At 38.6% G+C, this 144,179-nt stretch overlaps 6 protein-coding genes, 2 long non-coding RNA genes and 1 other non-coding gene across 12 annotated transcripts; 2 read left to right on the plus strand and 7 right to left on the minus strand.

Moving 5' to 3' along the window:
• Positions 1–7,333: 7,333 nt before the first annotated feature.
• On the minus strand, positions 7,334–87,761 carry LOC134825307 (methylcytosine dioxygenase TET-like). 2 transcript variants are annotated; one of them, XM_063837475.1, is made up of 21 exons: positions 87,744–87,761; positions 27,015–27,083; positions 26,228–26,320; positions 25,909–26,002; positions 16,079–16,192; positions 15,455–15,644; positions 15,085–15,249; positions 14,797–14,921; positions 14,352–14,467; positions 13,990–14,221; positions 12,645–12,793; positions 12,161–12,373; positions 11,573–12,017; positions 10,687–10,898; positions 10,398–10,487; positions 10,217–10,298; positions 10,016–10,141; positions 9,606–9,813; positions 8,941–9,059; positions 8,238–8,356; positions 7,334–7,955 (listed from the first exon to the last, which is right to left on the minus strand). In XM_063837475.1, the coding sequence occupies exons 2-21, from the start codon at positions 27,075–27,077 to the stop codon at positions 7,842–7,844; spliced, it is 3,069 nt and encodes a 1,022-aa protein (XP_063693545.1). In that variant the 5' UTR covers positions 27,078–27,083; positions 87,744–87,761; the 3' UTR covers positions 7,334–7,841. The 2 variants fall into 2 exon arrangements, with proteins under 2 accessions (XP_063693545.1, XP_063693544.1); XM_063837474.1 differs by having other exon boundaries at positions 10,016–10,298.
• Trnae-cuc (transfer RNA glutamic acid (anticodon CUC)) lies at positions 15,800–15,871 on the minus strand. Its single transcript has one exon. It is a non-coding gene; the product is annotated as a tRNA-Glu (tRNA).
• Positions 31,586–52,274, plus strand: LOC134825308 (integrator complex subunit 6-like). Its single transcript, XM_063837476.1, has 16 exons — positions 31,586–31,790; positions 31,886–31,963; positions 39,747–39,914; positions 40,077–40,166; positions 42,850–43,024; positions 43,330–43,752; positions 44,216–44,412; positions 45,325–45,458; positions 45,661–45,769; positions 47,446–47,575; positions 49,001–49,140; positions 49,341–49,557; positions 49,746–49,886; positions 50,047–50,249; positions 50,461–50,596; positions 50,833–52,274. Exons 1-16 carry the CDS (start codon positions 31,680–31,682, stop codon positions 50,988–50,990), a joined length of 2,610 nt encoding a protein of 869 aa, XP_063693546.1. The 5' UTR covers positions 31,586–31,679; the 3' UTR covers positions 50,991–52,274.
• Positions 51,803–82,591, minus strand: LOC134825309 (serine/threonine-protein kinase 26-like). 2 transcript variants are annotated; one of them, XM_063837478.1, is made up of 11 exons: positions 82,503–82,591; positions 67,801–67,883; positions 66,632–66,782; positions 65,523–65,579; positions 61,962–62,070; positions 61,559–61,660; positions 59,900–60,019; positions 54,966–55,087; positions 54,163–54,308; positions 53,332–53,458; positions 51,803–53,132 (listed from the first exon to the last, which is right to left on the minus strand). In XM_063837478.1, exons 1-11 carry the CDS (start codon positions 82,503–82,505, stop codon positions 52,992–52,994), a joined length of 1,161 nt encoding a protein of 386 aa, XP_063693548.1. In that variant the 5' UTR covers positions 82,506–82,591; the 3' UTR covers positions 51,803–52,991. The 2 variants fall into 2 exon arrangements, with proteins under 2 accessions (XP_063693548.1, XP_063693547.1); XM_063837477.1 differs by lacking the exon at positions 82,503–82,591 and adding an exon at positions 72,889–73,024.
• LOC134825128 (uncharacterized) lies at positions 83,174–85,823 on the minus strand. The gene is made up of 6 exons (XM_063837268.1): positions 85,566–85,823; positions 85,268–85,355; positions 84,844–85,012; positions 84,541–84,639; positions 84,181–84,261; positions 83,174–83,752 (listed from the first exon to the last, which is right to left on the minus strand). The coding sequence occupies exons 1-6, from the start codon at positions 85,821–85,823 to the stop codon at positions 83,632–83,634; spliced, it is 816 nt and encodes a 271-aa protein (XP_063693338.1). The 3' UTR covers positions 83,174–83,631.
• A 7,945-nt stretch (positions 87,762–95,706) lies between the features above and the next one.
• On the plus strand, positions 95,707–105,084 carry LOC134824824 (uncharacterized). Its single transcript, XM_063836800.1, has 16 exons — positions 95,707–95,903; positions 96,103–96,634; positions 96,755–96,964; positions 97,122–97,852; positions 98,075–98,281; positions 98,412–98,621; positions 98,886–99,002; positions 99,772–100,574; positions 100,803–100,998; positions 101,195–101,726; positions 101,910–102,119; positions 102,273–103,003; positions 103,228–103,434; positions 103,565–103,774; positions 104,032–104,148; positions 104,279–105,084. The coding sequence occupies exons 1-16, from the start codon at positions 95,714–95,716 to the stop codon at positions 105,082–105,084; spliced, it is 6,009 nt and encodes a 2,002-aa protein (XP_063692870.1). The 5' UTR covers positions 95,707–95,713.
• A 781-nt stretch (positions 105,085–105,865) lies between these two features.
• Positions 105,866–112,456, minus strand: LOC134825218 (uncharacterized). Of its 2 annotated transcripts, XR_010161508.1 has the most exons (5): positions 112,110–112,456; positions 111,539–111,645; positions 111,313–111,427; positions 107,036–107,194; positions 105,866–106,459 (listed from the first exon to the last, which is right to left on the minus strand). It is a non-coding gene; the product is annotated as an uncharacterized LOC134825218 (long non-coding RNA). The 2 variants fall into 2 exon arrangements; XR_010161509.1 differs by lacking the exon at positions 111,313–111,427.
• Positions 112,457–114,098: 1,642 nt separating this feature from the next.
• LOC134825494 (uncharacterized) lies at positions 114,099–120,636 on the minus strand. Its single transcript, XR_010161549.1, has 4 exons — positions 120,534–120,636; positions 119,124–119,208; positions 114,674–114,893; positions 114,099–114,547 (listed from the first exon to the last, which is right to left on the minus strand). It is a non-coding gene; the product is annotated as an uncharacterized LOC134825494 (long non-coding RNA).
• Positions 120,637–133,230: 12,594 nt separating this feature from the next.
• On the minus strand, positions 133,231–134,650 carry LOC134824825 (proprotein convertase subtilisin/kexin type 5-like). The gene is made up of 2 exons (XM_063836801.1): positions 134,548–134,650; positions 133,231–134,336 (listed from the first exon to the last, which is right to left on the minus strand). The coding sequence occupies exons 1-2, from the start codon at positions 134,648–134,650 to the stop codon at positions 133,231–133,233; spliced, it is 1,209 nt and encodes a 402-aa protein (XP_063692871.1).
• Positions 134,651–144,179: the final 9,529 nt, after the last annotated feature.

The raw sequence follows: 144,179 nt of genomic DNA on the forward strand, positions 1-144,179 counted from the left end.
GTTATTACGGAGTGGGATTTGCCACAGGATCAAGTGAGTATCTGAAAATAGCCAACTAATCCGGACGTTTACCAATCTCAGTAGTTTTCAGGAATAGGCATCGATTGGTGATGGTCATAAACTTCAGAAACGCTAGCTTCACCGTCAAAATTGCCGATTTGTCAATGCAGAACGTTTCAAAATATACGTCATAATTTGCTTTACAAATTTTTATTCTCTTATAAGTTGAGACTGGCGGGATTATTGACAGGCAAGGGAACATTACCAAAGAGATAGAAGCGATTTGCCCTGCTCCTTCTCTGTTGATATGGAGAAAGTTCTTTAACTACCACACATGCCGGAGTACAAGGAGGCGATTTTTAGAAGACGCCTTGTCACATTTAACGAGACCTTCGCGAGGCTGGGGTCAGACGGAGCTCCTTTAGCGATTCTTTGGAATGAGTCAATCGCAGGAAGGAAAGATGAGAATGTGTCCTCGACTTGGATAAGGGCAATAAAACATTTTGCCACAGGCAAGATTGGTGGTAGCAGGGAGATCATTTTTTGGGCAGACAATTGTTCTGCTCAAAACAAGTGTTGGACTTTATTTACTGCCCTATGATCAATTATCAACAGCCCAGATGTTGACCTGGACAAGATAACGGTCAAGTATCTAGAGCCAGGGCACACCTTTATGAGTGCAGACTCATTCCACCATAAAGTGGAGTTGTCCATTAAACAATCAGGTCAACTTCATGATTATAAGTACTTTGTTCAGGCAGTTGAACAATGAACAGGTGGGTACTGCGATAAGCATGAACTGAACAGACTTTGAATCGTGGCCAAGGTCCTACGGAACAAGCAACCGTTGTAAAACTGAGAGACCTCTCTTAAAACTAAAAGATGTTTAAGTTGTAAGTTTCCAGCGTGGGTCTGTAGAAATGGAATGGAAAACAAATCATGACGAGGTTTCTTTTCATTTCACTCCATTTCTCAGACAAAAAGACGAGAGACTCATTTCCATAGGTTGCAAAATAGCTTTTGCCCAGGAAGAGCCCCGGGGGATAGCTACTCCCAAAAAACAAGTCATTATACGTAAACTGTGCAGGCTTATGGCCCCGAGTAGTAGGGTATTCTGGATGAACTTGCCTGATAGTACAGACATAACAGATCTTAATCGAGTGTTTGACTAAAAATCATCTTGTCATACGTTGTATGACCCGCCGCGCACGAAGTGCGCGGCTCCCCCTGTGAAACGACCGTGGGGGTCGCCATAGTGAAACGACCGTGGGGGTCGCAACGTGATACAAAAATCATCTATTTCTTGTATTATTTACCATTTATTTATGTACAGTATTATTTACAATTATGTTACATTTTTATACGCTTGTTTTTCTTTGCCTCGCGTTACGATATCAATGATTCGCAAATAATTGGTCTTTATGAAGAAAGCCTCATCTGATTTCTTAATTTAATTTCTAAAGAAAGAAACTTATTTATTATTATAACCCTGTACTTTCACCAATCAACTCTTCGTTGAAATGCTGGTAGAATTCCGACTATTTTTTAATCCGCTGGGGAGAAGGGAATGTTTTCGTGTTCTTAAACCACCACCAATCAATTTGTCGTAAAATTTTAGGTCAGCATGATCGCAGATAAAGTTCCCATTAATGTGGCTGTACTTAAGCACTTTTCTCAGAAAACGAAATTTTCAAATTTTCTATTTCAGCGTGTCCCCTTTTTACAACCAATGTTTCATCACAACAGTTTAAGGCTCATTTTTCGTTTTACTTTCGATGACCAATGGTTTAAACGGGTCATTTTCATCAGAACATGGAGCTTTTGCTGATGTGGCTGTACTTATGCACTTTTCTCAGAAAACGAAATTTCAAATTTTCTATTTCAGCGTGTCCCCTATTTACAACCAATGTTTCAAAACAACAGTTTTAAGCTAATTTTTCGTTTTACTTTCGATGACCAATGGTTTGAACGGGTCATTTTCATCAGAACATGTAGTATTTGCCGATGTGACTGTACTTAAGCACTTTTCTAAGAAATTCAAACTATAATTTGTGATTTTGAGGCACTTTCCGAGAAGTTAGGATGATGAAACCTTGTCAGAAGTTTCAAAAGTCGACAAAGTACCTTAGAAACATAGTGGGTGCAGTTTAAATTGGACAGTAGCTAGCCCAGAGCAATTACAGAATTGAAATCTTTAAAGTCAATTTGCACAAAATGAACCTTGTGTTATTTAAGCACTTTTGTCAGAAAACGGCAGTGCTAATGTCGTTCTTTCCCAAACAAAAGGAAATGATATTGATTTAAATGACCGTTCTCAAATGCAAAATGATACTGAGAATGGAATCGGTCGGTCGCTTTTCCAATTCATTTACAATTGTAATATATAGATTAAGAAGAACTACCCGAAGGTAGCTGTACTCTGTACTCGGCAATAACGATTCAATAAACATCAGCTAATTGGACACTAACTACCACCCTTATCCCGAAATACTAGGCATCGACCCGAAAGCAGCCCAAAAAGATCTTTACAGCATGTGATCATGATGAAATTAATCGAAACTTATTACAATTTGTAAGCCGTGAACGAATGGGAAAAGCGAGCGACTGATTTCATTATCGGTATCATTTTGCATTTGCGGACGCAGGACGGTTATTCATATTAATATCATTTCCTTTTGTTTGGGAAAGAGAGACTCTGGCAGCGGTCCACTCTACCCATGATTATGGGTTTGGTCAAATTCATATCTATGATATTCTTACGATAATGATTTATGATAATGATGGTTACCTTGAGAAGTGGGTACAGGCGAGCGGTTGTTCGTGATAATCGGTAATTCTTCTGAGGTTATTCGGGGTGGGGACGTGCCAGCAGGGATCGAAGTGAGTATCTTTGGAAAATAGCCAGACGTAATGCCGGCCGGTTTGCCAAGTCTCAGTAGTATCAGGAATAGGCTAAGTCTCATACTATGCCAACATGAACATGGTCTATAAATATAATATATGATATATTTCAGGATCAGATAAGTTAAAACTGATATCACAATGCTGGCAAGCATGACCGTGCCTTTTATATTCACAATACTATTTACCCCCTTTACTATTTACCCCCTTTACTATTATACCCCCTTTATTATTACCCCCTTTACTATTATACCCCTTTATTGTTTTTCAGGCATTAAGACTCATCGAAAGTAGTTCAGCAGGTATATTTAAGTTCAAAACATTCTAATTCAATGTCAAAGATGACAGGAATAAGAAATAGTTATGTGGAGGTTTTTTAAGAAATTTGCGCAAAATTCGCGCCAGCATGTTATACAAAATTCGGTAAAAAACCGAAAATTGCCATATTCAGGTGCCTTAAAAACCATGTTAAAATTGAGTTAGAGATCTGAAACTTTGCAGGGCGTCTCGACGTTGACCAAATCGACTACAAAAAAAGTTTCAAGTTTCAGGAGCATTGGGAAGTGGATTTTCTAGAACCCCTGTTTTACGACAGATTGTCGTGATATATACATATATTCAGGGATAGACGCTTTGACAGTCAAATGTAGTCAATTGTATCCTAAATTTAAGTGTCCATAGATTCAAAAGTATAAAAGATACAGCCATTTCCGACCACAGGTCTTGAAAATAATTGTTTACACTTTAGTTCACATTGTATAAAAAAATTATTTGACGTCATGAACACCCCTTGATGACGTCATCAAGTTAACCGTTTTTAAAACTTGATTTTCGACAAAGTAATAACTTTTAAAATTGATTTAACACCATTTAAAAGTATTTTTTTTCAACATCTGAAGAAATTTTTATCTTTGCATTCTGAAAATCTACCGGAAAGTTTTCTTATCTTACTCCTTCATAAAGATATTTGCCTTTGAAGTTAGTGCTTTTTTGAAAAATTATTTTATAAAAACGTAAATTTTGCGATTTAGTATTCTCTGGTGTTGGGCTATCTCTTGGGTTGTGGAGCTCAGTTCTGCTTCCTATAGGTATAAATTGTGCATTAGGCTAGTTTTAAAGTTGAAAATCAAAAAGTTGCACACGTGGGGACACGCCCAAATTGATTAAAAATTGCTAAAATCACTTAAAATTGGTGTTTTCGCGATTTTTATCAACTTTGGAGTCCCGTTGTGATCCAAGTTCTATTTGAAATTTTTTGAAACTTTGCACGCTTATCAAACTATATATAAAATACCGCTATGCAAAAATTTACGGCGATTCAATATTAGATGCGCACGCAACGTCCGCTCAAAGTTTGCACGTCCGAACGGTGAGAATTTTGCTCATTCGTGATTTCGAACAAATTCTGCTTTACCACGACAGTTCAATGTGATTATATATGAATTTAATGGCACCTTGAATGATTATAATGTGTTATGTTCAGTCAGTGATAGACCGATATGCTTACTTAAACACAAGGAAATTTTTTAAAGGAAAAATTTCGAAATCGTTGAAACTTCCTCCTTATTAATGAAGACATCAGTTTATATTTCGACTTTATAAAGTATCCTGACATTATAATCAAAAAGAGATGATATTTGACCAAAACCCATAATCATGAGTAGAGTGGACCGCTGCCAGTGTCTCTCTTTCCCAAACAAAAGGAAATGATATTAATTTGATTGACCGTTCTCAAATGCAAAATGATACCGAGAATGAAATCGGTCGCTCGCTTTTCCCATTAATTTACAATTGTAATAGATTAAGAAGAACTACCCGAAGGCAGCTGTACTCAGCAATAAAGATTCAATAAACTAAAGCTAATTCACTAACTACCAGTACCACCCTTATCCCGAAATACTAGGTATATCGACCCGAACGCAACCCAAAGGAATTTTTACAGCATGTGATTGATTGTAAGCCGTGAATGAATGGCCATTCATTCACGGCTTACAATCAATCACATGCTGTAAAAATTCCTTTGGGTTCGCTCGCTTTTCCCGGGAAAAGCGAGCGACCGATTTCATTCTCGGTATCATTTTCCATTTGAGAACGGTCAATCAAATTAATATTAGGCGGTGCACGATAAAAATAAACTTGCTCGGATTTTCAAAATTTTTGTACCATCGTTTTCTAGAGACTGTGAGAATTTTCACAGTACCAAATTTATCATACCTTTTTGGAATGATCAGTGAGTTTCGCCTAGGTGCCATATTTGATGGTGCGCGGCTTTTGGAGCAAAATTAGGTGTAAAAGTCGCGTAATTTGACGAAATTCGTTGATTTTTGTCGTATTATTCTGTCATATCTTCGGTTCCTGAACATGAATCATGCTGAAAATTTGTCAGAACCTTCCAATCATACTTAACTACCGAACCTAATTTAGTTGGGAGAGATTGGCCTTGATTAAGAGGTCTAAAAATGACAAAATAGGTATAAATTCGTTGATAACTCAAATTCTGAGCATCGAAATTGCTCAAACTAAATTAGGTTCAGTAGAACATAAGTGTTTACGTAAGCTGACCAAATTTCAACAAAATTGTTATATGAGAAGTATTATAACTTTTCGATTGTTTCCAAAATAATGTGCTGGCCGAAATAAGAGCTAAAAAACCATTCAATGGTCAGCGCGCGCGTCATATTGTCGATGGCGCACTGCCTATTAATATCATTTCCTTTTGTTTGGGAAAGAGAGACACTGGCAGCGGTCCACTCTACCCATGATTATGGGTTTTGGTCAATAAATTATTATTAATTGTTTAGACGAAGAGCTTTTGCAAATTAAAAATTTGCTGATTTCATTAGTTGCAGTTCAGTCATTTGTATATTTACACGCTGATACTTGCTCTAACCAGAGCCCTCTCGCTTGCAGTAAGTAGCGCGCGACCGCGAAACAAGTTCGTCACGCAGTACGCGTATACAATTACACATGGCTATGTGAACGCTGATACTATTTTTTGATATTGATAAGTGAGATGAAAGTGTCAGTAAAGTAGTATTTCCAATTACTACTAGTAAATACAGAGTGGCCCAGCATTAATTATTAACGTATGGTCAGATTTATCACGAACAAGCTATGAAAACCCTAACTCTAAGTCTAAGTTAGTGATCAAGCTGATTGTCACAAGACCGGAAACGAAAAATAAATCGTGAGACTAAATAACTAAATAACTAAATAACTAAATAACTAAATAACTAAATAACTAAATAACTAACACAACTAATATAACTATAGTTATGTCTGATCTGGTTGATGAAGTATATCAATAAAATGTTTTAATGCCTCAAAATCTGCTTCGTTAAAATTCACGTTCGCAATGATTTGACTTTGAGTCAGGCAGATGTGAAAAGTAATAATTCCCATCACGTCTTACTCATAGTCATACGAACAATAAAATGAACAGTGAACAATTTAGTACGTTTCAAATGGTGTAGCACGTGATCAGTGAAACTCGCCAGGATCAGGTCACACGTGATGTTATTTGCTTTCATGGCTATGGTAGATGGAAGGACAGTCTATTTTGTCCTTTTGTCCTGTTTAACATAACATTAGGCATAACAAAAGCAAAATTAACGCACGTGTTACGTGGGGTATATCATTGATCAGAATATGTATCCGCTTCCAGCGTGCACTGCGATTGTTGAGTGCACCGTCCGATACAGAATACTAATACTAATAACATATTTTCACATCTGTCACGAGACTGATAACTGCCGGTTTAGCTTATGCGCTGCGCTCTTTTCGAGCTTCTCGCATTGGTGAGAGAAGCAAGCAATAGACTAGCAAGCTTGGTAAGCTAGTACTAGTAGGGAAGCTAGGTGTCTGAGGCATTTAAGGCTTGCTTAAATGCTACTTGCTATGCTAAGGACTATGATTAAGTGATCAGTGTAGGGTCGATGGTCATAATTTAAGGATGGAGCAAATAATTTTTGAGCATGCAGTATGTGATCTTCATCTAAATAAAGATGATAATTAATCACTATACACTCGAATAATGTTTATTGCAACCACAGATCGTAGCGATGCACTATTGAGCCGCTACGAGCTGTGAAGGATTGACCTTGAGCTGTGAAGGATTAATCAATCTAATCAATCTGAGTTGATTTACTCTGACCCCAAGTCTAACCCAATCAATAACTAGGTCTAGAGCATATATATATGCTCTAGACCTAGTTATTGATTGGGTTAGGGTTAGACTTTTAGCATATATGCTAAAACCCTAACCCGAGAAATTAGACCAACTTCATTATTTCGTCATGTCACGTGATCGAGACAGTTTTCACCGATATCTCGCCAGGCGGAGCATTTTAACACACTTTTACCCGTAACGTATCCAAATTTTCACAACAATGTAGATTGTACATTATTAAAGTTTTCTAAATAAAGGACGTGGTTATTATTCAAAAACAAGTGATATGATCCATCTACATTGACAGAAAATCGTGGCAATATATTATATCAACAACATGTCACGTGACTACCATATAAGGAGTGGCACGTGTTGGCGGACAAGGAGAGTTATAACGTCTTTTGTCGTCAATATAAAAAGTAAAGCAGCTCTTGTTAAACTCGAGGTCACGCGGTGGCCACCACGCGTGACGTCATCACGAGAAAACTACGTCACGTCATCACCACACCACGTGACTCAGGAAAATTCTTTTCACACAACTAACACTGTTCAGAGAGCCGTAGAAAAATAATATTAGAAAAGGTCAATTTTAAACCGACCCACAAGTCAACAGGTCCGGAAACAGAGCACCTAAACTCGAGGGCCGATAAATTAAAAAAGTCTCTCAAATTAACAATAAAAAGTTCGTGTTAGCGTCCATTTGACGGTCCCGCGCGTCACACCTGCAGCCCACGTGGGCGGCTGTGACGTCACAAGAACCGTTCCCTCCAGACTATCGGTGAGACCAGTAGTGTTTGGGGGTGGTGATTGAGGCACCCGGGTTCCTGGCCTGATCCATCCCTCGTTGTATGCTGCTTTGTGGCATCATTGCAGCTTGACCTTGACTCTGAAGATAAAGCTTGTGTTAGTCCTCTGATCTGGAGTACTTACGACAGGGACACTTTCAAAAAGTTTAACCAATGCTTATATAAAAGTTACTTTTGTAACACTGAGTAAGTGAATATTCATTAGAACACATCTCCATGACCATTTGAGCATGGTACAAAGATGGCCATGCTGAAAAACATAGACCTCTGTTACACGTGCAGTAGCGCAATTGCAGTAGTGCACGTGCAGTAGCGCAATTGCAGTAGTGCACGTGCAGTCGCGGTTCCACATAAAGTTATACCTGTTGCATGTGCTGGATATAGTTAGGAAACTGCATGTAACCCATGTTAAACACGTTCTTATCTCCCATCATCTTGGTGTAGTCGTTAGCAGTGGTAGCAGCCGGCAGATGGGATATACCTGGGGTATCAAATTAGAGGGTGTTTAGAGGGGTTTACACTTTACCTGGGGTATCAAATTAGAGGGGCTTCTAGAGGGGTTTACACTTTACCTGGGGTATCAAATTAGAGGGGCTTCTAGAGGGGTTTACACTTTACCTGGGGTATCAAATTAGAGGGGCTTTTAGAGGGGTTTACACTTTACCTGGGGTATCAAATTAGAGGGGCTTCTAGAGGGGTTTACACTTTACCTGGGGTATCAAATATAGGGGGCTTTTAGAGGGTTTACACTTTACCGGGGGGGTATCAAATTAGAGGGCTTCTAGAGGGGTTTACACTTTACCTGGGGTATCAAATTAGAGGGGCTTCTAGAGGGGTTTAGAGATGGATATACAATACATTTAACATGATATTGGCACTTCGAGGCACCCAGTTATTGGATGTCCGATGGCTATAGCTGTATAGAGTTATGTCCTGTTACTATGAATAACTGATGAATAGATGTCCTGTTATAGTTACTATGAATAACTGCTCAATAGATGTCCTGTTACTAGATGTCCTGTTACTAGATGTCCTGTTACTAGATGTCCTGATAAAAGTACCCACCGGGATGTTTGGCAGCTGCAGTCCCTCCGTACAGTTCCTTGTAGTCTGACTCATACTGTCCGAATTGAGAACTGGCTGTCTCGGACGAACCAAATGTGTTCGTTGCGGGGTAACTCGGCCTGAGAGAGATGACCCAATTAGTGAATTAGTAAATCAATAGAATATTAGATATAATATAGATAAGTAAATTAGTGTATAAATGTATCATCAAAATATGAAAATAATCTCAACGAACACAAGAAAGTTAAAATGTTTCTAAAAAACCACTCACACACTGTGAGACTGTTTCTGGGTCTGCGCGTAGTTGAGCTAACCAGGTAACTAAGTAACCAGGTAACTAAGTAACCAGGTAACTAAGTAACCAGGTAACTAAGTAACCATGTAACTAAGTAACCATGTAACTAAGTAACCAGGTAACTAAGTAACCAGGTAACTAAGTAACCAGGTAACTAAGTAACCAGGTAACTAAGTAACCAGGTAACTAAGTAACCAGGTAACAAGTAACCAGGTAACCAGGTAACTAAGTAACCAGGTAACTAAGTAACCAGGTAACTAAGTAATCAGGTAACTAAGTAACCAGGTAACTAAGTAACCAGGTAACTAAGTAACCAGGTACCTAAGTAACCAGGTAACACACAACAACAAGAAAGTTTAAATGTACTCACACGCTGTGAGACTGTTTCTGGGTCTGCGCGTAGTTGAGCGCAGCGGGACTGAAGGGGTGCGCGTAGTAGTTAGCAGTGTAGAGGTTGTTAGGATAAGGGTGTATGGGGTGGGGGTAGTGGTACCCCAGCAGGGGTCCGGGGTAACCACCGCTTAGTCCGGTGGGGGCTGCAGTGGTGGAGGATATTCCTGATGTTATCCCTGCTCCTACTGTGGGAAGAAGGGGTTACAGCGGGTAATTTAGGTTTATTATTTAAAGGATTGTTTTCCGGAATCCTTGAGAAATTAACTGTGAATAGCTTTGAAGAATATTAAGAGAAATATCTTACTTTCATACTGGGTCGAAATTAACAGAATTATCAATAAGTTATAATACAACTCGTTGTCTCCTGGAGTATATAAGTTTACAAACCATGAGGAGGCTGATGTGAGTTGGAGGATAGTTGTAACTCGCTATTCCTGTGACTGCTGTAGTGTTTCTCCTGACTCACTCCAGAGCTGAACCCACTGCTCTCAGCTGGGTGCTGTTGCTGAGCTTGTTGCTGCTGCTGAGCCTGTTGCTGAGCTTGTTGCTGAGCCTGTTGCTGCTGCTGAGCCTGTTGCTGCTGCTGAGCTTGTTGCTGAGCTTGTTGCTGAGCCTGTTGCTGCTGCTGTTGCTGAGCCTGTTGTTGCTGAGCCTGTTGCTGCTGCTGAGCCTGGAACAATAATTTGGGTTAACTTTTGAATCAGATATTACAATGTGTTTTCTGTAAAGGACAGAGTTCCTAACACACCCTCTCCACAAGGAAACACACCTGTCTCTGAGGATGGTGCACGTCGAAGGAGCTGCTGTTGCTACTGCTGTAATATCTCGACATATCGTAACTCATACCACTCGACTGTGTCTGAATATTTCAAAGTGATGGTTGGGAACTGAGGCCAGGGAGAGTAAATTTCAAGTCAGCCATACTTTCTTAATTCTAGAACAAGAAAAAGTAGTAAACTGATGATTTATCACCGAAAATTTAGTGAACGATTTTAAATCCAAATTCCGAGAACACTAAATAAAGATACATTGGGAAACTGCCCAAAAAGAATACCAACCTGCTGCTGAGCCTGATGCTGCTGAGCCTGATGGTGAACACTGCTAGCAGCACTATCCCCATAGTACATACTACTACCGCTACTTCGCAGATTACTTGTGGGGTACACGCCTGGTGGCAGGCTCTTCTTCTGAGACATTCCAAAGGAGCTTTGCACGCTCGCTACTGCTGCCTCTTCTTCCGGTAACGAGTGGTTCGTTATCAGGTTGTTAGCTGAAGTTCGGGTGGTTAATGGTTCGTTAGCTGCACAGTGCACAGGTGGTGGTTTTAGTTTTTTGAAACATTAATGGTTGAAGGAAAGTGAGTTTATGGGACCATGCTCTCCATCTTCCAAACTAGTGCGCGTCCGATGGCTGCGCCTGTTTAGAGCTGGCGTTTTTCAGAGATGTATCAGTCGTGCCTGCAATTCAGAACTGTCAACAATTAGTAAGCATTTATCAGTAAATTCACTCTCACGCCATCCCCGTTAATAACATGTCTTTCTCCTAAATTTAGCTCAAAAGTTGTAAACCATATAACATTTTCAGTTTGCAACCTCAAGTGTTTCCAGAAGCGAAAACAATGACGTCAACATCAATAGCATCCCGCATCTCGACAGTACGATGAAGTTCCTGTGTCACTCCTTTGCACCTACCACGTGTAGGACGAAGTGGAGAAGTAGCTAAGAGATGGGCGCTGCTCAATCGGGTAACTGATCGTCTTGTTGCTATCTCGTGCACTAGGTGTGGTTGAGTAAGTAAGGGAGGCAAACGTGATAACAAATGATTCTTTATCTATCGACCATTCAATGTGCGTACCTAACAATATCACTTTTGCAATACTGATATCGACAGACCTACATTAAATTGAAAAGATCCATAAAAGACCTGACCACATTTAAAACTCACCGTTTCTGATGTTGTCAATGTTGGGTGGAGGGAGGTTGGGTGGGGGAGCGGGCTGAGTTAGTCCTGCACTCTGCTGTACTAACGAACTGCCGCTCTGAGCCAGGTGCAGGGAAGAGGACAACGTTGCCGGCTGGTGCAACGACGCTGATTGGTGCAACGAAGTAGGTTGATGCATCGAGGTAGGTTGATGCATCGAGGTTTGGGACGCTGATACCGTCGTTTTGGACGGGTAGCTAGCCACCGACTGAGATGGGCTCTGCTGGTGTACACTAGTCGGAGTGGACTGGCCCAGGAGTTGCCTGGGTTTACTCGTTTCCGGTTCCTTTACCACCTGGTGTATTCCGGGGATAGAGGGTTCCGTCTCCACAGAACTGTGCGGCGTCGTGGATGTGGCTGCGTCCGTTTTAGAGGCGGGCGTTTTGTCAGGAGATGTTATCAGGTCGTCCTGCAATTCAGATGTCAACTTAGTAAGTCATTATATCAGTAATTCACTCTCGACGCCAGTCCCCCAGGTTAAATAAAATGTCTTTTTCCTAAAATTTAGCTCTAAAAGTAGTTAAACCATAATCAAATTTTCAAGTTGCAAACCTCAGTGTTATCCAAGAAGCCGATAGAACCAAACTGGACGTCCAACGATTCAATAGCACTCCCCGGCATCTCGACAGGCTCGGATGGAATGGTTCGCTGTGCCCGTTTGGACTTACGACCACTGTTGGTGGACGAAGTGGAGGAAGTAGGCGGAGAGGAGGGTGCTGCTTCCTCAATCGGGGGTACTGATCGTCCGTTGTTCTTCTCGTGCATCTAGGGTGTGGGTTGAACGTAAGTAAGGGAGGGAGACGGGTAGATGGAAACAAATGTATCGTTAGATCTACCTGGAACATCAGGATGATGCGGTACCATAAACCATATCAACTGGTTGTCACATACTGTAATATCGATGTTAACCATAAAAGGGTTTCACCACTTTGCTATACTGCAACAAATTAATGAGAAGATGGCTTTGTGTTATGGAAATAAAACTTGACATGATCCCCCACCCCCCCCCCTCCCTCCCACATGGCCTTCAAATAACCTGAAATAGCTGCTCGACGGATATTTTCCTGCCGTTTGCTGCCAGATTACCACTACCTCCACTTTTACTGCTCAGAGCTTCCTGGATCTTCAGCAGATTACTTGTACCCGGGGCTTGTTCGTGCCGGGTGTCGTAGTCTCCGCTTACGCCTGTAGAGATATTTACTGAACGCTCATTGCCTTACGCCTGTAGAGATATTTACTGAACGCTCATTGGCTTACGCCTGTAGGGATATTTACTGAACGCTCATTGGCTTACGCCTGTAGAGATATTTACTGAACGCTCATTGCCTTACGCCTGTAGAGATATTTACTGAACGCTCATTGGCTTACGCCTGTAGGGATATTTACTGAACGCTCATTGGCTTACGCCTGTAGAGATATTTACTGAACGCTCATTGGCTTACGCCTGTAGAGATATTTACTGAACGCTCATTGCCTTACGCCTGTAGAGATATTTACTGAACGCTCATTGGCTTACGCCTGTAGGGATATTTACTGAACGCTCATTGGCTTACGCCTGTAGACATATTTACTGAACGCTCATTGGCTTACGCCTGTACAGATATTTACTGAACGCTCATTGGCTTACGCCTGTAGATATATTTACTGAACGCTCATTGGCTTACGCCTGTACAGATATTTACTGAACGCTCATTGGCTTACGCCTGGGGGATATTTACTGAACGCTCATTGGCTTACGCCTGTAGAGATATTTACTGAACGCTCATTGGCTTACGCCTGGGGTAGAGATATTTACTGAACGCTAATTGGCTTACGCCTGGAGTAGAGATATTTACTGAACGCTCATTGGCTTACGCCTGGGGTAGAGATATTTACTGAACGCTCATTGGCTGGGTTGGGGCACGTAATATGAATACTGTGATATTATGATAGCCAACGGAAATTTAAACCATTATTTCATTTTGTGTCCCTGGAAATTCTTTTTAATTCGCATATTTACCTACTACTACTAATTACTATTTACTATAACATCCTACATACCAGAGTGAGCGAACATAATTATATTTGTATCATATTTGTCACTGATGTACTAATCTCATGATTACAAATTAATACATTATTTAAAATACTCTGATGATGTCAACTCCTTGAACCTAAAATAGTTTCTTACAATTCACAGTTAGGGCACACGAAAAAAGATACAATCTCCGGACCTGCTAACATTAAAAGCTTATCTTCAGCTATCACCGGACTAGCTGATTTTCGGAATTTGGCCTGTTTCACACACAATAACATTATATTTAATGGACAAACGAAACTTCGGACAAACATGATTTTAACGAACCAACACTGGACGTGAGTTCCACTGTCTATAAACTTACTGGAGGGTGGCTGAGAGAAGGGGAAGGAGAAAGAGGAGGAAGTAGACGGTGCGAAGTCAGAGGTACCCAGCATGGAGCTGAGAGGGCTGCTGAATGCTTGTGTATACGCAGGTCGCTTGTGAGTCAAGTTATCGAACTGACCGTTGGAGGTCTCCTCTGCGCTGGTGGGCCACGCTGCCGGTTCTGAGGGGGCCGGTTCCAGTGTTTCTGAAGTCGTGGGTGCCAGCTGCTCCTGTGGAAGATAAGCTTGAGAAAAGGGGCGTGTCATGTTGTGTGGTTCCAGATCAAGGTTTCGGGGGATTAGGGTTCTCATATGGGTAAAGTGACCAAGCTCATTGTTGACCTGAACCTGAATATCAAACCTTTTCGGATGATGAAGTTGGCCAAGATACTTCAGGAGGACTGACCGAGGGAGGCTGTATTGCGGTAGAGTCTGTCTTCTCTGAAGAGGTCCAGTTATCATCTGGGGCTCCCCATCCTGAAAACAGTAAAATATAGTTGGGACACTAGTTAGAATATATATGTAAATAATAAGTTTTCATTAAAGAGGGGGGGGGGGGGGGCAATGGCATAAAATGGCATAAAATGGCATAAAATGGAGACTATTTCTATGGAGAAAATGGAAAAACCTATGAGTAATTCTCCATTTTCTCCATTTATGCCATTGGCCCCCCCCCCCCCCCCCCCCCCCATTAAAGATCGGATTTTCATGAATACCAAATAAGACCCCAATGATTAAAGTAATGATCCCTAAAAAGCCCTCTAACAAGCTTGAGTCAAGTTTAAAAGTAATGAACTCGTCCTTACCTGAAGATTGGTCGGCTGGCCAGCGGGCGGTAGTATCTGACTCAGTATTCCAGTCTGATTCCTTTTTCCATTCCGAAGGAGGGTGACCCGTTCCTTCTGATTCTGTTCCATTATTATTCCGCCAACTGAATATCGCCGTAAATTAGTTATGCAGCTTCGATTTAAATGTAAGTGTATTCATAACATAGGGGTGGACAAGCCATTTTTTTAAAAGCAACAAATCAAAAATTTGTAATTCTGTAGACCTGTAGTATTAAAATATAACAATTCTCCCGTCCCCCAACGTACTCATGATAGTCGTAGTCGTTTCCTGTGGGGCGCTTTGCACCTCTGTTGTTATGACGATATGAGCCGTTGCTACGACCACCACGGCCACCGCTACGAATGCTATCTGGACGACGAGGTTCCCCGTCTTGGGATCGCTGTCTGATATCCTCGTTCGAATTCCTTTGTCTGATGGGTTAATTAATTGATTTAATGTTTAATATCGTTGAAAAGTTATTCCTTTTCATCTTTGGGGTCGTTCAATCGTTGTATTACGTCAGCAACCTTTCATTTGTTTTAGGTCCCTCCAGCTCACAATTTTCCTTTTTACTTCAAAGTCTCACATTGACAACAAATCCTAAAGAGCACCCCAGATTTCATTGAGAAAACAAACCTGTCCATCCTAGGAGGAAGTTGACGTTTGCCACCACGACCCCGACTGCTGGTACCACCACGAGTACTGACGCTGTTACCACGAGACGTGCTGACGCTGCCGCCGCGCGACACCGAGCTGGTTCCACGTGCTGAGCGCGTACTTCTGCTCCGGTCTGTGTCCCGGGTATCTTCTGATTTCGTGCTACGTCCTGCAATACGCGTTATCATTCGTTGTTACTTGTTACTATGGTATAACATCTATAACATATATAAGGGTGCCAACAAAATAAGAAATGGATTTAATTTCTCGTTGCAGTATGGAATAAAAGCGAACAATCCATTTTAGAAAAATATGAAAAAGAAGTTCCGACGCCGGGAATCGAACCCGGGTCTTGTGGGTGAGAGCCACAGATGCTAGCCCCTACACCACGCCGGAGATATACAGAGAGTAAATCATTTTGAACAGATTTACTTTATGATTAGAAAGAAGTAGGACGCGCGGGTCATGGACGTGAACTGCAAATGACATCATTGATGACTTAAGGAGATTATCGCTATTTCATTTTAAATGTCACGTTATCCGTACCGGAAAACTTATGTGGCGCGTTAACAGCAATAATCAAGAAAGCAACAAAAGGCCTACCCCTGTCGGTTTTTGATGTTGATCGTTTAGACTTGGCATCTACAATTTCCTGTTGAACTGCTTTCTTTTCAGGACGAACTTTCTTTTGTTTTGTAACCCATTCTTCTGAATTCCCTGAAATTAGCGGGTAATTAAAAATCAATAGTGAAGGCGTTTAATGAATGGAACATACCAAAAGATAAAGTATTCGCAGTTAAGGGGTGTTTGATTGGCCGACCGAAACCTTATATTTATCACAGTATTAAACTGAAGACACAGTTGGCAATTCAGTTGTTTATTAGTGAATCAGACTATTAATAGAAGCAGTCACGCGCAGTCTGCCTTGACAGGCAAAATGTGCGCGCGCAACCGGACTGAAGCCCGCGCAAAAAGCAGTTAGCTTTTTACAGAAATTAGGCCTTTAACTGGCAATGATGTACTCTATTTTGAGCGCGCGCGGGAAAGTCGGTTACGCATGTAAATAGAATTGATAGCCAAGTTATGGACTCAAGTTCAGTATCATGTTTCAATTTCACGAATGATATCCGGGATATTCCAAATTGAAAGATCGGTTGGGTTATTAAAACATAACAAGATGGGAAATCCAAGATAGCGACCCAAATACCGAAACCTGCGGATCCATCTGAAACCCCAAACTGAATATGCATGCTATTTGATGGCCTGGAACTGTTCTTCTAGACAATTCGACGCGTTCCAGAATTTTATACATTATGCTCATAATTACAAGATCCAAGTTGGGCAAGTCGCGGCCAATTTCTCCCATTTAAATGAACAGTTTACACGCTGTTTAAATCGTTAAGCTACAATGTGTATAGTTCAAGTTGCGTCATGCATTACTAATTACTCAGCTGATTAAGAAACGGCCGTTAGTTTCAAATATTTGAGTTGACGCTTTCACCAAAAGCCGCAGCTTTTGGGTTGAAAGAAGCATGTTTTGTGTCATTTAAATCGAATTAGATTCGAAACTGTTTATTGTAAGACGATACATAGTTTCTACAATGGAATTACTAACTCTTCTTCTCGATGCTAGTGTGTATAATTCTATCATAAAGTGAAAAAGTGTTACAGTAGGTGTCCAAATATTGTGACTCGTGGGGGGGGGGGGGGGGGGGGGGGGTAATGACTACCAATGGAGACTTTTGGGGACTAATGGGGACTAAAAATCATGGGGACTAGAGGTCAACTCGTTGACGTAATTCACCATTTGTCCCCATAAGTCCCCAGAATTTTTGACAGTTATTTATGGTTTTCAAGTTAGTTTAATAACGATACGATCGAGATGTTTTGTCCAAGATAAGAGTAGGATAAATCTAAATGGGGACTAATGGAGACTTTTGGGGACTAATGGGGACTAAAAATCATCTAAATGGGGACTAATGGAGACTTTTGGGGACTAATGGGGACTAAAAATCATGGGGACTCGGGGTAAAATCGTTGACGTAATTCCCCAAGTCCCCAAAAGTAGACATTACCCCCCCCCCCCCCCCCCCCGACTCGTGACATTGTGAAATTAAATGCTAATTTCTAACTTGGTTTTTGTAACAAATACAGTGAATTTTCAGATCTTATTTTCATGACTTTGATAATGACACTAACAATGTTAGATTACCCACTTAAATACCAATTAAATACCAATTAAATCTTCTGTCAATTAATACTGTGACCACGTTCAACTACAGCTCTGTTACTACTACTCATTAAAGAAAAGTAACATTATCAACATTAACTTACCATGCGTACAACACTGAATAATATATTATTAGTATATTTTAAACAAAACTTTCTAGCTTCACATCCTAGAGCGGGCTACACTTTACACTTATATCATTATATATACTGCTATATAGTTGTCAACATACTTTCCAAGAAGTGTAACAGAAAGTTTGTCAGTTACATTGCACAGCTTGTATTGTCACATTTACCGAGCAAGGCATCATGGGAACACATGATCTATTATACGATAATGACGAATATTATTAGTGTACAATAGGTTTGTAAAGGGCATACACTGTATATGTGTCATTATGGTGGTATAATATGTATACTCATTGTTGACTATTACGAATAATATATATGCGGGCCAGTTTTAAAGTTGTACATATTGCATAATGTACTTGACAACACTAGAGAGCTAGAGGTATTACAGGGCGTTCGTGCTTACAGTATGTATGGGGCCGCCTAGAAATTAATATATTATAGATGTATAATTTTCCCGCAGCATACATTAATAATCAGCCAGTTACAGATTACTATTTAATTAATACACATAAACAAGCACATTGTACACACATAAACAAGCACATTGTACACACAAACACACGTACAAACACACGAACAAACACACAAACAAACACACACACACACACACACACACGAACAAACACACGCACAAACACCTGTACTATAAATACCCGGTAGTCACCATGAAGCAATTTGTAGAGAAAAACACTGTTTAAATCTAATTAGCGAAATTTATAATTGAGTAGCGCTAAACACTGCACCACGTACTATGTATACAGTGAAGAGGAAGCTGATTAATCAAAAGAAGTGTTACCTTGGCCTGGGATAGACAAGGGGGGGAACATGATCCCCCCCCCCCCCCCTGGACAATCTACAACTTTATAAAGATTTATTTAACTTAAATTTATAAAACATAAGTCATACATTGGACATTAGAAACTCTTTTAATATGTACAATGTGTGACTTAAATACATTGTATGTACAATAAATGTATACAAATTCATTAAAAAAAACCGTGGGTGCCGAAATTTCGTATAATTTACAAAGTATTCTACAAAGTACATGTACAAACTATTTGTACAAAGTATTTGTAAAAAGTATTTGTACATATTATTTGTAAAAAGTATTTGTACATATTATTTGTACAAAGTATTTGTTGAGTATTTGTTGAGTATTCGTTAAGTATTTGTTGAATATTCGTTAAGTATTTGTTGAGTATTCGTTAAGTATTTGTTGAGTATTCGTTAAGTATTTGTTGAGTATTCGTTAAGTATTTGTTGAGTATTCGTTAAGTATTTGTTGAGTATTCGTTAAGTATTTGTTGAGTATTCGTTAAGTATTTGGTGCACGTTATCTCATATAACGTGCACAGATCTCTTATCACTACTTTCAATTCGTTTTAAAAATCTTGCTCTGCCTGTTTATTGAAATTTGAAGACATGTCTCATCATGGCAATTCTCAACAAAACTCGGATCGCCGACAGAGCAAGGCTTCCCGTAATTCCTACTGTCCCGTGACTTCTCAGTTTGGCAACGGTTATCAGCACGATCAGATGCCACGTCAACAACTACAACAGCCACAGCTACCTCACTTTTCCAACGGTGAGTCAGAACTAAGATCAGTTCAAGAGTTATGGAAATTTATGCAACATCTAGAAACCGAACTTAGTATAGCTCGTAGTGATCATGCTAAATTGTTGGACGACTTCGTGGAACTTCGACACGTTAACTCAAAGCTCAGCAAAGTTGTCGATCGTCAAGCGGAGGCGATCTGCAAACTAGAAGTGGAACTAGATAATTTAGATCAATACTCACGTAGGGAAAACGTTTGTTTTACCAATTTGCTAGTTAATGAGAGCAATAGTTGTGAGGACCAAGTGGTCTTGTTGTGTGAACAGTTAGGTGTGGACATTGTTAAGGATGACCTTGTAGCCGCTCATCCCTTGAAGGGCAAGAAGGGTAAAGCCCCTAGGTTTATTGCTCGCTTCAAAGATAGATCAACAGCACAGAAAGTGTTTAGAAATAGGAAAAGCACTAAAAACATTTCCCCAGATAAAAAGAAATTGCTGTTTGAGAACCCCGAAAAGGGTGTCGGGGTACAGCCCAATATAACATATAAACGAGCGGCATTATTAGGGCAGGTCAACGATGCTGTCAGATTTGCTGGACTAAACTCTTGTTGGGTTGACTACAAGAATGGGAATGTTTTATTGAGAATGAATGCTAACGGTAATCCTAAGCTGATTAGGAATACTGCTGATTTGTTGATTTGTGTGCCTACTTTTGAACCTAAAGAGTTTTTGTTTTGTGAGAGCCCCTTTTTGAACAATACTGAATTCACACCGTGGGATGAATATTTCTAATACAACTATTTTTCAGATTTTAATATTTCTAACAGAGAGTTATGGATGACGGAGTTTCAAACATGACCCTTCCCAACATCCTCATACCCTCTGACCGTAAGCAATGCGTCTTCTGTCATAAAATTTTGTACTTTCACCAATTCATTCTACGTTGCAACAACTGTAAGGACATATATCATGGATCTTGTTTAAAGCTAGACAATAGTACCATATTTATACTTCAGCAATTTGTATGGTATTGTAAAATATGCTATGACGATTATATTGAGTATTATAAGTGTGTGACATGTTTAACAAATATTGATATATTTAATGAAAAGATTGCACAGTGTAAACAATGTTTCAAAATGTTGCACAAGAACTGTGTTAAGTCTAATATTTGTTCGTCATGTATGCCCTTACCCTTACTTGACTTAAACACTGCTACTACCAGTACTGTTGAATATATTGAAACTGATTTTTATTCCGAACAACCGTTCTTTGCTCCTTTTGAATATTATTACAATGAAATGATAGATTTTATCCCGGATGTTGAAACTCTTAGCGAGAATTTACAAGATTGCAGCCAGATACTGCGTCAGTGCGTCTATTATAAGTTAGATGATTTTGAAGAAAAAATGAACGACAATGGATTATCGTTATTAAGTTTGAATATTGATGGATTCAGATCAAATTTTGACTGCTTTTTAGTGCACCATGGACGTTTCAAAGCTGATGGATATTTCCTTTGTGAAACTAATGTAACAGAACATGAGGCACAACCATTTTACATACCGGGTTATAATAAATTTGTACTTAATCGATTATTGAAGGAGGATGGAAAGCTTAAACACAAAGGTTCTGGTTTGGTAACGTTTTTGCGTGACAAATTTAATAATATTAATCAAAAATTTGAGCTTTGTTATTCTACCGTTGATTTTGAATCACTTTGTGTTGAAATAACAGTTAAATCTGAAAAGTTACTAGTTGTTAATTGTTATAGATCACCAAGTGGAAACTTTGATTCATTTATCGATATGTTTGGCAGTATCTTAAGTAAATTGAACACATTTAAGGGACACAAAAGCTATATTCTTGGTGACTTTAATGTAAATCTATATAACTCCAATTCTAGTGTTGTTAGGAGATATTTAGACTGCATGTTTAGCAATAACTTTTTACCAATTATCTCACGTGCTACTCATTTTGGAGGCTTAAATGGCACATGTATTGATCATATACTTACTAACAATATATCTAACATAATTTGTAACGGCCTTATACGATGTAATATAAGTCGTCACCTTCCTACATTCGTAGTTTTGGACTATAATTTTGATCCTAACGAAAAGTGTAGAAATAGAAATAAAGTAAATATTAATGACTTTTTATTACAAGGGTTTTTAAATGATTTTAAATTATTAAAATTTGATCTTGAAAGTGATTCTGCCGAAAATATGTATTCCTTTTTTGACAGAAATTTTAGAACTCTGTATGATAAATGGTTTATTAAAAGTCAGAAGTCTAGTGGTAATAATTCTCTTCTTCGCTCTGATTGGATTTCAATAGGAGTGGCCAAGAGTAGTGACACTAAAAACAAACTGTATGATATTTGGGTTATGAATAAAACTAGAGTTAATTGGAACAAATATGTTGATTACAAACGAGTGTTTGATGCTATTAGAAGTAAAGAAAAATTTGAGTATTTTGATAAATGTTTTAAAGCAAATCAACATGATTTGAAAAAGACTTGGAAACTGATAAACGGTTTGCTAGGTAGGAAGAGATCAAACAGATTACTAGTTTTTCCTAATCAAGATGCAGCGCATAATTTTAATTATTATTTTGTTAATATTGCTAATGATCTTTTACTAAAAACGTATGGTGAAAATGCTAACGCGGATTTAACAGATTTTAATAAATATATGCCTGAGAGGAACATAAGCGAGCTATCGGATATTAATTTTTCAAGTGAAGAAATAAATAATATTATAAGTAAGCTTAATAATAGCAAGGGTACGTATTATTCTCCTAGGGTCCTCAAACTTTTAGCTACCACTATAAGTCCTTTACTGGCTGATATTTTTAATAAATGTGCAAATGAAGGTTATTTTCCGAAAGAATTAAAAGCAGCAAAAATAATTCCTTTGTATAAGAATAAAGGATCTATTTCTGATATAAGCAATTATCGTCCTATTTCAATGTTACCTGTTTTTGCTAAGATTTTCGAGAAGTTAATACATAAAAACGTATCTGATTTCTTTAATAAGCACAATCTTTTCTGTGATAATCAGTTTGGTTTCCGCAGTAAGCACTCAACCTTTCATGCACTTGTTTCAGCAGTAGAAAATCTTCATGATGCTATCGATAATAAGAATTTTACATTAGGTATATTTATAGATTTTTCCAAAGCTTTCGATACAGTGCGGCATAATATTTTGTTAGAAAAGCTGGAGAACTATGGTATTCGAGGAAATGTCATTAAATTATTAAACAGTTATTTATCAGATCGGGTTCAGTATGTTAGCTATGGGGGATTCGAAAGTTGTCTCTTAAAAATAACCTGTGGTATTCCACAGGGGTCAGTGTTAGGCCCCCTGCTCTTCATTATTTTTATCAATGATTTGGCAAATATTTGTGAGTTAGCTAAATTTATCCTCTTTGCGGATGATTTAAACCTTTTTCTTCAAAATAAAGACCGAAATTTACTTTACAAAAATGCTAATGAGGTATTATCAAAGATTCACGAATATTGCTGCTTAAATAGGTTAATCATTAATTTTGAAAAATGCTGTTTTATGGAATTCGGAAATAGTAAAGTTCCTAAGAATCAAAAGTTTGTTGGAATACTTAACAACCAGTTTAATCAAGTGAATAAGTGTAAATTTTTGGGAGTCATTATTAATTCAAATTTAACGTGGAATGATCATATTACCAATGTAATAACGCAAGTTTCAAAATCTTGCGGATCACTCTACTCCATAAGTTCTATAGTACCAGCTAAAGTGTTAAGACAAGTATATATTTCACTTGTTCAACCATATTTAATGTATTGTATACCACTGTGGGGTGCTGTTTTTCACCATCCTTTGCTGCAAAAACTGTTTGTGTTGCAGAAAAAATGTATTCGTATTGTGAGTAGGAAAACAATAAAGATTGATCACAAGTTTCAAAATACTAAACCAATGTTCTTTCGTTTGAAATTATTAACCTTGTTTAACTTATTTACATACTTTACTGGATGTATTGCAATGAGGCTACTTAAAGAACAAATTCCTATTGATGTTTATCGCCGGTTTAGCAAGTCAAGTAGATCATGCAGACTGCTATATCCTAAATTCTCAATGTCTAAGACCAAGAATAGTAATTTTGTTTTTAATGCATCCAAAATTTTAAATTATCTCCTTGATCATGATGTACCGTATCATATTTTGTCAATTTCACTATTTAAAAAGAGATTTAAGAACCATTTGCTTCATATACAAAACCTAGGGCTAAATGGGGATCATGGATGGCTACCATGTAATCACGATATCTTCTCGAATGTATCAATTTCATAAAATAAGTTAATTTCAACTAGGGAAATATAAATTGAAGTTAATGTTTTGGGGACGTTTGTGTGTTTTTTGTGTGTATTTTATTGTGAGTATTTAAAACAAGATAGGGACTATAATTGTAACGGTTTAAGTGTATACGTCTTTATTAATGTTGCCTCCGATTTCACTACACTGACAACATTCACTTTTTATTTTTTGTGTTATTTTTTACTTGAGATCTCATATCATAAAATTTTACCATCGCGATACGGGTATTAATTTACCTCCCAGCGGTGAGACACCGCTTCCCTCCATAGCCATGTTTGAAGCTCTCCCATCATCTGTTCTACTTCAGAGGGAAGTGATTTATTTTATATTTTAAAATTGTTATTATTCCAGTATAACAAATAAATTTTCTAATCGTGTAAAAAAATCGTGTAAATCGTGTATTAAGTCAGTCCTCAGTGGTATGTAGTGCATTCTTTGTACAATCTCCGGAATATAATGAGCAGCTATGGAATTCTTCTCACCTCATTAATTACTTATTAATTACTTATTAATTACTAACTTTGACACATTCTGATTAGATTTGATAATAACATTTGTATGTTTTTGCTTTTGGCGTACAAGTCAGGTGGAAGAAATGACGAATTCGAACAACAATCAAGAGTAAGAAAATATGTGATAAGGCCTGGTGGAATTTAACAATATTTAATGATCATACAAAAGAAAATTACTAATTATTATGATGTGGTATTTTACATAATTCAGAATATACTAATTTTCCTTTGATTATCTCATACTCCCCCAATTTGTTTAAAACTGAAGATTCCAAGCCTCGTTTGTGCACACTACGTCACACACTACATCACACACTACATCACACACTACGTCACACACTACGTCACACACTACGTCACGTTACATAAAAAGTGAAGCTTTCATGTGATAAAGTATGCCAGATCACAAGAAACTGTCCTGTTTCTGCAAGATGATTGGATAGCAGAGGTCACGTGTCACAGATTGTGAATAATATTAATGATTTGTTTATAAAAAGAGTCACTGTGTTGTCTACTATACAGTGTCTAGACAATTAGCACGTGACTTAACTCATGATACGAGAAATATGATTTATTTGTTTTCAGAGTTTTAGTACCCAGAATTTGCCCTGTACGTCTGTATTCCTTGTATTCCTTCAAGTATTCCTTAGCATGATAATATCATGTATGTGACGGCTGGAATGGAACCTGATATAATCACCGTCTGGAAATTTGTTTACGTAAACTCAATGAATACCTCAACAAATTAATAACTAATAAATTGATTAATTGGTGATAAATTGGTAACTGATTTTAAGATGAACGAGATGCAGTGAAACGTGTCAGATCATGTGCACAGTTTTTTTTTCCCGCCTAAATTTACCAATTACAGTAAAACCCCGATTTACCGTACTTCTCCCCTTTCCCCCAGAATTTTTGAAAAAATGTCCACCTTTTTAGTTATATCACGTGATCCTTTAAAACCAATTCTGTGCGGAGAGAAGATTGAGTGTATTATGACAGTGAAGCAGTGACGTAACGTTGCATGATGTGACGTAACGTTGCATGCTGTGACGTAACGTTGCATGATGTGACGTAACGTTGCATGATGTGACGTAACGTTGCATGATGTGACGTAACGTTGCATGCTGGTGCCCCCCCCCCCCCCTGGCACCCACCCTGCCTGAGGTAGAGCAAGGGACGTGAAGAAGGATTGAAACTTTGCTGAACTATTTAATTCTAGCACACAGAAGCGATTGTAAAGTAACATTACTTGTGATTATATATCACACGTACGTATAGCAAGCATAGTTTTTTAAACATCAGTGTGTACTATCAGTGCAGTGTATAATGTATATCGCATGTACATTGTATACTGTATACTGTACAAGATATGAAGTTTTAGTACACTGAGTCATGTTCAATTTGAGGCTTTAAAAACTGCAAATTTGAAAAGGTGGTATAGCGTGAGAACGTGATGCGGCATTTAAACAGCTTTTAAAACTTAAGGGTATGTCAGTCAACAGAAATACACCTGGAATACATACAATAGGTACTCGATGACTTAAGAATTATATTATAATAATATTCTACACTTACATTATCCCACTGAGTAGTCTATAAACAGTACATTGATTAACAGTATATTAATTAATAAGGACTAAGGATTTACCATCTATTAAATTAGTTATAGCTGATTCCATGTCCATGTCCGTTCCCGCCAATTCCATAGCACACTCTTCATACGTGTGCTTCGTGACTTCTACCTGTCAGGCAACCAATTAATATGCAACACATTCATGTATAAAAACTTTCAACGAGTATGTTATATTCGTACTTTTTCATGTAAAAACTATGGCACGTGCTTTCAAGAAAATTATCATTAAATTATTTTACTAACTTTGGGCGAGTCTCGATTTGCCGGATTTACCGGATTTAATGATCTGAATTGGTCAGTGTAGCCCTTTTTACCATGAACAATAGAAACTTACCATTTTTTTAATAATATTATCTTGCATCGTTTCTATTCGTTCGAATGAGGATAACTGTGCTAATCGCTTCTGTTCTTCCGTGGGAACCGTTACCTGACAGTCATTAGTAATTACACATCAAATTATGAACAAAATAAACACGTAATGACTGATGAGGTGACTATTGGTTTCCTACAATGTAACGTAAGTAATAAGTAGTAAGTATTGCTTTGAATCAGTTTTTCTCCTAGGCTTGATTACGGTGATTACCGACCAGATAGGATAGTTAGTAGATAGTGAAACGGAAAATCTCGTTTCAGTTTGTTTCGGTCCGTAATCAAGTTCAGTAGAACCGGGGGGGGGGGACTAATGGGGACTAAAAATCATCTAAATGGGGACTAATGGAGACTTTTGGGGACTAATGGGGACTAAAAATCATGGGGACTCGGGGTAAAATCGTTGACGTAATTCCCCAAGTCCCCAAAAAAGTAGTCATTACCCCCCCCCCCCCCCCCCCCCCCCCCCCCCCCCCCCCCCCCCCCCCCCCGTAGAACCACTAAACTTTCAAACACTGTAAACATAACAGAAAACTAATTAACGAGATCATGTGACGTCACCTGACTAGTGACATCATCACGTGACGTCATCACGTGACGTCATAACACATCTTGTTTACAATATTCACAAAAACAGCTCATAAATGGTCACTAATAAACCGAAATATTAACAATACATTTATAGAACATGCAACCATGTCAAGAGATATGTTTAATTAACAATATAACAATAATGTTAAAGTTTAATTTACCTTGATGCTTTTGGTGACGTTGGACTTAACGTCCATTATGTTCAAATCACAACCCTGGACCATGGGCCGCTGTAAAGGAAGGGGAGTTAATTTTTAAATGATAAAAGATAGAAAATGATACATTCAATCAAATCGTGTGATGGTATTGGCAGAGTTGAATACAACTAGCGCGCTAATTATGGTATGTATTTTTGCTACAAAAATCATTCGTATTCTCGATATTTTCAAGCAATAAGGGTTAACTAATTAAGAGCATTTTAATTAAGCAAATTCTAAAGTTCAAAAAACTATTTTTGGAAAAACGAGAAAAAGGAGTGTTTAAAGTAGTAGTGCAGGTTTGTTATTTATCAAATGAAATGAAATGAAATAAAATATTTGTATGTATCAACAATCAATATTAAAATAAAGATTGCGGCTGGTCTTGCGTTATAATCCAAAAAATAGATACTCAATATATAAATGTATTCTGTGTAAAATTATCTTTATCCCGGTTGTTGCGACAAGTGAAAATGCTCTTATTAGGGAAAGGAGTTTACTCGACGTTTCAATGTAACTACATCGTATTTATGATCTCAGATTATTTGTTATATAGTAGTGTTGAAAGTATTAATAATAATTAGTATTTTACAGGACAAGAAAACGACAATTTCAAGAAAACATATAATTGTACAACTTTATTTAATATCAATTAAAGCGAACAAAAATATATTTTATATATAACTAGCAGGAGTAGGCTATCCATTATCGGTATGAAATCTTTTATCTTTTATCTAGATAAACAGATAACGATTTAGGTTCTATCACTGTATTGTGGCAGTATTCGGTTATTTCTATTGAATTTTTATACCAATAAAAATTTATTTTATCTAGATAAGCAAATAACTTTTTTTAACGAATTATCGGAGATAATTATCGATATCAATTATCAGAGTGGATAGCTTAAGCAGGACCTTTAGCTTTATAACAGATATCTTATCGTTTGATTATAAGGAGTAATAGTACTATGTTTACAGTATGCACTGAAGGGGTATCCTTGGAAGTTTCTTGAACTTTTAACAGGTACCCCTCCTCATTTAACCCTCAATTAAGTTTCCTATCATTCGGCTGAGTTGACCGAGGAGATCGCATACCTTACTCGGGATTATTATGACCGGGATAAAGTGGCGGGTTTAGGGTAATTTCGCCATATTTTTCCCGAACCACATTTTCACCGGTCGTTAATAAACCCGCCGACTCAGCTTTTAGGGTTCCGAAGGGGTATGGGTGCTCATATTTTAATCGTTGTCTCATATTCACTAAAGAAGACTATTGGGACACTTGTTGTAGGTTTCTCGACTTCATTTGGCTAAAATTGCAAAAAATTCACCTTTTTGCCAAATTCTTGTCATATATCCTTATTGTCAAAGTTGATTTAAATAGGCCAATTTTTAATTTCTTATGTATTGACTATCTCTACATAATGAAATAGGACTCAAAGTAAAAGTAACAGTTAAATTAAAACTTGAATTAATTAAAACTGTCAATAACATGAATCAGTTTCATCAGTCATTTATTCATAATTCTAAACAATGTGAACGATGCATTCTTTCGAAGTTTGATTAACCACGAGTCATTATTTCTGTCTACTTTCAACAATTATTGATAATTCGACTTGTTTCACAAGTTTTAGCACTGCGAAAATTTCTAAACTTGCTTATCTCTAATAAGGAAATTTACATCTGAGACAAAATTTTTGAATCTAAAATTGAAAGGTTGGACACCGGTAAAATGGCGACCGGGAAAATGTGGTGGGTTTTGAGCAATTTCGCCATATTTTTCCCGAACCATATTTTAACCGGTCGTTAATAAACCCGTCGTAATAATCCCGAGTAAGGTAGATCCAATGGATCTTTAGCTACTCCCTAGACTAGGTGACACTAGGATTCGAACACTGAACCTTTTAAGGTAATTTAATGACTATTAAACATTATATCAAGTGGTTAAGAATGCCCAAAATCGATCTGAGAGCTTTTCAGCTTATAGTACAATCGTGATAGTAACAGTAAGTGTGTGCTGCTGCAATTAGATTAGATTACTGCAATATATGTACAATTTTTTGAAGTTCAAGTATCTTTTAAGACGAATTTCCCAAATATAAATCCATCCTCTACAGCAATCTGTCGTTTCCTCATCATTTCCGGCGTGCTGAGAATCTTGTGACACTCGTCACTCAGACTCTGTAGTGAAACTTCGTACAAACAGTGTGTCTGATCCATCCGTTCTCTATCCATATTTTGTTTAGTCCTGGTAAAGGTTTCGTGGTCCAGAATCATCAACTCAGCTATATTTCGTTTAATTTTGAAGCCTTGATTATTACTACTACACCTAGAATTAGTGGCATATTGGATGGCATTGGACAAACTGACCGGGTAGTCAGGGTCAAGAATTCTTTTCTTTACTTTGTTATAGAAATCCAAGCAGCCTTGTGGAGACCAGGTATGAGGACGTCTGGGTTTCGATTTGGAGACATGTCGTGATTTAGGTAGAAAAGTTGAGGTTGAGGTAGAGGTTGGGATTTGAGATATGACGGGGGCAGGAGCTGTTATCGAGGGAGTGGAGGAGAGAGGTTTCTCCATTGACAAAATTTCTTGTTTCATTGGTTTAGAGGAAGAAAGTCTGGGACGTTTCATAGATGGTTCAGGATAAGTAGAAAGGATAGTAGATGGGGTGGGGAGGTGGGGCATTCTTCTCCATTCGGCTATGTGGTGGGGACAGAGGGTGAATGTTGCTGAAGCTTCAGTAGGATCAGTAACACCAAGGCTACAGGAAGTGAAGCAACAGTTCTTGCAGCTGAGGAAAGAGGGACGTTCCATATCTGATAATTGTTGTGAAATAAAACTAGTTAATTAAATATTGGCTATAAGATATGATGACCAATGTATGAAATGAAAAGAGGTATTTTTATCCCGCTCATTTTATTAACCAACAACACAAGGAAAGTGGTTAACCATGTCAGAGCGATGACAGTGATGTGAGCAAATGTGTAAAAGTATATATAAAAATTATTCAAACAATATACACATAATATAGCAATGACCCTATATAAAATCAACCCTTTAAGAATTCAAAAAATTCCCTTAACAATCAAAAATTTTTTACCCTTGGCCTTGTGGCTCCAAGTTAAGATCTAGACTGTTTATATCAACAATGTTTTTTCTCGCACCTCTGTCTCCACGGAGAGACATCACTGTGTAAAAGTATGACTCATTATAAGGCCAAAAGAATGATGATTTATCACTCTACACTGGACTGTCACGTGACTTTTTAACCCGTTCTCTGGCTGGCCCTAAATGAATATTCGAAACCCTAACCCTCTAATCTGATCCCATCCCTAACCCTTACCCAATCCCTGACAAAAGCATATGCTGAAACCATAATGAGAAATTATACCAACGTCCTTGATCTGTCATATCACGTGATCGGGACAGTTTTTCACCAATATCTCACCAGGGGAGCATTTTAACAGGTTGGTTTCAACTGTCGGGGGCCCTTTTTTAAATCTCGAAGATCGAGTAATTTAGCACGCTCGAGGCAAAGACAAAATTAAAACATCTTTTATATAGCACAAGTATTATCAAAGCATAGTTAAAACATGAAAGTTAGTGAATCGTCGGGAACTAAACGGTCGAATAACCGACGGTTGACAAGAACAGGAATGTTTTATAAATAGCGCTCGATTTATAAGTAATAACTGATAACGAAGTTCTTTAAAAGAAAAAAATTGCGCGGCACACATTTTTAGAATTTTAGCGCTTCTGGGTATTATAAAAATTTAAGCATTCTTATTAACCATTTATTTTGTCACTCGATCCCATTTTTTACATCATTATATCATAATTATAAGAAATTCTAAAAAACTTTGTCATATCATTTAAAATTGTTTGTATTGTGTGACCTTGAACTTAACATTAAAAATGTTTTATATTTGATTTCAATTCGCTTCTAATTTTAAAATCGTAAATATCGATTTACAATTATTTCATATTATTTACCGTTTAGTATACCGCTTAATTTAATAAAATTTACAAATATCTATATTTTAGATTATTTAATTTATAAACATTTAATAATTTTCATTTCAATTTTTATTAAATTATTTTACATAATGATTTTTGTTTTTGTTTACTGTTTACAGAATCATAAAATTCTTTTCCTTGAATTAAAATTGGTAACTGTTAGTGTTGTTTTGTTTGCAGAATATTTCTTAAAGTGATAAAGATTTCAAAATGTTTAGTCTGTACTCTGAGTGCCAAGGAAATGATTTGTATTATGAAATATTTAGAACTACCGCGACGCGCAATCAACGTCCCAAACTTTGTCATCACGGATTTCACATAGTCAGTTCTGAAATGTGTGCGGAGTAAGCAGCAAAGTTAAGCGTTAGCCAATCGAGCACCTGAGATTGGGAAGCGTGATCGAAGCATGACACAGTGACCTCCCACGTGACTTTTTTGTTTCCTCTAGCAGCTCTCCTTGTAATTCCAGCAACAGCCCGTTGTGGCTGTTGTGTTTTGGGAGCTCTACTAGTTTGCGGACAATGATACACTAACGCAACATTAAGTTCGTCGGAAGTGAGTGTAAAACTTACAAGTAACCCAACAACTCCTTTAGGTCTCATGAATCGCGATGGCTGTCATCCTGTTCCTTATAGATACCAGCGGATCCATGAATCAACGGACTTATTTGGGACCGACGTATCTTGACTACGGAAAGATTGCCGTGGAAAGCTTCTTAAAGGTATCAGTATTAACCATCCCACAACTTGAAATCTTAATCACCACTCACTCTACATCCCGATTAAGAAACTTCAACTAAATTCACTCAATCCCCAGATACGCGGTAAAGATCACGTCAACTGGAAGGATAGGTACATGCTGGTCACCTGTGAAGACTTCCCAGCGGCAATCAAGGTATACATCAGATCTTCAAGAGGTCTTCTCAGTCGATATTTGATGGGCAGGTATTAAAATGGGGTTGTTTGAGGCGTCCCAGCCCTACCGAGTCTACATTTGTTTTGCTTGTTTGCTATTCTTGTTCGATCCGAGTCTTCGGTCCTGGAGTCTTGATCCACTCAACATTAGGTCCTTTCTCTCTCTTCAGCTGCATTTCAGTGGCATTTATCCCAGACTGTGTGTGACACCTGTGAGGCGGTGGCCATTCTACTGCCACACTCACCATCTCTCTTTCTGGATAGTTCTTCGCTTGCCCAAGTTTCCTCTTCAACAAATGAATAAATTCTGTTCACTTGTTCTCAACTCCCTTGATTTAGCCCATAGAAACACATCGTTTAGTCATCAAATGTAACCACAAGAATATAAATCAGTGTTGCATTTTTGAGGAGTTAAAAGCTCCCAGAAATAAACCTTTGTTCATCTGACGAGTAACACCGGTACACAAGTACAAATACGTCATTTCAGTGTCACTCACTCAACACTATTCATTACACTCTGTATCTGTAATACGATCCTTTCAAACCAGCTTAGTTTTCCTAATTGGAAGACGGGCGAAAGAGTTGATGTCAGAGTGGCTGTTCCTTCTTTGGGCAAAGCGCCAAGTCCTACGGGCTCCGTTTTTACGAGATTTACGTGTTGCAAATTACTGCAAAGTGATGTAGTTGAAAACGTGCGATCACGCCGTTGTGTTAACGTGTGTGCGCGTATATGTGTTTTTGTGTGTGTGTGTGTGCGTATGCGTGTACACATTTTCACCAATCCGGTTATCTTCCCCTAATCCGGTTATCTTCCGGTTGTCAGTTATCAATCAGAGGGGTACCCATCAGAATAAGGTACCGATCTGAAAATTCCAAAATGTGAAAATGTACAAAATAAGGTGAACACAAAGTCGGTGGTGCTCATCACTCCCTATAGCACTGTTCACTTTAGAGTGTTAATTTTCAAGACAGTGCAAACTCATATGCATCATTTTGTGTAACCCATCAATAATATGCGATACATATTATGTGTAAATCTGACAGAAAACCAGTAAATTCCCGGAGATGTCATCATCTTCACATTTACGTCAACCAGTGTATGCGTGATAACAGCAATACATACACACTTCCGGTCAGCCACCCTTCTTTAGACGTCGTGACGTTACGTGGATTATTATTAGTAGATAAACGATCAGATAGCAAACTATCATGAAGTACAGACATAACCACTTTAGGAAATGATGAAGACTAGAAAGAATGGAGTTTCTGTCACATTAAATTGAAATTAGGACAATTAGAAAATTAGGGACAATTAGAAATAGGGACAAATTTCCCGCAGGACACTCGTGCGATCCAGCTAATAGTGTTACTGAATAGTGTCACAATGTGCAACCGAAAACCACACCATATTTGGTAAAGTGAAATTGGGTGATTGTAGCCCGAAGATAAATGGGAAAGACCACCAACTTATCTGACAAATTCTTTTCAGATGAATCAGTGTCAAAAAGTTTTGTTCTGATTTTGAAAGTTTTGGGTGCCTTTCGATATTCTTAATTTTTAAAATTTCAGAATTTCACAACACCACCCTCCCCCTCACTAGTCATCTCGAATGTTGAAATTAACCCCACTGTGTATGATGCGAAGTGTTACATGTGGAGTTAAGTACACAATAAATATATAGTATATACACATATTATGCACACTTTTTATACACTCTTCATAAATACACCATACATGTACAGGAGAGGTGACAGTTTATGGAACGCCTCCCATTTCACTGCCTTCACTCGTCTGACGGAATTGTTACCTATTGGTTATGCGACGTGTAACATACTATGTGACGTGTGATATACTCACTGTGTAAATCTAGATCAGTTCAATGCTGTAACATTAGTTTAACGAAAGTGTTACATTAGTGTAACACTAAAGTAAACTTAGTATAACATTAGTTTAGTATAATTGCAGTACAAGTGTAACATTCGTCCAACAGTATCGGAAAACACATTGCGTAACATTATTGTTAATTAATTAATTAATTAATTGTTACACTAGTGTACTTAATAATCTCCCTGGAACCGGCCTTATTGTTAATAATGCTATAATTATCAAAGACATACATATTAAATTAATATATATTCTATTCATCGTTATTCGTTATTAATAGCATATTCACATAGGTATAATTGTTGATAGCACTGTGTTATCCGCCCCCATCGCAAGTCCGCAGAAATGGAACTTGAATATTAAGTAATTACTGTTAATGAGGTTAATTAGGATAAATTAAGGTATCACACGCTCTCGCAATTACATCAAGTGGATAAACGACGATAAGAATTACAGTCTAGGGCATATGATTGAAATATTACTCCTATCTGCCTATCTATACCTACTTGGTTTGAAGTGAGATAAGAAAATTATTATAGTGGACTGATAAGAAGTTCGTCAGAGGAAGAGATTATTATTTTCGACAGGAACAGCCGGCAGGTAGTTACCAATCAGCCGGCAGGTAGTTACCAATCAGCCGGCAGGTAGTTACCAATCAGCCGGCAATTTGTTACCCTAGTTACCAATCAGCCGGCAGCTAGTTACCAATCAGCCGGCAGCTAGTTACCAATCAGCCGGCAGCTAGTTACCAATCAGCCGGCAGCTAGTTACCAATCAGTTGGCAGCTAGTTACCAATCAGCCGGCAGCTAGTTACCAATCAGCCGGCAGCTAGTTACCAATCAGTTGGCAGCTAGTTACCAATCAGCTGGCTACTAGTTACCAATCAGCCGGCAGCTAGTTACCAATCAGCCGGCAGCTAGTTACCAATCAGTTGGCAGCTAGTTACCAATCAGCCGGCTACTAGTTACCAATCAGCCGGCAGGTAGTTACCAATCAGCCGGCAGCTAGTTACCAATCAGCTGGCAACTAGTTACCAATCAGCTGGCTACTAGTTACCAATCAGCTGGCTACTAATTACCAATCAGCCGGCAGCTAGTTACCAATCAGCCGGCAGCTAGTTACCAATCAGCCGGCAGCTAGTTACCAATCAGCTGGCTACTAGTTACCAATCAGCCGGCAGCTAGTTACCAATCAGCTGGCTACTAGTTACCAATCAGCCGGCAGGTTACCAATCAGCCGGCAGCTAGTTACCAATCAGCAAGTGAGATAAGAAAATTATTATAGTGGACTGATAAGAAGTTCGTCAGAGGAAGAGATTATTATTTTCGACAGGAACAGCCGGCAGGTAGTTACCAATCAGCCAGAAGCTAGTTACCATTCAGCCGGCAGCTAGTTACCAATCAGCAAGTGAGATAAGAAAATTATTATAGTGGACTGATAAGAAGTTCGTCAGAGGAAGAGATTATTATTTTCGACAGGAACAGCCGGCAGGTAGTTACCAATCAGCCGGCAGGTAGTTACCAATCAGCCGGCAGGTAGTTACCAATCAGCCAGAAGCTAGTTACCATTCAGCCGGCTAGTACGACCAATAAAATCTGCAAGCAACTGTAAAAAAGCAGGTCCTCCTCGATGTTTACTTTTTCCAAAAGCCAACTGCGAATCAGTCAGCTTTAGTATCCATAGTGCGGTAGTAGACAAAACAAGTGAAATGTATTTTAATTTTTTTAAAAGAATCTTTTTAAAATGTCGAAAAATCTTAAAAATGTAAAGTAAATAACACTAAAACTTTGAAGTAAATGATCGATATGTAAGTCTGATAACTGTTTAAAAGTAACAAGTAAAGAATTACAATATGTGTATAGAAACTGTCTACCAAACGCGATTTCAGTCTCGACAATTCTAACTAGCAGTTTTACTTTGCGCTCTTTTGATCATAACGCAATTATTTCTGTGATCTTTGAAAGTGAATTCCTGCCACACCTGCCACAAGGATACACTTAGTTTTAGATACGTGCTAGTTAAAATCTCTGCGTATTTATACTTTATAGATACTGGCTTACAAATTGAAATTAGTGCTCTTTCCATCGTATTAGATTTCATTTGGGATGGGAGGTACTCCCTCTAGGCTCTATTTCAACTCAGTATGGATGATGTGATTTGTCATCAAATGTACCAAAACCCTCACGTCTAAAAATAGGATGAATCGGGTTGTCAAATCTTATTAAATCTCGGCCTTCTGAAGAATGCTGTGTCCCAAAGAAGGTTTTTGTACGATATTTTGATTTTACAAAGGAGTATAAAGTTCGAGATCCATCATGTTGATGATCATTGCAATACACAACCTTATTAGTTATTAGTCTTTCTCACTTTCAAAATAATACGAATTAATACTAGTTATATGCTGTAATACTAATAGTATATATAACCATAACGGGGACTTGACTTGTTGTGGGAACTGAAGACCATGTGTAGGATAACCATAACACCCTGACACCCAGTAAATTGTACGTACATTGTACGTACTTTATACGTACTTTATACATATAATAATACTTTATCATTTATACATCACTAAGATATGTTTTTGCTACTGTTAAATACCTGTACTTGCATGTGAACATGATAACTTAAATTGTGACCCACCCTGTAATTAGTAACTGCAACTACAAGGGTGGACATAATGACGGGATAATATGTTTAATTGGCTTGCATGTTACTGGGAGATGACGTGAACAATATTATTAGTGTACTTGTTAAAATAACGAAATGAAAGTGTTGTTAATAACTCTGATTAGGAGGTTCCCGTAATGTCATGATGTAGGGTGACATTACGAGAGTGAAATGTGAAATGTGAAATGTGAAATGTGAAATGTGAAATGTGAAATGTGAAATGTGATTATATGTGATATGTACTGTGATATGTGATATGTGAAATGTGAAATGTGAAATGTGAAATGTGAAATGTGAAATGTGATATGTGAAATGTGATATGTGAAATGTGCTTTCCTTTCTCCATCTTCACTTCTAACGACGTGACATAATGAACATTTCACCGCTGGACGAGTCAATAAGGAATATGTTAATAACTGGTTGAAAACTTGTACACACTGCTACTCTAAGTGTATGAATTGTATAATGTACACTGTATAATGTGCACTGTATAATGTACACTGTATAATGTATAATGTACACTGTATAATGTACACTGTATAATGTACACTGTATAATGTACACTGTATAATGTACACTGTATAATGTACACTGTACACTGTATAATGTACACTGTATAATGTACACTGTATAATGTACACTGTACACTGTATAATGTACACTGTATAATGTACACTGTATAATGTATAATGTACACTGTATAATGTACACTGTATAATGTACACTGTATAATGTACACTGTATAATGTACACTGTATAATGTACACTGTATAATGTACACTGTATAATGTACACTGTACACTGTATAATGTATAATGTACACTGTACACTACTACTCTCAGCCTCTCCTGTAATACATTCCCTAACACGGCACATCTCAGTACTGGTGCATGACAACCACTACATTTCATTTCGAACAATACAGTTCACTTGTGAGGGGGGGAGGGCACTGCTGCACTGGTGGTGTTTACCTAAAAGTTTTTAATTTCAAAATTACAATAAATAATAATACCATTGTTTGTATCGTTATCATCTCAATAGATATCGACGTCTCGGAAATTTTCGACGTAAATCGTGAATATAACATGGTTTTGAATGGTTCGAACGGAATGGTCCATGCGATATTTTGGACACAATTAATAAACAATCATATGAGCAGAAATATAAACAGTTTATTATCGAAACTTTTTGGTTTGTGTATTTCCCAACAAAGATTGCACACTTAAGGGGGCATACACCAAACCTGTCCAACCCAACTGACCTCATAGGCAGTTCAGTGACCATCTAGCGCACCGTTTCCACACAGAACAAATTGAGAATACCTATTTTTGTAATCGAGCATTTCCTGGTTAGAGTGGAATTTTCGGAGAAAATAATTTTTTTGGTTAAGGCGTTCTCTCGTGCAGCGAGAAGTCATGTCTCTGGTCAGTTACAGGTTTTTAAAAGTTTTCCTCGGAAATGACATAACCAGTTAACCGCACAATCTGAAGTCGATCAAACTTTGAAGTTTGTTGGTCGTTTTAGTAAAAATGAATACCATATTTGGTCATAGTATTTAATTGTCGATAGAGTCGAAACGAATTTCATCGGTATTCGGTGTTGTATTAGAGGTATTGGAAATTCACTTGATTGGGTGGTACTGGTAGTGGCAACTTCATTTCTTTTAAAATTGTATTTCTTTCGTATTAAAGCTGATACTGATAAAAAGCATTACCTACATCAGCTGTATCTGAATCTCGATCATAGTCCATCTGGTCCATCTTAGAAGGGGAAGTTATGTAATCCTAAACATGGGATCGCACTCCTTCCGTCTATTTCGAATGTTAAAGGAAATAATACACTATTCTAGAATGCAATGACCGATTTACCCCCAGTTAGAGACATTTATTACAGGGGGAACATCTGGTTTTTAATTAGATTTTCACCTTTTATAGGCTAAATGTGGAATTTCAGTTCTGATGAAATATTGCTGTTCCACGAAAAAAATAAAAATATTTTCTACAGAACAGAAACAGTTACAATGTCTGAACAATGTTCAGTGAACATGTCTGAACATGTCTGAACAGTGAACGTATCTGAACATGTCCGAACAGTGAACGTATCTGAACATGTCTGAACAGTGAACATGTCTGAACATGTCTGAACAGTGAACATGTCTGAACATGTCTGAACAGTGAACGTATCTGAACAGTGAACATGTCTGAATAGTGAACATGTTAGTTTCTGTGTAAATGCAAGTGGTGTGTGTGAGGGGTCGTGACTGAATGACGTAATAATCACCTGCTGGGTTCCTTACAGGTTCTACTTTGAAAGCCTGTAATATACAATCCTTATAATACAATCCTTATTCTCGTTCATTTTAGTGATGACTACACCCCGTTTTATGGGGTAATAATAATGGTCTGTGAGAGAGAGAGGAATTGCTATTCTGTTGTTGTTCCGGCTATCATTATTGTATTAGATGAGTGGGGGGGGGGGGGGGTCACACAGCGTGAAATTTATACGTGTCACTAGCTGCATAATATATGCAGGTAATGAATCTCTAAACGCTCCTATGTTGCCCTGGCTTCGTCACCAGTCTATCCATCCCTCCTTCTCTCTCTCAATCTCTTGTGTTAGGGTGGATCCTGAATACAGTGGGCTTTTAGCACCTTCAAGACATTGCTCACAACCTGGGTGGATTATCAATATTATACTGTTGGTCAGATTATCCACTATCTCTCTGATTGGCTGAGTTTATAGGATAGTTGGTCAGAGGGGTCGATCTCAGTGTAATGTTCCCATGTTTCAATACAATACAATACAAGAGCAGGTCTCTCCCGCAAGTTGGGATGGCCTTATCTCCTTTTCAATATAACCCTATGCCAATCTGTGCCGAGGCACTATACTAGCTGTAGGGGGGTTAGTCCAGCCGAAGCTGCACCAAATCACAGCTTGGTAACTGGCCGACTTGCATCCGACCGGATTTGAACCCGGGCCTTCTGCTTGGGAGGCGATCATATTACCACTATACCACCCGACCGATGTTTCATCTGAGTCTATAGTCAGTCTTCCTCTAGGAAAAATCAGTGCACCCTGAATTCCTATTGATGTTCCATTTAGTTCTTATCAGTCCTTTTCTGGATTCTTGGTTTTTATTCCATGATAGTGTTTGAATTGTTCAGTAACCTAAGTGAGAGTACTCCCCTAACCCACTCTTCACCCCCAGGTTGGATGGCGTGACGTAACACGTGACCCCACGCCCACTACTCACTTCCGGGAGGAACTTAACCAGCTGGTAGCAACCAGTATGACTAACCTGGGAGGAGCTATCAAGTGTTCTTTGGACCTTTTAAACATTCACAGGGTACAGAACGGGCTGGATAACTACGGGCAGGTTGGTACTCAGATCTGCATTTCAGAAAATAATCAACCTCAACATATTGAATTATTGATTATAAATATATGATGTTTTAGCACTTATGATATATTATACATTATATTTAACATTGCTCCACAGCTATCACTCTCAGTTCTCCATTAACAAGCATTTGTCCAGGGCCGGAACCCGTTCCTGTTCGAACCTGCTGTTGTGGTGATAATATCAGACGGGTGTAGGCTCACTAACACTCAAACTGTCACCGATACGGTCAGTACTTAAATCTTAAAGAATCAGCTTGACACTACGTGATTATATTGGACTAGTGTAACCCGTGGCTACGGCCGGGACTTCACTATCGCAAAAGTATAAACCAGCCTATTATATTCGAAAACTCGCATAACATTTTCGTAGTTAAAACGATGCGAAAGTACGAACTCGCTCATTTCAAACAGACCACAATTTAATTCTGAGTGCCCCTCACATATCTAATAGTAATACTTGATAGGCAATCTTGAGTTCCCTGCCAAATTACCTAATTATATAGCAAATTTATTATGAGGAGAGAGCGAGAGAGCGAGAGTGGGAGAGTACACACACACACGCACTTAAGTATCACATTTGGGTCACAAAATGATCAATTAAACCACTTACCACCGACCGATTAAAAAACCTTTATCATTTGGCTTCGTCAGAGTTTTCTCGGCACTATACCGAAAAAAACATCCCCGTAACTCTTACCGTTTTCTTGATTTAAGCCGTTCGGAAATTACACACATCTTGGGATTATTAGTATTGATAGTTTTTAGGGCTGTGGGGCAAATGGTGTGGTGAGAGTTTGGCACCACTAGAATTTTATTTCTAGTGGTTCATGAGCCTTTTCATATGATTAATCATGCACATGAGTACATAACATGTTAAGATGATCAATTGACGATGTATCGTTCTTGTTCTTGAACATAGTTGGCATCATTTCTTCACGTAGTTCACCTATACAAGACGGATCGTAAATAAAGTCTCTACATTCTCCGTTGGATCCGAATGAAGCTCCATTGGAAAAATTTAATTTATTCTTTGAGTTCAGTGGAGATGAATAGGCAATAAGTGGAGAGCAATGAGTTGTTAAACATTTTCCAAATTCAGCCCAAACCTCTACATTCTGCTATAATAATGCTTGGGTTTGTAACCGAATTCTAACGGGTCAAATTGATTAAATTAAAAAACCCAAAAACAAAACTGTCTGATACTTTTTAAGGAAACTTTAATTTTTCATCCGCCCTGACATTAAGCATACTGTCACAACAGAACCGGGCAACTATCTGGCGCGGAGCCAAGTTTACGTTTTCGACTTCTAATTGTTAATGCGTTCCAACTGCAGATTATGACCAAATAAGGCACATTTTATTCAAATCTTTACACCTTCAAGTAAATTCTTATTTAACCATATTTTTTAATTTTTTTGGAAAGAAAATTATTTAATTACCCAATTACTCCCATGAACATCGGCGGAAGTACTGTAGTCCGGTCAAATGCCGAATAATTTTACATTTAACATATTACGTTAAATACAATGGTAATTTAAGCCGGATATTTTCGTACAAGGACATAACTTATCATGCAGGAGACGGGTTTGTAGGTGTACTGTGTACTTCAAGTTTTATTGTAATTCCCTTATGACCGTTTTATCATAACTTATGAGTCTCTTGATTGTCCTTGGCGCTATCCTATCTGATATTGTCCAATAAAAAGGCATATACGTCTCGTAGCACGATTTGGCTCGCCTTTGCATGAAGTGTGATTTCACCATTAGCTAATGCAATATTCTGGTCAAGTGATTACATCGAACTAGCTCTATAACTTTGGTTCCGCGATAATTGGGAATGCGCGGCGCGCGCGATACGTCCCAGATAAGATAAGGATCCATAGTGATAGCATTTAGCTCACTGCATACAAGTCGTGCTTTAATACACGACGCCGCGCAGATCTTAGTTCATTGTTGAGAACCCGATAAAATGTTCAGACGTGTATTTCTAACCCTGGCTACACCTAACACCTTATGATATCATTATCAGCATTCTCTCCAATCGGATTAAAAGGAATTGAACGGTACAGCAGCTTTTAATCTGCTGCTCGTAAAATATACGCACATGCAGCATCACCCGGTGGATGTCCTTGCTGTACGGCAGTGTTAAACAAGGAACTGAAACCGAGGGGTTCCTTTCAGGCCCTTCACACTTTGTTTCTGTCTGGTTCTAATGTACCCGTGTACCGTCACAATAGTGACTATAATATTTATCGTTACAGCAGATCTAACAATTTCTGCTAAATTAAATCACCTGCACTTCTTCCAACCCTCTGCAAGTGTCGACATTTGATGCTGTAACACGGCAATTAAGGATAAGCCAGCACAACTCCATATAGTCGACTAAAATACCGCCATCATACCAACATGGACATTATCACAACTTAATCACGATAATCTTTGTGACGAATGATTAGTGTCCAATGTGGGCAACATTGAGTCCTAATACAACTCCTAACATGGTTTATGGTATTATCATTTGCAGAACCTAACGCCCGAGCTATTGTGGCCATTGCTTAATGGTACGAATAGTGAGATTCCCTCACTCTCACTAAACGTACCATTAAGCTCACTCAATAGGGCGTATAAAACTATGTTTGGAATTCATTACTGTAGAGTCTCACACGAAGGAGGGTGTTAGCCAGTCATCTTATAGACTATTTCAATAATCATATTTTGTAACATATTACGAAATATTTTACTGTTACTGCTCTATTTTCCTTTCCATTTATACCACATTTGGTCTGATGAGAGGCTCTAGTTTATTCTTCAGATTCATGTCTTGAGCTTATTAGAAATCCTAGGCTGATTCTATTTATAGTTACTTCTATTCCGATCGAAGTCTAAAAATAACCGATTTATTTATTTCAGTTAACTCTACCAATGCACCCCTCATTCCCTGGGAGCGAACTCACTAAAGACCCCTTCCGTTGGGACCAGAGAATATTCTCGATCGTCCTCCGTTTCAAGGGCAACTCTGACAATGACTTCGTGGAAAGTGTCCCGTTTGATACCCAGATTAACGCCATGTGTGAGGTCACTGGAGGTAAGACAATGATTTAAGCGCTGAAATTAACCGCTGTCAGGACGAATTATAGTTATGGGTTGAATTATGGCTTGATCAATGATCAATGATCAAGGTCGCTGCTAATATATTACGTACATTTACGTACGTCGTACATTTAAGTACATATAAGTTACACGACAATTTGATAAGTGTGTCTCACAGTCATTAAATAATTGCCGGTCTATTTAATAAACATTTAATTGCCAGTACAGTTGCAGTAGTCAGTTGACCATTTGCCTCATGTGGTTAACATTATGTATCTCAATTAGTAATATAATCCTCAGGTCGATCGTACGCAGTTCCTAATCACAAGAGTCTTCTCCAAGCACTAGAATCAATCAACCAGAAAGTCTTGAGCGGGGTTGTAATCCAGCTCGAGCACCTCCCTAGTGAAGCAGAACGAAACCTAGCTAACGAGGCCTGGCGCTCCACCCGTCGCATGATCCTCGTCAACAAAACCAACCCGGGCCAGCTGGCTCACTGGCCTATTCCCGAGAGTTTCTGGCCGACCCGCGAGACCCGCCCTCTCCGCACAGCCATCCCCTTGCTCTACTTCAGTTCAGAGAGTAAGAGAGTCAACGTGTTGGATAATCTGCCGTTTGATAAATACGAGCTGGAGCCCTCTCCGCTTACGCAGTTTATACTGGAGATGAGACAGCCTACTGTGTGTTGGCAGACCTTTGTTAAGAGCTCTGGGAGGGATAAGGGTGAGTGTATTATTGGTTCTTATCATAGGGGAGGTGACTCTCTACGTAGGATTGTTGTGACGTCACAACAATTGTTGTCATGGGGGACCGTCACAATGACGTCACTATCCCACTTAGAGAGTGCTATCTAAGTGGGATTGTGACGTCATTGTTGTGACGTCATCTCCCAACTAATAACCAAGTCTGTATATGTAGAACTTTTTGTGTTTCTCACTTCCCTGACGAACAAACATGTTTTCGGGAGGTAATATAGAAATTATTTTATTTTTACCAAAATTATGTTCTTGATACGTGGTTTAAATTAGATGTAGTTTAAAATTATTAATACGTATTAAATTTATTTTGGAACCGGCCAACACAATAACATACTATCACATTGTAAAATTTACTACATTACCCAACAAAAGGTTAAATATAATAATTGCTCAGAACCAGTGTAAATCTCTAAATTCCACATCCTCAGGTATAAAATCACCGTTTGGCTACCTGAAAGCCAGCGTGAAAGGAACCTGTGTAAACCTATTTGTAATGCCGTACAACTACCCTGTATTGTTTCCTCTACTAGAGGAGCTTATAAAGGAGTTTAGGATGCAGCCTAGTAACCAGTGGATTACCGATTTTAAGAGCTATGTCAGCTCAATGCCCATCTACTATTACATGGTTAGTTTTTGGGGATTATCTCTGATATCGTCATCATTATAATTAAAATTGCCGAACTTAATCCATAAAATACTGCTTAAATTATCAGCTGAGTATTCGAAGATCATCGGTTCTATGACATCACCATCAGAATAACATTGAAATAAGCTGAAATTCTCCCCGACCCCATAAATAATCTCTTACTCCTCCCCGACCCCATAAATAATCTCTTACTCCTCCCCGACCCCATAAATAACCCCTTACTCCTCCCCGACCCCATAAATAACCCCTTACTCCTCCCCGACCTCATAAATAACCCCTTACTCCTCCCCGACCCCATAAATAATCTCTTACTCCTCCCCGACCCCATAAATAACCTCTTACTCCTCCCCGACCCCATAAATAACCCCTTACTCCTCCCCGACCCCATAAATAATCTCTTACTCCTCCCCGACCCCATAAATAACCCCTTACTCCTCCCCGACCCCATAAATAACCCCTTACTCCTCCCCGACCCCATAAATAACCTCTTACTCCTCCCCGACCCCATAAATAACCCCTTACTCCTCCCCGACCCCATAAATAACCCCTTACTCCTCCCCGACCCCATAAATAACCTCTTACTCCTCCCCGACCCCATAAATAACCCCTTACTCCTCCCCGACCCCATAAATAACCCCTTACTCCTCCCCGACCCCATAAATAACCTCTTACTCCTCCCCGACCCCATAAATAACCCTTACTCCTCCCCGACCTCATAAATAACCCCTTACTCCTCCCCGACCCCATAAATAACCCTTACTCCTCCCCGACCCCATAAATAACCCCTTACTCCTCCCCGACCCCATAAATAACCCCTTACTCCTCCCCGACCCCATAAATAACCCCTTACTCCTCCCCGACCCCATAAATAACCCCTTACTCCTCCCCCAGCCTCTGAGAGTTGCTCTGCGGAGGTTAGGAGTACCAGCTTCTCTTCTCTCTCTCATTCCCGACACACCCGATGGCATGTACTTCAACAACATGCTCAAATCTCTCAAAGTTCAGGCTAAAACCGAGGCTACCAGGTAAGGATTATTGGGTTTAAATAGGTTGTGTTTATCATATGTTTGATCTTTGTCAGTATTGTGGCCATTTTTATGCTCCTCCACTCCGTTTGGTTTAATTCTCAGTTTTTATTTCAGAGTATTTTCATCTCAATTGTTACGTGAAGTTAACACCTGCGCGTAACACCTGCTCAATGCACTCATCACATGAAATTATCACCAGGTACATGGACCAGATAAAAGCAAAGGAAAGCGCAGAACAAAAGATTGATGTCCCGAGAAAACATGTATCAGTAGCAGATGTCAGGAAGAGTCTTAATTTGGAGAAAAAGGTAATTATTAACCGTTTAATTAATAAATTGGTTGATTAGATGATCGGTTGTCAATATCTGACTGCCGTGGTTCGTTATTTTTAAGTAACTGAAATTCACGATTTTTCGCTTCTTAAAATAGATTGAAATCAATCTTTATTTAGTTTATGACAGTACGTAATAAACCGTGAATTATTTATGATAAATTAAGCATTATACAAATATTCCAATACTTCAAGATACCGCCTTCCAGAGATAGTGCTAAGAAAGCTAATATTCATTATATTAATCACCTTAATAACGCCAGAATGTGTGTGTGTGTGTGTGTGTCTGTGTGTCTGTCTGTCTGTCTGTCCGTGTGTAATTTCCGGTCGGTTATACAAAAAAAACGGTAAGAGTTAAACGGGACTGATTTTTTCGGTATAGTGTCGACAAAACTCTGATGAAGCCCATAGGAAATTTTTTTTTAAATCGGCCGATGTTAAGTGGTTTAATTGATGGTTTTGTACCACAAATGTTACATAAAATTGCGTGAGCAGAACGGCAAGAGTTACGGGGCTTGCTCTCTCTCTCTCATTACTGTGTAATATGTTATAGCTGCATTTAAGTAGCGTCATAATTGGATTAGCCTGGAAGATTCGCTGTAATGTTATACCTTAAGCTTATTAGGGGAGGGGGGACTGTTAGTGTTTGGGGTCTGTTTGGACTGCAGAGAGAGAGAGAGAGAGAGAGAGAGAGTTCATACGACAATGTTATGCGTGTTTTCAAATATAATATGCGGGTGTGGTGCGGAGTTAACAAGGGTTAATTTCTATAACGATTTAAATAAAAATAGAAAGCGGTTTAAGACGGGAGTGATGAGGTGTAATACTTGGTGTTCAGACCTTATGATCATGGAGTGTGGTGCCTCATGGCTAATAATGACTTAATTATCCACAAGAAATAACTGATTATGAGATTATTGTTTAAGAAACTATTGGGTCACCTAATGCGGGTTTTGACTCAGCGGGTAATTACTCCTACCCTTTTTAACTGCGGCAGTGAAATCCCGGCCGTAGGCCGGGTTACACTAGTATATTTATATATATCCATCATATTTAGCAAAACCGTCTCAGTCTCTGTTAAATCTAGCGTGTCCATGTTGTCTAATATAATAATATACGAATATCTCCTGGTTTCCTGGACCTGGCATAATTAGATTAGCAGCTGCGGTCGTGAAGATGTCAATTTTAGTTTCATCAAATCATTAAATCAGTTTTTTAAACTGAAATGTGGGGGTCTCTTTCTAGCTACGTGCCAGGTCTCTTTCGTGTGCTCTCCAGTAATATTGGAAAGTTCTGAAACCACGAAAAAGCATGACATCGCCTTAATTTAGAACACTATGCTAATAAGAAGCCATTTCTACCGCTATATTTAAAAGAGGGCTATTTATAGAACAGCACAAAAAAGCAATTATTAGCCACTCACTACTCATTACATTTGTATATTATTTATATCGTGTTATATTATATTACACAAATACTTTAGTTAGGTGTGGCACAAGCTCTCCATTTCTAACTTGAAAACTCCATTTCTAACCTGAAAACTCCATTCCTAACAGCTGAAAACTCCATTTCTAACCTGAAAGCTCCATTTCTAACCTGAAAGCTCCATTTCTAACCTGAAAGCTCCATTTCTATTAACCTGTAAACTCTCAGATTGAGAAGGAGCCGGAGGTGATAAAGAACCCGTACCACACACCAAACAACCAGATGATAGAGCAGTTAACCCTGCTGAGAAGGGAGATGGGGCTTGTTAGGTCCTGCAGCAGCACCGAGAATTTAGCTGGTAAATATATTTAATTGATTAGTAATAATTAGTAATAATTAGTAATAATTAGTAATAATTAGTAATAATTAGTAATTATTAGTAATAATTAGTAATAATTAGTAATAATTAGTAATTTCACGATTACAATAGAGTTGGGAAACTCTCAACGCAATCATTTGCAAGTTTGCTTTTTAAAATTCCTTGCACACATTAAGTTTCCACTATTTTTACTACTAGAGTGGCTCCGCTTTTTTATATCAGTTTTACTTGATATACCCTTAAAAGCGAGACCCAGTAAATCAGGAGTCCATGTTATTTCTTGTCAACATAGTGTGTATACATGTATATATAACACTACTACTATATAACGTAGTGTGTATATCATAGGTGCGGTGACGTTTTGTAAATAGTGCAATTCCTTAGTAGTGCGTGCAAAACACTGCAATTAAGCTGAACAATTCGCCAGATTTGCAGCCTTTAAGTTCTCTCAGGTTTTAATTGTCCTGTTAACAAAAAGTGTTAGGTCCATAAAATATGTTTAAAGCTGCAACCAGGATCGCAAGTACTGGTGGAATACAGTAAATGGCTGGCTGACTAGATATATGTATATAGATGGAGTTGCTATCGAAAGATTCAGGTTAACATCTAAACCTGTAATAGTAATTTGTTGATTTTTCTCACATGTTGCCCTACACAATCGTTTTTGTTATCACGACAGTCAACTTACAAGGTGTCTTAAACTGGGTTTCCTGGAAATTCAAAATGTATAATCCTATATTTATTAATTATCCTCATAGAGGTTTTACAATTAGATGGGCAGGTTGGCTGGGGCTAGTTGAGCTGGTGATGAGCCAAATTAAAGTAAATTATTCAATATTGTAACTTAATAATATTACGATATAATATTCCAACACATTGTGTGTATAAAATAAAGTGACTCAATTTCAATCGGTTGACGGATTGCGATCCAGCTTGATAAGTTTGAACATTTGTCGACATTCACACTAAAAAGAACGAATATCGATAGTATTCAAAGTCGACGCATTACCAATGCAATGGAACTTGCTATTTGATGATAATAACGAACTGTTTGTATATATTTATCCTGATTTACAAAATTCCTACTCTACTTTCCGATGTTTATCATGAAAAACGTGTAACCATACTCCTTAACTACAGTTATGAGCATTTCGATCTTATCTCATTATACACAGCGATACCAAGTTGAATTGTGAAGTACACAAATATGATTTAACGAATAATGATGGTGCAAAAAAGTGTGTGATACCACTGCATTATAATATGTTACCTCTGCTGTACAGCAGAGTTCTGCTATACAGCACTGCTGTATAGTGTGTATAATGTATAGTGTATAGTGTATAGCGTACAGTTCATAGTGTATAGTGTATAGTGTATAGTGTGTATAACCTGGTATTTCCGCAGAAGACAGAGCGAGGTTTAACGTAGCCAGCTCCAAAATGGGTCAGTATCAGGAGGCGTTCTCTAAAGCACTCCGGACGGTGGATATTCACCAGCGAGGAAACCACATGTTCGGCAATCCGTTCAAACTGGGCACTTCCAAGGTATGTGTAACTTTTTAATTAGCCTATTACTGGAATTAGCTATTTCATCAGATAATTAGTTGTTGTTTACGAATGATTAATAAAACAGCAAATTTCGATTTGTTTGGTAAGATTAAAAATGATATTTCTAATCGTTCGATCTTTGATCCCTCGAAACGAAGTGGATTCATTTATATTTTGTTAACAAACGTTCACCGCAGAAGCAGATGAACATGATGTTAGACGGAGTCGATGAAGTAAGAATGGAGCAAAAACCCGCCAACCGGCGCAAACAACTGCCTCTCAAACCCTTCGCCGCCCCATCGCCGCCAGAGATAGTCACGCCGCCTACTCCCTCACTGTCGGCAGTAACTCCGCCGCCAACGCCCCCTGCGCCAACTCCGCCGATCGTGCCGCCTGCTCCGCCTAATTGGACGGGTATGTGAACCTGCTAGTGCTAGTTTTTAACTGTTCTGAATAACATAATATTTTTTCAGTTAAAACGAAGCAGTAACATCGCAATTATGACGCGATTGTTTAACCTTAAAAGCCATTCTTTCTTTCTTTGTTTAATTATAACTCTAGTTTTAAAGTTTCACCCACATCTAACCCCCCCTCCCCCTCAGGTCCACCAGAGAGCGCTGCGAGAGTACCTCCGAGAGCGGAGCCCCCTAAACCCCCCAAACCTGTGTCACCAAAACTAAGCAGCAGCGCCATTACACCGTGGGTATTCACCCCAACTAGTCCGGACATTGCCGCTTCTATAGGTACGTGATTTATCCAGTTTCAGTGGAGATGAACAGAAGTTAAAGTTTGGAAGCCAAATAGTGTAAATGAGACCACGCCTGAAGATTTAGAGCGGTAATATCAATATCCAATCCAAATAGAAAGAAGTAATATCTTTAATCTTATTATAACTGTTTACAGGAAGCGGTAACGACGAAAACCCAGCTGTAGAACCAGTACAAAAGAAACCGAAACAGAATCACATAGTGAAAGAGAATGTAGTTTCGATAAACCCCTCACTGAAGGAGAGCTTCTTGAAGTTCTCAGTCAGCGAGAGTTTCATAGATAAGAACAGGATAAAAGATAACTTCAGCGGTGAAACTAACGGTGTTTCCAGAGATCATGTAAGTAATATATCTCCGACTGCACCCTGGCCCCCACCCCAAACCCATACCCACGCTTAACCAACCGACACCACTAACCCATTCAGATCGGTCAGATCTTTTTAAAACGTTGCAGTTTTTATAATTGCAAAATGCAAAAGGAACGAAATCTATTTGTTTTGATCGATTTGCCGAAATTTATTAATTTTTATCATCAACCATGCCATCTCAGGGTCGAAACGATAAAGAAACGGAAACGCATCATAAGATAAAGAAACCGAAACTATCCTCGGGTAATTCGGAGATAAAGAGGGATAACAAACGGCTCAAAGATCTCATCCAGAAAGAACTACGCAAACCTGGAAAGAGTGAGTTTGCTCTGGAATTTAGATCTTTATGCAACTCTTGATAAATATTCCTAAATGAATTCAACGTTTCACATCGTAGAAAGTTGATATTTCCTCGAAATTTTTTATTAAAATTTTGGGCAAAATTAATAATTCATGGAAGAAGTTTTTTTTTGTTTTCTTTTTTGAAGAACTGGGAACGCCTCTATTTGTGATTTATTCAGGAAATTTGTTCGATACTAACTTTTTCTCCTCAGACTACGAGCAGTTGTTTCAATACATGAACCAAGTAAAAGGAACCGCCGACACTAAACGTAACTTTGCGGACGAGATAATCACAGACGCGGAGAAATTCAGAAAGAAGCTGCTCATAGAGCGTCTGAAATCCTGGCAGAAAGAGTTGACAAATAGGTAGCACGTGCGAGATAATGAGCCGCGCGGTCAGGTGCACGTGCCGTGGATTTGACCATGTGACGTTCAGCGTGTTTAGCCGTTAATTCAGATAACGTAACCTCTCGTGATGGAGATGAGTGGAAATGGAAAGACTGAGCATGTTTAGTTGTGGAAACGAGGGACTAGTTAGACGCCCAGGTGTTTTGGAGGGTTGTTGCAACGGCTTATTTACATGAGAAAAAGTTAAAATACTTAAATTAAGTATTTAATTAAATTTCGCTCAGATTGAAATATCTTGGATTGTTTATTTAAGTCGATGTACCCCCTCCGACCCGAGGACACGGTATCGAATGTATATGTCAAACTTAAACCACATTTTATAAATACTGATAAGATGAACTGATGGATTTGTGAGGGTTCCGTTTTTACTGATGCGTTGAGAGCAAATTAAGAAGGTTTTTCTTAAACATTTCTTAAAAAGGTTTATTAAGTTATTACTTTTTAAATTGCGATAAAATCTTTCAGACGTGCCTAATAGAAAGATTTCAGTAATCCAATATCTAATTCTTATTACGAATAGATCAATGGTATTTAAACAGAGCCCCGGTATTATACCCAATTTTGTAAATACCCACTACTAGTGAAACGATCTGACCGACAACTAACGTGGAATAAACTTTCAAATTTATTGAAACTGTTTCTACACGCCTGTTCATAACTAATTAACCAATTTTGATCATACTGTACAGTTAGAAGATTGAATTCTTTAACATGCGAAGTTGGACAGAAGGTGTTGGGTTTAACGGTGACATTTTAAACACAGAAAAAGTGATCTTTAATTGTGAATCGAATGAAAAATTATAATTACAGATAAAATAACAAGATAAACAAAAGTCACTCCTATTTTGAAGTGTGCTATTGGCAATGTGTTATCTATATGATGCTTGACACAGGTAGGCGATACACACTAGTATTGAAATAGTATATAAGATTTCTTCGAGGCCATGTGATTTCTCTATAGAAACGAGAAGGTTAAAGTTTTAAAAAATTTGGATTAATAGTAAAATAACGAATGTGTATCGCTCTCTCGTGATGACATCATTTAAAGCCTATCAGTTAATCTCAGATTATACAATGCTAGTCCTCTAGTCACATTAGCTGCCCAATACCGCCAAAAGCCCATCAAGGTCTATTACGGGTTTTAGAAGGGGTATTCCCGTATGTTGTTGGTAAGTCACAGCGGTTTGCGACTGCTTCTACTAAAATACCCACCAGCAAAATATTACGTAGATGATTTACTTTTCAGAACAAATTTGTAACAGAATCTTCATTCTAACGTAACAATTACCAAACCGTAAGAATCTGCACTAGACCTCTACTTAATAGAAATTATTAATTAACTCCACCCAAGTTTAACAACAGAGCTGTGAGAATAAAATGGGTGATCAAAGGTAGATTCTGTTGAAGAGGTCCCAAAGGTCCATCATTATCACAGTTCGCTTGACCATTTAAAGACAACAAAATCCGGAATAATTTTAGAAATATTCTTAATTTCTCTATTTGCGCGTTAGGAACAGCCGTGCGCGAAACTCTACTTTATACACAAGTCTTGCAAAAATCGAAGACCCTTTATCCTGCGCCAGGAGCTCATGTCCGTGACCTGAGATTTGCTTCAGGGTACGAGAGCACAACAACTGAGAAATCTGCAGGAAGCACAGCTATCAAAAACAAAAATGTACGGCCACTTTAATCTTAATCTAACAATTTTCTAACCCGGCTACTACTTCATTGAAAGAGCGTTTATATAAAGGTTAACACACAAATCATGGAGAAAAGGAAATACTACGCCACAGTGACGTCACACATACGTCACACAACCTAGTAACATAACTCAGCTTACATCTGAATAAAAACCCCAGTACCCAACAGAATAGTCTGAAGTTCTGATTGTCAAACACAGGGAAACATCCTGGACGGGCACATTTATATATAAAAAGCGCAAGTCAGCGGAGAGGGCGAATAGCTATGAATTTTGTGTATCTGAGCTACAAATATTGACTAGTCCCGATACAAATTTGTCGCAGAGTCCCGGGTTGGCTGATTCCATGCTGACGAATATGTTCATTAGTTCGTCCACTCCAGGCTTCGTGTGCGTTTGTTTTAACTGAAAAAGAGGTATTTGTAATTAAACCGCACGTACGACGTAGTAAGTTCGACGAACGGGTACGTGTGGACTAATCATCAAATCATGACGGAATCCACCGACTATTTGAAATTCATCAAAAGAATGCACGGCTCGAGTGCAACATACCACAACCTAAACTCTCGGCTCGAGTGCAACATACCACAACCTAAACTCTAACCTTCATAAAAAGCGGTAATAAAACATCCTCCAGCGGGTCGCTCTGTTTCTTCATGTTATTGTTCAGTGTTACCTGCTCTATCTTCGTTACTGTCTCGAATACCCACTGAGGGTTACCGTCTTCTTCCCTGGAGACGAGAGGAATTTTAGTTACCATGGTAATCTGCCAATTAGAATATAGTGGTGGTGTCACGTGGTGTGGTTTAACCAATAGGGAGCCAGGATTTACTTTCTTTGGAATTTTAGCGGATAAGTAACAATGGGTTGAATATTTGGGTTTGTAGTAGTTGAGTGTTAGGCCACCAAAGCTGCATTCTTTAGATGTTTGCTATGAATGGGAGCTATGTCCAATGTAATTTGTGGTATATTCATTGATTCTGATTATATCTGAAAAATTAAACTACAAACTGCAATAACGTGAACATATGTCCATGTTTTGATGCATATATTCTGATAACCAATCTTAGCACAGAATACACACCACGTGACACAAACCAACCAATCAGAGCACAGAATACACAACACGTGACAAAAACCAACCATTTTGCTCTAGAAACACATTTTTTTAGAAATTTTACCGGCGTATCCTCTAAAATCATCTAATTTGTTCAATTTTAGGGAGGGGCGCCAGAAGGGGAGGGGGCGCCAACAGGGGGCGCTTTTTCAGCGGAGGGGGGGGGGGGGGCCTCCAAGGGGGTGTTTTTTCAGCGGAGGGGGGGGGGGGGGGGGCCAACAAGGGGGTGCTTTTTCAGCGGAGGGGGGGGGGGGGGGCAACAAGGGGGCGCTATTTCAGCGGAGGGGGGGGGGGTGCACAGAGCCGACTATTACTCACTCATTAGACGGTTTGTCCTCTTCGTCGCTGCTGCTGCCATCTCCTCCGTCCCACTGTTTGTACGCCTCTACTACTTCTGCTAGACACCCTGTTTTCTTGGCACCCCGGATAAACTTGTGTTTCAGGAGCTCTTTTGCAGGCGGGCGCTGAGGATTACAATTAGGATTATAATCAAATTTACACTGCAATACTTTTGCAGGCGGGCGCTGAGGATTATAATTAGGATTATAATCAAATTTACACAGCAATACTATGTAAATAGTAAATACTATGCTCTTTCGCAGGCGGGCGCTGAGGATTATAATCAGGATTATAATAAACACAGCAATACTATGCTCTTTTGCAGGCGGGCGCTGAGGATTATAATTAGGATTATAATAAACACAGCAATACTATGTAAATAGTAAATACTATGCTCTTTTGCAGGCGGGCGCTGAGGATTATAATTAGGATTATAATAAACACAGCAATACTCTTTTGCAGGCGGGCGCTGAGGATTATAATTAGGATTATAATCAAATTTACACTGCAATACTATGTAAATAGTTAATAATTTAAAGACGCTCAATCTGCCGTGCAGGTCCTATTGGAGAGAGAATCAAACATTAATCAAATGTTAATGGGAATACTTAATTCTATAATTATGTCAAGTTTGTTTGTTGTTGTTGTTGATAAACAATAGGATTTTTGGCAGAATACGGTGGATGAAAAAGTATTTTTTTGCCGAGGTTTTATGTTAAAATTCATGATTTAAACGATAAAGAAAAGTAACAAAAGTAAAAACAGCAACAATATCAACTAACATTTTCAGGGTCCCTATTAAGACAAGAAGCGACAAAATCTTTAAAGGATTTAGTGTAGTCTCCATCGAGTTCAGGAGGCTTGTTTTTAGGTATGAGGAATAGTACTCTCATAGGATGAAGACCTGCGGTGTGACATAATTAGTTAATTTTATGTAATTACTTAATTAATTAGTTAATTTTATGTAATTGGTTATTGTATAATAATCTGTTTTCGTTCTTTTGAGTGGGTCGATCATATAAGTGGGACAAAGTGAGAGTCTCCACTGAGTGGAGACTCTCACTTTGTCCCAAAAATCAATTAGTTAATCAATTAGTTAATGTAATAATAATAAATTGAAATTTAATAACACCACTTTTAAACCTCAGCAGTGATTAAACTAAGTAGAGGTAGCTTATAATGCTTGAAAATATATCGTGAATACTAATGAATGTAATGTAATATAAGTAATGTAATTACGGTATTATTCTAGAAGGTATGAATAAACACTTTGTTACGTCATCAACAGCTGCTACTGTCACGCGACTGCAATTATTCCTTATATAGCTGTTTGAACTCAGCTATTAGGTTTGTACTTAGTTGTTAGGTTTGTATGGCGTTTGTTTCGTAACGTTATAGTTAATGTGTTCTTGTGTAAATTTGTATTGATCCCGTTTGATGCGACAAGGAATAATAATAGTTAATAATAATAGCACTATAATAATAATATAGTTATATTAGCACATTATCGATTCTAACTTCTGTTTCACTGGTTTTATTACGTTATCTACACCGGCTACTGAAAGGTTGGTAACTAATATGATGTAACATTAGGTAATACCTGGTAACAATAACTGGTAACTAATATAATGTGATACCTAGATAATACCTGGGAACAGTGTAGGAGGAACATAACTGAACGAAGTAAATGACGGATGATATTGCACACAATTCGATTACACGATAGAACCGCCGGCTCAAACACTTCATTTCTCGTCCCGGTGAACAATAATTTGTTTTACACTAGTAACAGTTTTCATGGTACTGCCACTGTATACTCGATTTATTATGTCGTGATTACCGTGCTACTTTTGAGTTTTGTTTTGCTTACTCCGTCTCTTGGAGACGCTGTAAATATAAAACTTTATAGTCGTCATTTTATATTGTTTTGTGTCTGATGGGGAGGCTGTACTGTGAATATTGTATTAGTTTCCGTCTTAACCTTTATTTATTAATTTATTATTTTCTAACTACTGAAAACGAGCAAATTCTTAGTTGCAGTGAACATTGTATTGTGAACGTCAGTCCGTGTACAGTAACACTGCATAAATGAATAGTGATGATGTGACCGCATATGGAGGTTGGTAACTAATATGATGTAACATTAGGTAATACCTGGTAACAATAACTGGTAACTAATATGAAGGTTGCTAACGTTATAGTTAATGTGTTCTTGTGTAAATTTGTATTGATCCCGTTTGATGCGACAAGGAATGATAATAGTTAATAATAATAGCACTATAATAATAATATACATAGTTATATTAGCACATTATCGATTCTAACTTCTGTTTCACTGGTTTTATTACGTTATCTACACCGGCTACTGAAAGTCAGTTGTTTGGTCTTCATACTGTAATATATTTTGTTGTATGACAAGTAACTTTAAAATTGCCTCCCAAACTTTAGTGATCGTTTAATTTTCTAAAACCTTTTTTAGAAAGATTTTAGACGTTTAACACGACTCAAAGAATGTGAAAGGATCGCGAAAGCACCTTCCAACAGCCATGGAAAATGACGAGGTTCAACTAAAGAAGACTGAGGATGAACTCTTACAAAATATGGAGGAGGCAGGAAAGGAAATGTTTGCAGCATGTATCCACTGGGATGCAATTGCTCAGTGCTCCATAATGTTTCCTCCCAGCCCAGCCTCACCATTCATCGACAAATTCCCCTCAGAAAACCTGAGAAAATCAGAACAATCCGCAGCCAAACAACAGGCCGGATACGAGGGAGAAGTTAAAGTATTCAGAGCTTTAGAAGATTTAGGGCAGGGGAGAATCGTTCTACATAGTTTAAAATACACCCATCAGCAGTACGGACTTTTTGTAGATCACGAGTGTAAGAGGAAGGACCAAGAAGAGGAAGGAGAAACTGATTTCCTGGTGGTTCACGATGGTTTCATTGCAGTTGTAGAAGTCAAGACTCTTGAGAAGTGCAAGAAAAATCTAAAAACGGTGTTTGAAAGGAATTATAAGAAGTCAAAACAGCAGAGGGAGAAAACTTGCAGATTAATCAAAGGAATTTGCAGGAAAGTCGGTTTAGGCGAACCGGAAATACGACAATTCACAATTTTCACAAACATCACCAGAGAAACGGCCGAACAAATATCTAAGTATTCAAGTTTAGAAGAAGAAGAAAAGCATGACATTCTTTTTGAAGACGATCTTGTTTTGGGCGAGCATAAAACTAAGAATGTTGAGCAATGCTTTGATATGTTCTACAAGAGAGGACATGGTATTGGAGCGGGCGAGAGTGAGGGACAATCTAATAAAACTTTGGAAGCTAAAGTTTTGTGGATTCTTCTTGGTCTCTGGTGTGTTGATAATGAAAATAAATTCAACACAGAAAAATGTGATCTAGGAAAGACGATTAATCACATTGACGTACTCTTAAAAGACGCCTTAATCACAAATAAACCTGAGGGCCCAACATCCTCCAAAATTAAAGGTTCTCCAAAAGTGTTCAAAGATCTGGGAATTAAATGTCTTACTGTTGAACAGAAAAATGTATTCTATGATAAGAAGCCCAGATTGTTGATAAACGGTCCTGCTGGAAGCGGAAAAACATTGCTGATTATGGGGAAGGTTATTCAACTGGTGAAAGAATCCGAGACTTCTATTATAATTCTTGTTTCAAACAACCTGATAGCAGAAGAGTATAAAACGAATCTGCAAAAATTCGGTATAAGCTCTTGCATTGTCAATTATGGACGTAACTTCGACGAGGATTCCATAAAATGGGAAAATAAACTTTCTATCGTTTTCTTTTCGGACTACTTCAATGCCAATGCTTCGCCGGAAATGGCTGTCGAAGAGAGACTCAGTGGATTGATAGAAGTTTTCCAAACTGAATCTCACATTTTTATAGACGATTTCCATGATTTTGCGTTTGCAGTTGCAATGTCATCCAGTACATTAGATTATCTTCTATGTGCAATTCTGAGGTCTCAGCCAGAGCTAAACGATGAAATTGAAGATATATGGCAATTCGTTCTATCCAAAATATGTTTACCTTCTCCCAAACTGCTTTGGGTTTCTTTTGACTCATTGCAATCACCAGTTAATGCTTTTGATCAGCAGTTGGGAGACCTTGAGGATTGGAAATCAAAAATACATGTTCACGAACTATCAGCAAACTTAAGGAACAGCTATGAGATCGCATATTTTCTTGATTTTATACGAAATGAAAAGTTGGCCAACATAGGTAAGCGCATAGGCATTTTCAATGCCCTTCAAAACAAGAAATACAAGGCAGCCAATGGAAAAATTTACAGGGACAGCCTTTCATACATACCTTTTGATGTAAAGCAAGATATAGGCCACTACATACACGGACCCACCCCAAGGATTCTTTTGGTCGATGTTCATGGGAGAAAGAAGCATACTGTAGCAGGCTATTTGACAGATTCTTTAACAAATGAACTATCAAAACTTGTTGGATGCAGTTCAGTCGCAATAATCCATGATGACTACGGTCAAAGACTCAAAGATGTAAAAGGTTATAATTATGTTAGGTTGGAAGACGTTTGTCAGCAATCCAAAGAAAAAATAGATAGTGATTTTCCTGCTTGTAAAATGGGTTTGCAAGTTCATCATTTCGATGAAATAGCCTCCCTTGAATGGCCAGCAGTTATTGGAATCATTGAAGTAGATGACCGTGATAGAATCCCATCAGAGGATTTAGATAATTACTTCGCATTTTTCCGTAACATTGACCCTGTATTATTCGAGATATTCAATTTTTCAAAAGATCAAATAGATGCCTTTTTAACAAAAATGTACCAAATCGTCTCGAGAGCGAGGGTCTATTGTACTTTCATTCTGGTGACAAACCTCAAGAAGCCAATTTATACTTTTATGAGAAACCCATCTACAATTGACGATGAAGAAAGGCCTCTACAAATTGGATTCGACTGTGATGCAGTTTTTCCATTTTCCAAAATCGGAATTTCAAAAAAGGAGTATAAATCAGTGAAATTGACAAACCAGTACTATTACGTAATTATCAATAAAGCCTTGCAAAAACATGAAAAAGATGGCCAAAATAAGGATCTCTTGATAGAAATTCTTGTAAGTTTTGGCTTGGATCCAGAACATTTCAAAAAACCAATAAATTTGCCAAACGAAGAGCTTTCGAAGATCATTCGCAACGTTACCGGGATCAAGCCTTGGATTGGAGAGTTTGTAGATAGAATGACGTCGTTTGTCATCAGTCATTTCCATTCCCATGCGTGCGTTGACGAAGAAATGATCGAAATTTGCGATAACAAAGATATTGATTATCCCAGTCAGCACGAAGTAATATTAATGAAGGCAAACGATCTTCTTTTTACCAAAGCTGATAGCAAAGCCGCTCAAATAACTCAAGAAAAAGAGGTTAAAACTGATGAGGGTGAAGATGAAAAGGTTGAAGCTGAGGAGAATACAACTGTTGGCGTTAAAACCGACGAGGTTCAGAAAAAAAGACATTTGCGGCTTTGGCACGAAGCTAAAACACCTGAAGAGAAGTTCTTCATGTGGGCGTTTCAATCTTTCTTCAAATGGCACTTGGAAAAGACAAAATTCATTGACTAAAACCCACCCAAATCAGACTAACCAATAAAGGATGCAGCATATACTTCACCTGTCACATACCAACCAACCAGAACATAGAACGTGACAATAAAAAAGCTCACCTGCAAGCGGGGGCTCTCCCTTTGCCATCTCGATAGCAGTGATTCCCAGGGACCAGATGTCCGCTCTCGTATCGTAGGAGGACTGTTTTATTACTTCCGGGGCCATCCAGAATGGGGTTCCTAAAGGGGTGGGACCGTCAGAGTAATAGTGGATCACAATATGGGACTTAAAATAACGTTATATTATTTTAAAGTATATCATTATTAGATATTGTGCGGTGTGAACTGTAGTTATAGATTTATATTCTGTAATTTCTGATATTCTAATTTCTTAATGTGATAGTGTTCTGTAATGTGATAGTGTTCTGTAATGTATTCAATAATTCAAACATATTTTAATCAATTAATACATTTTATATCAATTGGTATCATTTCTTTCCAAGATTGTGTAGCAAAAACTGCTTCTATCAACTTAAACAAGCTCCTCAATTAATTTCTATAATACAGTACGATCATTCCTTAATGTGCGTTTTTGCAATGCCCTAATAAGGAAGTGTCTTATCTTCACTGCCCTCAATTATACAGAGAGTGTACAATGTACATTGTCAGTGTGTTGCTATGTACACTGTACATAGCAACACACTGACAATATACTTATTATTAACTATTTCAACAGGGAGATGCAATGTAGTGTTCAACAGGGACATGTTACTGACGTCTCACTCTGCGATAATAGCAGGGGCCGGGGGAGATGGTATTTATATTTTGATCTGTAAAATATATTTAATAAATTTTAGAGACTTGATTTACTGACGAAATTGTTGGAAAAAACAATGGGCTCAAACCTTTTAAATCATCAACAAACATTGCGCCGGGGAAGGCATGTCTATGTTTTTACACCATTGAAATATTGACTAGAAAGTTGTAATAAACTACAAACTTGTCCCCCCTGGCCCCTTCACTCACTGTACTACTGTCGCGAAGTGTTGACAGATTAGATACAGCGAGGTTAAAATAAAGCAGGACCTAGTTTAACTTATAGTTGTATCTCTACAGTACTCTAATGTTTCTAGGTTACTAGGTTACTAGGTTACTAGGTTACTAGGTTACTAGGTTAAAATAGAACAGGACCTAGTTTAACTTATAGTTGTATCTCTACAGTACTCTAATGTTTCTAGGTTACTAGGTTACTAGGTTACTAGGTTACTAGGTTACTAGGTTAAAATAGAACAGGACCTAGTTTAACTTATAGTTACATATCTCCAGTACTCTAATGTTTCACGCTCCAAACTTGTTATCTGACATGGTGTGTTAAATCTTGATGGTAGTTTGTGTCATAAAAAGAAAAGAAACATATTCTATTAGACTTTTACTTACTCCCAGTTCAATTTGTAACGGAGTTTTATATTAACAGGAAACGATGTAACAGAGTCAATATATTTTAATGTTGCCATGGGGTGGCAAGTCCCCATACGAGATGGTCTAGGAGGATGTCCCTGATTTACGCTCGTCTACATACTCGTTGTTATATTGTTGTGATGTTTTGAGTTCAAAGTTTATGATAATTCCGTATATTAAAGTCACTATTGTACCTCGGTTTCAGTTCCTTGTTTAACACTGCCGTACAGGGAAACTGCGACCAAGGCCAGGGAAACTGTTGAACTCTAAACACAACAACAACTCATCAATAATGTTCCTATCCGGACACAGTATACTGACCTACGAAAGTGTGTCGTTTGGTGAGGGTGTCAGTTAGTTGTCCTGCTACTCCGAAATCTGCAAGCTTCACGTCTCCGTTACAAGAGAGCAGTATGTTAGCAGCTGTAAAAATAGACAGTTGGTTAATTAAAAACAAACAATTGATTAATTAGAAACAAACAATTAATTCATTTGTTGTTGAATTTAAGTTGATTAATTAATAAACTAACCGATCAAAACACTGTTAAACCTCGATTCAGCTAGTTAATTTAGCCTGACATTCACACCACGTGACACAAACCACCCAATCAGAGCCCAGTATTCACACCACGTGACACAAACCACCCAATCAGAGCCCAGTATTCACACCACGTGACACTCACCAACCAATCAGAGCCCAGTATTCACACCACGTGACACATACCTTTGATGTCTCTGTGAAGTTTCCTTTCTCCGTGGAGGTAATCCAGTCCTTTTAACACTTCTCTGAGCATGATAGCTATACTTGACTCGTCCAGAACATTCGCTTTTATCTGAAAATTACATTTTATTTACATCAATTATACAACAAATTCTACAGTCGCTGCTAACAGTGGACTTAAGACTCTTTCTGTTGACAAAAAGGGGGAGTTAGGAAAGGTTAGAATATCCAGATACTTGTGGGAGGGGGGGGGGGCAAAAAGTCTGCCGTTTTGATGAAACTGTAAGAACCCTACAATCTATAAAACTATAAGCTAAGAAGAACAATATGTACTTGAACTCTAGCTTAAATCAAGGAAACCTTCCAAGACCATCCCCGACCCTGATCTGTAGGAATGTAGATCATAAGGAGTAGTTCGGTACATTCCAGTACATTTTGTACACTCAGGAGGATGAAGGAATGTAAGTTGTGACTAAATGTACACTGGAATCGTGCGTTTAGTAGGATCTTATAGTTTTGTGTACAATTACTATTTACTATATTACTTTAACATGCAGCATATTATAATGTGTGAGCATGTGTAGGAGTTATCTGCACGTGCAAGTAAAATATGCACGTGCGAGTGCAATGTGCACGTACGAATAATGTGTAAAACCACAGTTGTACAACGGGCGGTTCAGTAAATTATCTGTTATACTTATAATTTTACCGTTTAAAAGGTTTAATTCAGTACTGAATGTTAAGCTGATATTAATAATTATTAATGGTGTAAATTTGTGCACAATTTGACTGTTTAACTAAGCTATGTGTGCACATTGTACAATTTAAATTATCAGGAGTACATCGTTCAGTAACTTAATTAAGTTAAGTTCAGTAACTTAATTAAGTTAATATGACGGTATTATAGTAGAGAAAATAAAATTGGTATCTAATATTTCCCATGGAAAGTAAAATCAGCATTCCTCCCGAGCCGGATCTATAAATCAACAGTTATTAAATAACTTAAGTAACTTGAATAACTTAAATAACTTAAATAACTTGAATAACATTGCTCGGGTTGGTTACATCATCACTATATTTAAAGTTTTCAGCAGCGTTAAAAAGCCTACAAGATCTGTCATGGCTGGAATGTGAAGCACGTGTATTAAAGGTATGTACAGTAAGCTCACTGTGTACAAATCTTATCTTCTTAATAATGCATTATATCTACACTGTCTAATAAATAAATAAATAAATAAAGTCAATTTTTACAGCACAGCAATATATATCTAAATATCAGATCCTCTGTAATCATAATGTACATGATACATGATACATACTAATATATTATATATAAATACGCTAAAATATACTCTATTACTACACTATGTATACTTTATTTAATACAGTATAATATATACTCAATTAATACACTAGTTGTTATACGCACTTGTACGTTATACAGTTGTTAGATATCACTAAAGCACAAAGAACCACGCCCTTATATCTCCATCTTCCCAATGTGTGTAATAGTGGACGAGTGACAAAACCACTTGGGAAGTCAAGGTGGTAATTGCTTCTTTCAGCTGTACACTTCTGAGGCTAACCGTATCTAAAAACAATGCTTCCACAAATGATATTCAGATTCACGTGGTGGCTTAGAGTTTCCAAGCCTAAAATTATGACGAACAGCTGGCTCATTAACTGGCTAAATGTATTATTTTCTGTTCTGTGATAAAAACCCAGAGCACCAGTTTTTCATTTGGCGTACCTAATGTTCGTTTGTATTAGCGACAAGAGAAACGCCATTGTTGGACGTGACGAGAGTGAGGAATCCTTATTATATATATATTAAAGTCACTATTGTGACGGTACATTAGAACTAGACAGAAACAAAGTGTGAAGGGCCTGAACGGAACCCCTCGGTTTCAGTTCCTTGTTTAACACTGTCGTACAGCAAGGACATCCACCGCGCCAGGTTCTATGTCGGATATATTTATCGGATATATTTATTTTCAAAGGCTGTCACGTGATTGAAACGAAAATATTCACAAATGTCGACTAATGACTAAAAGAACATTTCACGTACTAAATAATACTTCACGTGGCTTTAATATCTGCAACCAATTAGCAAGGGGTATTTGACCCGTGAAAATAAACTAATAATAATAATTTATGGCTTTAACCGACGAGAAAACAATTCCAAATATCTACTGATCCTGACAGATATTGGATTTACTTCATTACAGTTATTAGACAAATTAGATTTAAGTTATTTCCAGAATATTCAACAACACCATAATATTATAATAAGGGTAATTCTCAAGATAATAAGATCAATAAGCCAGGAAAATTATATTAATATTACGTCATTAATCCTATTGTACTTACCCTAAAACCCTAGATTGAGATTGTAAAATTTAGCGGATTTAAGTATCATGATCTAAAGAAGAGTACCAGGTCACAGTAAGTATGTAATGTGTGGCGTGGTGAGGTGTGGTCGTGTAGTGGGTGTGGTGGGGTGGGGTAGGGTGTGGTGCTGTGTTATTATTATATTATCAGAATTACATAACAGAGGGGGGACTCGCCCAAGTTAGGGAATATATTTCACAGATCATGATTCATGCATAGTATAGTATTGCTACTTATTTAATGCAAAGATCATGTACATTATTGTACAACTACTGTCTATAATTGCTTTGTCATAACAACATAGATGCCAATGTACATGTGTATTAACAATTACCCAGTTCCAATATTCAGGCACTTCATTCTAGGCGGGGCAAGTACAACAGAGGGTGTCAGATCAGGTACTCACCCCAACCAATCAGGACACAGAATACGCACCACGTGACACCAACCAACCAATCAGGACACAGTATTCAAGCAAACCAACCAATCAGGACACAGTATTCAAGCAAACCAACCAATCAGGACACAGTATCCAAGCAAACCAACCAATTTTTAAACAGTAAATATTTGGAGCCAAAATAAATGTTTAATTCGCTGGAATGACGGGAACTATGTAGAGAGAGCTAAAGGTGGGACGGCAGTTACTTGGCACATACCACCGTGCCAACGTTACCATGGTTACTAACGTTACCGTGCAACCTAAACAATTACTGCTAGTTTAACTGAGTTTCGTGCTGGTTAAAAAACAATTAATAATAACTCCACATGGTATGTAAGTATTAACCAGACCTGTTTCTTTAATGGAAGGGAACGAGGAAAGCTAAAGGAGACACGAAACAACCAATCAGAGCACAGAACACACACCACGTGACACAAACCAGCCAATCGCAGAAACATTGGAGGTGTGCGATTACAGGGCGTTATAAAAGTGGAAACTTTTTGTTTTTTATATATTTCAAGTTGATAATTCTTAGGAGAGATGTTGAACATTCATACGCACTGTTGAACATGTTGAACATTCATACGCACCCTAGTCTTTGCAATATCTTATGGTTGTAAACCAAATACTATCTAATATGCTTATGATATCACCGGTTGTAAATAAGATATTATCTAGTTTTAACAATAACTTACCAATTGTAAAATATATAAAACTATTTAGTTTTTACTTACCAACTGTAGAGCGGATCCTCCCCCGAGGTACTCCATCACTATCCATAACTTGGCGCCCTGAAACCAACACAACTATTATAATCTTAATAAAATAAACTATAATTATTATCCATAAATTCATATTTAAATAAACACGAAATGATATAAGCTCCTTTTGCCCCTTCTACGGCACTGCTCCTTTAGAAACCACGCCACTCCGCAATACTGTGATGACACTGTGCCGAGTACTGTTACCGAGCAACTCCCTATTATCTTACTCATGAATAATTAATATTAATCATAACTCCTGTATTAACTCAGCAGCACATCAAGTAGGGGGGGGGGCCTAAATTTTTGAATTTTCGATGCGTCTAGGGCCTTTAAGGGCGTTGCCCCCCCCCCCCCCCCCCCCAAGTAGCATGTGATTCATGAATAACCAGTATTAACCACATGACTCCTGTTATTGACGGTCTCCTTTGAGAGGTGGCAAGCTGCCAATATTACAGTCTCTTTGAGAGGTGGCAAGCTGCCAATATTACAGTCTCTTTGAGAGGTGGCAAGCTGCCAATATTACAGTCTCTTTGAGAGGTGGCAAGCTGCCAATATTACAGTCTCTTTGAGAGGTGGCAAGCTGCCAATATTACAGTCTCTTTGAGAGGTGGCAAGCTGCCAATATTACAGTCTCTTTGAGAGGTGGCAAGCTGCCAATATTACAGTCTCTTTGTCCCACAAACAGAACATTATCGTTATGTTATGTTTAATGTGGGTACATATGCTGCTGTGGTTGTCATGATGTCACTTGTGTTCAGTGCAAATATTAGAATTACTACTAATTATTACTACAGACTACTTCAGACTACTATTAACTATACAGTACTATTATAGGCTACTATAGACTACTAGAGACTGTTCTTTGGAACGTGGCCCCCTGACAGAGGCGGGGTAAGGTTGTTCTAAACTGTGTTAATTTACCAAAATGGTAGATATAGCATGAACTGGCCAGGCATGAACTGGTCAGAGGTCAAATTTGTTTGAGACCTTTACAAAAGTCAAAATAAGCTTACGCCAAAACTAATCAATCGAAACATTTTCATCATTTTAACAAACAAATAAACAAGATTTCTACCGACCTTTAGGTATGAGCCGTGGTATTTAGTAACATAAGGAGAGTCGCACTGTGATAAAACTGTAATCTCCTGTTGGATATCTTCAATCTCGTCCTCTGCTTCCTCTAAATCTATTATCTTTATCGCTACTATCTCTTTCGTTGTGTTATCTATCCTGTGGTTGGTTGGTTTGTGTCACGAGGTGTGAATACAGTGCTCTGATTGGTTGGTTTGTGTCACGTGGTGTGAATACAGTGCTCTGATTGGTTGGTTTGTGTCACGTGGTGTGAATACAGTGCTCTGATTGGTTGGTTTGTGTCGCGTGGTGTGAATACAGTGCTCTGATTTAAGAATAAATAAGTTATGATTAGCTGTTTTAACTTGTTTTACCAATAGTGCAAGTCATGGGTTTCAGCAGATGTTGTATGTCAAAGGGACACACTGATGACCTAATATAATAAATAACCGTGACAGTATTCAGTGTATGCGTCAAGTTGCAAGCCGATATCTTAAGAATACAGTGCTCTGATTGGTTGGTTTGTATCACGTGGTGTTAGTACAGTGCTCTGATTGGTTGGTTTGTATCACGTGGTGTTAGTACAGTGCTCTGATTGATTGTGTGTGATCTCATGATATGACAAGGTGCGGACACTTTATTTAGCACTCTGTATTATATATTGCGTAATATCTGTTCACTGTATATGTAGTCCGTGCACAATGCCGAACTGCACAATGCCAAATTGCACAATGCCAAATTGCACACATTATAAAACCTAAACTGCACTGCACACTATGTAATGTAACAACAATGATATAATCACAACAAGTTTAGTAGTGTCGTATAACGGCCTAGTATAAGCTGAGGTCATCACTCTCTTGAATATATCAGAGAGAGAGTGGGGTTGTTATGACGACATTTTGAACGGTCAGTTACACTGGATGTTACACGTTGTTACACTGGATGTTACACGTTGTTACACTGGATGTTACACGTTGTTACACTGGATGTTACACGTTGTTACACTGGATGTTACACATTGTTACACTGGATGTTACACGTTGTTACACTCGATGTTACACGTTGTTACACTCTATGTTACATGTTGTTACACTCGATGTTACATTCGATGGTTGGAACAGAGCCAATATATTTAAATGTAAAACAACAGGAAATAATGGAAATATTGACGCACCCTTTAAAGACCTCTCCAAAGGATCCTCTTCCTATCCGCTCTAATTTCTGAAATAACTTCTCCGGTTCAGTCGGCTGCTGTGCCTGAAATAAAACGGTAAAAATAATAAAATAGTTTTTATTAAAGGACCAGTTAACTGAAAAATTTGTAGTCTCCAATTTGGCTAAGATTTAAATCAGCTGTGACAAACTGGTAAAGAATCGTATCGCCGAAAGAACCAACTCTCTAGCGTACGTGTAACGCGTGTTATTGCAATAATAAGCTGTGGCCTCGTGACGTCATAAAGTCCCTCAGTGCGCGCTTGCATAGCGTAATTTACATTACAAATGTTTCCCAGCTCAAGATTTATGCGAGATTGCGAGCCGGACTCATCGCACAAAATTTGTAAATAAATGAGGAAACAGAAAAAGTTTAACTTAAAAGTTGAGGGAATTAGGAACTTAACATGTATTTTATACTCTTAACGTGTATTTTATCACTTGTTAATAGCGTGAAAACTTCGACGTAACGCGCGCGAGATTTTTGCCAGATTTTTGCGAGTTTCGTTTAAATCTCATAGCTAGGCTCACAATATCGTGAGATTCTCCGCGAGATTTCGGCACCCTCTTTCAGCACTACATATTCGGTCGCGCGCTTGCATTTTCATCGCTTTTCAGCGTGTTTATTCACTGTACTGTCTAAGTCTTAAAGGATACTAGTTGTTATAAGATCAAGATTCACAGTGGTTACTATAGTTACCATGGTTACCATTAAAGGAGGTACTATTCCTGGCTATATTCTTTCTCAGAATATACTTGATACTGCCATAGGCATAGTGAATATTTCTTCATTAAAAGTTTGAGAAAGGGTCTCTTCAACTGGAGAACTGACTTATTAATCCTAGCAGGTAATTAACTCTGGATCCTCATCACATTGATTCCATTCTAAATTCTAGCCATAAACAAAACAAACATTACCAGATAACTCCGTTTACAATAATTTGACATGTTCCAGTGTGAACGAGGCCTTCCCCGGACAAATCCTTAAATGCCGGTCTTCTCAGTCTCTTAGTTCTCTAGATGAAGTACGAACAGTATAATCTATCGGATAACGTATATTACAAGGTGCTCTGATGATAATTTTAGTAAAATAATTAATAATTGCCAAAAGAATGACCGCTGACGAGACTCGAACCCGAGTCAACTGCTTGACGAGCGCGCCCTCAACCATCGTGCTACGTGAGGCTTACCAATATTACAATATGTAACATAATATAATTCATGAAAATACGCACGTAAATTTTTCGTTATTTATGGATCCAATAACAGTGACATACTTTTCGCTTACAAAGGGACTCGCGAAATCTTTTTAAATAGAAAATAATTTGTGGGGCAAGAAATCTTGCAGGGGGGGGGGGGGGGGGGGGGGGGGGGGGGGGGGGGGGGGGGGGGGGGGGGGGGGGGGGGGGGAGTACATTTCGTGAAAATCGCACTTCTAGTGTCAGAATCCAATCTCATCGCACTTTTTTTAGAATCTTGATAGGGGAAATGTTTATCATCGTCAATAAAACACGTGTAACTCACTCAAATTTTAGAATTATGACTATTACCCTAGTTCTCCAAAATCCTTATAGTTTTGGCTATCATCCTAACTAAAGGAATAGCTGATTGGATGTACAGTGCTCACGTCATGATTTTAAACAGTGATATAGGTTCTTGAACAGTGGCGGGTGAATGTACGGTTAGAAAGTTTCTGCTATTACAACTTATGTCATATGTGATAATTTTGGATTGTTTTCATTGCTTGATTACACAAGCAGGGAGACTGTACCGATTATTTTTCCCCAGTCCATGAAACTCTAACGAATTTAGAAAGGATACAGATAAGTAGGAGTTTGTTCAATTCCGAGAGCAATTATATTTATAGCATAGCGAAATTTCTAACTTTAATCTGAAAGTGTCTGCCAGTACAGGAGACAAGAAGTCTGGCTACTTTACGGCCGTTCCTCTGGGACCATTAGTAGAAGTAGCTTCTATCAGAACAGTGCCGTGGGAACAGAATTCCCGCCAAAATACCCGGTCTACCAAATAGTAAAATTACTAATTGGAGGTGTGTACGGTGTGAGGTGTGTTTTGAATTAGACTTCCGGCTTACCTAGTTGTTATCCTAATTGCATTATCATCGGTGCATAACATAAATAAACTACTGGTAAGTTTAAATACCAAGTGCAAACGTGTTCAGTCGATCGACCCACTGAACAACTATAAAATTTCCAAGACCCTATTATTCTCTGGCCATATATTACGGCACGATCGATTGTTAGATGGCTAAATGACCAACGTTAATCTATACAATTCTAAAACTATGAGCTAGCACTTTAATCTAAAAATACCTTTTTTATATTACTCCTGATTTTTACATTTCACGTAAAACATTGTTGCCAGAGGTTGATCATGGACACTAACAGCTTAATTTGAGATAAATGACTTATGAGTTTCTCTAAAGTTAACTCTAAAGTTGTGTAGTCCAGTCATTTATGGACATTTATGGAAATGAACCTGCAAATGTTCTCATACTCACGAAACTTTGCACAGACCTTCCCGAAGTTATGATTAAACGATTTTCGTTTGGAGACATTTTTTTGACCGTGGAGAAAACCCAGGAGGGCCACGCCCATATTGACCCAATAACGTAACCGACCCCTTGCTTCTGAAGGTCGTAGAGACTTCAAAATAGGCTTGAACGAAGCCGCATATGCATGTTTATATAGGAGTTATTGAGCAACACATGGCCTAAAATCCTTACTTTTCGATAAATTCGCCAAAAACCATTTTGGGCGTGGTGCTAAGCCCACTTTCGATATGATCGTGATGGAGTCTTCAGACAGGATGCAAAAGAACCGCAATTAGCATATTAATATATGACTTACGAACAAACATATGCCTTAAAGTGCTTACTTTTTCAGTTATTGGCGAAAAACTGATTTTCGGTTCCAGAAATCATGCAAAACTATGGGTATCTGGTTAATTGGGCTATGAAGGCCCTAAAGGTTTTTGAATGTGTGCAAATTGTGCAGAATGGCCATGTTTATATACAACTTATGAAGCAACATGTACCCTAAATTACTTACTTTTCGAGTTATTCGGGGGAAAAGATTGTATTATGTCCATTTTTTACCTGTAAAATACAGTCTCACGAGCTACTCTGCGCGCAAGAGGGACTTTATGACGTCATCGCCAAAATAATACAAACGCTAATTACACGCGTTAGAGAGCAGTTAGAGATTTAGGAATTTCGACTCGTTGCTTAGTTTGCTATTTGTCACAATCTGTCAAAATATGAGGATAACTTTTTTTTCAGTTAACTGGTCCTTTAATTCACAACTGACAGATTACAAATCACAGGTTATAGGTTACGATTCACATTAGACAGTTTATAGATTACAATACACAGGTTACAGGTTACGATTCACAGTTTACAATTTTCTATTTACAGTTGAAAACAGTTTTCAGTTAACGACAGCTGTAACACGCAGCAGTGCTTTAGAATGGGTCCAATGCACTGCTGTGTGTCATACTCACAAATCACAATATGTGATGAAAAGTAATTCACTTAATTCTCCTCCTAGTGTATAGGTTATAACTCACAATAAGGATAGGTTTACAATTTTCTATTTACAGTTGAAAACAGTTTTCAGTTAACGACAGTAACACTCAGCAGTGCTTTAGAATCGGAGTTCGTCCAATGCACTGCTGTGTGTCACAAATCACAATATGTGATAAAAAGTAATTCACTTAATTCTCCTCCTAGTGTATAGGTTATACCTCACAATAAATGATAGATTTACGATTTTCTATTTACAGTTTAAGACAGTTTTAAGTTGACGACTATTACACTCAGCAGTGCTTTGGACGAACTCTCACAATAATTGTGCAAAGCACTGCAGCGAGTTGTAGTAACAAATCACAATGTGTGATAACAACTAACAAGTAATCCACTTTTTAATTTTCCTCTTTTTCTACGTGACAACAAATAACATTCCATGCATTTCAAGATTCCATACTTGAAAAGTTTTTAAAACCCTAAAATATGGAAGAATCACTAAAAACAACGATTGACGCAAATAACGCAAAAATAACGCACAAATTAACTGTCTGACAATGTTTGAGATTCCAGACAAACTCTAGCCTTATTCAGTGCTGACACGAGTGGTGCAATGTCAAAGAAAGACTAAAAATGTGATTAAAATTGTCCCACTATTCACTAAATAGGTGGCTACAATCTACTATAAACCCCGGCCCCCTTGGTCGGGTACACCCCCGGCCCCCCTTGGTCGGGTACACCCCCGGCCCCCTTGGTCGGGTACACCCCCGGCCCCCCCCCCTTGGTCGGGTACACCCCCGCCCCCCCCCCCCCTTGGTCGGGTACACCCCCGGCCCCCTTGGTCGGGTACACCCCCGGCCCCCTTGGTCGGGTACACCCCCGGCCCCCCTTGGTCGGGTACACCCCCGGCCCCCCTTGGTCGGGTACACCCCCGGCCCCCTTGGTCGGGTACACCCCCGGCCCCCCCCCCCTTGGTCGGGTACACCCCCGGCCCCCCCCCCCCCTTGGTCGGGTACACCCCCGGCCCCCTTGGTCGGGTACACCCCCGGCCCCCTTGGTCGGGTACACCCCCGGCCCCCCTTGGTCGGGTACACCCCCGGCCCCCCTTGGTCAGGTACACCCCCGGTCTCCCTTGGTCGGGTACACCCCCGGCCCCCTTGGTCGGGTACACCCCCGGTCCCCCTTGGTCGGGTACACCACCGGCCCCCTTGGTCGGGTACACCCCCGGTCCCCCTTGGTCGGGTACACCCCCGGCCCCCTTGGTCGGGTACACCCCCGGCCCCCTTGGTCGGGTACACCCCCGGTCCCCCTTGGTCGGGTACACCCCCGGCCCCCCCTTGATCGGGTACACCCCCGGCCCCCCCTTGGTCGGGTACACCCCCGGTCCCTCTTGGTCGGGTACACCCCCGGCCCCCTTGGTCGGGTACACCCCCGGCCCCCTTGGCCTTGGTCGGGTACACCCCCGGCCGCTCTGGTCGGGAAGAAGACTCTACATCCCATACATACCTTCTTAACTTGTCTGTTGTAAAGGTGTGCTATATCGTTAGGGTTCCTGATGGCTGAAACTGCCATTTTACAACGAGCTACTGTCACAACATGTCACGTGGTCATATGTCACGTGGTCTCTGGTTTCTCTAGTACTATGGTGTTATGTGGTGGTTTAGGGTTCTGGTTTAAAGGGTTTATACAGTTTGTTTCTCTGTTAAAATACAAGTGTTTCTAGTTTAGTTTCTAATCAGTTAAGACTTCAGGTGAGTAAATTAGCGATCTTCATTGTTGTTTTAGTGTCATTTTAGGTTTATGAGTCAAGTGAGAAACAAATATTAATGCAGAAAGGTTTTAAGTTTTTATTTACAAAGATTATTTATTATATTTAGAATATTTAAACGAGTATAGAATTTAGCAGATTTTATAAGTTTTAAACAATAAGATATTAAAACATGATTAACTTAATAAAAGCACATAAAAGTTAAGATATAAACAGATTTCAAATTCGACTTTAATTCGAAAATCGGAATTGACTAAATATTTACAGATTATTGACAAAGAAATAAGAAACACACAGCAAGTTAAAATAACGTAAAATAATAACACAAATTGTTTAGATTGGCGTAATTGGCTTCACAGAACTTAAAATGTAAGAAATTAGAAATTATAGATTAAATAACAAAGATCTAGATAACAGATCGACAAACAGGTTTACAGTAAAACTCCAACTCAGCTCATACCGGACCAAATTACACAGCACCGGACAAGTAAATTCCGGAATTTCATGTCCGGCGAAATCCAATTGTGTACAACCATTTTGAGAAAAGATTGCCCGGCATTTGTGCATTTGCTTGGAAGTTTAAACTAACTCGAAGTTGGAAGTTTCGCTGTTATTTTATAAAGATTACACAAAATTAGAACACGTTAAAAGTTAAAATAGATTTAAAAAGAACACATTTAGTAAAAATACATTTAAAAAGATCACAAGAATAGATAAAAGCATAACATAAGACTTACTTTAAGCAAATAAATTCAAGAATAATAGAAAACACATTTAATGAAATAAACAACATGCTATATTGGGGTCCTATAAATAGACATCGGACCCAGATTTCATTAGATTAAAGAAAATAAAATTACATTATACATCTTAATATATCATTATTACAAATAATATATATTATTATTACAAAACGGAGTTATTTTTAACTAGGTGTTTAAAATAGATTTTGTAATTCAAATAATAATTCAATCTTTCCAAAGAGGAATAATATTCTTTATAAAATTCTTCAACAAAATAACAATTCTTCTCTAATTAACAATGCTCGAAAATAGTTCTATGGTTATTTCCATAACACATACTCTAACATTTGTGTTGACAAACACAATAACAATTTCTTCATATATAGCTACCTAAACACTATATCATGTAAAATCCATCTTTAAATAAAAGTACAGAGCAGTAGAGCATGAGCAGTAATATCCTAAAACAGACAGATAAAATAAATTGAAAGACTAAAATAGTATTAGTAGAATTGAGTTACTATTAGTGCTACACTCAAAAGAAAGACGATGTAAAGATCACGCACAGTAGTCAGTATAGTAGTCAGTAATGATGATTAATCTCACATGACACTATATCACAATATTTTATCAACAAAGTTCATTAACTTCTTTCCCAAAACATCAATTATTGCTAGGCAGTTATTGCTAGACAGTTGTTGTTACTAGGCACATCAGTTGTTGTTGCTAGGCACAACAGTTGTTGTTGCTAGGCACAGTTGTTGTTGCTAGGCACAATTGCAACATATTCCTCAACCTCCAGGGGCAGGACTTGGTAAAACAAATCATCCAGATCCATCTTAATAGACTGCTGCAGACCTGGGTCCAGCTTGACTAGCTTCCAGCAATGGAACCTGATCAGGTCCTCTCTAGAGGCCCACACACCATCAGAGGCGTTCTCCATGACCGCCTTTATGTTAAACCTTGTCCTGATAGCTTCAGGTGCATCGGACTTAGGGTCAGCTAAATCAGCAGCCTTGTAGACAACCTTGTTGTTTGTAGCTCCTCCACTTTTACGTTCTGGGTCGATGGGTTTGGGACGCAAAACTAGCTTCTTTAACTCCAACAAGACAATGTTACTGACATCAACAAAACACCGTCGGAACGCTTCACTGTCGAACTTATCAATTGTAAAGTCGTAAACCAGATCGTTTGCTTTCTGTGCCATACAGATCAGAGCCAGTCTGACGTCATCACAGTCCGGCATGAACCTCAGAGTGCTCATCTCGTTCAGCACCCTCCCGAACGGTATCCGGACATCAAACCCAACCTCCTTGTTGCAGAAGTACTTTCGGGTGATCAGATCGAATTTCTTGACAATTCCCAAACACAAGGAAATGTCCGGGTGACCAAAGTCGGACTCCAGCACAACAAAGTCCTCCGCTACGTATTTGAAGTTGAGGACTTTGCCGCCGCTTTTGCCTCCGCTTTTTTCAGTGGCTTTGTCGGTCCCGGAGTTCTGTCGACCGAATGCGTGGTCCACCATAGAGTTCCTCCTTGCAATAGACTTTTCCACAACGGAAAACATGGCTGGTTCTATGATCTATAGGTATTTTTACGATCTATAAGTATTTGTATGATCTAAAAGCATTTTGTATCTAAAAGTATTTTTATTTCATGGTCTATTTTTATGATCTAAAAGTATTTTTATGAAAATTATCAACTTGAGTAGTTAATTCTGAAGGTTGTTTAAAAACGACGGTTCAATACGTGAAAATTCGAATTATACTGACTTCGATATGAAAATAATAACGTCAAATATGAAGGGGAGAGGAAGGCTGACTCCAAAAGGGAACAGCACAGTAAAAGGACGTTACCAACAAATGTGTAGGTACAGACTAGTAAGTAGGTCTGGAGGGGGAAGGTATGTACTTATATCATAAGTGGTACACTGTAACAATGAAAGCATCGTGACGTTGAGATGAATCTCTACATCTAACACAACAATAGCCCCCGGCTACCAACTCAATAATGCAAATTGTAAGAGCGGTACCTAGTACAATATCTCCCAGTAAAGCTCCGCTACAATGCAAATTGTAAGAGCGGTACCTAGTACAATATCTCCCAGAATAAAGAGAAAGCTCATACTCAGCTATGAAAGTGACGTGACGTTGAGATGAATCTCACAACAATAGCCCCCAAGTACAAGTTCCCACTCAAATTCAATAATGCAAATTGTAAGAGCGGTATCTAGTACAATATCTCTCAGTAAAGCTCCGCTACAATGCAATAATATCCCCCAGTAGAAAGAGAAAGCTCATACTCAGCTACAAGACACTCAGCTACAAGACACTCAGCTACAAGACACTCAGCTACAAGGCACTCAGCTACAAGACACTCAGCTACAAGACACTCAGCTACAAGACACTCAGCTACAAGACACTCAGCTACAAGACACTCAGCTACAAGACACTCAGCTACAAGACACTCAGCTACAAGACACTCAGCTACAAGACACTCAGCTACAAGACACTCAGCTACAAGACACTCAGCTACAAGACACTCAGCTACAAGACACTCAGCTACAAGACACTCAGCTACAAGACACTCAGCTACAAGACACTCAGCTACAAGACACTCAGCTACAAGACACTCAGCTACAAGACACTCAGCTACAAGACACTCAGCTACAAGACACTCAGCTACAAGACACTCAGCTACAAGACACTCAGCTACAAGACACTCAGCTACAAGACACTCAGCTACAAGACACTCAGCTACAAGACACTCAGCTACAAGACACTCAGCTACAAGACACTCAGCTACAAGACACTCAGCTACAAGACACTCAGCTACAAGACACTCAGCTACAAGACACTCAGCTACAAGACACTCAGCTACAAGACACTCAGCTACAAGACACTCAGCTACAAGACACTCAGCTACAAGACACTCAGCTACAAGACACTCAGCTACAAGACACTCAGCTACAAGACACTCAGCTGCAAGACACTCAGCTACAAGACACTCAGCTACAAGACACTCAGCTACAAGACACTCAGCTACAAGACACGGGGGACATATTCTAATAATACTCGGTGTGATGAAGGGAATTAGTGACAGGTAAAATTTGATTAACTTGCAGGTGAAGGTTCCTGGTGGAGAGAGACAACCATTTAATTTCAGATTTCATCAGTTTGCTTGGGTGGGCATTGATATTTGGGCCAACATCACAACCCGTGTACATTATATAATATATATACATAACCCGATTATAACAAAATAGACCGTTGAAAAGGCATTAACGTTATAAATATAGTTCACTACCTTTGGCTTTAGCAAGGGACCCCCCCCCCCCCCCCCCCCCCAAGGACCACTATAAATTATCCGCATGTCAGATCAAATTAAAAGTAGAGAGGAAATAAGTTATAACTTACCTTATCAGTATTAATCTATTGGGTTAATGTTTAGCGGCTAAATCATTAATAACGTTTTTGGTAAAACAACCACCGTAAACCCGTTAATGAGTTTTTAGAATTATACTGCACCTGCTAGTAAAAATATTTTAAAAGAACTGGACGGTTACACCTATGAAAGCTACGGCCATTACTGAAAGTATGAAAGCTACGGCCATTACTGGAAGTATGAAAGCTACGGCCATTACTGAAAGTATGAAAGCTACGGCCATAACAGCTACAATATAACCATATACTAAATAGACTTTACTAGTGTAGCAAAGTAAACTCTACTACTTATACAGAAGAGTTGTAAGAACATTCTAGACTATCTAACTAGCCGTTTTTAACAATTGCAGCACTTTTCTAATGTTGTCCTCATCAAGTTCATCAACAAGTACTAGTGTGTCAGTACATTTAAAGAAAGAGCTCTAACGTTGAACTCTAATGTTGAACTCTAATGTTGAACTCTAATGTGAACTCTAATGTTGAACCCTAATGTTGAACTCTAACGTTGAACTCTAACGTTGAACTCTAATGTGAACTCTAATGTTGACCCTAATGTTGAACTCTAACGTTGAACTCCTTCAATTGTTATCACTATTATCACAATTATTATCGGGTCTGTAAAATGAATAAGAATTACCAAAACCACTAAAGAGTAAAGAGCAGTACAAACATTACAAAAATAAGGAAAGTACAACATGAACAACTAGCTGATAACTGGTTAGTTAAAATATAACAATATGCTTCAATTCAGATTTTCGGAGAGCTGAAGGGTTTCTACGATCTTAACTAAAACAGCACATTTCAAGAACAAGGAAATTAATAAATAAAAATTAATAAATTCCTCCTCTGAAGGTAAATTCCTCCTGCAAAAGGGAAAACAGGACTGTAAAGATTTCAACAGTCGTCAAGTGCAAGCCAGGAAGCTAGCCTCTAAAACTAAACCGTGCGTGTCACTCAATATCTGATTTCAACATAATGATTATCTGACAGCCAGTACACAGTGAGCACAGGATGATGAAAGAGAAGATCTACAAGGTCCGCGAGGAAACCTAATGTGCATTTTATGCACTCGCACTCAAACATTGTGCATTATATGCTCAGCTGAGCAAAGAAAACGGGAAATGCTAACTTTTAACAATAAGAACTAAGTTTTAGAAGAAATGATTTTCTGTCAACTATATATAATATACTAAATAACTAGATTACGTACTGAGGAAAGTAAATGTTTACAAGCGCAACGGAGACACTATCTCAACTCCAGTTACTGCATGGCTAGGCTGTGTCATCAACTCAACTCTACATAACTACAACCAACACTCCCAAACAAATCAGTTTTAACTTTCAACTCCCCAGTTAAACCTGGAAAAGAAGAAGAATCTTCACTACATTCCTCCAAGAAGAAGAATCTTCACTACATTCCTGCCAGATGATCTACAAGGGAACCAGAGCTGGATTACACGCCAGACACGCACATAATACAACACATATTGGTATGTACAGCCTCCTTATAAGGCTAACAGTGGCCTGCAGAGTAGGGTTACGATACATGTGTTGACAGAAAGGACTGACCAATCAGTGAGCAGTACAGAGTGCTGACAACCAATCAGCGTGCAGAGCGGTGGGGTAGGAATGTCAGGGATATGTCGAGGAGAAGCGGGTGGTTTGTCAAGCGCAACCCTGGTGTGGGACTGAAGATGGGAATTGGGGTGAAGTGGACACATACCCGGTTCTGGGTGCTCAGTGCCCGGTTCTGCGGGTTCAATGCCGCTGTTCAGTGTTAAGGACCCGGCATGTTTCCCATGTTTGATGAGTTGTGATTAGCGCAACATGGTTCAGAGGTGACGAGGGAAATGTGCGGAAAACAATGTGGAGTTCATTACGTTATAGAACCAGGAAATTAGGGGTTATCAATTAAGTGGGTGTCAATTAGTAAAGCTCATCATGTTGACGTGTCCAGGGATTAGTTGGTAGTTACTGATTATATGGAAACAAGCCATAAAACCATGCAGTGAGCTGGTTTCAAACCGGAACAACAACTGTATTTGTATGATATCTTAATGGAGAGGAGGGGGTGAGGAGAGGGGGAGGAGAGGGGAGGAGGGGTGAGGAGAGGGGAGGAGGTGGGTAAAAATACGAGCTTGGCCCAACAACCTCTCGTTCAACGAACAGCAAACGTAGAACAATAGAGGGTATGAGACCGATTCGGGTACGAATATTCAAAGCCAGAAAAGCGATTGTGCAAGAAACTTATAGGGTTGCATGAAAGAAAATTTAAGAAAAATCTTATTAAAACTGCTAAGTGACCTATGATGATGAAACGAGCACAAAAAGCACTTGATGTGGCTCGTTCTGTAAGATAAAGACATCTAACTACAAAATAATTATTTTGAGCTCTAATTACGATATATTTAAAGTTTATCTTAAGAGTTAAAAAGCGACCCCCCAGGAAGGGATGAATAGAAATGCCTACAGTTTACCATGTACACGTAACACTGTATAATAACACTGTATATAACACTGTATAATATATCACATGATAAGACTGCAGAACGTAACATTGAGTAGAGTTCAGTGTGTCTCACGCAATCCATTAGTACTTTTTGAAGAGTAAGAGGGGGGATGTCAGGGGGGGGGGGGGGGGACAACGTGTAAGTTCGGACCTTATTAAGAGAGCTGGGGAAGATGTTTTGAAATGTGGATAAGAACTGCTATTGAAAAATAACCTAAAAAGGAATATCTGTAATCTGTTTACGGGAAAATGTCAAATATTAAATTTAAAAGCCCCCCCCCCCCCCCCGGCCCCCAGTAGAACTAGAATATGTTTTTCTGTATTTCTGTAACGTGATATTTGTGAGGTTCTGCCCACATGTCTACTGCTGCATGATCACCTGTTACTGGTTGAAAGCAGATTCTCTCATTATTACCGCACCATATTATATAGATCTTACTATATACATATTATATATGTATGATGCAAGGTGACATTATTATATACACTCTTCTACTATTGAATGAAGTGCAGCACCCACAAATATTCAAAGTATTTGAACAATACACGTGCAGATTCTAATTACGCCCCAACAAAAGGGTGGCTGCACACAAGCTTACAAAATCAACTGTTAGAATAAAGGAACTATTCATTAACCCAAATATGTACTAACATCCTATAACAAGGCGAGCTGCACGACCTATAAATAGATACAGAATCCTGTCACGTGCGTTACCTAGGACACATCTGATTGGGTGGGAAAATCACGTGGGTTGTCATAGTGAAACCTGATTGGTTAAAACGTCACGTGATTGATATCCGGTCTTGTTATAGGGTGATGTAAGGGACAACTCCGTTACAAACTAATCTAGACAGAAGGGGTGGGACTGATTGAGACGAGGCCAGGTTTGTTCTCTTGACCTCATCATGAAGTAAAAGTTTCTTACTGACCAATAGGAGGCTCTTATCAACACCACGTGATCAACTAACAAGAGCCCCTGTTTCCATCGCAGTATTTTGACACACATTAACATTTAACATATTATATTATATTATATTATATTATACTACAATATGTATAATATGAAATGTACACAACTGACTAGAGCGAATATATGGACCAAATCACAAGATCGGAGCTTATTTCAGCCTATTTCAATGACAACCAAGCTGAATTGTTAGAAATCAAAGTTAAAAATCAAAAGTATTAGCCTTAAGAAGCAACAGTAAGGAACAAAAGTAAGGAGCAACATTAAGGAGCAACATTAAGGAGCAACATTAAGAAACAAAAGTAAGGAGCAACATTAAGGAGCAACATTAAGAAACAAAAGTAAGGAGCAACATTAAGGAGCAAAAGTAAGAAGCAACATTAAGAAACAAAAGTAAGGAGCAACATTAAGGAGCAACATTAAGAAACAAAAGTAAGGAGCAACATTAAGGAGCAACATTAAGAAACAAAAGTAAGGAGCAACATTAAGGAGCAAAAGTAAGAAGCAACATTAAGAAACAAAAGTAAGAAGCAACAGTAAGGAGCAACATTAAGGAGCAACATTAAGGAGCAACATTAAGGAGCAACATTAAGAAGCAACATTAAGGAGCAACATTAAGGAGCAAGACAATGGTTTGAAAAGTAGCTAACTACTTACTACACACTTATTCCTTAAATACAACGTTAACTGCTCTCAATTTGAAACCTGACACCTTTTGTAATGTACTTTGCAATGTTTTCTGTACTACTATCCTGTAGTACAAAGTTCCTGTATCAGGCTATTGGCTTCAGATTAGTGGTACATAAGAGCCCTCATGTTATGTAGATAAGATGTGGAGTGTGGACTAGCTATACTAAAGTTAGTTTAAATACTAACTACCTGGTTAAAACCTGTCCTGGATACCAACATATAAAAACTCAATAAATGTACTTATTAGCAGTTGTGAAGCTAGTTACTTAAGTCTGTGAGAGGGGACCATTTAGTTCAAGAAAACAACAATTCTCTTTAACTGCACGATCTTACGTTATAGGGTATTACAATTACTACAATTAAGTTGTAATTTAATCGTAAAATTCGAACTAAAGGAAAATAGAAGCTGCAGATATTTCGATATGGTTTTTATTAGGTACTTGATTTAATTATTTATAGAATTCTTCTCTTGATTCATTTAATTTTTGTTGCTGCCCTATCAGGATGTAATATTACCGCTGTTTCATCTTTTATTAAGAACGTATGTCGCTACTTATCGAGATGTGGTACAAGTGGAAAGTAATCCAATAATAACACTAGTTCTCTGTCACGTACAACTAATGTATTGTTACTGTTTTTCTAGTTACTTTATGATTAATAACCAAGACACTTCGAGCTAGGGGGGCTATGGAGTTAAGAAGAGCTCAGCACGGGTGCAAGATGTGGACGCAATATCCACAATCATATTTATATGGCCAAATGCTCATTTTAATATGACTAAGTGACTTTTTGTAGCAAACATTTGAGTAACATCTCTGTTGATACCTTCATCTTTAATATCAATATCAGAGTGCCAATCTCAACAACAAATCTGACGTAAACTAAACACAAACAGTATCCAAACACTTGCACTAAACAGTTATTAACAGTATAAATATATAATATAACAAATATTATACTATAATGATATATGCTATAATAAATTATAAAATGACTCACCATTATTTGACTTGTGGTTGTTATTCACATAGCTGCTCAGGTATTCTTGTCTCTCCACCTGTCTCAAGCTTCATTCCATCATCTCTACTTAGACGTTATAGTGTTAGTTTCATCACACAAACGTCACACAAATATATCACACATATCACAATTGGTGAATTGTAGATTGTGTGGGTGTGTTATATTATGTGTGATATTATGATAATATGTGTGATATATGTGTGATATATGATACACATATGACAGTTTTGTGATCTACTAAGGATGCATAATGATTGCATAATGAACTGATATATACCTGTAGTCCTGTGGTCCTGTTATGTGTATTATAAGGAGTGTAATGTGTAATATAAAGTACTATAACGTTGTTAATGTTCAAGTTCTATTTCGAATTCAATTAAGAATGAACATTACGTGAAATATGAGCCTCCACTTAGAATGACTGAAAGTTCATAACTATAATAGCCACGTAGTATACACTCCTTATATGGGCATCACGTGTAGTATACACTCCTTATATGGGCATCACGTGTAGTATACACTCCTTATATGGGCATCACGTGTAGTACACACTCCTTATATGGGCATCACGTGTAGTATACACTCCTTATATGGGCATCACGTTGTATTTATGTGTGGGAAGTGCATCAGACTAATAATAACTACACTAGTTATATGTAAATCACCTTTATCAAAATATCATTATCAGCAATTTTATGGAGATTTCACATCACTCAAAATCTGTATAAACTATTCATAAGAAATTACAATAAATTATAATAAATTACCTTTCCAAGTAACGACCTCTATAGTAAACAAAAGATGTTTTTTGAAACAAAGTTACTTAACTCAGTTACTAAAGTTACACAAAGTTACTAAACTCAGTTACTAAAGTTACACAAAGTTACTAAACTCAGTACAACCCTCCCCTTATAAACAAGACACAATTACACAATTTAATGTGCGCAAATAAAACTAAAACATTAAACAAGAGCTGTCATCACTGTGATTATAATAAATTAACTAAGCTTTGTCACGGAGCCATAACTCAACCTGATACAAAATCCAACTAATTACCTAATTACCGACTAATTACCTAATTGGTTAACCACCCAATTAGTAATTTCTCTCACTCGTACCCAATAAAACCGGGCTCCACAGACTCTGTCCTGGCAGGTAAATGTTCCCAGTGCGGGTTGCCAGGTTGGTAGTGTATGTTACCGGGGAGATGCCTGTAACTCTGGTGGTATCTGAGGGGAGGGAGTTAGAATATTAAGTATTATTAAACATGCAACATAGTGGCACTAGAAATTAGCTGTACAATAGAAACGTATAGTTGGTACTCAAGAGTGGAGTGTCTCGTCAAACATAGCAATATAGTTAATAGTTTATGTACTATTTTTACAGTTCACTACAATGTAGATTTACTGAAGGGGTACCATAGTAAGATTCTTGATCTTTTAGCAGTTACCACTTCTCATTTAACCCTAAATCAAGTTTCCTATCATTCGGCTGAGTCGACCGACGAGATCGCATAAAGTGGGGTGTTTCCTCTAACAAACATAGCAATACTCAGTTAGATAACACTGGACTAATTACCTAATTAACCTAATTACTAATTACCTGATAGGTTAAATATTATACAATATATTATTTTATAGTGATTTACAGAACTCACCTCTCTCTATGTCCATAGAGTTCTGACCTGTCTCTACCGTACACATCAGCTGAACTCCAATTAAACTTCCGGGGAGGGATCCTGAAAATACACATGTGTAATTTTACTTGTTATACACAATTCTGCAGATTACGTTTCTCTTAGTGCACTAACTATATTGTGATTCTTGAGAATCTGTGGTTTGTAAAGGCAAGAAGTATGTTAATGTGCAACCAAGGGTCGACCGAGTCCTCGGCCAAAAAAGTCATCCTTTAGTTCGGCCTCTGCCAAAAGTAGTCCCTCGGTCGACCTCTGTGTAAAAACTAACATTTCATCATTATATAACATTTGATACAGGATAAAACAGGTGATAATACTAACGGTGGTTTGAGATATCCCATGCTCTGAGCCCGGTACACTGCTTCCTCTAACACATGCTGCTTGTACCAACACACTCCTGTCACTGTCACTGGTATCACTCTGGGCAGGAACAATTGTTAGTGATTTGAGAGTTCCTGAATTTAAGGAGTCTCACGTTTAAAAAGTGATGATAAGGTATTTCAAGGTGTTATTTAGCATACAATATTGTAACTTTTAAATCCATTACATTGAACATTTTCAGCTCAGATAAATTGGTGATAAATATGAAACTTATTTTAAATTCTGTGTCATTGATCCACTCACTGGTTAGTTTCAGGGTTGATATACTTCTTAATCCTCTCCACATCAGTGTACATGGGATACCAGTGGTCCTTGCAAATGGTACACGCGCTGCCGTTGTATTTCCGTTTTGCTGGCTGGTAGCACGAGCGACGCGGAATGTTGAACGCAAAGTTATCATGTTTAGAGTGACCTGCACAGTGGTTACAATAGCAGGGAAAAGAGGCACATTGTTCTGAATAGAAAAGCAATTAATTCATTTAACCTGTTTTAAGATATTTGAGATTTTATTAAATAGAAATTAATGGTACAGTAAAACCCCGATTTACCGAGAAGCCCTATTTGGGGGAAAGGAGATGGCCGCGGTATATCGGGGTTTGTGGTAAATCGGGCGCAGGAAATCAGGGATTTACTGTATATTGATAATTAAATATTTCAAGCAACAAACCTGGTCTCGCACGCTTGTAGCCCCACCAAGGCATCTTCTCTGACTGAGCTTTCCTCTCAACAACCAAGTCTTTTTCTATGTCGTCAACCTGAATTATACAGTACATAGTATTACCACTGTAAAAAAACGTTATGAACCAACAATGGATACCATTACTCTTAGTAATATTTGTCTTTCACTTGGGCCAATGTAGTATTAAGGTGCATTAATTGACATAAATAATGCCATGAGTATGGAGACACACTGCAGGTTCACCAAATCAGAGGATACAAGAAAACAAACAATTCAAGAAACTGACCCGCTTGGTAAGTGTCTTTTCAACAAGAACCCCTCGAAATGAAGTCACAGTGTTTTTCTCTTTCAGCCTGTCTCCCAGAAGCTTCAGCTGTGTCTTCATCACCTCATGTTCATTCTTCAGCTTTTCTAGTTTTTCTGTTTTGCTGCCGCCCTCTTTTTCATGCCACTCTGGCGTCCTTGCTCTTCTCTGTAAAGTCACTTTGCTTCTGACTATTAGACTGCCACAAGGAGAGAGGATTGGTGTGATTAAGCGATTCATTTCCTATTGAGTTGCAAAGGGTTACTAGGGAAAATTGAATGCTTGTATTCAGTTGTAAATGACTTTAATAAATTTATTCAATAAAACAATAAGTTTTCAATGAAATAATAAAAAATTGTTCAAAATGATGAATATATGATTGGTATTTTGGCTGATTTTGGTGAGACAGGGCCAGTTTCGGCACATTTTATTACGAAATTGAAACGAATTATGGCCTTTCACTTTTGTCTCCCGTCAATGAAATTGAGCTCATTATTGAATCACAACAACATGATGTGTACTGCAAACAATATCAAGTTGAGGTGGATTAAATAGCTAGACCCCGGCTAGTGCCTCCACTCCAAAGGGGTGAGCTAAGGACATGCAGTTGATTCAAGCTCCTGAACTCTGAAGTCGGCTCAGAAGAAACATCCGGAAAATCGTCATCAAGTGCCGGTTGCATAGGTTAAGTAAAGTCAAGATTTTTAGACTGTAAAAAGTATTCAAACAATAAATACATAATATCACAATGACCCTATTTGAAATCAAACCTTTAACAAGAATTTTGCCGCGGTTAAACCACGCACGATCACTTTTCCCTACCATGTACTTGTACCATTAATTCTAATAATTAATTTAGTAGTAGTAGTAGTAGTAGTTGACGGAAGCTTCTAAGCTTTCCGTAGTGCCCCCAACCTGCTTTCAGATTTGGTGGTCATATATGTAGACCAGCTTGCCACCGGACATCCCTGGTCGGCGGGCCGCCAGTGGCACCTGTGCGTAATAATATGCCGTACGGGTAATAGACCCCGGTTTGGCTACTCTGTTATTCAGCGTGAGTGGCCGACCCCACAACGCCGCACCACAGCTGCCCGCACACACTCGCAGACCGCTATGTAGCGGTGCTGACGGAGCACCAGTGGCGTAACAAAGGGCCCTGCTGACCCCGCTGTGCAGGGGGGCGCCGTCTTAGGGGGGCGCCAAATCCTCGTTTGAATTTGGGACAATTTCGAAAACTTAACTAAAGTACTAGCATAACTTTGCGAAGGAGGAATTTCACTGTAATTAATTAACACATGGCCAGCGTCGCGCGTAGCATAACAGACGCTTCCTATACACATAATTATAGGGGAGTGGTCTATATTGCGAAGGAGCAGACTTTTGTCATCAACGCAGGTCCGTAGGGCCACCTCATATATCCAAACCCGATTACTTATTCCCTAGACGATCTTTTTGCCTACGGCAACAGTAGGGGAAAAAATTCAGTATATTCCCCATCTAATATATTGGTGTTAATAACTTGAATAGCTTGAAAACCTCACATAAGTCGTTTTATGAGCAAATCTTTGCTGATTGGGTACCTAACAGAGCTGCTTATTAGTTAGCATGCAGCTGATTGGGTACCTAACAGAGCTGCTTATTAGTTAGCATGCAGCTGAGCGTCGATCACTTAATCAATTGATGAGGTGATCAGCTGATCCCACGGCATAAATGTCAGTTCTGTTCTAAATTCTGGACAACATCCACTAATTTTAAACGGTGAAATATGCTCAGCATCAGCTTTATAGTATATAAGCTCTTTAAGCGATAATATATAAGCTCTTTAAATAATACAACCATTGCTTATTCTAGCAGTCAAATGAACAAGTTCCTGACGATTTTTGTTTTGATTTTGAAGCATCATAGTATGGTATTTGAAAAAGTTTAAAATTGTTAAGTTCAAAGTAGAATATGGGGCAAATTATAAACAAAAGTCTATTTTATTTTCTCAGACTCACTGTTGATGTAAAATCCGGATTGGAGTATTATTTATGAGTCGCATTGTTGTAATGTATTCTGGATAAAATTATCTTTATCCCGGTTGTTGCGACAAGTAAAAATGCTCTTATTAGGGAAAGGAGATTACTCGACGTTTCAATGTAACTACATCGTATTCATGATCTCAAATTATTTGTTATACAGTAGTGTTGAAAGTATTTACTTTTCACAACATCCGGGATAAAGATAATTTTAACCAGAATACACTCACTGTTGACTTAACAAATACATTTTTTTTCAAACAATATACACATAATATAGCAATGACCCTATATAAAAATTCTTTAAAAATGGTACCCTTTGTAACAATATATAACAAATTCACATCACAACAAAAAGCAGTTTAGGCCCCTATCCAACAAGCACTCCATGACCTTTTAGGGTTTAGGAGTGTTGATCAGGTTAAGGTCCAAATCACTTATTGCCGTAGGTGGAAGAGTTCTGGTACCTCTGTACCCCCTGATAGAGTCTATTTAATGCCATTTTGGTACACCCTATGGAATACTCAATTTCATCATGGACCATGTATATGTGTGTTTATATTTGCTTGTTTAAAGGGCTGTTTATTTTAGGCTGTAACCTTATTAGTTCAATGGAATAAACCTAGCATGCTTTGGTTGCAGCATCGCAACGATGTAATTGCTATGATCACTTTACTGGTCAACTGGTGTTTCGGTGTCCCTAATTTTGTTTACACTCGGTCACTTGTCAAGGCATGTAAGGTCATTCGGCGAGATTTTCTTTGAAATAAAATGATGTATTTATATAACAATTTGAAAGTTTATTGATTTAAAAAAATTTCAGTTGGTAGCAATGGACCATTTTTGTAGGTTTATAACTTTGTCATTTGTATCACGTCGTGACACCACTGTCGTTCATTATACCAAGACGCGCGCCGAGTTGGACTCGTCGACGGTCTTGAAACAAATATTTTACGATTCCCACCTGTTGAGACCATTTCTGTTACCCATGCGCGCGCCACGGGCCAAGGGCTCTGGATAGAGCAATTACCCGTGTATTTGGTATTGTGCTGATCTGGTAATTGCAACACTTGAATTGACTGTGCTCCGCGCCAATTGCTTACCTGAGGACATCAGGCTATCATGTTTATAAACATTGCATATGAACAGAGATTCGGCGGAATGACAGGCAGAGCGCGGCCTAGTAAGATTCAACAAGAAGCTCGAAAACTAGAACGCCGCGGCGGGAACCGAGCGATCGAGAGAATTGCAAGCTATGTATATAATATTAGTAGGTATTACGCTATAAAGTTACTATTTCATTTGTAGCGCAATGCGTTACTGGTTACTTGTTACTGTGCCGCGCGCCGCTCTCTCAATGAGGCTTCTCGCATGCAGCTAAATTGGCAAAATGCGCTCCTGTGCCAGTGTGCCTAGGGGGTGCACGATAAAAATAAACTTGCTCGGATTTTTAAAATTTTTGTACCACTGTTTTCTAGAGACTGTGAGAATTTTCACAATACCAAATTTGTCATACCTTTTTGGAAAGATCAGTGAGTTTCGCCTAGGTGCCATATTTGATGGTGCGCGGCTTTTGGAGCAAAAGTAGCTGTAAAAGTCGCGTAATTTGACCAAATTCGTCCAAATTTGACCATTTTTGTCGAATTATTCAGATTTATATTCAGTTCCTTAAATGAGATTTGCTCTAACCAGAGCCCTCTCGCTTGCAGTAGCGCAACAAGCGCGTCACGCAGTACGCGTAGGCACATGGCTATGTGAAAATGAGATCATTCTGAAAATTGGCGACGAACTTTCAAAAGGGCTTTCACAACTGTCCGAAAAATTTGGTGGATATCGGAGTTGATATAGAGATCAAAATGGGGCAAAATACGCTGCTTTTAGCTGTAACATAATGTTTGATGGTTGGATATGCTTTAAATTTTTCGGACACTTTCCTTGTCAGTCTATGAGTAAGCTTACCAATTTTTGTTGCAATTGGAGGTCGAGAAGGATACTCAATATCTATTTATTTGAAGAAAATTGTGCTGGCCGAAATTAGCGCTAAAAAACCATCATACAGTCGGCACGCGCGGCTCACTGTCGATGGCGCACTACCTAGTGTGCCTCGCCGAGCTGCGATGAATTGACATCGTCAATTAACTATTTCATTTTCACATATTTTTTCTATTGAAATTGTAAAAAGCGGTTCACGTTTGCATGCATTCCATCCCAAAAAACCTTACCATCTGTCGGGCTCGCTAGAGGTGATCGATATTCAACAGCGCGTTTGTCCTCGCGCGTTACATAAAGTTCACCTTGCGCACTTTGTATTTAGCCTAGTACTAATAGTTATGACAACCACTATCATATTTTACCTCTAAGTTATTATATTCATAGACATGTCTGAGTGGTTATGTTTTGTTGTTTCACACTCACTCATTCCCTTAGCATGTAAATACAACAAGGATGTAAATATAGAGGATTCAGGTGAACGGAACGAGAGCTAACCCTGAAGGGCAGGTAGTGTAATGTTTAGCTTATTTTGGTTTCTATGTAGTAGTTTCAGTTTCTTTGTAGTAGTTCCTTTAGTCCTAGGTTTGTAGTTTTGGTGTTACTACTTTCTAACATACTTTCTTATATTTACAGGGTTGTTTTTAGTTCTAGTGAGTGTCTGCTGCTGTAAGAGTGAAAGCCAGACAAGTCAAGTTCCAGTGTGTGTGTGTGTCACGGGGACCACACAGAAGAACCTAAAGAGAAGATCTAGTGTTTGTGAGTAAGGGAATATCACAACACGTTCACATCACTTCTGGGGAAGTGATAGAAGAATTAGTTTCTAAGAAGTTAGAAGAAGTTAGAAGAAGTAGTTTATAAGAAGTTTGAACTGTTATTAAGAAGGATTTACAGTTTTGGGAAGATTTGTTTGTAATCACATTACCACACCACTCACGAGGTTAAGTGAGTGAGAGTTGTGTTTGAGGTCTGTTGAGTAACGTGCAGTGATAGTGAGTGCAGCGTTAGTGTGCTAACCCATTACCAATTTGTTAACAATTCATTTACTAACCCATTTAACCAATTGTTACCAAATTTAGTTACTAACCCAAATTACAACTTGTTTTACTTTGTCTCCCGTGATTGATCAGAACATACAATTTAACAGTGGTAGCAGGAAGGAACGATTAGATCAATCATGGGGGAAGACAAAGTCCCTAGGTTAACAGATACAACGTGTTATGGGGATTGGAAGAGAAGGGTTACTGTATGGGAAGTCTCAACGAGCACAACTAAGAACAAGAGAGCAGCTACCCTTATAACGTGTATGAGCGGTAGACCAGAGCAGGCTGCTATCCAACTCAAAATCGACGATTTGAAAGGAGAAGATGGAGTAAAGAAACTGATAGCAGAAATGGACAAACTGTTCCTACCAGACAATACCCAGCAAGTGTTTAACGCTTTGGATGCTTTTTTGGAGTATAAAAGACCAGCTGATCTATCTATGGAAGATTACTGCAGGGAGTTTCACTACAAGAAGAAAATAGCAGAACAGATGAGCGACAAGACAGACATGTTTGATGATGGTGTCCTTGGCTATTTCCTACTCAAGAACAGTGGTCTTGAACAGAACAGTATGACCTTAATTAGAGCTACAGTGACGAAGCTCGAGCTCAGTTTGGTGGAAGGAGCTTTGAAGAGAACGTTTGGAACAGGACTATCAGGTACGCTGATGGGTTCTTCGGGACTGGGAACATCAGCTATGTCGATTAAACAAGAAGTGATGTACAATCGACACTCTTCAAGCGAGACTGATCAGTCAGGGGACTGTTCCTCAAGAAATCAAGCATCTACATCGCTCACTAGTTCAGATGAGGCAGAGAACGAGACCTTCTACAACAAAGACTCAAAATCGTATGGAAACAGAGGATCATACCATGGTTATAAGGCAGGAAACAGTTTTAGCTCAAGAGGTAACTACAGAGGTAACTACAGCGGTGATTACAGCGGCAGGGGTAACTACCAAGGGAACTACAGCAACAGAGGAGGCAGATACGGCAGCAGAGGGGGTTCCAGCTTCAGGGGAAGAGGAAAGTACAGTATCCAGAACAACCAGCAGAACAACAGGAAGGATCAGAACTTTGTTTGTTTCTACTGCGGGGGTGAAGGACATAAAATTGCAGACTGTCCCAAGAGACTAGCGGAGAAGTCTACGCAATACTTCCAGTCCTTTGCTAACGTCCAAAACAGTGAGACTTTCTTGTGCCATAAGACCTACAACGGTGCCTTGTTGGATTCAGGCGCTAGTGCTACAGTTTGTGGGGAACAGTGGATGACGAAATTTGAGTATTCACTGACGACTAGGGAGAAGAAACTGGTGCAAGAAGAGCCGTGTCATCAAGTGTTCAGATTTGGTGACAGTGACCCCATCATATGTACGACGAGGAAGAACATACCCATAACCATCTGTGGGAATGATATCATGCTATGGACATACGTTGTGGAGAGTGACGTACCCTTACTCTTGTCCAGAACAACTATGTCAAAGATGGGCTGTCAGATAGATTTCCAGAGGAGCGAAATCAAGGTATTTGGACGGACAAAGAAGCTTGTTATAACAGATTCTGGTCACATGATTATCCCCTTCGAAGCCAGAAAAGTGATCAAGTGTGATGAACCAGAACCAAGCCCAAAGACTAAGCCAGCTTCAACTGATCAAGCATCATACATTGTAGATTTGGAGAATAGTAAAAAGACGGCAGAACATCTACACAAGTATTTTGCCCACGGATCTGCTAACAAGATCAAAGAAGTTGTGTTAGAGTCAAGCTTGGAGAAGAAGAGCGAAGTGTGCAAAGAGCTTGATCTGATAGAAAAATCTTGTGATCAATGCCTGAGACACAAGAGTAAGAAGATACCGCATAGAAAAGTTGCTCTACCTGCAGGGAAACCTTTCAACGAAAGAGTTGCGATGGATCTAAAGATGCTTGAGTCTGGGGATACTATTTTGCACATGATCGATTGTGTAACCCGATATGCAATGGCGATCAGCGTAAAGAGCAAATCAGCTAATGAAATACTGGAGAAAATATTCAGAGTCTGGATCTCAGTATTTGGAAGACCTGGTCAGTTCTTAACTGACAACGGAGGAGAGTTTGTCAATCAAGAGTTTAACGAAATGTGCCAACTACTTGACATCGTTATCTCCACTAGTCCTGCAGAATCACCTTTCTGTAACGGTATGGTTGAGCGCCATAATGGCATCCTGGGAAAGATGATAGACTCAACTATGGGAGACACAGGATGTAGCTTGGAAACTGCGATTTCCTGGTCTGTAAATGCCAAGAACACACTGACTAACGTGCAAGGATTCTCCCCAAGTCAGCTAGTGTTCGGCTACAATCCTAGCAACAGCAGCTTACTTGATGAAAGACTGAAGCTATCAGTCCTTAAGACTGAAACTACAAGCAAGTTGGTAGCTAATATGATAAACGCCAGGGATACAGCAAGAAAGAAGTTTGTACAACTTGAGAACACCAGCACCATCAAGAAAGCTCTTACTGAACGTGTGTATGCAGGGAGGAATAAACAGTATAAGAATGGAGATAATGTTTATTTCAAACGTGAGAAAAGCAAGTCATGGCAAGGACCTGCTGTGGTAGTTGGACAGATTGACAACATAATTGTTATCAAGCATGGGGGACTGCTGTATCGTGTCCATCCTTGCAAGATAATAGAGAAGCACGAGGCTGACAGTCAGATTAATGGGGATGCAGAAGAAGGAAAATCTGATCAGTTGGAGGAGCCTGACACAGCAGCTGTCAAACGAATGCTATCAACACTGGATAGTGATGCAGATCCAGATTCTGATAGCAACTACGACATCCTTGAACCCAGTGACTTGGTTCAAGAGCTGGAAGAAGACGAGATTCAAAGACCCTCGGAAGAACAGAGTCAGGTGGGAGTTGGAGGACAAAAACCCTCTGAAAAGCAGAATCAGACGGGAGTTGGAGTTCCCAGAATGAGCCAGAACGCTGCTAAGCCTAATACAGGAAGTACACCTTCGCAATCCAGCGGATGGAAGCCTGTGCCAACTTCTAATGGAAAGTTGAAACTGAAGAAAGATGACGTGATACGGTACAAGAATAGTAATGAAGAAGAATGGAAAAATGGTATCATCATCGGCAGAGCTGGTAAGGCTACTGGGAAGATGAAGAACGAGTTTAACATCTTGACAGAAGATATAGAAGACCCAGAACCCATACTGCTTGATAAAGTTGAGGTTGAGGTACAAGGTACCTACCACCTTGTAACGGATGTTGAAAAGGACGACCCAGCTCTCATCAAGGCTAAAGAGGAGGAGATCAAGAGATTTCAAGAATTCGACGTGTTTGTTGAAGTTAAAGACCATGGACAAACCAGTGTAACGTCTAGGTGGGTCATAACTTCAAAAGGAGATGGAAAGTACAAGGCAAGACTAGTTGCCAGAGGATTCCAAGAAGAACTTAACGGACAGTCCGATGCTCCGACTGTGAATAAAATTAGTAAGAGGCTCATGTTCACAGTTGCTGCATGCCGAAAATGGGAAGTAAAGAGTTTAGATGTAACAAGTGCTTTTCTCCAAGCAGATGAACTCGACAGGGAGATTTTTGTCAAACCACCAACTGACATAAGGAGAAAAGGCATTGTTTGGAAGCTAAAGAAACCACTTTACGGTTTGGGTGATAGTGCTAGAAGATGGTATCTAACTTTAAGAGATAGACTCATAGAGGCTGGATGTGTTATCTCAGTTCTAGATCAGTCAGTATTCAGGTACTATGATGAGAGGAATAGTTTGTGTGGTATCATAGTAACCCACGTTGATGATCTATTGTATGCTGGGAACACCAAGTTCCAGAGAGAGATTATGAGAAAAGTACTGTCATACTTCAAGATATCAAGAATGAACGGAAAAGATTTCACATACCTTGGATGGTCAATAACTCAAGAAGATGGTTACATATCCGTGAATCAGCGAGAATACTGCAAGTCCATTGAGCCTGTAACTGTCAACTCAAAATCACCTAAAGACAGTGAGCGTTTCTTGAATGATTCAGAGAAGACCAAGTATCAAGAAACATTGGGGAAGTTGTTATGGCTAAGTAGTCAAACCAGACCTGACCTCAGCTATGACACGATGGAACTGTCGACCTACACAAGTTCAGCTAAAGTCAAACACCTCAGTATTCTTAACAAGGTCGTTAAGAAAGTTAACTATGGACCCCAAGAGATCAAATATACCGAAATGGATATTGATCAAGGTGAACTGCAAGTAATATTCTACTCAGATGCCAGTTTGGGTAACCTGCCCAACAAGATAGACAGTGGGAGAGGCTATCTAGTCTTTATAGCTACTTAGTCCACATACCTTGCAAACTTACAGCACGGTATTTGTAATGGTCTAAGTTCCTAATACGCGCCAAAGATGGTCCCACTAGTCAATCGTAGGAGGAGAGAAAGCTTAACAACAAATTAGGTGGCTGCATTTTGTTTTGATTTTATTAGGTCTTAGTATTTATCCCCATTTATCCCCATTGTTTTAAAGTTTTAAGAGAACTCTCCTTAAATTATTTTAATGCAGTCACTCAGATAAGTTTATACCAGGACACTTCAACAAAGACACATACTCTGCCCACAATAAGGGGCCATAATTGTTTCAATTATGTAACTGTATAGAATTATTATTATTATTGCTTTAGAATTTTTATTTAAATTTTGAATTGCGCTGATAAAAATGTATGATTGAGACGAATCTTCGAGTAGTTCACTACTATATAGTAAAAAAGCTTATTTTAAATTTCGTTAGCATATCCAATATTCATGAGTTTATTATCGGATGTTTAAGTTTAACTATGTTTATTATGATATTATTATTCATTGTAATATGGCAATAAAATTTAAATTTTGTTTTACTTAAAATTTTGTTTTACTTATCACCCTGTGTTGTTCCTTCCTCAGATTTATTAACGATTTAAATTTAAGTCAAAATTTAAATATAAGTTATATGTATATCTGTTTTGTAAATTATGAACTCTAAGTTGAGTTATAAAATCATGAACTAACTGTTCCTTCCAACTAAAACTAGTTTGTAATATTTAGAACATAATGTCACTGTGGAAGTTGTTTGAAGGGGCCAGGTACTGTGGAGGTGTGTGTGAACACAGTCTCAAAAGATACAAGAGAATAAGAGACAACAGAGATAAGTTGGTGGAACTGGGTTTTATGACACTAGATGAACCACTGGAATGTTACCGGACTAAAGAATGGGAGGAACATACCTCAGCCTACTCACAGTGTAAGTTTAATCTTCATCCGTTAAACAAATAATGAACTAACAATTAATGAACCTCTCAACCTCTGAACTTCTGCTCCAACTTCAAATAGGTTACTGTGATTGATCAAATTATTGCACGATTTTGTGAAATTAGTCTTTGGACACGGTAGTGTCAAAACTCATTTCCGTATTATAAAATAACCATTATCTCATATCGCAGATGAAACATTGCTGAATCAGTATGAAGATGGGTTGATAAAACTTGAGGAGGTTGTTAATATTGATCCCAGAAACCCCGCTGAGAGGTACAGCTCAGACAGTGACAAAGACAGTCCTGTAGTCAATAAGAAGAAGAAATCTCCCAACAAAAAGAAGAAGTCCCAGAAAGGTAAACAAAAGAATGGAAGAGTTGAGACTAAAATGATAAAAGAAGAACAGCTGGATTGTGTGGAATGTGTAAGACAAGTTAATCAGCCTGAAGAAGCTGAAGCTCCTGAAGTAGAGGAACTAGAGATGTTCCTACACTCAGAACCTGAGTCTGTACCAGCATTACAAGATCTACTTGTCAACAAGAATCTAGCTTCTCACCTCGGAGAAGGTCCTGTAGATGTGTGTAAACTGATTGCAGAAAACCCTGAGTTTACACATGAAATATGTGAGGCTAACATAGACTCTCTTATGTCTGATGAGGAGTTCTATAAAATTACTTGTGAGACTTATCCTGGTGGCTGGGAGAAATTCCTGGAGGACATGTTAGTTACATTATATCTTCTTATTTAATTTGATTTAATAGCTTGAATCTTGATCATAATTTATATTTAGTTTTTGAACTTAATAATGTTATGGTATATTTAATGGGTACTACTTTACAGGGAGAATGAAGAGTCTTCAGATGAGGAGATAGATAGAATTGAGCTGCCCCCTGACCTCTATAATGAACTTATGTCAGACAAGAGTAATGATGTACCTGACGATGATGAGGAACAGTATAAGTTTGGTAGAATAAACAAGGACCAGGCAGATACTTGTCTTGATCGAGCACTTGAGTTGTATGATAACTATCACAACATGACTCAGGACGAGTTAGTTTTTAATTTTGGTACTTTGTTGTCTTACACATAAATATACATTTAATTGCTTCTCTTAACTACTGCATAATACATATTTCGTAATTGTAGTTGATTGCATGTTGCTAGTTCATTTTAAATACGACTAACATGTTAATTGTTTATTCCGCAGGTATAACAAAAAAGTGAAGGAAGTGCTCAAAGATATGGATAGAATTACTGTTCTAGATAATGTTGGCGACCATACCAAAGCGAGTACTAACAAAAGTATCATACCACAAAGAAAAGAATATATTGGAACAACACCTGAACATAATGAAAACTTACCCTCTTGTAGCAGTACCCACAACGATACTGAACGTAGTGACATGGTAACTCCAGATAAAAGAAGCAGTAGTTATCATAAGAGTATAAGAGACAATGTGAGAATTGATAACACATCTGGTGTAACAACAGAGTCTAATACCAGCTCCAGCTCTGTAACACAAACAAAGAAACTCCCCACCATACTTAGTAACAGAGAAGTGTACGAGAATATTGACAATATTCCCCGTCCTTCTTATTGGTTACCTGAGTCAGAACCTGACCCTGAGAAGAAAGAAGAAGAGATAGATGATTTTGAGTATCTAGGAATGTTGGATGATGGTTATCTACTGAGCTTGTTCGACGAAGATAAAGAATCAGAAGAGATTCCAAACATTACACAGACAAACATTAGTGTTCCTACAGAAACGACTGCTGAGAGAGATAATATTCAGGAAGACTTTTCCAAGACAGAACTTGAAGCAGCTGCAGGAAAAGCTTCTAAAAATATACGTAGTAACCCTCCTAGAGTTGCTAAAGAGGGGGTTACATACCGTGATGATAACGATAATCTGGAGGAGGTGTTACAGTCTGAATATTGTAAGTTACAATACGTAGAGTTTACTTATTGTTTACTATATGGTATTTTTTGTTTGGTAGCAACAACTGAAATTAAAGTTGATACTATCAGAATTATAATGATCTCTCAGAATTTTACTAAATCTTTGCTTAAATTAAATAGTAATGTTACTGTTTCTTTTACTGTAATAATTCAGTGGATTCTTTTATGAATGATGTTTTTAATGAAATTCTGTTTTTCAGTTTGTTGGCAGTGTAAAGATTATGTGAGGGGAGAATGTGAACTACATGGTCCTTTACTCCCCTGTTTAGAAGACATCACTCAACCGGGAACTAAGAAGACTGCAAACTTCCCAGCACCTAGTTGTATTGAAATCAAGGAATCTACAATTCCCAGGGCTGGAGATGGAGCTTTTGCGTCTCAGTTTATTGAACCAGGAAGTATATTGGGTAAGTCACGTGATTTGCTGGGATCAGCGTTTACTTCTTTTTTTGGTGTCCACTGTCCTTTCTCCAGACAGCAAGTCTATAAATGTTTTGTACCCTAAAGTGGGTTGTTCTGATTTATCTATTTTATCAGGTAACTACAAGGGAAAAGTCATATCAGAAAAGGAGTACAAGAAGTTAGAGTCTTCAGATAAAGAGAGTGGATATGCGTGGAGAGCTGTTAGTCAGGACGGAGATGTTATCTATCTAGATGGGGCTAGTCACAGGGCTAGCAACTGGTTACGGTTTCTTAACTGTGCTCGGGGTCAATGTGAAGAGAATGTCCTTGTTAGAAATATCCCAGGTAAAATTGGGTGCACATATGCGCCAGTTTTCTACGTTTTTACTTATCTATTTACATGAGTTGTGAATATTTCATACCCAAGTATGTTGGGCAGAATCTTTATAAACCTGCAACTGCCAACTTACCATCCACAGATTAAATAAGCTGTATTTTACTTAGGTGTATTCTGGTGATGAAATAACATTGGTTTAGTTAATGACTATTAGTATAAATAAATATTTGTATCGTTGTGCAATGCCTTCTATCATGGAATAATTATTCTAGGTGGAATACAGTATTATTCGTATAAACCAATTGGGTTGGGAGAGGAATTACTAGTTTTTTACGGAGAGGACTATTTCGAAGAGTTAGGGTATTCGTTGCAGACTGATATTGAAAATGGTGAGAACAATCTCTAACTTTATCCCTTAAAATGTAACAAGAATTGCGCCCGTTTTTTCGTTTTGGCGGACGCTAGATTTCCATTTCACATTTACTATACATTTAAGTATAAGCTCCAATCAGCTCACTTCAATCTTCATGATAATAATATTGATAAATTTTACCTGAGGACCCCAGGCTTTAATGTTGGTAAACAACAATAGAGATTAGGCGGAATGACAGGCTGAGCGCGGCCCAGTAATGATAAATTATGCATCAAGTACGGGAAACACTTGAAATTTAGTTCAATTGCCGTAGAACTTAACTTGTATCTGTAATTCAAAAAATTATCAGCAAAGGTAAACTATACTCGTGTACACATCAATACACTACGCGTGCCACGTACAAATTGGGCGTATTACCTAATAGTAATATTATACATTACATGCATCGATCATATACATTAAAACACAGTCGCGCCGCGCATTTATAGATCACAGGCTATCTATACATCACATCTCTGCAAGCAATCCTCGCGCGCGCGCGACTTTTTCGTTGCATGGTAACGGACGGAATGACATCATATAACGAACGAACACACGACATATTTAAACCCACCTATCTCGTTCTCCAAAATCCACGTTTTTCTGCAAAAACCTCCATTCGTAACCTTTCACTATTGCCTTTTTTCAAAAGAGTGAAAAGGAAAAAATTAAGTGAACACGAGACTATTTTTATTATATTGCTGGACAATTCCTCACTTTATTTCAGTAATCTTCCATTAATACAGGTCAACAATATCATTGCACTGCAACTGGTTGTCTTAAGCTGTTTAAGACACAACAAGAACTGGAGACACACACATGTGGGAAGACTCGAGGAGTATCAGGAAAAGAGAAAGTACATAAGTGTGCCACGTGTGGGAAGATGTTTGGTTGGAGGAGTGACTTAACAGCACACATCAGGACAGTACACGATAAGGTAGCGAGACTCAGCTGTCCCTACTGTAAATATAAAACTGATACTCAGCAGCACCTCACATATCACATGTTAACACATACGGGAGACAAACAGTACAAATGTACACAATGTGACTATACTGCTGTTCAGAAGCACCAACTCACTTCTCACATCTACAATAACCACACTAACAAGACATACAAGTGTCGGTACAAGCAGTGTGGCGTTAAGAAACCTTCTGAACAGGAACTATATGATCATATCAGCACAGAGCATCCACTACAACAATACAGATGTGATGTGTGTCCGATGTCTTATAACACAGCAGGACAACTTGAATACCACAAGAGAACACATGGTGATCGTGAGCTAGAATCACAACACGAGTGTAAGTACTGTGGAAAACTGTTTTTAGAATCAGGTACTCTGAAGAGACATGCTCTGACACACACTGGAGAGAAACCATACAAGTGTAGTGTATGTGGTAAGGGGTTCAATAGGAGCATTAATTTAACTAGACACATGATGACACACACAGGCGAGAAACCGTTCTCCTGTTCTTACTGTGATAGGAGGTTTAGGGTAGCTTCTAACAAAAACAGACATGAAATTACTTGCAAGAATAAACCTTGTTGAAGAAATTGTTATTGGTAGTTTTCTTATAGTTTGACGAATTACTTTATCCCTATTGTTTATTGGACTATATATTTTTCTTCTATTAAAAGTTATTTTATAATTCTTGATCGTATTTATATAACTTTAAACCAACATTTGATTAAGATTTAAATTTAAGTTATATTTATTATATCTCTGTTGTAAACTAACTGTTGTTTCCAACTAAATCTACTTTGTAATATTTAGAACATAATGTCACTGTGGAAGGTGTTTGAAGGGGCCAGGTACTGTGGAGGTGTGTGTGAACACAGTCTCAAAAGATACAAGAGAATAAGAGATAACAGAGATAAGTTGGTGGAACTGGGTTTTATGACACTAGATGAACCACTGGAATGTTACCGGACTAAAGAATGGGAGGAACATACCTCAGCCTACTCACAGTGTAAGTTTAATTTTCATCCGTTAGACAAATAATGAACTAACAATTAATGAACCTCTCAACCTCTGAACTTCTGCTCCAACTTCAAATAGGTTACTGTGATTGATCAAATTATTGCACGATTTTGTGAAATTAGTCTTTTAACACGGTTGTGTCAAAACTCATTTCCGTATATAATAATCATCATCTCACATCGCAGATGAAATATTGCTGAATCAGTATGAAGATGGGTTGATAAAACTTGAGGAGGTTGTTAATATTGATCCCAGAAACCCCGCTGAGAGGTACAGCTCAGACAGTGACAAAGACAGTCCTGTAGTCAATAAGAAGAAGAAATCTCCCAACAAAAAGAAGAAGTCCCAGAAAGGTAAACAAAAGAATGGAAGAGTTGAGACTAAAATGATAAAAGAAGAACAGCTGGATTGTGTGGAATGTGTAAGACAAGTTAATCAGCCTGAAGAAGTTGAAGCTCCTGAAGTAGAGGAACTAGAGATGTTCCTACACTCAGAACCTGAGTCGGTACCAGCATTACAAGATCTAATTGTCAACAAGAATCTAGCTTCTCACCTCGGAGAAGGTCCTGTAGATGTGTGTAAACTGATATCAGAAAACCCTGAGTTTACACATGAAATATGTGAGGCTAACATAGACTCTCTTATGTCTGATGAGGAGTTCTATAAAATTACTTGTGAGACTTATCCTGGTGGCTGGGAGAAATTCCTGGAGGACATGTTAGTTACATTATATCTTCTTATATAATTTGATTTAATAGCTTGAATCTTGATCATAATCGTGTTTTAGAACTTTTGCTCGTGTTTCTTTTTGCATAAATATTTGTCAGATTCTCAATGATGTTTTGTTTTTGAACTAAACAATTTTATGATATTATATATTTAATGGGTACTACTTTACAGGGAGAATGAAGAGTCTTCAGATGAGGAGATAGATAGAATTGAGCTGCCCCCTGACCTCTATAATGAACTTATGTCAGACAAGAGTAATGATGTACCTGACGATGATGAGGAACAGTATAAGTTTGGTAGAATAAACAAGGACCAGGCAGATACTTGTCTTGATCGAGCACTTGAGTTGTATGATAACTATCACAACATGACTCAGGACGAGTTAGTTTTTACTTTTGATACTTTGTTGTCTTACACATACAAATTCTATGGCTTCTCATAACCACTGCATAATATATATTTTGTAATTGTAGTTGATTGCATAGTGCTAGTGCATATTAAAGATTGCTAACATGTTGATTCTATATCCCGCAGGTATAACGAGAAAATGAAGGAGGTGCTCAAAGATATGGATAGAATTACTGTTCTAGATAATGATGGCGACCATACCAAAGCGAGTACTAACAAAAGTAACATACCACAAAGAAAAGAATATATTAGAACAACACCTGAACCGAATGACAACTTACCCTCTTGTAGCGGTACACACAACGATACTGAACGTAGTGACATGGTAACTCCAGATAAAAGAAGCAGCAGTTATCATAAGAGTATAAGAGACAATGTGAGAATTGATAACACATCTGGTGTAACAACAGAGTCTAATACCAGCTCCAGCTCTGTAACACAAACAAAGAAACTCCCCACCATACTCAGTAACAGAGAAGTGTACGAGAATATTGACAATATTCCCCGTCCTTCTTATTGGTTACCTGAGTCAGAACCTGACCCTGAGAAGAAAGAAGAAGAGATAGATGATTTTGAGTATCTAGGAATGTTGGATGATGGTTATCTACTGAGCTTGTTTGATGAAGATAAAGAATCAGAAGAGATGCCAAACACTGCACAGACACAAATTAGTGTTCCTACAGAAATGACTGCTGAGAGAGATAACATTCAGGAAGAATTGTCCAAGACAGAACTTGAAGCAGCTGCAGGAAAAGGGTCTAAAAATAGACGTAGTAATCCTCCTAGAGTTGCTAAAGAGGGGGTTACATACCGTGATGATAACGATAATCTGGAGGAGGTGTTACAGTCTGAATATTGTAAGTTACAATACGTAGAGTTTACTTATTGTTTACTATATGGTATTTTTTGTTTGGTAGCAACAACTGAAATTAAAGTTGATACTATCAGAATTATAATGATCCCTCAGAATTTTACTAAATCTTTGCTTAAATTAAATAGTAATGTTACTGTTTCTTTTACTGTAATAATTGGGTGGATACTTCTATAAATGATGTTTTCAATGGAATGCTTATGTTTCCAGTTTGTTGGCAGTGTAAAGATTATGTGAGGGGAGAATGTGAACTACATGGTCCTTTACTCCCCTGTTTAGAAGACATCACTCAACCGGGAACTAAGAAGACTGCAAACTTCCCAGTACCTAGTTGTATTGAAATCAAGGAATCTACAATTCCCAGGGCTGGAGATGGAGCTTTTGCGTCTCAGTTTATTGAACCAGGAAGTATATTGGGTAGGTCACGTGATGTGATGAGATCAGTTTTTACTCCTTTTTTTGGTGTCCACTGTCCTTTCTCCAGACAGCAAGTCTATAAATGTTTTGTACCCTAAAGTGGGTTGTTCTGATTTATCTATTTTATCAGGTAACTACAAGGGAAAAGTCATATCAGAAAAGGAGTACAAGAAGTTAGAGTCTTCAGATAAAGAGAGTGGATATGCGTGGCGTGCTGTTAGCCAGGACGGTGATGTTATATACCTAGATGGGGCTAGTCACAGGGCTAGCAACTGGTTACGGTATCTTAACTGTGCTCGGGGTCAATGTGAAGAGAACGTCCTTGTTAGAAATATCCCAGGTAAAATTGGGTGCACATATGCGCCAGTTTTCTACGTTTTTACTTATCTATTTACATGAGTTGTGAATATTTCATACCCAAGTATGTTGGGCAGAATCGTTATAAACCTGCAACTTACCATCCACAGATTAAATAAGCTGTATTTTACTTAGGTGTATTCTGGTGATGAAATAACATTGGTTTAGTTAATGACTATTAGTATAAATAAATATTTGTATCGTTGTGCAATGCCTTCTATCATGGAATAATTATTCTAGGTGGAATACAGTATTATTCGTATAAACCAATTGGGTTGGGAGAGGAATTACTAGTTTTCTACGGAGAGGACTATTTCGAAGAGTTAGGGTATTCGTTGCAGACTGATATTGAAAATGGTGAGAACAATCTCTAACTTTAGTAGTACGATTTATCCCTTAAAATGCAAAATTAAGTGAACCCGAGACTATCTTTATTATATTGCTGGACAATTCCTCACTTTATTTCAGTAATCTTCCATTAATACAGGTCAACAATATCATTGCACTGCAACTGGTTGTCTTAAGCTGTTTAAGACACAACAAGAACTGGAGACACACACATGTGGGAAGACTCGAGGAGTATCAGGAAAAGAGAAAGTACACAAGTGCGACAAGTGTGGGAAGATGTTTACTGAAAGAGGTACCTTAACTGCACACATCAGGAGAGTACACGATAAGGTAGCGAGACTCAGCTGTCCCTACTGTAAATATAGAACTGATACTCAGCAGCACCTCACACTTCACATGTTAACACACACGGGGGACAAACAGTACAAGTGTACACACTGTGACTATACTGCTGTTCAGAAGCAGCATCTTACTTCTCACATCTACAATAACCACACTAACAAGACATACAAGTGTCGGTACAAGCAGTGTGGTGTTAAGAAACCTTCTGAACAGGAACTATATGATCATATCAGCACAGAGCATCCACTACAACAATACAGATGTGATGTGTGTCCGATGTCTTATAACACAGCAGGACAACTTGGATACCACAGGCGAACACATGGTGATCGTGAGCTAGAATCACAACACGAGTGTAAGTACTGTGGAAAACTGTTTTTAAAATCTGGTGATCTGAAGAAACATGCTCTGACACACACTGGAGAGAAACCACACAAGTGTAGTGTGTGTGGTAAGGGGTTTACTGAGAAATGTACTTTAACTAGACACAAGAGGACACACACAGGCGAGAAACCGTTCTCCTGTTCTTACTGTGATAGGAGGTTTAGCGTAGCTTCTACCAAAAACAAACATGAAATTACTTGCAAGAATAAACCCTGTTGAAGATATTGTTATTGGCAGTTTTGTTTTAGTTTGACGAATTACTTTATAATTATTGAGCTATTTCTTCTTAGTTATAATTGTATAATTCTTGATCGTTTTTTAAATGAGCGATTTTGAAACTAATTGTCTGAAAACTTTGAACAAACATTTAACTGTAGAATAATCGTTTTATTGTCTCTTGACATCAAACTTGACTTCCCTTCCCTCATTCATTTTGGCTAAGGTCAAGTTGTTTTCACTTGGAATTCTTCAGTCATTTCTCTATTCTCCGTACGCTATAAACGGTCCGTGTCGGCTGTCCTGAATTTATTGTTAGTTTACGTGACGCGCAATGTGATTACGCTGATCAAATAGTAAAATTTGACCAGCAACCATGACATAAAAGCGCGGCTCAGTAAAAGTTTCATCTGCGCGTTCTTGATCTTCCTGCTTTTTCAAGGATGATGATTAATCACTCTACACTCGACTGTCACGTGACTTTTTCAACCCGTTCTCTGGCTAGTTCTGAACGGCTTTTCGAAACCCTAACCCTCTAATCTGATCCCAATCCTTAACAAAAAATTATACTGAAACCCTAACCCTAACGAGAAATTAGACTAACTTCCTTATACGGTCATATCACGTGATCGAAACACACTCCTGCGCGCAGTGTTGTGACCTCCCTTCGTCGTAATTAGCTCGCATTCAGATTGAACAATTTTGAAGTCAAATAAATGTTGTTTCTTTTAGATTTGAATAAACAATATGGATGTAGTCCGAAAGTAATTTGTTTACTAAATAACATTTTGAAATTATGAACAAAATTGGCGAAAATTTGCCGTAGATGTGACCAAAAAACTACGCGCAGAACTAAATATTTCTTCATAAACGCGTGAAAATTTTTGAGTTTAACATTGAATATTTTAGCTTGGTTATTGTAATACTTAATTTTAAAGTCTCTATCCGATAACTAAATATTTTATCTTTACGACAGTATAAATTTTGTTTGTATATTTGCTAAATTAAAAAAACAGTAGCAATAGAAACGTCGAAGGTCTTGCGCTTATTTCAGTCCCAAAATATACTCTAATCATAAACTTCATAAAACCCACTGAAAATGATGTCTACAGGCATATTAAGCCCTTACACCTTCCCAAATCATTTAGCAAGGATTCAGAGCCAGTTTTTAAAATTAGCTTTCGAATATCATTGTTAAGACATAAAACTATAAATAAATGAGTGCCTTTTTCTCTTTCGTCTCAATAGTTTCTCTTTCATTTTAACATTATACATTAGTAAAAGCAATCAGCGATCTTTATTCATCATTGAAGGAGTAGAATAATTGGTCCTCGTTAATGTTTAGTGTCTGATTACAGTTTCGGTCCGACCTCCACACCTGAAAAGATATTGGGGGTATTATCAGTTATGTAAATGGAAAAATTATATTTGCATCATAAAACTATGAAAACATTGAAACTAATGTTTTTGAAGGCTCGCCTATTCGTTTAAGCAATCAAATAGTCAGTGCATGCACAGTAAAGAACAGTTGAAGGCACCGGGAATGTTTCAAATATAACCTCTGTCTACTATCAAGTATCAGACCACACACTCCACTGTCCACTATGTACTATAATGTACAATGGCAATTAAAATGTGTTCCCGCCATTTTGCATTTTAAAATGCGCGCATCTTGCGCCGTGACCATGCATGGTCACAGCGCATGCTGGTGAACGAGTTATTGGGACAAAATTGGAACATTTTGGAACATTGGTTACATCGGTTGTAGACATGCAGTGATTCCCAAACTTGGTTTGAGTGGTCCTAGGACCAATCTAAACGCTTACCGGCCAGTTTTAAACCGTTCTGAGCACTTTTAGTTTTAGGAGAATATTAATTTTTGTTCATTTTCGTGCATTCCATGAACCTGGGTAATTTTCATGTTCATTGGAATTTAGAAGGTAAAATAACTCACATAACAGTGCTCCCGACAAGTTTCACGGATATAGTGATTGAGTTTCTAGTCACCTAGCCTCTTGGCCTGAAAGATTTCTTGTTCGGCAGGGTGACTGCTTGAACGTCAACTTCAACCTCTCCCACTGTGCACTGCATCGAATCGAGGTAGAGTTGTTAACTGAAATATTACATTCAGTCTAGCGACCTTTAAATCTGGGTCAAACTTAGTATTTCTGAAAGTTTCGCAAAATTTTATTGATTACAGAGGGTGTGTCACGCCACTCTCTCCTTAAGATCTTGCAGATGTTAGTACCATACCTGTTCATTATAATAGCCCTAGACTATTGCATGAGACAAGCCTTAAGCAAGCACCCTGAAATAGGATTTACCATTAAGCCTTAAAGGAGTAGGAGAGTCAAAGTGGAGAAGATATCGGTCACTGGTTTTGTGGATGACATTGCTCTGATAGCAGATACTGAAAAGGAGACAGAGACGCTGATGCAAGAGATAGAAAGGGTTGCTGCCACAGTGGGACTTAGAATGAATGAAGGGAAAAACTAAATTCATTACTCAGAACATCGAGAACCCTGATACCATCAAGTCTCTGGGTAACCATGCTGAAAGAAAGCCTGTCTCTGAAGAAGGAGAGACGATAAAAACGTGATACGATACGGTATGTTGAAATAAAGCCAGTCTCTGAAGAAGGAGAGATGATAAATACGTGATACGAAACGGTATGCGAAAGCTATGTAGTTGATCAGACTTAAAGTTACGTGTTCTTAAGAGGGTGAGAGGTTCTTTAGTAAGGCCGACTGATTAAATGAGGCTCTGAAATGAACAGGAATCTAGCAATAATAGCATGGAGAGTGGGGAAAATCAAAACGCGGAATAATAATCTAACTCTAAGTTAACGATAAACTGGTACAGAAATCAAAAGTCTAGGAGTAGGAAATAGCTGTGAACCAAACAAACAGAATAGCACCCGTGCATGATATATCAAAATATGTACCGTTCTAGGATGCCTCCGCAAACTTTTGCTCCTCTGTAAATGCACGTGTTAGTGCTGTAGCGAAAGCTATGTAGTTGATCAGACTTCAAGTTACGTGTTCTTATTAGGGTGAGAGGTTCTTTAGTAAGGCCGACTGATTAATTGAGGCTCTAAAATGAACGGGAATCTAGCAATAATAGCATGGAGAGTGGGAAAATCAAAAAGCGGAATAAATAATCTAACTCTAAGTTAACGATAAACTGGTACAGAAATCAAAAGTCCGAACACGGAGTCTAGGAGTAGGAAATAGCTGTGAACCTAACAAACAGAATGGCACCCGCGCATGATATATTAAAATATGTACCGTTCTAGGATGCCTCCGCAAACTTTTGCTCCTCTGTAAATGCACGTGTTAGTGCTGTAGCGAAAGCTATATAGTTGATCAGACTTAAAGTTACGTGTTCTTAAGAGGGTGAGAGGTTCTTTAGTAAGGCCGAATGATTAAATGAGGCTCTGAAATGAACAGGAATCTAGCAATAATAGCATGGAGAGTGGGGAAAATCAAAACGCGGAATAATAATCTAACTCTAAGTTAACGATAAACTGGTACACAAATCAAAAGTCCGAACACGGAGTCTAGGAGTAGGAAATAGCTGTGAACCAAACAAACAGAATGGCACCTGTGCATGATATGTTAAAATATGTACCGTTCTAGGATGCCTCCGCAAACTTTTGCTCCTCTGTAAATGCACGTGTTAGTGCTGTAGCGAAAGCTATGTAGTCGATCAGACTTCAAGTTACGTGTTCTTATTAGGGTGAGAGGTTCTTTAGTAAGGCCGACTGATTAAATGAGGCTCTAAAATGAACGGGAATCTAACAATAATAGCATGGAGAGTGGGGAAAATCAAAAAGCGGAATAAATAATCTAACTCTAAGTTAACGATAAACTGGTACAGAAATCAAAAGTCCGAACACGGAGTCTAGGAGTAGGAAATAGCTGTGAACCTAACAAACAGAATGGCACCCGTGCATGATATATTAAAATATGTACCGTTCTAGGATGCCTCCGCAAACTTTTGCTCCTCTGTAAATGCACGTGTTAGTGCTGTAGCGAAAGCTATGTAGTTGATCAGACTTAAAGTTACGTGTTCTTAAGAGGGTGAGAGGTTCTTTAGTAAGGCCGACTGATTAAATGAGGCTCTAAAATGAACGGGAATCTAGCATGGAGAGTGGGGAAAATCAAAACGCGGAATAAATAATCTAACTCTAAGTTAACGATAAACTGGTACACAAATCAAAAGTCCGAACACGGAGTCTAGGAGTAGGAAATAGCTGTGAACCAAACAAACAGAATGGCACCTGTGCATGATATGTTAAAATATGTACCGTTCTAGGATGCCTCCGCAAACTTTTGCTCCTCTGTAAATGCACGTGTTAGTGCTGTAGCGAAAGCTATGTAGTCGATCAGACTTCAAGTTACGTGTTCTTATTAGGGTGAGAGGTTCTTTAGTAAGGCCGACTGATTAAATGAGGCTCTAAAATGAACGGGAATCTAACAATAATAGCATGGAGAGTGGGGAAAATCAAAAAGCGGAATAAATAATCTAACTCTAAGTTAACGATAAACTGGTACAGAAATCAAAAGTCCGAACACGGAGTCTAGGAGTAGGAAATAGCTGTGAACCTAACAAACAGAATGGCACCCGTGCATGATATATTAAAATATGTACCGTTCTAGGATGCCTCCGCAAACTTTTGCTCCTCTGTAAATGCACGTGTTAGTGCTGTAGCGAAAGCTATGTAGTTGATCAGACTTAAAGTTACGTGTTCTTAAGAGGGTGAGAGGTTCTTTAGTAAGGCCGACTGATTAAATGAGGCTCTAAAATGAACGGGAATCTAGCATGGAGAGTGGGGAAAATCAAAACGCGGAATAAATAATCTAACTCTAAGTTAACGATAAACTGGTACACAAATCAAAAGTCCGAACACGGAGTCTAGGAGTAGGAAATAGCTGTGAACCAAACAAACAGAATGGCACCTGTGCATGATATGTTAAAATATGTACCGTTCTAGGATGCCTCCGCAAACTTTTGCTCCTCTGTAAATGCACGTGTTAGTGCTGTAGCGAAAGCTATGTAGTCGATCAGACTTCAAGTTACGTGTTCTTATTAGGGTGAGAGGTTCTTTAGTAAGGCCGACTGATTAAATGAGGGGGAAGTTGGTCGTTTACCACCTGACAGTCTATGCAACGTCTATGCAACGTCCGTGCAACAACAAAAGAACCGTCTATGCAACGTCTATGCAACGTCCCTGCACAATGAACACTCTATGCACACTCCCTGCACGGTCAGTCTATGCAACGTCTATGCAACGTCTATGCAACGTCTATGCAACGTCCCTGCACAGTACCATATGAACACCGGCTACTAGCCGGCTACTAACCGGCTAGTAGCCACTTTTGTAATAACAGCTCCTCAACTTCACATTAACAACCGGCTACTAACCGGCACTTGAAAAGTGGTCACTAGCCGGCTACTAACCGGCTACTAGCCGGCTAGTGACCACAAAGTGGCTACTAACCGGCTACTAAGCGGTCACTAGCCGGCTATTAGCCGAGCTCTAAAGCAGACCTACTAGTAGCCGGTTCCAAACCGGCTACTAGCCGGCACTTAGAAAGTGGTCACTAGCCGGCTACTAACCGGCTACTAACCGGCTAGTAACCACCAAGTGGCTACTAACCGGCTACTAACCGGTCACTAGCCGGCTACTAACCGGCTACTAACCGGCTAGTAACCACCAAGTGGCTACTAACCGGTCACTAGCCGGCTCTAAAGCGGACCTTCTAGTTCCAAACCGGCTACTAGCCGACACTTGAAAAGCGGTCACTAGCCGGCTGGTGGGTACTAGCTGGTTAGTAGCCGGCTAGTGACCACTTTTCAAGTGCCGGTTAGTAGCCGGTTGTTAATGTGAAGTTGAGGAGCTGTTATTACAAAAGTGGCTACTAGCCGGCTAGTAGCCGGCTAGTAGCCGGTGTTCATATGGTACTGTGCAGGGACGTTGCATAGACGTTGCATAGACGTTGCATAGACTGACCGTGCAGGGAGTGTGCATAGAGTGTTCATTGTGCAGGGACGTTGCATAGACGTTGCATAGACGGTTCTTTTGTTGTTGCACGGACGTTGCATAGACTGTCAGGTGGTAAACGACCAAGTTGCCAAATGAGGCTCTAAAATGAACGGGAATCTAGCATGAAGACTGGGGAAAATCAAAAAGCGGAATAAATAATCTAACTCTAAGTTCTCCACTACCTGAATATTGATCGGGAACAGGTTAGCCGCGTATGTGGAAAGAGTGAGTTAGATTATAGGTAACAACGGGTAGTCTCAAGCTACCCGTCTTTGCACCGTAACTTAGCCATCTGATCTAGAAGAGGAAGGGAGGTTATCATCTACACATACTGTATTAGGAAGTTAATCGTGTCCTAGCTACAGATCATACCTTATTAAGAAGTTTATCATATCCTGAAAAAAATACCTTATTAGGAAGTTTATCGTGTCCTAGAAACAGGCCATATAACAGAATTATCACTTTCTCCTCCTCCCAATCCACAGTATTCCGGAGTTTCTGCAACGTCACTAAAACTGCAAAACATTGTAAGTTCATATGTAGATTCTATAAAAGGTTTGAATTAAAGCAGAGAGGTTAATAAGCACTTATCATATTTAGATTATAGTTCAGTCAGTTTTTTTTCGAGACGCCTCCATGAACCACCACGGGGCGACCTGCCCAGTAGTAAGAGCTGCCCAGTAGTAAGAGCTGCAGGAAATCACAAAAGCAATGAGGACTGTTGAAATTAAATGACTTTTGTCATTTATGGGTGCTTGTATAATAATTTTACCGCAAGATTTTGATAATCTTTGTAATAAACTAGTGCAATGATTGGACAAGTCACAATCAACAATGATAAAAGTGTTTTATATAAAATAACCTAAAGCGAGAATGTCGTTAGTTAACTATAAAATACAGTACCAAGCGATGTATTAAAGTAACACAATTATACTCGTTCTAATTGATATTAGCTTACTTTGATTCAACGAAAACCTACCTTTTATCTGCTTTCGTGAAATTCAAAAGTGATGTTAAAGTAACACGAGCCCTTTAAAGCTTGCAGGGGTTCCTCCTATTATCGTTGATCAATTATGTACCAAGTACACTATGTAATACAGCAAAGTCGTCAGTCGATAACTGCTGTTAAAGCCATGAAAGTTCAAAGCGAGTGCAGAAACAAGAAATGGCGCGAAATCATAATGTTCAAGCCACACGTACAACGTATGATCTGCATTATGCTCCTTCATCAACTAATTCTAGTTTTAAACGATTTTGACACGCTAAAATGCGCGCGTGGATTTGCGCGGCGCGTAGAAAAATTTTAAAGCTGTCGGATAGAGGTTAATAAATTTTTTTACTGTCAACACAGCCCAAGTTATTCATGTTTTAATATCAAAAAATGTCCAATTTTTTTGTATTATTTTTAACTAATTTCCTTTTCAAATCGCTGCCACATCAAAATTATTTAACGAAAGTACATTAAATTTTCACAGAAAGCAAGCATAATCGTTTTAGAACTAAATTAAAAAAGAATTTAATATAAAAATGTTAAAACTTTAAAATTATCGATGGAATAAATTGCCAACGTCCAAATATGTGTAAAATACGACGAAGGGAGGTCACAACACTGCGCGCAGGAGTGAAACAGTTTTTCGCCAATATCTCGTCAGGAGAGCATTTTAACCCTATGTCATGGGGGGTGATTCGGAATCAGCGTCCGAAAATACATCGATTGAAGTTGGTTACAACCGTCGGGGCCCTTTTAGAACAAGTTCTCGAAGATCGACTGTAGAGTGATTTAGCACGCTCGCTTTTTCAACGCGTGAATTTATAGGTTTATACTTTATAACCGATAACCTACCGTGTCGTTACCGGGTCTTACTACTCACTACTGGACAGATATATTCACGTTTATCACTCTTGAAAGGGAAACGAATAATAGATTCTGAAATTAACCCGGTATGGTGAGCAAATTTGTATTCATATAATATATATATATATATACGCGAGTTTAGAGAAGCGGGCCATCAGACTACGCTGCACCAAGGTAATTCTGAGCGTTGGCACTGGGCAATGACTATTTGTAAACTTCTTTTTTAAAAAAAAGAGAGGCTGGGTGTGGCCTGGTTATGGTTAAGGTTGGCCCACGAGAGGATAGCATATGGATGCTTTGCTTACCTCTGGGGTATGGCATTGACCATTGTCAATTGTTAATGGTCTGGCCCGGCGCGCGCTACTTCGTAGCACTTGCCATATTTCGAGAAGAAAGCGGCGCGCGCTATTTCGAAGAAATTTAGACGAGTAACATCCGTCAAGGTATGGCAGTCCTGTGGGAGGATGCCGGTGGAATCAAAATGTGTAATCAAGGATGATGGTAAGTGTTGTGGGGTGTGTCTAAGATGAACTCTTAAATGGTGGTTGAGTGTGGAAGAGACCCTGCGGTTTCTTGGCGTTCGCGACTATACCCGTTTGCGATGCCACTGTGTGGACGTAGCTGTGATAAATCTTACATCCTCTTAAAGTACATGCTCTAACTCGGACATCGCAAGCTTAATCAGTTCTGGGGACTGTTCCTGGGTAGAGTTATGAAGGTTTAAAGCTTTCGTGCCGCGCAATCGCCCCAAAATGGCTAAAAATTTGCACCGTCGAAGAATAACTTTGCGCAGGGAATGCGCAAGGTCTACAATATGGTAGTTAATATTGATTTTCGACCTCCAGCAGGATAGCCTAGTTCGCTAAGCAGGCGATTGGCTGTGGTAGCTGAGGGTTCAAATCCCTGTCTAGACTTTAATTTTGTTTTAACTGAAACAAGTTTTCAACAAAAACTTTCTAGTGTTTGGTTAATATTGATTAGTTAATTATATTAAAAGTTATACTCTAGGATGAAATTCATAATTAGAAATGGCAAAGCAGCTATAACTATAAGTATAATACGCAGAGCATCATTATACTAGAGTTTTATAGAAATAACATTGTCTGTCTCTGATTATTTTTAAATACAAGTAACAGACGTGACCAGTATTGCATCTGCATCGATTAGTATTCAGTTCGGAGTCGTCGATATCAGCTATTACATAGATTTTAAATTGCTGCTATAGCTGCAGATATGATTATGAGCAGTTTTTATCAGTCTGATTTGGTCCGTTTTGGGCTGGGCCCAGTTTGCTAAGGATTCTGTTTCTATCTGGTGTAAAACTTGGTATGCTGCGAAAAGAACATTCTGAAGGCAGAAAGCTCTGGATTGGTCTTTAAGTGCCTCTCTCAACGACAATCCCTCTTTAGCAGTTACTAATACTTGATAGCTCTATTAATTCTGCCTGTCACGGTGGGAAAGGAAGGTCAAGACTGCTTGTTTTATAACTTTTTGTTGGGACTATTGACATGTAGTGTTTGGAGAAGGAGGGTAACGAAGGAGCACTTCTTAGTTGTCCACATCTGAAACAGATTTTAATAAAAGGAACTAAATAATAATACGGTTGAGTAAAATCAAATCTGAGACTTGAGTGGCGAGTGCAGTAGGGAAAGAAAATCTATAAGTGCATCTCAAACTGCCAAACTTACTGTTGAAAAATACTGTTTGACTACACTTCAATCCACCAGCCTCTCATCATTTTCAATGTGTGAAGCAGCTGGCGTGAGTTTCGTGGAATTCGTGAAAATCTTCGATAATGCCAGCCTCCAGGAGTTGCTTTTATTTTAGGGTCCTCTCAGAGCTTTAGAGGTTATCGATATTCCAGATTATGTCTGCTTTGTTGTCTGTACTTCCGGGGGTTGTATAAACCTGAGAAATTTAACAGTTCAATACCAGAGAGAATGCTGAAGACTTTGAAAGTTCTGCCAAAATGTTTATTTTCTGTACACAAATCCGAATTTGTCTCTTTAGTGGCGATTTTAGACAAAATTGACCTTCTTTCGGACTAAACTTTGAAACTGAATTGAAGTTTAAACGATTACCTCTAGAATGGTATTAATGAATTAACAAATTTATCATCAGAAGTCAAGTTATGGTCGATTTTGGAAGCTTGGATATGCTAAAATTATTAATTACATATTATTATGCGCGGCTCGGTTATATTGCGCGCGCGTGGTCGCTAGGCGCTAGCGCAAAAATTGCTTACATTTTTTTTTCCGTTCGGCAGAAAGACAATCGTGACTGACAAACATGTAGAAAACTCACCCAGAACTTCTAGCATATTCTTTAGGGCGGGAAATACTTTGTATGCAGAGTCTGTGATTATCCCGCCAAATCCGAATTTCTTCCTAATAACACATCACAAAGGCGCGTTCACAATTTTTGCGCGTTATAAACAGCTAGATTCCTTTTAAGTCGTTCTATAGTTAATCTCACTAATTCAAAAGGGGGAGACTGATTGGAGAAGAATTGAACCTTTGGTTTCTTCACAAGTAGAAGCACTAAGAAAACACCCAAGTTGTCCATGATAGAGACAAGAAACAAACTTTGCAAAGCAAACTAAACATGCTGACAGCAAATATAACTGAGAAGGAACCACTGATCACCAAGAACAAACCCAGGGTAACATATTGGTACTGTCGAACTAGAAGGACCAGCTGTTTCACTACTATCTAAAGACCCTAAATTTGCGTTGCTAAACAACAGGGGGGGGGGGGGGGTTCAACTACATTTTTGTACATGTACATTTGGCAAAAATCTTATGGCCATGTACATAAATGTACAAAAAATCGGAAATCCCTGGAAACGGATTGAAAAATTTCCAAAACGTGTTTAAAATGCTAACAATGCTAGTACATTATGCAAAAACAAAGCTCGTACTAGGGTATCAAGTGGCTAGGGTACTAAGTGGCTAGGGTACTAAGAGCTGCAACAACTAAGCAATTGTGGTCAGGATAAACTAAGGACTTCATCCCTCAATTATATATAAAGGCTGTAGTCATGTGCAGTTAATACTAACAAATAAGCAATAGGTGTGTGTGTGTACTTTATGTGTGGCATGTGTGTGAACCAAAACACAATAAATTCAGTCAAACACTGCACTGTACAAAATAATAGTTCATCTGAATACTGTATAACAAATAACAAATAATTTGAGGTGTACTATGGTAGTCCGATAGACGTACACCTGACATTAGGCTATCGGTGAACACAGGGACCACATCATACGTGTGCCCTGCTGAACACAAGCTTTAGGATCAAGTTAGTTTCCCGTTGAGAAGCTCCCTTTGTGCTTGATCCATCCAAGTGCCTAATATGGCAATGCAGCTCTCTATTTTATAGTTCAAAGTCAAAAGTTGAACTATTTACTGCTGTACTCCTCATTTCAGACTTGTGGTAACAGTGGTAACAGCGGAACACTTGAAGAAACAATTTCAGCAGCCGGGTTGTCCAGGTGAAATCTTCTCCCAAGTCCAGGTAACCCGTGCTGTAACTGTTGTGTTGTGTGACGCTACTACTACTATTGCTTCTGAATTCTGATAACTTCGGATACCTCTTTCTACACTACAACCTCACATCACGATGTCAACCATCGAGAATCTGAGTGACAAGATAAAGAGTGTCATCGGGAGACTGCTGAAGGATGCCGACCCTATTTCGAAACGAGTACTCACTGTATTTGATCCTTCCCTGGATTCTTCTGTCAAAATCTCTAAACTGGCCAAGGTCAACAGAGGCGAGCTAGACGCTCTTGGAAATTACCTTAAGTTGCCTCTAGTTAGCAGAGGATTAAAGAAGAAACTTTTCAGCTCACGAGAGAAACTAGCTAAACGGATTGTGTCAGAGATCATTTCTCACGACTGTGAAAACTTCACAGCCCAAATGGAGCTTTACGAAAGTCTCCCAACCCAACTCAGTGGTTTGGTATGGTTATGCTCAGACTGCATAGCAGTCAACAAAAACAACAACATTGGGGAGTGTGATGAACCACCGTCTGGAATGGGAACGCCAGGTCACACTAAGGAAATCAACCAGGCTCGACCAGATACCAACACTTCGCTAGAAAACAGCACTAATCAGAACAACGGTGCTGCAAGTCTTGAAGTAGTGAAACTGGCTGAAGAGTTGGAGAAAATCAAGAAAGAACAGGAAAAGTCTGCCAAAAATCCGATTTTACTATATACTAGCAGTCTCGAGAGTAACAATTATCACACTTATTTCAAGATATCTCCGCTTCTGATTGGAGCTAAGCGCTCATCTTGAGCATTATTATGGTCAGAATTATCACATTGAGTGGGGTGGAGCATGGTTTCAAAGTCTTCAGACTTCAGGTTGTTGAGTTATTAGTTCAGATCCCATTTTTACGCTCTCGCGAGTAGCGATTGATGCTACTGATATATCAGCTTCTGATTGGAGCTAAGTGTTCATCTTGGGCATTGAAATGGTCAGAATTATCACATTGAGTGGGGTAGGGCGTGGTTTCAAAGTCTTCAGACTTCAGGTTTTTGAATTATTAGGTTAAAACATATTTTTACACTCTTGCGAGTAGCGATTGACACACTTATTACAAGATATCGCAGCTTCTGATTGAAGCTAAGTGCTTATCATGGGCATTGAAATGGTCAGTATGGTCATATTAAGTGGGGTAAAGCATGTTCCTAGTGCTAGAGGTTTTAGTGAAATTTTACTGATATTTTACTGATATTTCTTGGCAAACAACTTTTTCCTGGCGATTAATTACAGTTCATCCAATAAATATTTTCAACATTGCAGTAACCATTCTTGCGAGAGCATAAAAATAGGGTTTAACCTAATAATTTAATAACCTGAAGTCTAAAGATTTTAAAACCATGCTCGATTCTACTTAATTTGATATTTTAATGCCCATGATGAACGCTTATCTCCACAACTCCACTCAGAAGCTGAGATATCTTGAAATAAGTGCATCAATCGCTATTCGGGGGAGTGTAAAAAGGGATCTGACCTAATTTATATAACTCAACAACCTGAAGTTTGAAGACTTTGAAACCATGCTCTACCCAAATCAATATGATGATTCTGACCATTTTAATGCCCAAGATGAGCGCTTAGCTCCAATCAGAAGCGGAGATATCTTGAAATAAGTGCATCAATCGCTACTCGCGAGAGCGTAAAAATGGGATCTGACCAAATAACTCAACAACCTGAAGTCTGAAGACTTTGAAACCATGCTCTACCCAACTCAATATGATGATTCTGACCATTTCAATGCCCAAGATGAACGCTTAGCTCTAACAGAAGCTGATAAATCTTGAAATAAATGCATCAATCGTACTCACGAGAGCGTAAAAATGGGATTTGACCTAATAACTCAACAAGTACAACCTATAGCTCCAATCAGAAGCGGAGATATCTTGTAATCTTGAAATAAGTGTGATAATTGTAATGATTCCTTTACAAAACTTAGCAAGTGCTATTAACAATATCCTAATGGATCATGGAAATTGAAATGTTCAATTTTCTTTTCATAAATAATAATTTTTCATCGAATAAAACTTTTTTGTCTCTAAAATAGGCTCAGAAAACTAGATTAATTTACATCATTTTACCTCATTTCACCTCATCCCAATTTTGTCTTTTTTGGCTGCCCGAATGAGGTAAAATGAGGTTGACCCCCCCCCCATCATGCACCTGTACACCGTTGTAACATTCCATGCTTATGAATCATGTGTAGTATATTTACTATATAGTACATTTACTGTGTATATTTATGTTTAGTACTTGTAGTAGGTTTAGGATTGCACGGTATTTACTATAAAATAAAAGTTTGTCGTCATATGAACTAATTTGTTATGAATTTTTGTTATGACTTTTATATAAGGCCCACTGTCACTCAGGCGTGAGGTTCTGGGGCACATCACTTGAGCGACTAATGGATCAGAAGTTTTACTCCACGTTTTAGAGTCCGAGTAATTATCAAATATTTAGTCAGAACTTTCAATGAAAGGAAAAAATCATGAAACTAAATAATAATACACGATTAAACCAGATTGCTATTGTGTATTCAATACGGTTATTATCACCTTAGTATCCTTGTTTCCTACATGTGTAATAACTCACCCAAGAGGGATATAGCAATCAGAACTGTTGGAGTATTCCAATACCGCCAGAATGTGTCGCCATACACTTTACTACCATTTATAACCTAAGAAACATGTAATTTAGAAAGGACTAGGATTAATAACTCATTAGATTCGAAATAATGGCGCATAATAAAATCGAGTATCTTATTGGGTTATTAAACTAACTTGCGTTAAACTTCACTAAAATTTTATAATCCAAGGGTATTTAGGGTATCAACATGAATAATAACAGGATTACTGTTTCATCTGGTTTAAAATGTTAGATCAGCACAAATTTCTAATTAATTAACGTTTTTATATCTCTCAAGCTATATTTATCACAAACAGAAGTGAGTAACTGTTTTATGCTGTTAAATCTGATATAGACACTAGTACATTGAACTTCCTCTGAACTTCGATTTTTTAAGGTGTGATAGACCTCATGATAAGGGAAGAGGGGGATGTGGTATATTGATTAACCAAAGTGTCAATTACAACTTACTCAACTTAGATATAACATACTCTGATGTATAGAATACTTTGTTAACCAAAAACTTACCCATTATGTTGAAACAAATAAACTACTAACCAACCATCAGTATGGATTTAGGAAAGACCATTCAACCACTTTCCTTATGCTTAATCTATTTGACAAAATATTTATGTCTAAGGAATCGTCGAAGAAACCTGCAATTGCATTCTTGGACATAAAAAGGCTTTTGACACACTAAGCCATAATATTCTATTGAGAAAAACTTAAGTATTATGGCGTGGATGGCTTTGTCATTAAGTGGTTTTAAAGCTACCTTGGAGGCAGAAAACAGTGCACCAAAATACGTGGTAATGTAAGTAAACTGCTTCCTGTAAACACAGGTGTGCCACAGGGCAGTATATTAAGTCTATTCATAAACGATCTTAACTTATAATTTATTACCTACTATATGTTTTGATTCTATGTCCTTAGAAGGGTATTCTTCTAACAGTTTTTGACTGACTTGAATGTACTGCACAGCATCTTGAAGCTTCTTTAAATTATTTTTATCCTTCTTGAATTTCTATGTAAATTTCCCAAATTTAATTCTAATTCTAATTCTAATTGTAAACAATTCTCAGAAGTTCATATTGTGGTTAATTTTTTCCCACTGTTTTCACTGCCTTGTTCAACAGCCTAGCAAGTCATATATCCCTTTTAACCAATTTTATGACAACATTTCTCGATAACTTTTATCAAAACCCTTGAAGTGTCCTTTGTTGACAATAAAATGTTCAAGACTAAAACCATGGAAACATGTGCGAACTTAAAATAAGGTTTAAATGCAAATTTGTATGTAACTGTAAGTTGTAACAGAGCTTTTCATAGATCGAAGTAACGAAATATAATTATAAGTTATAACTGATTAGTAAATACCTCATATTTGTAAAATAATCTGAAGAGTAAGGGCTATCTGCTGATGTATGTTGAGGTTGCCTTTCACCGTGTTGAGTGCCGATCTTTTTTTCATTCTTATTGAAGATCTATTGATTTTGCAGTGAATTAAAATAACTTAAGTTTTCATGCCACGTTAATCTTAATTAAATGTGTTTAACAAGGACATGAATGTATTTAAATCCCAAAACTGAGTTGATCCTGTAAATCAACACCCAACGGTTCTCAACTTATCGTAACCAGCTGCACACATACATTTTTGAATTCTGTAATTTCGATATTCAGAAGTAAATTTATGACCCGTCGAAAAATTTTGATTTCATCATAAAATACACATAAAATTTCTTGACACCCTGCTGTACATGGTCTGAAGTTAAAGGAAATAAAATTAAAGAATGTGTAACAATCCTTCGACAGATTATAACTTTGTTTTACTGATGAAATATAAATTAAAATCCGTTTTAACTGGATTTAAATCACTGAAGCTGCAAAGACTTTACATTCCAAACTAACGAAAGATGACTACATTCATTTCAGCGGACTCTAAAAAAATTAAATCACGATTTGCAATTTCAGCTACAGCTGATTTAGAGAGTGAAGTTTGTGGCAATAGTTTAAATTCGGACCATCTAAAGTCATTCCAAAGGCCCTGTAGCAATACTTGACAATTTTCATGAAACCGAAATCAAACTATCGTTTTGACTCGCTAAGTCAATTGAAATAATTATTGAAGAAGAAACAACTTAGTTAAAATGAATTTAATCAAATTTGTGTTTGACAAAACAGGTTTTAAATTCGTTGGTACTACACAGCTACCAACACAATTTTGTAACTTCGAAGCCAAAGTTATGCGGAGGGTAGTCTTCAACGATTGCAGATTGTAAAATCTAGCAAAACACGCGCCCCTCTGAAAATAAAAAACCCATCTTGGACTAAAATTCAACGAATGATACATGCAGTTAATATCAAATCATTATTTCACAAAAGTTATGTTCAATACTAATTATAAGAAAAATAAACTGGGTAGAATTTATGGCATTTAAACGGTTGTTATAATGACGAAATGCCGTACAAATCGGCGCGTGGCTCTGTGTTTTCAGTTTACTGATTTATACATTATAACTTAAATATGATCGCAGAAAGAATATTTGCTACCTCCCTTTTGATGCAAAACAATTGAACCATATATTTATATAATTATAATGTAATGTAAGAATGATACTTGTATCAAATATATATCATATTACTACCATATTTATCAGCACACAACACTGAATTGAACGCCGCGCGTATTTGACGGTAACAAATAACATTAACATAAACTATTATTACTAATTAATTCTAATTATAAATTGGCTCATCATACAAAATAATCTAACAACACAATATAATATTAAGTTGTAAGTGTTGACACATAATTGATCGCTATTCTATTCATATTTCGCGCGGCGCAAGCGACCGTCCGTTAACACACTCGCTGCTTATAATGTATGCGTCTATTGCATCATTAATGGAAGGCGCGCCGGTGAAATTTTTGCGCGCGAATTTACGATTTAAACGAAAAGAAACTGCAGGGGAGAGGCGAACTAGTCAATCTAGATGACACAGTCAGCAGTATTACCAAACTTCATAAGCAGCTGGGTCATTGTTCAGCAGAGAATCTGAAAAAGATTACCAAAAATGCAAACGTACAAGGTGAAAATGTGAACAAGGTGATTGATCAAGTGCTAAAAGAATGTGATGCCTGTGCGAGATATAAAAGAACACCCTCCACACCAGTCGTTGGATTACCTATGGCAACGAAGTTCAATGAGGTAGTAGCTCTTGATTTGAAACAATTTACTGGAATCAATGGTTATGTGATTTACATTGTTGATATGTTCTCAAGATTCTGCAAAGCTAGGGTGATTTCCAACAAAAAGCCAGAGACAGTAATAAAAGCTTTTACTATGGAATGGATTGCAGCAGGTATGGGACCTCCAGGAAAAATATTAGTGGACAACGGAGGAGAATTCGCAAACAATGAACTTAATGATCTCAGTGAACAACTCAACTTTGAAATTTGTGTTACCAGTGCCTACTCACCTTGGTCAAATGGCTTATGTGAAAGAAACCATGCTGTGGTTGACAAATCAGTGCTTAAAATGATGTATGACGGTTTTCCATTGAAGATAGCACTTGCATGGTCAATCAATGCCAAGAACACACTGTACAATGTCAGTGGATTTTCTCCAGTGCAGATAGTGACAGGTCAGAATCCAAACTTTCCTGGGGTATCTTACAACTTGCTACCTGCTAATGAAGGAGCAGATGAATCATTATCAAGCGACATTCAAAGGAATCTTAATGCAATGTATCTAAGCAGAAAAGCATATCTAGAGGCAGAGAATTCAGAAAGAGTTAAAAGAGCTTTGAAAAGACCCTTACGAGATATCAACCAAGACTTTATGATTGGTGATGTTGTATTCTACAAAAGACCTAATATTGAACGCTGGAAAGGACCTGCCAAGATAGTCGGCAAGGAAGGAAAGACTCTTATACTGAGGCATGGAGGACTGCTTATCAAAGCAGCAAGCTGTAGAATTGTGAAACGAGAATATATAGTGAGTGACGAGCACAACCAAAACAATGATGATATCTTGGAAACAGAGAATAGCCAACATGATGAAGCAGTCAATCTTAACGATGATCAGTTTGATGAAGCTGCTGAAAACATAGAAGAAATGCCTATTCAATTTCAAGTGCCAGTGGAAACAGAGGAAATACCAACAGGACAAGAAATTATGAGCTCCTCTCCAATACTTGAAATAGACTCTAAGATAATTTCCAATGAACAAAAACAACAACTCAAGATTAAGTATTTGGAAACTAGACTTCAGAAAAACGATGTTTCGGTCGGAGATACGGTGAAACTTGTTAAAGAAGGAAAAGAAAATGAATGGGAGACATGTACCGTGACTCAAAAAGGAAAACGGCTTGGCAGAAAAGATCACTGGGTGAAACTTATGACAACCCAAGGTGAAGAAAAGCTGATAGATTGTACAAAGACGGCTATGTACAAAGATGATGCTGCTATTGATGCAGAACCTGGAGACGATCACGAAGAATGTAATGTTGTGTCAATTCCCACTTCCAGACACAATGAAGATGTGGTTATTAAGGCTAAAGTTATTGAATTGACTAACTGGAAGCAGAGAGAAGTATATGATGAAGTCAAGGATTGTGATCAGAATGTCATTACAACAACTTGGGTAATAACAGAAAAACCCAGCACTAAACTTGGAGTTAAAGCCCGGTTAGTAGTCCGTGGATTTCAAGAGCAAAATCAGTCGATTGAAGTGGAGTCACCTACAGTATTCAAAAACACTCTCAAGGTTGTACTTGCTATAGCTGCAAACCAGCAGTGGCAACTAACAACGATTGATATCAAAGCTGCCTTTCTGCAAGGAAATAAAATTGAAAGAAATGTTTATGTCATACCACCCAAGGAAGCTCATGTAGAAAAAGGTTATTTGTGGAGATTGAGAAAGACAGTGTATGGTTTAAATGATGCGGCAAGAGCTTGGTTTATCAGTGTGAAGGGACTTCTTATCAACCTTGGTTGTACTCAATCAGTGTTAGATCCTGCTTTGTTCATATGGAGAACTAGTACTGGATTCGAAGGAATACTTGTGCTTCACGTTGATGATTTCTTAGTAGCTGGTACAAAGTCATTCTTTGATAGAGTTGTAAAAGAACTGACATCAAACTTTGAAGCTGGTAAAATATGCAAATCAAAGTTCAATTACATTGGTCTATCAGTTGAGCAGACAGAAGACGGTATCCTAGTGAACCAACATGAATATATCCGAGATCTAGCAGATGTCATCAATGATAAAGAACATGAGATATATCATCTGTCGACTGACAGGAAGCTTAGAACAATATGTGGTCAGTTGAACTGGGTAGCTGCTCAATCACGCCCAGATTTGTCATTCATGACGTATAATTTAAATGTAACAAAGAGTGTAGATCCAGTAGAAGCTGTTAAGAAGGCCAATAAAGCATTCAGACGGATGAAAGAGCTCAACGGTTGACAAGGTGTCCACAGGAAAAGGTCATCTAATAGTCCTAATGAATGAGGAAGGAAAGATATCACCGTTATCATGGGGAAGTCATAAATGTAAACGAGTTGTAAGCAGCACCTTGAGCGCAGAGACTTTGGCATTCAAAGATACATTAGATCATGGAGTGTATGTCTCTCATCTGATAAGTGAGATCTACTTCGATCAATTTGATAAGTCAATGGTTCCAGTAATAGGCTTTACAGACAATCAATCATTAGATAAAGCTTTGCGATCAAGTAAACATGTTGAAGAAAAGAGGTTGAACGTTGATCTGGCTACCATTAGACAAATGCAGCAGAAAGATGAGATTGAAGTAAAATAGGAAGAGGGAGCTAAACAGCTTGCGGATCCCTTTACTAAAATAACCAGTAACAGTGATAAACTTTTAGTGATGCTAAATAAAGGAGAAATTGTTTCAATTTAATTGGTATTTAATGGTTTTTTAATTAGTGGTAGGTTTTGACGCCAATGAAACAGTGTGCATTTGTTTTTTTTAATTGTTTATAATTTGTTTATAATTACGAGTGACGATGAGTTTAATGTATAATTAACCTTTAACCAAAAAAAAAAAAAAAAAAAAAAAAACAACAACAACAACAATCCGAAGTCCCGGTGACACTTTGTCAAGAACAGCTTATTAAAAGAAAAAGACAATCCGAAGTCCCGGTGACACTTTGTCAAGAATCAGCCCATCAAAAAAAAAAAAAAAAAAAAAAAAAAAAAAAAAAAAAAAAAAAAACTAACAATATTTACAGGGTTTCACAAGGAATTGGTACCTGTGCATCTCTGCTTTGTTTTTGGATCTTGTGATCTCTCTGTGGTAGTGTGGCTCTCCTCTTGGCTAGTACCTACTCTCACCTTGCTCTCAACGTGACAGACTACTTACTTTCTCCTGCTATCTATGGCCGTTGTGAGAACGGGATACAGACTATGATTAGTACAGTGTAAGAAATTGAAAGGACTGAAAGAATTGAAATGAACAGTATTATTATGATTTTTGAAAAAGGAATGAAGAAAGAATTTAGAATGTGATGATAGTTTTTGGAAAAGTGATGATGATAGTTTTTGGAAAAGTTTTAATCTGTTTTAGAAATTGGGGTAAGATGTTAGTATTCTCACTGAGCTGCGAGGGCCACATCGCTGCAGTGTTTCTATTTCTATTATGGATTGTATTTGTATTTATATTCATTTATTCATTTATTAAGATGACTAACCATCTATCTCCATAGGAGTGGTGGGGCTGTTTTTACACTACAATTACTGCCTATCATTGCACCGTCTAACCAATAAAACAGAGTCAATACTTCTTTATGGTTCTGAAACGTGGACGTTGACAGAGCAATTGAAGAAACGCATTGATGGCTGCTACACTAGAATGCTAAGGATGGCACTAAATGTGGATTGGAAGCACCGCAAAACCAACAAAGAAGTCTATGGCAACCTACCGAGAGCAACCATGAAGATCCAAGAGCGCTGGATGCGACTAGCAGGCCATATCCACCGGCACCCAAAACTAGTCGCAAACCACTTGCTACTCTGGGAACCAACTCATGGGGTACGGAGTAGGGGGAGACCAGCCATGACTTATGTTGATAGCCCACGAGCTGACACGGGTCTCAACGACACTGGAGAAATGAGCGGACTTATGGCGGATAGAGTTCTATCCAGAGACAGCGCATCAATACTCGGACGCTGAAGCCGCCTTAAGTCAGTCAAGTCAGTAACTAGTCAGTTGAGTTCTATTATTCTCTCCACCCGTTGTCTCAGTGTCCCCTTCTTGTTTAATTTAAGCATGTCAATCATCCCGTATATGACGTTAGATCCGGGTTTCTGCTTGGTGATGTTCCACAAGTCATCAAATTGTATGGGGTAGACATCAGGTTTGCCGTCAGAGCCTTTATCTATTGCTTTCACATCAAAGAGGATGACAGGGGAATGTCTCCCACACTCTCTACAGGACAGAAAGTCTAGAGGTGTCTCCTTCATGCCCATAAAGATTAAAGAGGAGGAAGGCATCCCTTAGGGTGTTGGTGGTAAAAACTAGAAATAAATATACTGGAATACTGTGTTTCCATGAAGAGGTCTTATTCTAATTGGAACCATCTAGGGGAATAAAATTAAATTATTGGATGCCAGGAACTAGAAATAAATATACTGGAATACTGTGTTTCCCTGAAGAGGTCTTATTCTAATTGGAACCGTGTTTCTATGAAGAGGTCTTATTCTAATTGGAACCATCAAGGGGAATAAAATTAAATTATTGGATGCCAGGAACTAGAAATAAATATACTGGAATACTGTGTTTCCCTGAAGAGGTCTTATTCTAATTGGAACCGTGTTTCTATGAAGAGGTCTTATTCTAATTGGAACCATCAAGGGGAATAAAATTAAATTATTGGATGCCAGGAACTAGAAATAAATATACTGGAATACTGTGTTTCCCTGAAGAGGTCTTATTCTAATTGGAACCTGACTTATACATTAAATTGGATTTTAAATAGAAATGTGAATATATTAAAATTTAAAACTTTCAAAACGGAGGCTTATAAATATTATTATATCATGATTGTAAAATAAAGGATAAAATTTTAAATTTGTTTCACTAAAAATTTGTTTTACTTCAACAGCGCGTTCGTCCTCGCGCGTTACATAAAGTTCACCTTTCGCACTCTGTATTTAGCCTAGTACTAATAGTTATGACAACCACAGTACTTTCAACTTTGCAAAGTTTAAAAGCTGCGCAGTGCGCTCTTTTATTTAGCCTAAAATCAAACTTTTCGGTTTAATTCAGAACCTAAGTTGTTTCAAATTTTGCTCCTGGGGAGCTAACTTTAAATTTACGAGACTGAAATTTTGTTGAAAACCGGTTCTATTTATTTTACTTTTGGAGATAGACCCCAGCCAATAGGGTTTGCTTTCACCTAACCATGTGCTTTCGCGCCACTGCGGGCGCGCTTGTTTCACAAGTCATTGACTACGTGGCCACAGTCAATGAAACGAAAAGTAGGTAGTACAAAATGCTATCGAAAACAATGCATATCTTGGCAACCCTAAAAATATGAGATGCAATGACCAATGACAAAGGTGGTAGCTCAGTTTAAAATCTTCTGGAGTATAGTATCGATAATTTAACACAAAAGAATTTAACAAGAATAAAAAGTTTGAGTGTTTTTGAGAATCATGGGCATTCGGCAGTGTAAAGAAACAATACAGTACAACTAACTGAGCTTTCTGAAAATTTGATAATATTAATCTCAAATCTTATCCAACGAGAAATTTGTCGAACACAAATTATTCAAAGCGGCTAACAAATGTGAAATGACTAAAACGACACGCGCGGCGTCGGATATGAGGACAAAAGCGCGGGTAATTTTGGCACCACTGTACAGTGGTGCCGAAATCGTTGGGTGGGTTCATGGCTAGAGCCCTTTTTACCGCCGTGAGGCGGGCGCGCGCTACTGCAAGCGCAAGGGCTCTGGATAGAGCAAGGGTTTGCTGGTTGACGGATGTTACTCGTCTAAATTTCTTCGAAGTAGCGCGCGCCGGGCCAGACCATTATAAACAATGGTCAAGTTTTTTGGGTATAATATCTGGCAAAAGACTGAACGATAATTTTAATCGAATGAAGTCCATTTAAAACGATCACTACAACAAAAAAACCAAATTTAATTTGGTATAATGCTCAACAACTTTTTTTCCCCGATTTTACAAATTATGCTGTTATATTAAAATGTTATACCTTCTGTATAACAAGTTTTAACTTCTTAACTTTAAGCTTAACCACGCTCGCTCACAGTTCAATTGATTAACTAAACAGAACATCACTTTAACAACAAAGTAATACACTATACAGCCGTCAACTCAGTGGCTGATTACTAACACAGTCAACGCGTCCACGACTAAGACATAAGAGCAGGACACATCGCCTGGACACCGGACACCACTCTTATCCCAGCACATCTGCACTACAACGTGACGTCACAGCAATATCGCAATACGTGTCTAAGCAGACTTCAGCAAAGAGGACACTTCGATTCTAGCACGGGAGATTTGCCACGGACTTTACTGAGTTACTGAATAGACTCTTTACTCCCATCTTTATCGTCTTGATATTATACTAATTGTCAACGTTACTTTTATTCGTATTTTATCCAACTGTTTTAATTGTTCAACGTTAGACAGGACCTAAAACTAATACTAATAGCCTATAAACGGGTCATTTATAATAAAAATAATTGAAAATAAAGAATTGTTTATAATATGAAAGTTGTATGTAATTCTTGACGGATGTTACTCGTCTAAATTTCTTCGAAGTAGCGCGCGCCGCTTTCTTCTCGAAATGTTATGGCCCGATGGCAAGTGCTACTAAGTAGCGCGCGGGCCAGATCATTAACAACGGTCAAATGTAATTCTTATTATGATTATCGACAATAAAACAGTCAAGCAGGTAATCATCATGATCAGAGTTAACGCTTTACTTTGACGGATGTTACTCGTCTAAATTCCTTCGAAGTAGCGCGCGTTGACGGATGTTAATCGTCTAAATTTCTTCGAAGTAGCGCGCGCCGCTTTCTTCTCGAAATCGATGGCACGAGCTACGAAATAGCGCGCGCCGGGCCAGATCATTAACCATAAACAATGGTCAACGCTATACTTTGCCATTAAATTCCAACTTATGAATAATAATCGAAGAAAGTCCATTATACAAAATCAATATCAAAGTTTGAGTATCAAGAAAACTTAACAATATCGATAAACTCACTAACAAATAATTAAAATTAGTATTATAATAAGGGCCTGTCGTGATAAACGGATTAAACGGATTAAACGGATTAAACAATTCAAAAGTCAAATTACAATGGTAATAGGGGGTGCACGCTAAAAATAAACTTGCTCGGATTTAAAAAATTTTTGTACCACTGTTTTCTAGAGATTGTGAGAATTTTCACAATACCAAATTTGTTATACCTTTTTGGAAAGATCAGTGAGTTCCGCCTAGGTGCCATATTTGATGGTGCGCGGCTTTTGGAGCAAAAGTAGCTGTAAAAGTCGCGTAATTTGACCAGATTCGTCCAAATTTGACCATTTATGTCGTATTATTCGGATTTATCTTCAGTTCCTTAAATGAGATCATTTTGGAAATTGGCGACGACCTTCCAATTGGGCTTTCACAACTGTCCGAAAAATTTGGTGGATATCGGAGTTGATATAGTAATCAAAATGGGGCAAAATACGCTGCTTTTAGCTGTTACATAATGTCTGATGGTTGGATATGCTTTAAATTTTTCGGACACTTTTCTTGTAAGTCTATGAGTAAGCTTACCAATTTTTGTTGCAATTGGAGGTCGGGAAGGATACCCAATATCTATTTTTTTGAAGAAAATTGTGCTGGCCGAAATTAGCGCTAAAAAACCATCCTACAGTCGGCACGCGCGGCTCACTGTCGATGGCGCACTACCTAATGGTAATGTCTGACCAGATATAAAAAATTAAATTTACCCAAAAGTCATAAAGTATACAATATATACAATGAACCCTGTAAATCTTAAGAGTGAGATTCAAAATACTTAATAATTTAACTGAACTTTTCTGAAAGTGTTCCGAGTCAAAGATTATAATTTGGCAATATTGTTAATGTTAGGAATTTGTTTGGAGGACGCTTTAGGGAATCTTCGTTCATGAGCTTTGGTAAGGAACCTTCCTAGGTCTCCGATGGTTGAAGGGTGTGCGAAGATCTGTCCAATGTCAGAGAAGAGTAATGTTTTACTTTGTTGGGACAAACAGTGGCGGAGATCTTCATAGAGAGGGCAAGTACGCAATACATGAAGTTCATCTTCGATGATTGGATCAGGGAAAGGAAGCTCTAGAAGAAGATCGAGTGACTCCGCATCTGTAGTGGAACAGTGTTTGCATGCCCTATTCGAAAGTTTATGTCGATGCATGCCATGTCTTCCAGTTTCGATGTTGTATTGATGCGAGCTTGTTCTGAGTTGCGCAAGTCTCCTAGTCTGCTGTGGCCGTAGGTTGATCGACAGGTATGTTTCGCAACCGAAGCTTGCCTTGATGAGGTTGTAGAATCCTAGTTTTCTGTTGAGTTTTCGCTCTTTGTTCCATTGTTGAACGAAAAGGGTTTTCATCGCCTCGCTGATTTCGAGCGGGTTTGAGATATCACTTCCTCCTGTCAGTTGTTTCACTGTGTTCTTGGTGGATTCCAGCCGGGAGAACCATAACAGATTCAGATCCCTCTCCCTCTGTAATGGAAGTGGTGTATCTGCGAGGGATGTAGCGTTTTCTTTGATTAAATTTTGGAGAGCTAGAGGGGGAGTTTCATCGGACTGAAGCATCTCCTTCGTAGGCGAGGGTTCAGAAGCAGAGATGGACAACAATATACCCTTTGATTCACCACTTGAGGATTTCGGTTTTTTTCCGTTAGCTGCTCGTCAGCTCGTGAGATCATCACATATTGATTTTTTATAGGGAAGTTTTTAGCTTGGACTTGGAGAAGAGTTCGACCCCTGGGGCCAATTAATTTGCTGTTAATTTTGACTTCTCTGCTTGGTAATCCTGACCATGTGTGGACAGTAGTAATACCAAACAACTCTTTTTTTCGAATTTACAAATTATACTGTTAAAATAATACTCCATTGAAAAAAATAAGTATAACACAAAATCAAACTTAAAATTAAATCATAGCATAATTATACTTGACAACTTTTTTCCCCCGATTTACTGCACGAAGTGGTGACTAAGTTGTTTGCATGTTATTGTAGGAAAGTAACTGAAACCAGTGTAGTTAAAACGTTAATGATAAGGTTAAAATAATATCAGAACAGGGCGAGAGTAATATAAAATGACACTTACGTTTGACAGTGTACCACACCACCGGTTACTAAATAAGGTAAAGAATTTTGGGATTCCCGAGGATATTATTGATACCATTGAGAACTTTTTAGTTGGGAGGTCCATGAGAGTAAAAGTAGGTGATGAATTTTCTGAAATAAAATTTACACTCTCAGGAGTGCCACAGGGCAGTGTTTTACTTCGCTCATTTTATTATTTGTTAATGATCTTCCAGAAGGGATTAAAAGTATAATTAAACTATTTGCTGACGACGTTAACAGTAAAAATGATTGTTAACCCTATTTATAATTTATCAGCTGATTTACTGCTTTTAGAACTTTGGGAATCCAATTGGTGTTTAAAATTTAACGTAGATAAATGAATGGTCATGCAAATTGGCTCTGGTAGTGGTAATCCTAAGAATCAGAACTTGCAGTTGTTCGGTGGTGTGCCTTTGAGGTCTTTAACAGTGCTTTTAAATTTGAAGATCACGTGAGAAAGTGCATTGCCAAAGCTAATAGAACCATTGCCTGGCTTACAAGAAATATTATATCGAGGGAAACAAGCGTTATGCTGGGCTTGTATAAGTCACTGGTAAAGCCTCATATAGTCATAGAGTATTGTTCGCAGGCATGGGCTCCAATGGCAAGGCATGGAAACTGGTCACTGATCCTTGAATTGGAAGGTGTTCAGAGATCATTCACCCGTATGATCGATGGATTGGGCCTCATGACCTACAGAGAGACTGGATAACTTGAAGCTCACAACCTTGCTTGAACGTAGGGTCCGTGGGGATCTCATTGAGAAGGCTTTATGGATTATGAGTCTGATCTATTTGGTCGTGCTGGTAGGACTGTCTCTGCTAGGTCGAAGCCACACAGATTTACGACGAATGAGACTGACTTCTTTGCCCAAAGGGTCTTGCGCTACTGGAACAGTCTACCACCACTTATGAAAGCTAGTGAGTCGGTTACTGGATTCAAAAGTGGATTAGACGCCTTTCGGCTTCATGGATATCAGGCTAATAAGCTTGGCTACTACTGGGAACTGTAATATGACATCTTTGATAGGATAGATGAGTCAGTGTCTAATAGGAATAATTATATAAGTTATATGAAATTGAATCCAATGATAGCTAATAGCTATAAGACTAAGAGGAAGAAGGTTAATATCAAAGGTGTTTAGTTGAATTTTTTAAAAAAATTTGTAATTATATGGTTTTAAACTTAAATCGTTCATTTTTTGTGAATGTCTTGTTGAGATGCCCAGAGAGGCATTAGTTATTATGTTATGTTATGTTAAAAACTGCGAGGCAAGGTCATAGTGATCATGGTGTTAAAACTTGAGTACTTTAACTTACTGTTATGTAAATTGAATACAGAGTGAATGTGACTGAGAAGTGATTATATTTGTCCTAGTAGTAGTACTAATAAGCTAATATAGTAATCGGCTACACAGTACACACATATCTACGTGCCATATGTAGGGACACACATGACACACTAAAATTAATGGAAATAATTACCGGACTTTATTATTCACGGACCTTAATGCAACAGACATTATTGTCACGGACTTAATTATTCACGCTAAGGTCATTAGCGTGAAATTAATGTCCGTGACTATTATGTCCGATAAGATAGTTGATCTCGACGACGGTCAATATTTGGAACACATATCTTACGAGTATCACTTGTTAAATGAATCCTTCCCATTCCATTATATCTCAATACCTAGCTGAAGTTGGCGTACAAGTCATCCTGCTGCAAGGTGTGTCCTCTTTCTGGGAGAGTAGGTTTGGCAACTTCACTGCAACTTCCACCTTTCTTTTGACTGGTCGAAGGCTCAGCTTGGTACACCATCTGTATATCTTCCATCATGATCCTTGCTCGTCTTTCCCTCCACGTGAAAATAATATTTCCTATGACCATGGTAATTATGATCACGGAGAGCGCTATGAACACCATTGACAGAATGTCAGCAGACTTTTGGCAGATGGTTTTATTTTTGGACGGTGAAGTTCCTTCTGGACAGATGCTGCAAGTAGCCCCGTTTCCAACGTGATTTTCTGGACATTCAGTACAGGCATGGTTCTCCCAGGAGTATCCTTTAGGACAAGAAGAGCATTCAGAAGATTGGGACTCAGATACTGTGAAGATAGGGCACTTTGAGCAGACGGAGAAGAACTGTCCACTGTAGTGGTTTGTGGGACAGGGTTCACACTGGCTACTGTCCTCACTCCAGTATGTTCCGGCTAAGCAGTTACACACTCCACTACTGCTACCTGGAGAAGTGCAGTTCACACAGCTTTCTCCATCCCAAGATAGTCCACTTGGACAGTGACACTCTTCAGAGAGAGGGAGGGAGGTGGCTTCGTGAGGACATCTCCTGCAAGTACCTTGTTGTCTGTCTTTGAAGAAGTTTGCAGTACAGACTTTACAAGATCCATCCCCGCTGGAGTTCCATCCCCATCCATACCCCTTCTCACAGCTGCAAACTTTTCCATTGTTGATTGGCACTGATCCAGCAAGACAACTCACACAGTCACTCGGGGCCGTTCCTCCTTCCTTGCTGACGGTACCACTTGAACATGGCACACAGCTGCCGAGGTTAGAGTAGAGGTAAGTGCCAGCGACACAGGTGCAGTGTGCTGATCCTTTAACAGAAGTAGAATTTTCCGGGCATTCCAGACATTCATCTCCGTCAGGACTTATGTAGGTGTCATCATTGCAGGAGCAGTAGGTAGATCCAGCGAGGGAAGTGGAGTTGGTAGGACAGGAGAGACAGGAAGACGCTTCACTAATCACTAGAGCACTAGGTTCGGGGGAGTAGGTATTGGCTGAGCATTGTTCACACTTGTTGCTGTTTGGACGAGACGAGCTTGTAGTTGTTGTATTTTGGGAGAGCACACCATAGCCAGACGTCGTTGTCGTGAGTTTCTCCAGTGGTGTCTGTTCCGTAGACACACAGCGGAAACACGTCCTCACTTTCCAAACAATTTAAGTCGTTATACATGATTGTTAGACTTTCTTGAAATTGGTATTTCCTACCAATGTTCCAGCTCATGACTTTGTCGTACCCCATGATACGACAAATCAACTCCGCGGTCGTTTCATCAAACTTGTTGCCACTTACCGTCCCTCCGTTGTACATGAGAAGACCGTGCCCTTTTTGAGTGTCCTGTTTGTCTTTGTTGTAAGAAACCCCGATTGGTGATAAGATGCCAGTATATTACAGTATTCACGCCGAATGCTCGTGATACTTCGCTTATACAGTGCCCATCGGAGACGTAATCATTATACGTGGCCTTAAACTTCTACCCCGTTCCAGTATCTTCTAGAACAAGTTTTCCCGCTCTGACCGTTGGCGATGTCCAACTACCTTATCTACTCAACGTACCAATTCCCATGGAACGGAGCTCCGACCGCCCCACGATGATAGTCCGCCCCTAATTAACTGGAAATCGGAGACGGAATCAAGGGAACTTGGCATTGGACCCGGGGTTAGACGCGCCGAGATGCAGAGATCCAGATCACTTCTCTTACAGGCATTTACGCGACGCAGCTCAGCTCCCGCAGAGTTCAGCCCCCACGGACCCTGGATCTAGAGGACCACGCCGCTATCGCAGATCTCAGGATGCCGACTAGGAGAACTCATACCTCGGATTAGCTCTCAGCAGTTGCAGAAGGACCTCGCTACTTCAGATGCCGGCCCGTCCGGAGACTTCTCTCCTGCTAACGCTACTTCCCTATCGACAACTGGGTGAGTACTCCTAGAGTGGCCTTAGACTATAACGTGTTAAATTATTCTATCGCTAACGAATGCTATATATATCCAATGCTTAGTTTATTTACCTTGATGTCAGAAGCTCCATTCTGGCCCCTTAAATAAGTGTACTTCACTAGACTTAAAACATACAAGTACGTGACCCACGAGTCACTAGCACAGGAGCAGTCCTGTGCTATAATTATCATTGACAGTGTTAAGACTGGGAGCCCTCGCGGTTCCCAGCATATAATCGTGGTGCAGGTGGTAATGCACCAGTCCATTGAGGTTGGGTGTCACTATATTAGTGGAACTGTACGATCCCTGACCCTGGTGAGACCTGAAGGAGGATATGGTCGAGGTAAGTGATAGCCCGCATCTCCTGGCTAATCAGGCATGATCATATTTCGAGAGCAGTAGGTACGCTCTCGTGGAGCCTATAATAAGTATCCTGACCTAGGTTTTATTAGTGTGTTTCGGTCCACCCCTTTGTGGATATTATCGTTTCAACTGAGCGTTGTGTCTTACAAATTGGAAGCCGCATACGGGACCCAACTTTAGTGGTCAGGCAGTATTGCATACCGTACCAGTTTTATAACAAACCATCCACTGTCTTAAACGAAAGATGATACTTAGTATGCTAAGCCTTTTACACACATAATAGTAAGAACACGTGTCTAACATTTAAAAAGATTATAACAATATCTTCCCCGCATATTATACTGGAGAGACGCTGACGCCTGTCCGTTCTAAAAGAAGTACAGTACCGACACCGGACGAAACTCGCCGCTTTCTCAACACGCTGCACAACGCCACGGATCCCCCTGTCCTGACGAGAACTGGGAGAAACAGGTCCGTGTATTTAATATTTTAAACGCCGAAAATATCGATAATAAAATCCCGATTTATGGATGTTAACGTTAAAAGGTCTGGCAAACCATCGCTTTCTATAAAAGGGTTGTTTCTTAAAATATTAACCATGTACGAAAGAAATATTATATACACTGAAAGAGTGCAGGCACTTTGCCTCGGAACGGGCAGTTCCAAATCTTGAGAAGGGTTAACATTAAAAGTTTGACTGTCCAGTCGCCCGTCATAGCGAAGTGACGTCAGTTAGATTAAAAACTTAATATTTTACCGCCCTTCGGAGAAGGGAGGAGATGCGTCCAATATATTTTGTAGTTAGATTCATGTCACAATCAACTTAGCGTTACTTTGGTTACCCTCACGATCACGAAACTCACAAACGACAAACCGCATGACATTCACTAGTAACCAAAGTAACGAAAAATGTGTTTAAGGAAATTAAAAAGAACCTGGATATTAAACTGCTGTCATGCCAACCCTTGCCGATTTTTGCTGTGTACGCTCAGCATTATGAATTTCGTCAGGGTCTAAAATTTCCGTCCTTCGAACCGTTACGTTTGAAGACCACCAAAAATGGCATCACGTGACACAAGTTAATTGATAGGAGCTAGAACGTAATCATTCACGGGCCATTCCAAATAAGGGGGGACAGACTCCAATAGTCGATTTTAACGTACCTGATTATTTTTGTACGCGAGAAAAATTATTGTGCGGGTATATTTCGTAGTGTAAGCACGTTTTAAGGAGTCGAAGGACATTATGAAAGTTGAAGAAGGTGGCCTAATGGTAAAACAGCTCAATATGAAGCTAGAGGTGTTAAACGGTCGAGCGGCGCTCGTAAATGTCCTCAACGGAGTTACATTTAAAAATAAACACGCATAACCACGGTCGAGCTGTGACTCGTTAATTATATTGACCAGGCACATTCGGCGCTAAGATAGCAGCCCATTCGTAATTATCGCTCAATTACCACCTCTCTAGTTAAAGTGCAACTACTCAATCGCCAAAAGGCACCTTCTGATCTTAGTAAGAATGTTCTATCGACACGGTAGAATGTAGGAGCTAGATTATAACGAGGTGGAATATCGTAACCACCTTCCGCCTAGAACCTGGGTCACCGAGACCAAGTATTATCGCGGTTTTTGTGGCAGAAAATTCCAATATTTAAAATAAATGACTTTCTCCCGCCCAAATTACTTCACCTGTATCGATTTATTCCTACACTCCTACTGGGTCCCCACTTTCAGTGAACTACCACTTTCAGATCCCTAGAAATCTCATCACATTCGAGGTAGGAGCGCGAGTTCTCAGAAATATATTATTTCCCCGTATTTGTAGAACCACTAGGTAATTATAGTAAGGGGAAAAGTGGCATTCCGTTGGATTCGAATGTTCACAAGGATTTCTCAACGGAATATGGTAGTTAGGACCCCTACGAACATAATTAGACTTGTTGCCAATTTTGTATCTCAACGGAAACACCACTTTTACCACTTTTTACCACCTTTGTACCACCTTTCTGGTTTGCCAAATATCTTTAGTTGTGAACATCATAGAAGGCTGCAAATTAACCTAGAATGTTTATCTTATCAAGGAGTAAAACTTTTGTATCAAAAGTTTTTACATCGGACAATCAGCTAATTGGATAATTACCAATTAGTTAATCACCAAAAAAAGTGAAAAAATTTTTATTGGCTTAAAATGATTGAAATCGTTTGAAACACGGAGAAATGTAGTTTTTAGAAAAACTTCAAAAATTTTTCACTTAAAATTTTTTTTCGAGACTTGAAAAAAAAGTTTGAAAATTTGAAAATATTTTTTTCCGCCAAAAGTGATCGAATTGCATGAAACGTGGATAAAAATGCTTTGCAGAAAAACTTGGAAGATTTTTAGATTGGGGAATACTAAAATCATCAATATTTGAAGTTGGAGTTCAGTAAATCTCGACATATTTTAGTAATTAGGAATAGCTTAGCGGAAAGGGCTGGACCTGAAAAAGGTTAACCACACAATATTAGAGTTTCATAACTAATTACAATACAGCTTTATCAAATTCCACATAAAGAAACAGCACAAAAGGACCATTTAAGATCGAACCGATTTTACCTGCTGTACTATCATTTTATTGATTTCAATGATCAAAACCTCTGTCAATCTTGCCAATCTATACCGGGTATCTGAATGTACCGGACCTCTTATTTACCTCTATAATTAGACCCAGTTGTGCAAGAAATGCGATTTCTCACAGGGGTTTCTTTAAACTGTGCACTTTTTATCACTCTCGCAACTCGCAAGAGGCCTGGTATTATAGGAAGCGAGGTAAATATACCTTCCATCATCCATTGTGGCTTTTTTGTATTGTGAATGCGCATGCCGCTTCGTTTGCTATGCCATATACCTCGAATAACCCCCATATGTCATTGCCAGGGTCGGGATAGAGCTGGAGATAGCATTGAAAAGTTGCTAGAAATAGCTAGATTTAGAGTAAACTGGTGGTAGCTGGGTGGTGCTAGCATGGATGTAGCAGAACGTAGCTACACGGGGTTTCATTGGAGTTGGTTATTTTAATGGCCAAAGAGTGCCGGAACTAAAGTTACTTAAGATTGCAGTTTAGGGGCAGTGTAAACCACGGTGTAGTCAGGGACACAGAGCTACAGTGCAGGAGTACTGCAAAAGAACAGTGCAAGTGATACAGTCTGCAACAGTAAAACTCCGAAGAAGGAGATAAGATTGTGGCTGCAGAGGAGGAGAGTAGCTGGAACCTGATTGTGTTTGTGTTGAAAGAAGAGGAGGAAGAAGAGTTTCCTGCTCTGGTAACTGTATTTTTGGAAGAGGTGGGGTGAGAACTTATTTTCAAGCGACAAGGGTGGGCTGGAAGCAACCAGATACAGCTATCCGACCTATTAAGATCACCGTCCTGAGCTTAACAGCATTTCATCAGAATCTTATGAAAACAGAGAGACTGACCCACCCTTTTTAGATCCAACGAAACCCTTTATATAAATCGACTTTTCTGCATGAATTACTTCATGGTATCTTCTTATCAAGGCTACAGACCTTGCCGTACCGGATTTATTGATCAAAGTGAGTCTCTTTAGCCCTCTTCTTCTTTAGAGCTTTAGGTTAGTGATCAAACTCTTCGCTACTCGCTCTTCACTGGATCTATCAGGACAGATTCACATCTTTTTAGGTCTCAACCAGCCTTAGTTTTCCTGTTTTCATCATGTAGTACGTTCTGCTACCTCCATTTTAGCACCACCCAGCTTCCATCAGTTCACTCTAAGTCTAGCTTCGTCGGCGTTTTACTGTTGCAGACTGTATCACTTGCACTGTTCTATTGCAGTACTCCTGCACTGTAGCTCTGTGTCCCTGACTACACCGTGGTTTACACTGCCCCTAAACTGCAATCTTAAGTAACTTTAGTTCCGGCACTCTTTGGCCATTAAAATAACCAACTCCAATGAAACCCCGTGTAGCTACGTTCTGCTACATCCATGCTAGCACCACCCAGCTACCACCAGTTTACTCTAAATCTAGCTATTTCTAGCAACTTTTCAATGCTATCTCCAGCTCTATCCCGACCCTGGCAATGACATATGGGGGTTATTCGAGGTATATGGCATAGCAAACGAAGCGGCATGCGCATTCACAATACAAAAAAGCCACAATGGATGATGGAAGGTATATTTACCTCGCTTCCTATAATACCAGGCCTCTTGCGAGTTGCGAGAGTGATAAAAAGTGCACAGTTTAAAGAAACCCCTGTGAGAAATCGCATTTCTTGCACAACTGGGTCTAATTATAGAGGTAAATAAGAGGTCCGGTACATTCAGATACCCGGTATAGATTGGCAAGATTGACAGAGGTTTTGATCATTGAAATCAATAAAATGATAGTACAGCAGGTAAAATCGGTTCGATCTTAAATGGTCCTTTTGTGCTGTTTCTTTATGTGGAATTTGATAAAGCTGTATTGTAATTAGTTATGAAACTCTAATATTGTGTGGTTAACCTTTTTCAGGTCCAGCCCTTTCCGCTAAGCTATTCCTAATTACTAAAATATGTCGAGATTTACTGAACTCCAACTTCAAATATTGATGATTTTAGTATTCCCCAATCTAAAAATCTTCCAAGTTTTTCTGCAAAGCATTTTTATCCACGTTTCATGCAATTCGATCACTTTTGGCGGAAAAAAATATTTTCAAATTTTCAAACTTTTTTTTCAAGTCTCGAAAAAAAATTTTAAGTGAAAAATTTTTGAAGTTTTTCTAAAAACTACATTTCTCCGTGTTTCAAACGATTTCAATCATTTTAAGCCAATAAAAATGTTTCACTTTTTTTGGTGATTAACTAATTGGTAATTATCCAATTAGCTGATTGTCCGAAGTAAAAACTTTTGATACAAAAGTTTTACTCCTTGATAAGATAAACATTCTAGGTTAATTTGCAGCCTTCTATGATGTTCACAACTAAAGATATTTGGCAAACCAGAAAGGTGGTACAAAGGTGGTAAAAAGTGGTAAAAGTGGTGTTTCCGTTGAGATACAAAATTGGCAACAAGTCTAATTATGTTCGTAGGGGTCCTAACTACCATATTCCGTTGAGAAATCCTTGTGAACATTCGAATCCAACGGAACCCTTAAATCGACCACTTTTCCCCTTACTATTAGGGAAGAAGTAACTTTTATAATTTCCCTCTAGAATTCACGGCCACCTTTTAACCCGTCCTGGTGAGGACAGCATTCCCAGGGAATTACTCCAACAAGCTAACACGATCTTATTGGTATAGAGTATGAGGTTAAGGTATTATCCCAAGGCACGTGTTATTTTCCAAGAGATAAGATTTGACATTATTGGATTTCACATTTTAACACTCCGTAATACTTTCAAGTAATTTAAGTGACATAACTCTTGACTGACTATCACACTATAATTGACCATCATCTAGCTCGTTCACACGGAATACCGGTCACGTGATCTTGAACGCTCGAAACTTCTTAACACAATACCACGCCGCCCGAACACTCTGGCAGGAGCCTTCCCGCCATTTATTAATCACGTGATAGTAGGGTCAGGTTCACTTGTCTAGCGTGAACCAATCCCCGTGCGATTAAGTCTGATCAAGACTGGACTCGTGAAACTCCTCAGACATTAGGACCGCCCGTACGAGTAGAATACCGTCACGTGACATAGCAGCTCAGTTGGGACATCGCCGCTTAATTAGTTGCATGGTGCAGTGCGAGCTGAAGGCATCGGTAACCCGATACAATGACAAATGAGCACAGTGTAACCACTCCAAGTATGCCGTGTATATCAAATCACTTAATTACCTTATAAGTGGCTGCTCATAACTTATTTGTGGCCTCAGAGTTAATCCTGGTGTATAAGTCACGTGACAGAGCAGTAGTGATGTGCAAGTCAGAACCACGCGAGCGCTCCCGCATACGGTGCAAAAATAATGTACTGAATATAATTGTAACGTGCACATGAAGTGAGCAGCACGTAATATATACCGAACTTGACGTGCGCATAAAATACGAACACGTAACGTACTGAATGTAGAGCGCACACGAAGTGAGCAGCACGTATGCACGAATTTAACGTGCCTATGAAGTGAAAAGTACGCAGTGTACTAGGAGGTGCACGATAAAAATAAACTTGCTCGGATTTTCAAAATTTTTGTACCATTGTTTTCTAGAGACTGTGAGAATTTTCACAGTACCAAATTTGTCATACCTTTTTGGAAAGATCAGTGAGTTTCGCCTAGGTGCCATATTTGATGGTGCGCGGCTTTTGGAGCAAAATTAGCTGTAAAAGTCGCGTAATTTGACCAAATTTGACCAAATTCGTTGACTTTTGTCGTGTTATTTGGATATATCTTCAGTTCCTTTAATGAGATCGTTATGAAAATTGGCGACGACCTTCCAATAGGGCTTTCACAGCTGTCCGAAAAATTTGGTGGATATCGGAGTTGATATAGTGATCAAAATGGGGCAAAATACGCTGCTTTTAGCTGTAACATAATGTCTGATGGTTGGATATGCTTTAAACTTTTCGGACACCTTCCTTGTAAGTCTATGAGTAAGCTTACCAATTTTTGTTGCAATCGGACGTCGGGAAGGATACTTAATATCTATTTGTGTGAAGAAAATTGTGCTGGCCGAAATTAGCGCTAAAAAACCATCCTACAGTCGGCACGCGCGGCTCACTGTCGATGGCGCACTACCTAAGTGTACTGAATTCCACGTTGCACGTACATCTTGAATTCTTTTAAAATATTATTTTTAATGTTATTATTATTAACTTATTATACCATCTACGCGTAACACACGTTGCACGTACTCGACCCGAGTTTCATTTTAGAAGAAGAGTCCAATGGAAATATTGCCTGGGGGGAGCCCAAAAATTATTTACTGACGAACGAAATTAGTGACGAAGTAGGTACGAGCGAGACAAATTTGAGTGAATCATATGCAAGCTGGTAGGGGCCCCAATAATTAAGTTAAGTTGACGTATGAACCGTGCAAAAGCGCAACCATTCAAGTAAGTTGCTGTATTGTGATAGAGATAGGTACCCACTGAATCCCCTTTGGATTTTATATTCAGTATTCTCTGTAGCAGTGCAGTTTCTGAAAGCGTGTGTAGTCGCGGAGCATGTGGCTCGCGAGCCCTAGAATAGTCAACGCAAGTGAAAGTAAACCAGCAGGGCCCCGTTTTATTACGAATTAAGTTACAGTGTGAGAGATCTCAAACGAAGTAGTATGATATTCCTGCAGATGCCGACAAATGGTCGTTGCCGCGATGAGCGAAGGTGAGTCAGGATAAGTAGGTAGGTAATTTAGGATAAGCCGTCCAAGTGTATTATGGCGATGACTGACTCACGTGAAACATGTGGTGTGACGAATGTGTGAGATGTGAGATGTACAAGCGCCGCGCTATATAAGTTTTAAGATATTATTCCTGCAGATGTTACGGCCGAGTATTGCCGATTCCGCCAACAGTTAAGATAAAGCATATGTGAGTTATTGGGCGAAGAAGAACCAGGTTAATTGTAAATATAGTAGGATAAACCACCGAAGTACACTAGGTGATGACTGGTTACTTATAGATATTCAAATTGTGAGTTCTGTCTCGTACTACGATGAATGTCAAGTGATACTTGACGTCGAATGACGTCAAGTGTATATAACGATTAACGTTAATAACGTCAGAAGTGAAGTAAAATTATGTTTTAAATTAACGTCTAAGCAAGCTCGAATTTTTTAAAGAAAAATATATAACGCCCGATATAAGTCGAAGCGATATATAAGTAAAACGTCAACTAAGTCGACGATGAAGTCATTAGACTTCAAGAAAAAAATAAAACTGATGTCAATGTGGACGTCAGCAGCCAAGCTTGAAATTCGGCAAAATACGCCGTAAATTTGTACGTTACGAAAATACAAGCTACTCCCCCCCGGCCAGGTGTTATGACTTATAAAAATAATGAATAATGATTGTTGCGCTCCCTCCTATAGTCGATATGTCGAAAACAAGGAAGGAAATTGACCACGTAGTAGCGTCATTCCGTTGCCCTAATACCGAGATATGGCGGCACACTTCCGCCACGAATTCAAAAACGCCAGACACGCCCGACAACCCCGGAAGAAGCACGCTACAGAAGACGGAGGAAGTGTACGAAAAAGAGGGTATCGTTACGCGCAAATAGTTCTCAGACCAAAGAACCTAGAAACCCATAACCATCTCAATTCACACTATTGACGCTGTCAATCTACTAATTACTTCTTGGGGATTAGAGAATAAAGATGTCGCACCGACGATCCTCTAAGTTACTGGTCGATTTGGAGATCGGAGTCCCCCGACCTCGGTTGAAAAATTTGGCAGAATGAGGTGTGATTATATCACGGATGAAGTAATAAAGCTATTTTAGTATGTGACATCCAATATCAGTGCACTAACAGCCGTCGGCCGTGCACTAACCAGGAAAAGTCACCACGATGTTTCGAAAGACTCGCAGAAAATTGTACCCAGGGCATGAGTTTGCAATTAGG

The sequence above is a fragment of the Bolinopsis microptera genome, chromosome 13 (assembly GCF_026151205.1).
Source record: "Bolinopsis microptera isolate Bmic1 chromosome 13, MBARI_Bmic_1.0, whole genome shotgun sequence".
Taxonomy (NCBI): domain Eukaryota; kingdom Metazoa; phylum Ctenophora; class Tentaculata; order Lobata; family Bolinopsidae; genus Bolinopsis; species Bolinopsis microptera.

Coding starts and splice junctions, on each gene's coding strand:
- LOC134825308 (XM_063837476.1), top strand. CDS start 31,680: ATGGCTGTCATCCTGTTCCTTATAGATACCAGCGGATCCATGAATCAA. Junction 31,964..39,746: donor ACTTCCCAGCGGCAATCAAG/GTATACATCAGA, acceptor CTTCACCCCCAG/GTTGGATGGCGTGACGTAAC. Junction 50,597..50,832: donor ACTACGCAAACCTGGAAAGA/GTGAGTTTGCTC, acceptor TTTTCTCCTCAG/ACTACGAGCAGTTGTTTCAA.
- LOC134825128 (XM_063837268.1), bottom strand. CDS start 85,823: ATGAATCGCTTAATCACACCAATCCTCTCTCCTTGTGGCAGTCTAATA. Junction 85,013..85,267: donor CTACAAGCGTGCGAGACCAG/GTTTGTTGCTTG, acceptor ACCACTGTGCAG/GTCACTCTAAACATGATAAC. Junction 84,640..84,843: donor ATCAACCCTGAAACTAACCA/GTGAGTGGATCA, acceptor GTTCCTGCCCAG/AGTGATACCAGTGACAGTGA.
- LOC134825307 (XM_063837474.1), bottom strand. CDS start 27,077: ATGGTCCAGGGTTGTGATTTGAACATAATGGACGTTAAGTCCAACGTC. Junction 9,060..9,605: donor CAGAAACAGTCTCACAGCGT/GTGAGTACATTT, acceptor CATCTCTCTCAG/GCCGAGTTACCCCGCAACGA. Junction 8,357..8,940: donor TGCAGCTGCCAAACATCCCG/GTGGGTACTTTT, acceptor TTGATACCCCAG/GTATATCCCATCTGCCGGCT.
- LOC134825309 (XM_063837477.1), bottom strand. CDS start 72,954: ATGGCAGTTTCAGCCATCAGGAACCCTAACGATATAGCACACCTTTAC. Junction 62,071..65,522: donor GAGGATCCGCTCTACAGTTG/GTAAGTAAAAAC, acceptor TGTAATTTTCAG/ATAAAAGCGAATGTTCTGGA. Junction 54,309..54,965: donor TTAATAGGGACCCTGAAAAT/GTTAGTTGATAT, acceptor TGTAATCCTCAG/CGCCCGCCTGCAAAAGAGCT.
- LOC134824825 (XM_063836801.1), bottom strand. CDS start 134,650: ATGTACAACGGAGGGACGGTAAGTGGCAACAAGTTTGATGAAACGACC. Junction 134,337..134,547: donor AGTCATGAGCTGGAACATTG/GTAGGAAATACC, acceptor AACAATGCTCAG/CCAATACCTACTCCCCCGAA.
- LOC134824824 (XM_063836800.1), top strand. CDS start 95,714: ATGTCACTGTGGAAGTTGTTTGAAGGGGCCAGGTACTGTGGAGGTGTG. Junction 95,904..96,102: donor TACCTCAGCCTACTCACAGT/GTAAGTTTAATC, acceptor CTCATATCGCAG/ATGAAACATTGCTGAATCAG. Junction 104,149..104,278: donor GCAGACTGATATTGAAAATG/GTGAGAACAATC, acceptor CCATTAATACAG/GTCAACAATATCATTGCACT.